General features: G+C 40.0%; 2 protein-coding genes, 1 long non-coding RNA gene and 2 pseudogenes across 5 annotated transcripts in view; 3 read left to right on the top strand and 2 right to left on the bottom strand.

Moving 5' to 3' along the window:
- Positions 1 to 31,292: 31,292 nt before the first annotated feature.
- Positions 31,293 to 44,643, top strand: LOC308635558 (ribonuclease SLFN12-like; the record flags this gene model as incomplete). Its single annotated transcript, XM_081269963.1, has 3 exons — positions 31,293 to 32,028; positions 38,310 to 38,509; positions 44,560 to 44,643. The coding sequence occupies exons 1-3, from the start codon at positions 31,383 to 31,385 to the stop codon at positions 44,641 to 44,643; spliced, it is 930 nt and encodes a 309-aa protein (XP_081126089.1). The 5' UTR covers positions 31,293 to 31,382.
- A 1,753-nt stretch (positions 44,644 to 46,396) lies between these two features.
- On the bottom strand, positions 46,397 to 90,130 carry LOC308635559 (bifunctional 3'-5' exonuclease/ATP-dependent helicase WRN-like; the record flags this gene model as incomplete). Its single annotated transcript, XM_081269964.1, is given in 17 exon segments — positions 46,397 to 46,588; positions 54,679 to 54,785; positions 59,126 to 59,208; positions 64,259 to 64,327; positions 66,112 to 66,134; positions 66,140 to 66,219; positions 66,496 to 66,563; positions 71,430 to 71,505; positions 74,614 to 74,752; positions 75,655 to 75,698; positions 75,701 to 75,731; positions 78,256 to 78,676; positions 81,933 to 82,047; positions 87,277 to 87,346; positions 88,535 to 88,684; positions 89,367 to 89,515; positions 89,986 to 90,130. Coding segments are annotated over 17 exon segments (1,962 nt in total).
- On the top strand, positions 72,468 to 72,710 carry LOC308636748 (centromere protein W-like; annotated as a pseudogene). Its single transcript has 2 exons — positions 72,468 to 72,592; positions 72,633 to 72,710. The product of its transcript is annotated as a centromere protein W-like (transcript).
- Positions 90,131 to 128,711: 38,581 nt separating the features above from the next.
- LOC308636750 lies at positions 128,712 to 129,755 on the bottom strand. The gene is made up of 3 exons (XR_014019471.1): positions 129,462 to 129,755; positions 129,167 to 129,287; positions 128,712 to 128,954 (listed from the first exon to the last, which is right to left on the bottom strand). It is a non-coding gene; the product is annotated as an uncharacterized lncRNA (long non-coding RNA).
- A 9,515-nt stretch (positions 129,756 to 139,270) lies between these two features.
- The window catches only part of LOC308635560 (schlafen family member 5-like), an 11,396-nt pseudogene continuing 6,487 nt past the window's right edge, over positions 139,271 to 144,179 (top strand). The window contains exons 1-3 of the transcript in view: positions 139,271 to 139,291; positions 141,756 to 142,740; positions 144,099 to 144,179. The exon at positions 144,099 to 144,179 is cut by the window's right edge and continues 42 nt beyond it. The product of the transcript in view is annotated as a schlafen family member 5-like (transcript). The remainder of the gene's footprint in view (positions 139,292 to 141,755; positions 142,741 to 144,098) is intronic.

Genomic DNA, 144,179 nt, shown 5'->3' on the forward strand with positions numbered 1-144,179 from the left:
TTGGCAACTTAATAAGACCTTTCCTCAAAATGAAAATTTAAAAAAGGAAAGGAGATGTAGTACAATGGTAAAGTACCCCTGGGTTCTATCCTTAGTACCCAGAAAACAAACAAACTCTAAATTGAAATTACATCAAAGGGTATATGAATTTAAAATTAAATCAAATTATGATTTTTGTAATTATACATGGACAGATGCCTTTTTTTTGTTTGTTTATTTTATGCAGTGCTAAGGATTGAACCCAGTGCCTCATACATCCTAGGCAAGCACTCTGCCACTGAGGTACAGTCCCAGCCCTAAAATAACTTTTCATGAATCTAAAATGGTTGTTTGTCTATAATAATTAAGTCAGCATAAATGAATACCCTTAAGTAAATGAATGCATTGAGGTATTAAATGTTTTATGGAAATCATTGTTTACACTCTTAATAAATAAGCACAAATTTCTACAATAGACATTGAAACAGTTTTTTCTTAAACATTGATGGTCTCAAGATTGCTAGTAATTACTTCTTTGCACCATAAAAGGAATCTTGCAATATTCCAAAAAGGTCTTTTTTTTTAGTAAATAAGCTCAACTTTATGAACATAAAAGAATAAAAATTTTTATACATATTTCTATATAAATATTCACTTCTACAAAAATTAAGACTGATTGTTTCTCTGTTGTGTTACATTCCTAGAATATTTGCATCAATAGTTGATACCTTTGTATCATGGCTTCTGCTAGGACAAACTTACTTGTTCCATGTTTTAACTTTGATTTGAACCAAAACTAAGTCAAAAGTTTTTGGAGCTCATTACAACTCATTTCACATGTGATTCTCCATAATGTTTTAGATTTTCATGAAGTTAAATATGTCATTGTTTTTTAATATGCTTTTGTTTAATAGAAAGGAAATGTTAAATGAGATAAAACCCAAACTGGTCTGAAATATTCTTCCCCCGCCCCCTTCTTTCTCTCACTATGTTTGTTCTTTTTTTTCCTTTTTTCCTTCTAGTTCTGATTGGGAATTTGAAGGTCCAACTATCATCTATTGTCCTTCTAGAAAAATGACAGAACAAGGTACTGCTGAACTTAAGAAACTGAAGTTAGCCTGTGGAACATACCAGGCAGGCATGAGTTTTAACATAAGGAAAGATGTTCATCATAGGTTCATGAGAGATGAAATTCAGGTGTGAGAATCAATTGTCATTACTCTCTGTGATCCTTAGAGAAAATAGATATTTCTCAAATTATATCGTATCTTTATTAAATACTTTCTGGTATTAAATATAATATAGCTCCTCTGGTTAAGGAAATCAGTCTATATGTAATGTGAAAGGTAAGTGTATAAAAAAACCGTTGCAGATTATTAAGTATAAAAAGCCGTCTGAGATAGGTTTTGTGATGTGAGTTGACTATCCAGGAAGGTGCAACTTGAATAGAGTTTGAAAATGTGAATGGAAGTTTGTAGGCTGGTAGGTGATGAGAGCAGAAGAATTGGTTTTAGAATTCCAGGAAGAAGGACTAACGTGTGATGTGAGAGTGCATGCAGGGCTCAGCAAATTATGAGTGGTTTGGAATGACTGGAGGGAAAAAGCAAGGGATAGGAATGGCAAAAATTATGGATAAAGAAGCAGTGAGGAACTATTAAAGACTCCTAAGAAAAAGATTAAACGGATTTGTTGGCCAGGTTTATGGATGGCTTTAAAACTTGTAGGAAAGTGATATACTGGGCTTGGTGCTAGATTCCTGTAGTGTTTCCCGATTACTTTAACCTTAGAATTTTTCATTTAAATGAGCTTTTATCTAATAGGTAAGATAGATTAAATAATAATTCTAGTTGGAATTGGCATGAGGGAGAAGGGAGACCTGAACCTCCCAGGCTGTAAGACAGCCTCTGTAGGTGTTTTGTAATCCTTAGCATGCCACAGAAAAGAGTTTGAAAATTAACATGATGAACTCTTCTGTGTTTTTGAGCAGAATGATATTATCATAAAAATAGACTGGTAGCATTTAATAGGATTAATTTTAAGGGCAGAACTGAAGAAGGGGAGGGTAATGATGAAGTTATTATGAGATGGTGCCACTGAGACTCCTGTCATGATTGGCTTGGTTCAGTAGGCAACCTAGAGAATATCTGGGAGAATTTAAATTCAAGTCACATGAGTTGGTTTCGATCAACAACTTAATGATGTCAGCATCATATCCACATGATCACTGTAAGCCAATATAATAGTTCTTCCTCTCAAGAAATGAACTTGCATCAGCCCTGGAGGTTTCTATCCAGCCCTCCCTATGAGAGGTAGTTGTTATCCACCTCAAACTAGAATTGTTCAAACATCTTAACACTTAAGTATAGTTCATATGTACTGTCTATAAAGTTCACTATGTGTAGGTTTGCTGTAATGCATATCTGCCCCAAAGTATCTATTCTCTTCTTTCCCCTCCTTTCCCCAGATAGAAACAGCTGTCATAACTGGACAGAGATTTTATGCAAATTTGTGTTTTTTATTATCTCAGTGGCTTGAAAATTGTCTGATAAAATTTACTAGCTGCCTACTAAATCTTAGCAATCAGTCTTCAAGCCTTTAACTGACCAATGGTTTATTCTTTGTTCAGGTGCTCGTTTAATTTAATAATTATTCATTTAGACTAAAATATCTCCCAAAAATATGAGAGAGTACAAACTTTATCCATGTTATTTTGTGATGGTTAATTTCATTGGATGCATCTGATTTTCCTACCAATACACAGCTCCTTTAAATATTAATATTTTGAAATATGGCTTAAAAATCCTCATAGTAATCTTTTAGCTTACACCTGATCTCTAGAAGGGTGTATGTATATATGTGATACTATATTTTCCCTTTCTACGGTGGGATGTCACAAATATTTATACATATTATGAAGATTAATAAGTTAGTATTGATTATTTTACTCTAGTCTAACATCAAGTTTTGTTTTATCTAACAGCTGGTCCAGATAGTCCTTTGTCATTAATTGTTTACAAGTTCCACATTTGTATTGAAAGTTCTCAAATCACTTTTTCAAGTGATGAAAATATATTTTATCTTCTATATGGAAGAGGCTAGTGCTTTTGCAGTTGATTACTTGTCATTGATATTTATTTAGTGCTTAATGAATAAATAAATATCCTGAATTCTAAATATTCACTTTTCCTGTAATGCTTTTTACAATTGACTTATACCTTAGTGCAGGGCTAAAGTCTAGCTGATATCTTCAACTCTTAATAGCTTAGATTGAGTGATGCTGAGAATCTTAATATTTTTAGAAAAATAGACTTTTATTTGTGATTATTATAGCCATATCTAACTATATTTGCATGTAGATTTGCCTTTTAATCTACCATTCATTCTTATATTTAATCCTGACTTTTTGTTTTATATCCATTTGTATTTTCACTTGTCCTTTGATGATACCTTAAATTCTCTTTCTTTCTGGAATGAGGCTGCAAATCACTTATTTGATAAAATATATTTATTTATACTTGAAAGTTTATAGGGATATTTTAAAAATAAAGTCTATGGAATTGTTTGATCTCTTCTAAAAATAATATGATTAAAAGTAGAATCATTATTGTGTTGCTTATTAACCCTTAAATATAGAAAAATTGCCTAGTCTTTGTCCAAAGCTTTAACTTATTATTGATTATTATTATTATTGCTGTATTTATTTTTCTCTCACCCTTCTCATCATCCTTTAACTAGGTCAGTAGTTTTCTTCTTTCCTTTTATCCTTTTTATTCTTCTGCCCTATCTTTAAAATGGACTTTAATTTTTATCAGTTATACGTACAACTCCATAAGTAGCCCCTCATGCCTCTTCACTTCTTTTTCCTACTCTCAACTCTTTTAGCTGAGCCTTTAGGTGTTTAAAACTATTTTTTTCCCACGATTTGCTTCTATTGCTATTACTTAATTTTTTAATATGTTTTAGGCATTATCTATTGACTCCCCACTGTGAAGGATGAAAGTTTAGATCTTTTTCACATCCTTTAGTGTCCTTTTCCTCTCCCTCTTCATTTTATGCATTTCTAACCCCATTTCCTCAATTTACTTATTTCTTTCTTTTTCTTTCATTTTTAAGTTTTTTTAAAAAAAATTCTATATGACAGTGGAATGCATTACAATTCATATTACACATATAGGGGACAATTTCTCATAACTCTGACTGTATACAAAGTATATTCACACCAATTCCTGTCTTCATACGTGTACTTTGGATAATGATGTCCATCACATTTCACCATCATTTCTAACCCATGCCTCCTCCCTTCCCCTCCCATCTCTCTACCCTATCTAGAGTTTATCTGTTCCTCCCATGCTCCCCCTCCCTACCCACCTATGGTGTAGGGGCTTCCTTATATAAGAAAAAATATTCAGCATTTGATTTTTTGGGATTGGCTAACTTCACTTAGCATTATCTTCTCCAGCTCCATCCATTTATTTGCAAATACCATGATTTTATTCTTTTATTGCTGAGTATAATATTCCATTGTGTATATATGCCACATTTTTTTAATCCATTCATCTACTGAAGAGCATCTAGGTTGGTTCCACAGTTTAGCTATTGTGAATTGTGCTGCTATACACATTGATGTGGCTGTGTCCCTGTAGCATGCTGTTTTTAAATCCTTTGGGTATAGACCGAGGAGTGGAATAGCTGGGTCAAATGGTGGTTCTATTTGCAGTTTTCCAAGGAATCTCCATACTGCTTTCCGTATTGGCTGCACCAATTTACAGTCCCACCAATAATGTATGAATGTACCTTTTTCCCCACATTCTCACCAATTTTCTTACAAATTTTTTTTTAAAGATGAGGTCTCCCTTCTTAGCAAAAGAAACATTCAATAAGGTGAACAGAGAGCCTACATTTTGGCAGCAAATTTTTGTCACACACATGTCAGAGCACTAATCTCCAGGATACATAAAGAACTCAAAAAACTTAACACCAAAAAAAAACAAACAGCCCAATCAATAAATGGGCTAAGGAGCTTGAACAATCACTTCTCAGAAGATATGAATTTAATCAACAAATATATGAAAAAATGTTCAACATCTCTAGTAATTAGAGAAATGCAAATCAAAACTACTCTAAGATTTCATCTCATGCCAGTCAGAATGTCAGTTATCAAGAATACAAACAACAGTAAGCGTTGACGAGGCTGATGGATGCAGGTAGATGGATGGAGTTGAAGAATATTATGCTAAGAGAAGTAAGCCAATCCCAAAAAACCAAAGACCAAATGTTCTCTCTGATAGGTGGATGCTGATCCATAATGGGGAGCGGGGAGGCATGGGGAAAATGGAGGGAACTTTGATTGGGCAAAGGAGAGGGAGAGTAGGGAGGCTGCATGGGGGCAGGAAAGACGGTGGAATGAGATGGACATCATTACACTAGGTACACGTATGACTGCACATATGGTGTCATGCTACATCGTGTACAACCATAGAAATGTAAAATTGGGCTGCAATTGTGTACAATGAATCAAAGTGCATTCTGCTGTCTTATATACCTAATTTAAATACATAAATAATAATAAAAGACGAAGTCTCCCTATATTGCTCAGGCTGATCTTGAACTCCTGTGCTCAAGTAATCCTCCTCAGCTTCCTGAGTAGCTGTGATTATAGGCATGGGCTACCCCATTTATTTCTATCATAATTTTATTTCATTGTACAAGATTTACACAATTACTCTCTAAAGGTTTTTTTTTTTATCTTTAAGCGATGCAGTCATGTAGTTTATTATGGTTACTTGTCTTTCTCTCTCTGTCTCTCTCTCTTTTTTTTTTTTTTTTTGTAGTGGGGATTGACCCCAGAGGTGCTTAGCTACTGAGCCGAATCTCCAGCCCTTTTTGTATTTTTTATTTTGAATTATATTAAATTTTACTAAATTTATTAGTAAGTTGGTTACAGCCTTGCTAAGTTGCTGAGGCTGCTTTTGAATTTATCATCCTCTTGCCTCAGACTCCTGAACAGATAGGATTACAGGGGTGAGCCACCATGCCCAGCTCTTTTTGTATTCTGTTTGTTGTTGTTCTTACATGACAGTAGAATGCATGTATAAGTCATACATAAATGAAGTATAACTTCTCATTCTTGTAGTTGTACCTGATGTAGAATTATACTGGTTGTGTAATCATATATGTACATAGGGTCATAATGTTCTATTCATTCACTCCCTTCTGTCTAATACAGAATACCTCTATTCTTCCCTAGCCCCCCACCCCCTTATTGTGGATTAGCATCCATATATCAGAGAAAACATTTGGCCTTTGATTCTTTGGGATTGGCTTATTTCACTTATCATGATAGTCTCCAGCCCCATCCATTTACTGGTATTCTTATTGTTAATACTTGTTAAGATTTCTTAGCATATACATGCATATTAGGTATTCTGTCATCTCCTCTTAAGGATGTAGAGAAAATTAAGGATGAAGTGAAAATTATGTTTCACTTCACCGTCTTTAATGAGACGTTTCTGTCTTAGAATCATGTTAGGATAAGATACTTTGCTATGTAGTAAGATACTTGAATACTTCATAATATAAACATTTCATTTAATACAATAAATATTTTTAAGGCCCTCTTTTGTGTCTCACACTCACAGATGTTCAGTGAACCCACTTATTTTATGATTTTTATAGAGAATGAACAGAAATCCCATTTTATAGTTACCAATCTTTTTTTTATTGGTTGTTCAAAACATTACGAAGCTCTTGACATATCATATTTCATACATTAGATTCAAGTGGGTTATGAACTCCCATTTTTACCCCGTATACAGATTGCAGTATCACATCGGTTACACATCCATGTTTTTACATATTGCCATACTAGTGGCTGTTGTATTCTGCTACCTTTCCTATCCTCTACTATCCCTCCTCCCCTCCCCTGCCCTCCCATCATCCCTCTCTACCCCACCTACTGTAATTCATTTCTCTCCCTTGTTTTGTTTTGGTTTTTTCCCCTTTCCCCTCACATCCTCTTATAAGTAATTTTGTATAACAATGAGGGTCTCCTTCCATTTCCATGCAATTTCCCTTCTCTCTCCCTTTCCCTCCCACATCTCCTCCCTGTTTAATGTTAATCTTTTTCTAATGCTCTTCCTCTCTGCTCTGTTCTTAGTTGCTCTCCTTATATCAAAGAAGACATTTGGCATTTGTTTTTTAGGGATTGGCTAGCTTCACTTAGCATAATCTGCTCTAATGCCATACATTTCCCTGAAAATGCCATGATTTTGTCATTTTTTAGTGCTGAGTAATACTCCATTGTGTATAAATGCCACATTTTTTTTATCCGTTCATCTATTGAAGGGCATCTAGGTTGATTCCACAGTCTAGCTATTGTGAATTGTGCTGCTATGAACATCGATGTAGCAGTATCCCTATAGTACCATCTTTTAAGGTCTTCAGGGAATAGTCCAAGAAGGGGAATAGCTGGGGTCAAATGGTGATTCCATTCCCAGCTTTCCAAGGAATCTCCATACTGCTTTCCAAATTGGCCACACCAATTTGCAGTCCCACCAGCAATGTACAAGTGTACCCTTTTCCCCACATCCTCGCCAGCACTTGTTGTTGTTTGACTTCATAATGGCTGCCAATCTTACTGGAGTGAGATGGTATCTTAGGGTGGTTTTGATTTGCATTTCTCTGACTGCTAGAGATGGTGTGCATTTTTTCATGTACTTGTTGATTGATTGTATGTCCTCCTCTGAGAAGTGTCTGTTCAGGTCCTTGGCCCATTTGTTGATTGGGTTATTTGTTTTCTTATTGTTTAATTTTTTGAGTTCTTTGTATACTCTGGATATTAGGGCTCTATCTGAAGTGTGAGGAGTAAAGATTTGTTCCCAGGATGTAGGCTCCCTAGTTACCTCTCTTATTGTTTCTCTTGCTAAGAAAAAGCTTTTTTAGTTTGAGTAAGTCCCATTTGTTGATTCTTGTTTTTAACTCTTGTGCTATGGGTGTCCTATTAAGGAATTTGGAGCCCGACCCCAAAATATGTAGATCAGAGCCAAATTTTTCTTCTATCAGATGGAGAGTCTCTGATTTGATATCAAGGTCCTTAATCCATTTTGAGTTAACTTTTGTGCATGGTGAGAGGAGGGGATTCAGTTTCATTTTGTTGCATATGGATTTCCAGTTTTCCCAACACCATTTGTTGAAGATGCTATCCTTTCTCCATTGCATGCTTTTAGCCCCTTTATCAAATATAAGATAGTTGTAACTTTGTGGATTAGTCTCTGTGTCCTCTATTCTGTACCATTGGTCCACCTGCCTGTTTTGGTACCAGTACCATGCTGTTTTTGTTACTATTGCTCTGTAATATAGTTTGAAATCTGGTATCGCTACACCGCCTGATTCACACTTCCTGCTTAGAATTGCTTTTGCTATTCTGGGTCTTTTATTTTTCCATATGAATTTCATGATTGCTTTATCTATTTCTACAAGCAATGCCATTGGGATTTTGATTGGCATTGCATTGAACCTATAGAGAACTTTTGGTAATATCGCCATTTTGATGATGTTAGTTCTGCCTATCCATGAACAGGATATATTTTTCCATCTTCTAAGATCTTCTTCTATTTCTCTCTTTAGGGTTCTGTAGTTTTCATTGTATAAATATTTCACCTCTTTTGTTAGGTTGATTCCCAAGTATTTTTTTTTTTTTTGAGGATATTGTGAATGGGGTGGTTTTCCTCATTTCCATTTCAGAAGATTTGTCGTTGATATACAGGAATGCCTTTGACTTATGCATGTTGATTTTATATCCTGCCACTTTGCTGAATTCATTTATTAGCTCTAGTAGTTTCTTTGTAGACCCTTTTGGGTCTTCTAGGTATAGGATCATATCATTCGCAAATAGTGATAATTTAAGTTCTTCTTTTCCTATCTTAATGCCTTTAATTTCTTTTGTCTCTCTAATTGCTCTGGCCAGTATTTTGAGAACTATATTGAATAGAAGTGGTGAGAGAGGGCATCCCTGTCTTGTTCCAGATTTTAAAGGGAATGCCTTCAGTTTTTCTCCATTTAGAATGATGCTAGCCTGAGGCTTAGCATAGATAGCTTTTACAATGTTGAGGTAAGTTCCTGTTATCCCTAGTTTTTCTAGTGTTTTGAACATAAAGGGATGCTGTACTTTGTCGAATGCTTTTTATGCGACTATCGAGATGATCATATGGTTCTTATCTTTAAGTCTATTGATGTGGTGAATAACATTTATTGATTTCCGTGTATTGAACCAGCCTTGCATCCCAGGGATGAATCCTACTTGATCATGGTGCACGATCTTTTTGATATGTTTTTGTATCCAATTTGCCAGAATTTTATTGAGTATTTGTGCATCTAAATTCATTAGGAATATTGGTCTGTAGTTTTCTTTCTTTGAGGTGTCTTCATCTGCTTTGGGAATCAGGGTGATATTGGCCTCATAGAATGAATTTGGAAGTTCTCCCTCTTTTTCTATCTCCTGAAATAGATTGTAGAGTATTGGTATTAGTTCTTCTTTATAGTTCTTGTAAAACTCTGCTGTATATCCATCCAGTCCTGGGCTTTTCTTGGTTGGTAGTCTTTTGATGGCTTCTTCTATTTCCTCACTTGATATTGGTCTGTTTAGGTTGTCTATATCTTCCTGACTCAATCTGAGTAGCTCATATGTCTTAAGGAATTTATCGATGCCTTCACTATCTTCTATTTTATTAGAGTATAGGGTTTCAAAATAATTTCTAATTATCTTCTGTATTTCTGAATTGTCTGTTGTGATGTTGCCTTTTTCATCCCGTAAGCTAGTAATTTGGGTTCTCTCTCTTCTTCTCTTTGTTAACGTGGCTAGTGGTCTATCAATCTTATTTATTTTTTTCAAAGAACCAACTTTTAGTTTTGTCAATTGTTTCGATTGTTTCTTTTGTTTCCATTTCATTGATTTCAGCTCTGATTTTAATTATTTCTTGCCTTCTACTGTATTTGCTGCTGATTTGTTCTTCTTTTTCTAAGGCTTTGAGGTGTAGTGTGAGGTCATTTGTTTGTTGGTTTTTCCTTCTTTAAAGGAATGAACTCCATGAAATGAATTTTCCTCTTAGTACTGCTTTCATAGTGTCCCAGAGATTTTGATATGTTGTGTCTCAGTTTTCATTTATCTCTAAGAATTTTTTAATTTCCTCTGTGATGTCTTCTGTAACCCTTTGTTCATTCAGTAGCATATTGTTTAATCTCCATGTGATGTAGGATTTTTCTTTCTCATTTTATTATTGATTTCCAATTTCATTCCATTATGATCAGATAAAATGCATGGTAGTATCTCTACTCCTTTGTAACTGCTAAGATTTGCCCTGCAACATAATATATGGTCTATTTTTCAGATGGATCCATGTGCTGCTGAGAAGAAAGTGTATCTGCTTGATGTTGGGTGCTATATTCTGTATATATCAATTAAGTCTAAGATATTAATTGTATTATTGAGCTCTATGGTTTTTTTTATTCAATTTTTGTTTGGAAGATGTGTCCAGTGGTGAGAGAGGTGTGTTAAAATCTCCCATGATTATTGTGTTGTGGTCTATTTGACTCTTGAACTTGAGAAGAGTTTGTTTGATGAACATAGCTGCACCATTGTTTGGGCATATATATTAATGATCGTCAAGTCTTGTTGGTGTATGGTTCCCTTGAGCAGTATGTAGTGTCCTTGTTTATCCCTTTTGATTAACTTTGGCTTGAAGTCTATTTTATTTGAAACAAGTATGGACACCCCTGCTTGCTTCTGGGATCCATATGAGTGGTATGATTTTTCCCAACCTTTCACCTTCAGTCTGTGTATGTCCTTTCCTATCAGATGAGTCTCCTGTAGGCAGCGTATTGTTGGATCTTTTTTTTCAATCCATTCTACTAGCCTGTGTCTTTTGATTGGTGCATTTAAGCCATTAACATTTAGGGTTACTATTGAGATATGGTTTGTATTCCCAGCCATATTTGATTATGTATGTTACTTAACATGATTTGTTTTTCCTAAATGATTAGTTTTTCCTTTACTGTACTACCTCCCGCTATTGGTTTTCATTGTTATTTTTCATTTCCTCTCCCTTTTATGTTTTGCCAAGGATGTTTTGAAGAGCTGGTTTTCTAGCTGCAAATACTTTTAACTTTTGTTTATCATGGAAGATTTTTATTTCATCTTCAATCCTGTAGCTTAATTTCGCTGGATACATGATTCTTGGTTGGAACCGTTTATCTTTCAGCGTTTAAAATATGTTGTTCCAGGATCTTCTAGCTTTCAGAGTCGGTGTTGAAAGATCAGCAGTTATCCTGATTGGTTTACCCCTAAGTGTAATCTGCTTCCTCTCTCTTGTAGTTTTTAAGATTCTCTCCTTATTCTGTATGTTAGGCATCTTCATTATTATGTGTCTTGGTGTGGATCTCTTATGATTTTGTACATTCGGTGTCCTGTAGGCTTCTAGTATTTGGATTTCTTTTTCATTCTTTAAGTCTGGGAAGTTTTCTAGTATTATTTCATTGAATAGAATGTTCATTCCCTTGATTTGGACCTCTATACCCTCCTGTATCCCAATAACTCTTAAGTTTGGTTTCTTTATGTTATCCCATAATTTTTGGATATTCTGCTCATGATTTCTTAACATTCTCACTGAGCTGTCTATGTCCTATTCAAGTTGAAAAACTTTGTCTTCGTTGTCTGAAGTTCTATCTTCTAAGTGTTCTACTCTGCTGGTAATACACTCATTTGAGTTTTTAATTTGGTTTATTGTTTCCTGCATTTCAAGGATTTCTGTTTGTTTGTTTTTTATATCCTCTATCTCCCTTTAGAGTTGATCTTATGCTTCTTGGATTTGTTTATGTAATTCATTATCAAAGTGATCTTTCATTGTCTGAATTTGCTGTATAATGTCTTCCTTGAGACTTCAGATCATCTGAAGCATGTATATCCTGAACTCTTTGTCTGACATTCCATCAGCTGCAGATATTACCTCATCTAATGTTGAATTGACCTGTATTGTTTGTGGTCCTTTCTTTCCTTGTCTTTTCTTACTGCTCAAGATTCTTTCTAGCTTTGTGAAACTGTTGTGTTAATGATTTTCCCCTTATATATTTATATTGTTCTTCTATAGCTCCAAAATCCCTCTTTTTCAGAGAAAGACAAAGTTAACAGTTCCCAATATCAACAGTACATTCATCTAAGAACAAGTTTTCATTATTAATACATTTATAGTTAGATTCTAAGTCTATAGATATTGGTTTTAATTATTATTTAAGAATATAATCATTAGTTTCATAAAATGCATATCATATCTGGTGGCATATAGAAAACTTAATTTCAGACGAAGGATGTTATACTTAGAGGGAAAGGAGTGAGGGTAGGAGGTTAAACTAAATTAGCACTTTTGGAGAAATGTAACCAATAGACTGGTAATTTATGGAAGAATGTAGAGACTCAACCTCCTATCTGTATTTAGATAGTTACCCTATGTATAGATAGCAAAAGTTAGGAGATTGAAAGTGGGATGAGGGAATACGAATGTAGGAAAGAAAAACATAACAAGGAAGAAAAGAGAAATAAGAGAGAAGGAAAAGGAAAGTAAGATAGAAATAAAGAAAAAATGGGGGAAAGGTGGGGTATATGCAATTCCTCTATATTATATTACTTTGGTAATTCAGTTGTTCATGCACAGTTCTTGGTTTCACATATGTTGAAGTTGCGGAAGAGAGAGAAGAAAAGAAAGAGGAAAAAAAATGTGGCTGCAGAGCCACAACCCGCTGGTCCACCAGCTGACCCAGTGAGGTTGCCCAATCTTCTGGGAAGGGTTGTAGACATTGGGTTTGAGGGTCAGCAGCTATGGCAGTGGCAGGGATCCCTCCTGTCGAGCTGGTACAGCACCCCCTCATCCCCGCTGTGCTCCTCTCCAGAGGCGTCATAATAGCTGCACAAGTGGGCTGGAGTCCAGTGGACGTGGGGGGGGAGGACAGTGGAGGGCTGAGCAGCCTCTGGCTGGCAGGTAGAGGGCTGCTCTTGGGGCCCGGAGTAGGTGGGGACTAGGGTACACATACACTGTTCAACTGGCGGTACCTGCACCTCCAGTACAGGGACATGCTGCCCATGCCTCCTGGCGGTGGTGGTGGTGGGGGATGTGGTAATCTCTGACCAAGGGGGCTGTGGCTTGGGCCACAATAAGAGCACCCCAGGTGCCACGAAGGGTGGAGCAGGGCAGAGGACAGGATCAGAGAAAGGCAGGGCAGGGCAGGGGTGGGGGGAGGAGTCACCCCCAGTCCTCTGAAGGGAGAAGCGATGACAGGTAATAGGCCCTTGGCCAGCACAGGACTGGTCCTGCAGGTGTGCAGCTGTGAGTCTTGCCAGGATCTAGCTCACTGGGCCTGGCACGGGACACTCTGTCGTCCCCTGTCGCCGAGAAAGTGTGAGCTAGAATTTGTGTCTAGTCTTGCTCAGGTTGGGGCAGGCGCGGAGAGTTTGACCACTAGGAGCTCCTGCAATGGCAGGAATCCCTCTGCCCGTGCCCCGCCCCAGAGCTGTCTGAGTGCTGTCTGCTGTCCCTCACTGGCCTGGCCAGACACAAGGGGGACCACTGGGGAGCAAGGTTCTGGGCTGAGCGGCTTCTGCAGGTGGTGGCAGCTTTGGGATCCAGGCCTGTGTGTCTTCTTGCACTTCCTCTGGGAACACTGGAGGGAACAGTCGCTGAAAATCCAGCATCTCCCTGGCTTCAGCAGGGCAGGCTGGGAGGGACAAGTACCCTGTGTACACAGTGTTTTCTCTCCGCATGGAAGCCGGAAAATCCCACTGGTTTTATTCATGTTTGGGCTGCTTTCTTTGAATTTTGGTATCAACATTCTCCAGTGTTTTTTTTTAACCTTTAAATTTTCCTTTTTATCTAAAAAAGTCAGGTGTAAATATATATATAATTCAAAGCCAAGCACAAAGTTTAGCACAGCGTTGGGTAAACATAAAATGTATGTCACCAGACACAACACAGACACATTTTTATGTACAGTCTTATTTCCATACAAACAAGCTTGATATTCCCTTTCATATATCAAAGTACAAATCTGAGTCAAAGCCTTGGAAAAGACATAATTGCATTAGAACCCCAGAGAGGGGGGGAGGGGGAACCAGAGCGCTCACCCTGAGCCCACTACCCGCATGTAACTGGCGGGGAGTGCAAGGACCCAGAGCTGCCCCTGCCACTCACCCCGTCTGTCCTGGCCATCTCCTAGCACCTTTTTCTATGTGAGATTAACAGGGATTCAGGATGAGATTCAGAATGCTGAGGGTTTGCTCCCAACCACGTTCAGGGCTTCCACCAGGCTGCCACACCTGACAATTTCCATGGGAGAGTGACACCTTTTCCCCATCTCAAGTCTTTCTTGAGAAGAACGAACAAGTCCTCAGAGGCTGCTGGGGGCCCCCGACCTGGGTGTCCTCTCCCCTGGAGCACAGACGAGCCCCCCACCCGCAGGTCAGGAAGGAGGGACAGTGGGCAGCTGGTACAGACGCCTCCACACCAGAGGGGCAGATGTCGTGGAAACCCCATTCCTCTGCTAGACTGGCCCATGGCCACCGCACCATTTAACACAGCACAGCAGCAGATGTGAGGCTGCGCCGTCCCCCAAGACAACCTGGCCAGCACCTCCTGATCCTGCTTGTCTGCAGGTGCCATGGAACAGGAAAACCCTGTTGGGCGCCAGGACAGGGCTCCACTGCATCCCTCTAAGGACAGTTTCACATGCTCTGGATTCAGGCTGAGCAGCAGACACACCACCAGGCCCCCAGCAGAGGTCACCGCCATGACTCTCTTAACCTCCAGAAAGAGCAGCTCCGCGACCTGTGAGAGCCCTGAGACGGCCTGAACTCTGAGCGACCACTGCTGCCTTCACTGAAGACCAGAACCATCTGCCTCAGCTTCAACCCGACAGCCACAGGGGAAGGCTGTGGTCAGGAGCCGCGGGAGTCCTGCACTGACCACAGAGCTGCTGCGCATCTGGCTGAATGCAGGGTGCTGACTGAGCATGACTCACTCAGCTGAGCCTGAGCCAGAATTTCTGCTGGGGAAGAAAAATACGGGCAGGGAGGCAGGGGAATTGGGTGGTGATGAGGGGCCTGATTCTCAGTCCCGGGGTCTACCCAGGAAGAGCTCTGTCTCCCAGAGGGTCAGGGGCCCCCTGTGACCTGCTGCTCCTTACCCACTGTCATCCTGGGCGAGCAAAGATCAGGACACTAAGCGCTACTGAGAGTGACATCTCCTGTATGGGAAGCTGGGGACTTTGCCTCTATCCCCAGGCCTCAGACACTGGATGATCCCTCCCAGAGACAGAAAATAACACTACACTGCCCAAGACTTATTTTTAAGTTTTGGATTCTGAAATTTTCCTCCTGCCACCTTCTTTGTGAAGCCAGTTTTTCAACAGAGACAATATTCCAGGGGGAAAAAAAAACAACATGGAGTCAATCAAACCAAGCTGACACATCTGGTCCTCCAAGAGAAATCTGGTTTGTAGGGAAAACAGCCATTCTCAACTGGCGAAATAGTGAAGTTCCCTTGTCCTTATTTTGTGTAAGCAAAATAAATAATCTGATGTTAACTCATCAATTTTTGATGAGTGCTTGGCTCATAGGAAAACTGATTCTGTAGCAGGTTATTTATGGTGTTTGTGTAAAAACCACTATGGTTGTTATTTAAATTAAACAAAAAGGGGAAATGTTAGAGTCTGTAAACAAGTCTGGATGGCGCCTGGCATTTTTGCCAGAGGAAGTGGTTTGTGAAGTAACGCCATGGAGCCATTAAGTGTGGAGATTCCTTATTGGTTGACTGCTGTATCTAGTTTATGTTAATTAAGATAAGCTGTGTGGAATGTATGTATACCTCTCCTGTCCTACAATAAATGGCTCCCACTCCTGCTGTATCAATATACACAAGTTGTTCGTCACCCCCTGGTTATTTTGCTGCAGCCAGACTGCGGCACCTCTTCCTGATTCCACAGTGTAAGAAGTGTTCACCTCTGACCAGTTCAACCCAACACAGACACCTTACTGACCTAGAGATCCCCTTAGCCCGTTCACTCTTGGGAGATTCGAGCTGTCATTAGTATTGGCTTTATCTGGATGCAACGGCATCATCAACCTGAGAACAGTCTTTATTTATTTTTTTTGCATGTTTGTTTCCAGAGTTTGAACAAAGGGACACTTAACCACTGAGCCACATACCCAGCCTCTTTTTATTCTGAGACAGGGTCTTGCTCAGGTGTCACTTTCCTCACCACAAAAACACTCAGGGTCACTCCAGGTGAACTGAGCTGCATGAAATAACCACATAAGAGACAGAGATACTTCTTCTTATGGGGTCCTGTGACGGCTCCTTTGACTTTAAGAAAGTTGACTGACATCTAGGAAGGCTACACCCAAAGTCAGAGTAAGAGAAGGGGACACACAAAGGGCATATCCATGCAACATTCTATCCCAAACAGGGCAAAGAGGTAATACCACAAAAGAACAGGTAAGAGTAATTTGATCCCTGGGGCTGCAGGAAGACACTCCTACACCTTAAGACACATTCTGCTACTTGTAGGATCTGGGCAATACCCGAGGTCACTATAAGTGACAGACAGAGCCTCTTCCCATCACCGGAAGGAGAATGCCAGTCATTCCACTGAGACCACCTCCCACACTCAGGGCATTACTAAATTGCTGAGGCTGGCTCTGAAGTTGCAATCCTCCTGCATCAGCTTCCTGAGCACTGGGATTACAGGTGTGCACCACTATGCACAGCAGTGAAAAGAAACTTTATTTATCTGTCAACATTATGTCACCTGTCCTGGTCCTAACAAACTCTAGTTTTTCTTTATTGATTTTCTTATTCTAGACATTTCATGTAAATTGATTGACATAATCCATAGCTTTGGGGATCTGGCTTCTTTCAGTAAGCAAAACGTAATCACAGTCCATCCACGTTGCAACATGTGTCAGTACTTCAGGACCTTTTTATGGGTAATTCTACCACGCGGCCTGCGCAGTGGTTTCATTAATGAGGTTCTGGCATTCAGTTAGTTAGAAGAGATCAAAATAAAACACACAGACAGTACCTTATTTTAATGCTAGGTCCGAGACGGCTCGGTCTCCCTGTTTCCCTGCCTCCAGCCGCTCAGCAGGGCAGCGAGGATTACTCTGGGCTAGCAGGAGAGAGAGAGAGCGAACACGCCGGGGATCAGCCTTTTATTTGGGGGAAACAAGAGATTCAGGGGAGAATTCCATCCAATGAAGGTTGAGGGGGGGCTGTACTCCAAGGTCAGGGTCAGTGATTGGGTCTCCAGGGTCAGTGGTTACGCACACCCCCACACGGATGGGCTCTCTCATCAGGAAAGGGTCGGGGTAACTCCGACACAGCCAGAGTGCCTCAGGCCCTTAACGGGAGTCACCCAATCACGTGTCAGAATGGCTCCCCACATATTCCCCCTTTTTATTCTTAACAATGAGGCGGCGGTTCACTCTTTGGAGTCCCCGGATTCTTGATTGGAGGACTCGCCATCCTATAGTTACAATACAAAAGAGAATTAACAGCAAAGAGAATAATCCAATAATGTACCAAGCGGAGTGTTTAAGAATATTTCCAGGGTTGAATCCATTTAACTCCTTCAATATTTGGTTAGCCAAAGAAGAAGGATCTGAAAAATCAGCTCTATTATTTTGAATGTCTTGGATATGGTGATGAAGTTCCAGAATATCCAAGCTATTATTACTATTTTGCCATATACCTAATAAATGGTTTTTAACCTTCTCCCAATCCCAGAGAGAAGCATTGTACTTGGCAGCTGTAACACATACATACTTATAATTAGCATGGCATTTAAGCCTTTCCTTAAATTTTAAGGCTGAAAGTTCATTACCAATGTTAATAACAGTCGCCTCTAAGGCGTTTAATTTAGTTTCAATCCTTTCATCAATATTTACTTGATTACGCAGAGCCTTGGAAGTATTTTGAGCTAAATTATTAAGAAATTTTGCATGCTGAATATTCTGAGACAATGTCAGAGATGCAGAGACGGTTGAGGCAATAAATGAGACCAGTGCTAAGACACCAACAATTATGACTCCAATAGCACGTTTAGGTCTTGTTAGCTGGGCATGAATTTGCTGTAAAACTTGTAAACCAGCATCAGCATACCATGGCTCTGAAATATTAGCAGGTAATAAAACAAAAGAGGGCTTATGAAGTATCAGCACTCCTTTTCCTCCATTATACCTAGAAATACAATTGGTTAGGTTGCACTTATTACAAGTAACAAAATATCTATCATCTATCCATCTAACTTTTACATTTCCAATAATTAAAACATAAGGAGATTGGATACAGGCTCTTAAGCCATAGCAAGATCCCTCTTTACAGTTCTTGCCAACAAATTTTGGTAAAGGTTTATCTGTAAAATGTAAATATTCTGAGGCAGCAATTAAACGCCAAATATCTCTTTGAATGCCTCCTTCACTATAAGTCAAAATATTACTAACAAATCCTGCAGGTGTCATAGCAGAATTTCTTCGTAATTGTCTCTTATCAATTTTTGGAGACCAGTCTAAAATATACCCACTAGCTTTAGACACCTTATGTCGTACAGGAAAGGTATTTACACAATCCATCCATTTTGGAAAGGTGCCAATTTCAATTGTAGAACTATTTGGACAGTGGGGTACCGGTGGAGGTTTTGCAGAAATGACTGGCTTGTTATGGGAAAGTCCCATCTTAATTACTGATCTAGTATTAGGTTTTAAGTCTCCATAAATAGAATTATTTGTCAGTCTAGGTTTACCAATTGCTGTCTTTTTTTTAAATGATACTTTCAGACAGCCAGCATGTTTATCATGTGACTAACATAAAGGTAATTGGGCACTGTAGCCAGAATAATTAAATCTAGTCACATGACTGGGAGTAATATGAGTATCTGTAAATCCTCCCATCATGAATGAGTCATTAGTAAATACTGGAATAGATTCTCCAGTCCACACAGTTGGGTGTACCAGGGGTGGATCTGGGAAATATGTCCAATAAGTGTCTACTTGATTCCCTTTTACCTGACAGTCCAGTAGGGCAATTACTGTCGCTACCATCAAGACTGGTGTCCTGTTCTTTCCTAGGCGTCGAAGTATTTGGGAAGTCTGGGTTGTCAATTTCTTCACATCTTTTCATGAAATCAGCTTCTCAGCTGGTTCAATCTGGTCTTTCTTCATCTTTTTCCGGTATCTCCTCCTTCTGGGTTGTGGCTCCTTCGTGTCTATCCTCAGTCGCTTGAGTCTGGGTTCTATTTCCTCCATGTCTGATGGCACGTTCAGGCACCCAGATGGGACGGAAAGCACCTTCTGGAAAAACACAAGCATGCCCTCGGCCCCATGATATTACCGGATCTGGGCCCTTCCACTGACCAGTCTGTAAATCTTTCCACAGAACTCTGCTTAATGGGCTTGTCACCGAGGGAGACATTTGCTTCTCAGCAGTAGTGTGACCTTCTGTGTCACAGTTTAAAAAATTTAAAACAAATAAGGCATGATTAAGGCTATTTTGGGGAGTCATTATCTTATTCCCCCTTTTTAATTTTTGTAATTGAAGTTTAATAGATAAATGAGCTCGTTCTACAATGGCTTGACCTTGGGGGTTATAAGGAATTCCTGTTTTATGATTAATTTGAAACTCTTGGCAAAATTGTTGAAAAGCAGAGCTTACATAAGCTGGAGCATTATCTGTTTTAATCTGCATAGGACACCCTAAAACAGAAAAAGCTGCTAAGCAATGAGAAATTACATGTTGAGTATTTTCCTTAGTACGTGCTGTGGCAAAAATAAATCTAGAATAAGTGTCCACTATGACATGTACATAACATTGTTTACCAAATTGAGGAATATGAGTTACATCCATTTGTCATATTTGATTTGGTTTTAATCCACGGGGATTTACCCCTGATGGCAGAGATGGAGTGTGAATAACACATGTAGGACATTGGCTTACAATCTGACGAGCCTGTTCTCTGGTAATACTAAATTTTTTACGTAAGCTAGAAGCATTTTGATGATGTAAGGAATGGGAAGCTAGGGCACAGTCATATGAAGACATCTGTTGACAAAAAGCTACTAATTTATCAATATTATCATTACCTGTAACCAAAGGTCCAGGGAGGCTAGAATGTGCTTGGATATGTCCAATAAAATATGGGTACTTTCTCATTAGCACTGTCTTTTGTAAATTATGAAATAATTCAAATAACTTCTGTGATGAAGTAAACCCAATAACTGAGGTTTTAATATTTTTGGTAACTCTGACTGCATATAAGCTGTCAGAATAGATATTAATAGGCTCATTTGAAAAATAATCTAAGGCCAAAATCAGGGCTTGAAGTTCTGTCCTTTGAGCTGAAGTATAAGAAGTTTGTATTACCTCTGTATGAACACGGCTGAAGAAACCTGCCTTACCAGAGCTGGAACCATCTGTGAACACCGATAAAGCTCCCTCTATTGGATGGGAAAGTACAATCTTTGGAAAAATAAGTGATGTTAATGATGTAAATTGTACAATCTTATCACGAGGATAATGGCTATCTATCTGGCCAGGGAAATCTGCAAAAGTTATCTGTCATGAACTAGAAGTTTGAAAAAGCCAATTAGTCTGTTGAACAGAAAATGGAATAATTATGATATCAGGCTCAGATCCAATTAATTGTAAAATCCTAGTTCTACCCTTAATCACTAATTGAGCTGTAGAATCATGAAAAAGTGTTAATGTCTTTTGAGGGGAATGAGATAAGTAAATCCATTCAATAACTCCTAAATTTTGCCATATGGCTCCTGTTGGGGTATGTTCAGTTGGAAATATTAATAAATATATTATTTCTTTAGGATCTATTCTAGTAAGCTGTGCATTTTTAATTGCAATTTCCACTTTCCTTAAGGCTGCCTTGGCCTCCAAAGTTAGTTGACGTGGAGAGGTTGGAGAAGGATTTCCTTGTAATATCTGAAATAAAGGACTTAACTCAGAAGTAGTTAACTTTAAGGATGGTCTTAGCCAGTTAATATCTCCTAATAGTTTTTGAAAATCATTAAGGGTACGTAACTCCTTGACTCTTATCTGAAGATTTTGAGGACGGATTGTATTCCTTTGAATTATCTGACCTAGATATTGAAAAGGAGATACCTTTTGAATTTTTTGAGGAGCTATACTTAAACCCAATGTTGTAAGTGAGGTCTCTAACTGAGTAAAAATTTCTGAAAGTACTTCTGAATTAGCATGGGCCAATAATATATCATCCATAAAATGAATAATGTATGCATCAGGGAAGCTATTTCTAATGGGATCTATTGCTTGATCAACGTATTTTTGACACAGGGTAGGGCTATTACGCATTCCCTGAGGAAGGACTTTCCAGCAGTATTTTTTAACAGGTTCCTTAAAATTAACTGCTGGGATAGTGAAAGCAAATTTTTCACAATCTTCAGGATGTAACCTTATAGAGAAAAAACAGTCTTTTAAATCTATTACCATCAAGCTGTAATCTAAAGGAATGGCTGTGGGGGAGGGAAGTCCTGGCTGTAATGATCCCATAGGCCGAATTGCCTGGTTTATTGCCCTTAAATCCTGTAATAATCTCCAATTTCCTGACTTTTTCTTAATAACAAAAATAGGTGTATTCCAAGGGCTAAGTGTTGGTTTAATATGACCAGCTTGAAGTTGTTCCTCAACTAATCTATGAATTATTTTAAGCTTTTCCCCTGAGATGGGCCACTGAGAAATCCAAATAGGCTCTTCTGTGAGCCACGTAATTTTTTCAGCTGTTTTAAGGATCGGGGAAGTACTCAGTGCCCCTAATAAAAATTTTGTCCTGAAGTATTTACTAATCCTTGTCGTGTAGACTGGCTTGTAAACAGATATTCTTCCTGAAAGTTTTTCCTATCATCTCCAGGAAAATACCTCTGATTAATTTTTTCAACTGACCTTATAGAATTTGGGGTGACTAGTAGCAGTCCCATTTTGGCTAGTATATCTCTTCCCCATAGATTAGCTGGTAAAGACTCTAACACATAAGGCTTAAATATTCCACTGTTTCCATCAGAATCTTCCCAACGGAGATAGTTGGCACTTTGAGCAGGCTGTGAAATTTTTCCTATTCCTTCTAGATTAGCTGAGGCTGTATGTAGAGGCCATGTCCTGGGCCAAAATCGGCTGGACAATATTGAACTATCAGCCCCTGTGTCAATTATTCCTAGGAAATTTTTATTATTAATTCTAAGTTTTAATAAAGGGCGTTCTTGTCGCACTAACTGGGACCAATATACTCTGTCCGGCGGTTTAGAAACTGAATCTGCCGGCAGGTGCCTTTCTGAGACACAAGGCAATAATATTAATTGAGCAAAAATATCCTTTGGGGTGAGTCTTAGGGCATAATTGGATCTTACAGTAACATATAATTGCCCTCTAAATTCTGAATCTACCACACCAGGTATTACTTCAATAGCTCCCTTTAAATTATTACGCCCCAAAATTAAACCTACAGTATTTTCAGGAAGCGGCCCGAAAATCCCAGTAGGGATTTGTGTTGGTCCCGTTTCAGGATCTAATTCAACTGTCTCTGAAGGTCCTAAGAAAACTGTCTGTGATTTATGTCTCTGCTCTGGTAAAAATCGCGGACTGTCCTGGTCGGCGCCGCTAGTGACGTCACACTGTGCGACGTCTCCCCATATTGTTTCTGGGCCCGGGGAGGGGCCGAATGGAAGTTTTTTGTCCCCTCGCTAGGAGGAAATACTTGTGGCGAGAAGGCGGGCTCATCCGCGCCACCCGAATCAACCATGTGGCGCCGAGTCCTGCAATATCTATTATCGCCAGTAGATGGAGCCCTAAACCTAAATTTGCGTTGGCGACATTCGTAGGCGAAATGACCGGGTTTTCCGCAAACGTAACACTTGTTGTGGGACTTCTGAACTGAATTTTGTGGCCCCAAAGTTTCCTTTAATACTGTTGCTAAGGCTACCGTTTGCAACTGAGTGGAATCTAAGTCAGAACACAAGCGAATATACTCAGAAATTGTTCCTTTCTTACGATGGGGGCGGAGAACATCTTGGCAAATTTTGTTTGTGTTCTCAAAAGCCAATTGTCTAACAATAAATTCGCTAGCTCCTGGGTCTCCGATGGACCTGTTCGCAGTCTGATATAGTCGGGCTACGAAATCTGAATAAGTCTCATTGGCACCTTGTCTGATTTTGGTAAGAACTAAATTGGACTGGTCCTTGGGGACAATTTGCCTCCAGGCACGTTTTGCACAATCAGTTATTTGATTGTACACTACAAAATCATAATTTAACTGTCTTTCTAAATCAGCAAAATCTTCAGTCCCTAAAAACATCGCTACTGGCGTTTCTATGCCCTGTCTTCTGTTTCTTTCTGCCTGTTCATTACAAAAATCAGTCCAGTAAGTTTTCCAAAGTAAGTAATTTCCCCCGCTCAAACAAGATCTGGCTAAAAAAACCCAGTCACTAGGAGGAAGGGGTTGTGAGCAGATATTTTCTATCAGACTCTGAACAAAAGGCGAATTTGGGCCGTACGTTTCACATGCATTTTTTAATTCCTTGATAGTTTTAAATGGAATTACAGCATGAATTCTAACTCTCTGATTTTGCTCATCAGTTTGCTCAAAAACTGGAAAGAGGTGAAAACCAGTAGTATCCTCCCCCATTTCTTGAGCCTTCTTAATACCTTGCTGAACTGGGGTAAGAAAAGTCATCTTTAATTTAGCACACCTGTTAAATTTGGTTCTTCTAGCAGGTATCGGCTGAATTTTTAGGGCTTGGGCAGGTGGTGCTAAATGCAATCTATTAAAATTTCTCTCTAAGTCCTGAGTTTCTATGTCTAATTTTTCTTCCTCAGACTGCGAGCTGCTATCAGATTCTGTACTATCGCCATTTGGAATTTGGGTTTCTAACTCACGTGGCTGAGAAGAAACCTGAGCCCCGCTAGGAGTTTCCTTTGTATTTTCCTCTCCAGGAAGATTGGTTACCACTTCTGGAGGGCTCTCCAAGATTAGAGATGCTTCTTCTTTATCATGCTGTTCTGTATAATCTGTCTGCGGGCTAGCTTGCACATTTCTAACCTTTGTTTTAGCTCTTAGCGCTTTTGTTTTAAAATGGCTCAAAGGAAAGGAAATTAACTTAGCCTCAGGCTGATTTTCCATTTGAATAGACCTAATGGCTCTTTGAATACCTCTCAGAAGCTCTTCTGGTGGCCATGGACTCTGGTCCATGTATTCAAAGAGACAAATTTCTAGGGCCGTCCAAGTTTTCTGTATATTCTCTATGCCTCCAGGTATTTCAGTAGAAAGACAAACTCTCTGTAACTTTCTTCCTAATTTCTCCCAAGTAAGTAAATTTGGAGACTCTTGGTCACAAAACCAAGGACAATATTCACTTACAATCTTTAAGAATTGTAATAACTGAGTTTTCTTTATCTGTTTTCCTTTCTGATTAATTATACTGTCTAAAATAGTTAGATACATTTCCTTATCCGAAGAAGTAGAATTTCCCATTTTAAGTAAATTAACGTCTCTTTCCTTCAATATTTCCTGGTACTTTTGTGACTCAATTGTCACTTTTTCCTTTCTCTTATTTCTTATTTTCTTTATTCTCTTTATTACTTTTGTGACCCAAATGTCACTTCTTTTTTTCTCTTATTTCTTTATCTTCCTTATTTCCTCTATTTTCTCTTTATTTCTTTATTTCTATTTCCTTAATCTTTTTAGCGCGCGTTTCCACTCAATCTAACTAATTCAGAATGCCCCCCTCTTGGGCGCCAATTCTACCACGCGGCCTGCGCAGTGGTTTCATTAATGAGGTTCTGGCATTCAGTTAGTTAGAAGAGATCAAAATAAAACACACAGACAGTACCTTATTTTAATGCTAGGTCCGAGACGGCTCGGTCTCCCTGTTTCCCTGCCTCCAGCCGCTCAGCAGGGCAGCGAGGATTACTCTGGGCTAGCAGGAGAGAGAGAGAGCGAACACGCCGGGGATCAGCCTTTTATTTGGGGGAAACAAGAGATTCAGGGGAGAATTCCATCCAATGAAGGTTGAGGGGGGGCTGTACTCCAAGGTCAGGGTCAGTGATTGGGTCTCCAGGGTCAGTGGTTACGCACACCCCCACACGGATGGGCTCTCTCATCAGGAAAGGGTCGGGGTAACTCCGACACAGCCAGAGTGCCTCAGGCCCTTAACGGGAGTCACCCAATCACGTGTCAGAATGGCTCCCCACAGGTAATAATATCCACTGGGTTATTTTTCCATTCATTAGTTGCTGGACAAATGGGTTATTTCCACTTGTTGGCTGTTAGGAACGGGGCTACCAGGAACACTTGTGTACATGAGAACATAGGACTTTTATTTCCCTCATTATATGATTCACTGGGACAGAGTGTGAATCTTAACTCTTAGAGGAACTGGCAAACTATATTCTTCCTTATATTTATATAAACAATGTATGAAGGTTCCAATTTCCCCACATCATTGGCATTTTTTAAAATTAGGGTCATACTAGTGTTAATCTTATCAAGGGTCTTTGTACATGGTATTTCCCTTCTGCTGCTCTCATGATTCTCTCTTTGTTATGTCAATTTATGATGATGAGTTAATGCAATTTGGAGTTCATTGAACTTCTCACATTTTGATTATTATTTTTTTAATCTGGATAGTTTGGGGCTCTTGCTGTTCCACCTCTTCTTTCTGCCCTTCCTCTCCTCTCCCACTGGCTCCGTCCCATGCAGGAATGCTGGAGAGTGTCTCGCAGCTCTCTGAGGCTCAGTTCATTCATTCTTTTTTACTCACTATGCATCAGACGGCGTCATCTGTTTTTCTTGTTTTTTTTTTTTTTTTACCTCAGTTTTCTGTCATGGTGTCATGGTGGGGGTGAGTGCAGCACTTTGCTCCCACTGGATGCACACCTGACCTGGGCTCTGCTCCTGGGCCAGCAGAGGGGAATTGCACTGTGCCCAGCCACAAACTTGTCCTGCCACTTGGTGAAGATTTCAACTTAAATGATGTGGGGAAGGTTATCATCTAGCTGATAGCCAATCCCCAAGTGGGCACAGGGAGGTGGGGTTTTTAAGTGGATGAAACACATAAAACCGAGACTGCAGCGGAGGAGATAACTTCTTTGAAACCTGCGGCTACCGTGACTTCTTCCCTTCCCTTCTAATACCTTTCCTCCCAAGCATCAAATAAATTTATAGGAGTAAACAGTAACTCAGCAGTCAAACAGAACAAGAAGTAACATGAGCAGCTTCAAAAAGCAAGGAAGAAAAGGAGTACAAACAATGCAGGATAGCCTAAATATTCAGGAGGACCTAGAGTCATCAGAAAAATAGTCATATAAAGAACTGAAGGAACACCTTAGACAGATGGAATGGAACCTTAAAGAGGATACAAGACAGCAAATTCAAGCAGCGAAAGAACTCATTGAGAATGAATTACATAAACAGATAAAAGAAGAAGTTAAACATCTTTATCAGGAGATAGAGATTATAAAAAAGGATCAAACAAGTGTCTTTATATACCTATGGATAAGAGTAAAATAAGACCCTTTTTCTTGCACCAGAGACATAAATCAACTCAAAATAGATGAAAAACTTGTGCGAGACCAGAAACTGAAAACTTGCACATGAAAACAAAGGAGAAAAGCTCTGTGACATTAGTTTGGGCAATATTTTTTTAAAAAATATGTTCCCCAAAGTGCAGATAACAAAACCTAAGCTAGACGAATGGGACTACATCAAATTGAAATGTTTCTCTACAGGAAAGGAAACAATCAAAAGATTGAGATAACCTACAGGGTGGGAGGATGTACTTGGCAGCCACACTCCTGTAAGGGCCTACTATCCAAAATATATAAAGAACTCAACACATTGCGAGACATCAAATAACCTCGTTATAAAATGAACATAATAGACATTTCTCAAATGAAGACATAAAAAGGGCCAACAGGTACTTAAAACTCTGACAGGTCCCAGAGAACTGAGGCTACAGGAGAACTCTTGACTCCTGGTAGAGATGAATCACCAAGAAGCTAGGTAAGCACAATCGTTTCAGTTGAAATTTCAAACAGTAATTGTTTTAATATGACATCTTTATTCAGAAAAGCAGAGAAAGCTGTGTATTCCTGCCATGCTAAGCATTCTCCATAGTTCAATAGAATTATTATTGTGTTTTCCCCCATGTCTTCACGTACAACAGCGACTCCATGTCATAGCAGCATATTGTGTTCTTGAAAAATTACTCAGAGAGTAGGTTTTAAGTGTTCTCACCACAAAAAGGTACATCAGTAAAATAAACAATATGTTAATTACCTTAATTGAATCATCCCACAACATACACATATTGTAAAACAACCTTTCCTACATTATATACACATAAATTTTAGACATCTGTTGAAAAAAGATACAAACAAAATCCCACAACTGTCTTAAATTTGTCCAGAGAGCTTAAGGAAATGTATATTAAGAACTAAAGGAATTCAGGAAAAAACATATAAGGAAAATGACCATGTCAACAATGTTAGAAATTATGAAAAGAAACCCAAAGAAGAAATAGAGCTAAAAAATGCAATAATTGAGTTGAAACCTTTATAAGAAGGGTTCAGGAGCCAATTTGAGTAGAAATCGGAAAGGGGAAAAGATCTCTGAAATTAAATGCAAGAATTTTTAAAATATAATAACTTTTAAAACATTTGTCCTTTAGATATACATGACAGTAGATTATATTTTGACATATTATGGAGACATGAGTATAACTTACTCTAATTAGGATCCTGTTCTTGTGGTTGTACATGAGGTGGAGTTCACTGGTGGCATATGCATATATGAACATAGGAAAATTAGTCTAATTCCTTTTATTGCTTTCCTATTCCCATCTCCACTACCTTCTTGGGGTAGGGGAGAGCAACCAATAGAAGCAAAAAGCTGGAAAAATCACAAATATACAGAAATTAAATAGCACACTCCTGAAATGACAAAACGAGAAATGAGAAATCACAAGATAAATTAGTAAATATCTTGAGATAAATGAAAACGAAACACAATATACCAAAATTTAGAGATCTAGTAAGAGTAGTTCTACAGGGAGGCTTTGAATAGTGTAAACACCTACAGTGAAAGTGAAGAAAGATCTCAAGTCAACAGCCTGACACTAGACCTCAGAGACACAGGGAAGAAAAAAAGAAAGAACTAATCACAAGTCAGCAGAAGATGGGAAATTATAAATATTAGAGCAGAAATAAGTGAAATAATGCAGTAGAAAGTAGAAAACAATAAATGAAAGTTTTTTTTTTTACAAAATCCAGCAAATTTTTAGTTAGATTGATATGAAGGAAAAAGAAAATGAAAGTACTAAAATCAGAAAGGAAAGAAACAAATTTACTAGTGATTTTCTCAGAAATAACAGATTATCAGTGAGAACTATGAGCAAGAGTATGTCATCAAATTAGAAAATAGAGATGGAATGGAGAAAATCTTAGAAACACAACCTACGTACACTGAATCAGGAAGAAATAGAAAATCTAAACAGGTCAATACCTAGTAGGGAGACTGAATTAATGAAAACAAGCTAACAATCCCCCCAAACGAAACCCTCGAATCAGAAGGCTTCAGTGGTGAATTCTACCAGCAAACGTGTTTGGGCTCCCTTGTCAACGTAAATAACTGGAGTCAATGATTAAGAGCCTATTGTCACTGTCCTGGAAGTGCAACCTGGCTTGATCCTGTGAAAGAAATAGTCCTGTGGGGTGTTCTCCTGGGATCCACAGCCAGCCACAGGGTCCCAGACAATCCAATAGGCCCAGGGTTCCTTGGATGGAAGGTCGTGGTGTATCCCAAATGAGAGAAATGGGACATGGGCCATCTTCTCTAGGTTTGGGCAGCTTCCCAGGAGGACACTGCTAGTCCTGGTTTACCTCAGGCCATGGAAGGGGCCTGGGAAATTTCCAGGTGGGCATTCCAGAGCATGGAGAGTACTCAGAACCTTCCAAGGGTCAGTGTCCACACCACGAAGCAAGCCCCAGAGCCTTTCCTTCTGGTATCTTAAGTGACTTTCAAAATACAGATTTCCTGTAGTTTGAAAACCATTCTCTGCACATTTCAGTGCAGTGCAAATTCCAAGGGGAGAAGGAAGAACACGGGAGGTCTGTGGGAGGAAGGCATTAGTGTCACACAGCACACCTGGGCCAAAGCACAGAGCCCCCTATTCTAGGTTGAATGGTGATCACTCTGATGCTGTAGAGGGGTGGCATGTATTGAAAGGCTTGTCTGGTCCCTGTCAACTGTTGTTACATGGATTTATGACTCTCTTTTCTGTATGGAGAGCTCATCATTCGCGTAGGATTATCAGATGTTCTGGGGTCTGGGTCACAAGATGAGGAAATCATAGAGACAAGAGGAATATCTTGCACTTGTGCCTACTACTGATCCAGCAGTGGCCAGGAAGATGATGACTCCTGATAACATTTTCTGGGTAGTGATGACTGCCTGGGATGGACTTCTCTATCAACTGTCTCTATACCTATTGATGAACCCAAAGATCTTTTAGTTTTCAACCTAAAGCCAAGCAGTAATCCCAGTGGCCTCAAAGGCACAAGCTAATGGATTAGAAGTACCCAGACTAAGGCAGACTGCCTTAGGACATGCAGGATGCTGTAACAAATCACCATTGATTGGGAGCTGGGCGGCTCATAAATTGCTGAAATGTATTTCTCTCTCCGTCCTGGAGGCTGGCAAGGCCAAGAGCAAGGTGCCAGCATGGTTGGGTTCTGGTGAGGCCTCTTCTCCCAGGGTGATTCCCAGCTTCTCTCTGTCTTCCCATCACAGAAGGGCTGAGCCAGCTTTCTAGGGTTCTTTTGTAAAAACACGAATCCTATGGTCAAGGGCTGTGTCTTCATGACCCCACCTCCCAAAGGCCTAATCATCTTGGGGGTAAAGTTTTCAACATATTAACGTTGAGGGGACACAAACAATCCGACCATAATGCAGACGGGTTGAGTGTAAGGATTTTCCCTCATTGAAGATACTGTGGTTTTCTAATAGGAAAAGGACACAGTGACATGGCCCACTTTGCTTAAGAGCAAGGGCCAAATATTATGAATCACATTTATTATTGTTAACGGGAAGAAAAAAATAACGAACATGTCATATTGCTGATTGCCCCTAGAATTCCAAGTGACAATTTTCCCAAAGGACTTGCTACAATAGTCTGGTGTGGTGGCACATACCTGTCTCCCAGTGGCTCAGGAGGCTGAGGCAGGAAGGATCAAGGTTCAAAGCCAGCCTCAGCAACTTACTGAGGACCTAAGCAACTCAGTGAGACCCTGTCTGTAAATAAAATATGAAAAAGGCTGGGCATGTGGTTCAGGGGTTGAGCACTCCTGGGTTCTATCCCTGGTACCAAAACAAACACGCAAACAAACCCCAAAACTCCCTACGAAAGGAGATAAGGAAGGTAAACGCTGTAAAAGTTGAAATCGTTAAAATCACGATGGAAATTTGATACAATTGTATAATTAAAACTTGACTCAAGGACAAGGTCAAAAATGTAGATTCCCTTCTGGGGTTGATTAAGGAAAGAAGAGAAAACACAATCTATACAAAATGAATGATCAGAAAGAATGATATAAGCACAGAGTAAGGGAAGATTTAAGGAATTAGAAGAGCATGATGGAAATCTAAGGCAGCAAAATCAAAATACTAGTAAGAGTGTAAGTTGTGGGTCTTTTGTGATAATCTGCCCCCAAACATGTCACTTTCTAGCTGTGTACTTCCCAGTCCAGGGTGACTTCTACAAAGGGTTTCACTCTGTTTCCCTCAGAATTCAGAATTTGCTTACTCCTGCCTGGGTCCCATTCTAATGGCTCTGTCGGTTTTACAGGAAAGAATTTCAGCTTGGCAACCAAATGGCCACTGTGGACGTAAACATCAGAATTGATTTTGAAACTGATTATAATGAGCTGGTTTTAGATGTAGGAAAAGTCACTCTTGGAGAGAAGAATAGGAACAGTATGAAGAACAAACAAAGGAGGAAAATGCAGAAAGAGGCTGTCTCACGAGCCATGTGTGCTTTGCTGAATTCTGGAGGAGGAGTTATCAAGGCTGAAATCGAGAATACAGAGTATAAGTATAATGAAGACGGAATAGGAGAAGATTTGGAAATATCTTTCAGCGGTATGCTGCCTCATGTTTTAACTTACCTTGACTTCATGCAGAATGCTAACACATTTTTTATTTTTGTGAAATCCTGGAGCTTGGATAGCTCTGGTCAGCAGATTGTCACGTTGAGAACCAATCTGTATAGCAAAAATACAACATCTACAATTGTCATGGATGGTACCCATGCACTGGCTTTCCTCCAAGAGAAGAAAACTGGATCCAGATTATGTTCAACACCAAAAACGAATGCAATGAAGGTCCCTACTGATGTTCATGAAGAAAGTAGTGTGGTGGACTCACCTTCAGAGGTTTTTAGCAAGACAAAACTTACATACAGAAGTAAAGTCAACTTTTCTGAATCAACATTTGTTGCTACTAAATTAGTCCCAGATAGAAATGAGTTTGGAGAAAAAGAAAAAAGTAAAAGAGAAGATGTGTTGGAGTTCATGAAAGAAGAGGTACCTCAATATGTTTCCGCATTTGCAAATACTGATGGGGGATATTTGTTCTTTGGTATACATAGCAAAACAAAAGAAATAATTGGCTTTGAAGGACAGCCTTGGTATCTTTCTGAGATAGAAAAGACAATTAGGGAGCTTCCTGTCCATCATTTCTGTAAAGAGAAGAAGACGATTAATTACTCCTGCAAACTCATTGAAGTCCATGATGAAGAAAGACATCGTGGCTATGTCTGTGCACTCCATGTAGACAGATTTTGCTGTGCCGTATTTGTTGAGGAGCCTGATTCCTGGCATGTGAAAGGGAACCACGTGATGCGGTTTACCATGGAGGAATGGATCAAGTGCATGGTGGATGGTGAGGCTGGTTAAGGAAGGGGGATTAGCAATGAGCATACATTTGGCCAGGGTGGTTGGGAAGGTGTGACTGGAGCAAGATCAGTAGTCCTGAAATGTCAATGCTCAATTTAAGAGTCTCTAGTGGATCCCACCGGGAGTTCACCACCTCTTGTTTTCCTCTGCCCACTTAGAAGAGACATATTACAACTAGCCCCATGCTTTGGTCAGCTTTCCATCACAATGACAAATTTCTGAGATAATCAACTTAGGAATGGAAATGTTTCTCTTTTTTTTTCTTCTAATAATTTGGCTCACAGTTTTGGCGGTTCCAAAATGTTTGGGCTGCATTTCTTTTGGAAACAGCCCATTATGACAGGGAATGTGTGGTGGAAGAAAATTGCTCACGTGATGGCCAGGGAGTGAAGGTGAGGACAAAGACTGGTCAGGGGTTCTACAATTCCCATCAAGGGCAAAGGGAGTGAGGAGGAGGGATCAGGCTATCATAATCCACTTTAAGGGTCTTCTAAACTCCCACTTGAATTGCTTGTTAAGCTCTGATTACAGCACTTGGGGCTCTTTATGAGACTTCTACTAGGCCCCACCTTTAGATGGCTTCACCAACTCCCAATAGCACTTACTCTGGGAAGTAATCCTTTAACACAAGAATCTCTGGGTAACAGTTCAAGTTCAGTACCAAACCACCTGAAAGGTTCATGTCCATCTTAACAAAGCCAAATGCACCCACATTTTGTACACAAATCCCAAAGAGTCCCAAAGTTTTGACAGCTTTGGCACTGCTCAACAGTGTTAAGTTGTGTATGCTGAGACTCAAGGCAGTTCAGCTTTAGGATGCTATAAAAATTAAGTTATAACAGTATGTTACTTCCGATTTGAAATAGTAAGTAGGAGCAGGGTAAACATTCCCAGTTCAAAGGGGAGGAACAGGAAAATATCAAGGAGGTTTCTGACCAAAGCAAGACTGCAACCCAGCAGGGCATACACTAAATCCTACAGCTCCATGTTTGGCAGCTGGGCACACTGCCCCTGTGACTGTGCTGGTTGCAGGCTACCTGCTCACTCACTTGATAAGTCAGTCATAGAGATGTCACCTTTCTTTGTATTTGTTGATGTGACTGTTCAAACCCCCTTGCAGAAGCCAGCTCTGTCTTGATGTGTGCCATCGAAACACATTCTGTGTTTATCAAAATACTTTGATGTTTTTGCCATTAATTCTGTCAAATTCATAATCTTCAGAATTTGAGTAGACTTTTATTGATGAAATAGGCGCTCCTGTACAGGAAAGTCAGAGCAAACTAATTCAGTTTAGTTGAAGCAAGTTATGTTGTCTATATATGTCCTGGGTGGCCTAGCTTGAGATGTAGCTCCCAACGTGGCTGTATTCAGTTACTGAAAAATCACAATAGTCCCCTACATCTCTCATTACTTTTTTTTGTTGTTGATGATGGGTAACTGACTTATTTCCTGGGTTCTGCCTTAAAAACAGTGTCATCTTGAATATTCATGTGTAGTCTGGTGCATGGGTGAAAGTTTCTCTTGGAAGCACACTTAGTAGTGGAATTGCTGGTTCAGGAGGTGTGAGAATATTCAAGTCATAGGAAAATGCTGATATTTTTTTCAGATTAGACAGGTCATTTTACTCCCATCAGGAATATATTAGAAATTCCACATTTCCTCCAATTGTCAGACTTCTCTTCGTTTTTCTGCCTCTCTTCTTGTCTTTGTCTGTCCCATCAATGGGTACAAGATAGTATCTTTGTGGCATGCGCTTTCCTGTTTATTAATTTGGTTGATTATATCTTAACGTTATTGGTTCAAAGTACTTTACCTTTTATGCCGTGCCTGTTCTGTCTTTGTCTATATTCCGATTAGACTTTGTCTTTTTCTTTTTGCTTTGTTAGACTACCTTACAGACTGTAGAATCAATCACCTTGTCGTCACAGGTGTTACAGATTGTGGATATCTTCTCCAAGTTTCTGCTTGGCATTTTCTCTTTTCTTAAGGCCTATTCTGATAAGTAGTAGTTTGAAATTTTAAGAGAGTCAAAACTTACCAGTTAAAAATTTGAAGTTTGGTGCTCTTTGTGCCTTATGTGAGAGATGCTCCTCTACTCTAAGGTACTATAATGTTTCCTTTCGTTGTTTCTGGATGCTTCAGTTTTGCTCTGAGTGTTTTACTTTTAAATATTTAATTCATTTCAGTAGACACTGACTCAGAGTGTTATTTCCTCTTGTTCCATGTGAAGAGCCATTTTCCCACCCTCACCACTGATCTGCCAAACCGTCTCCAGTGTATTTCTGCATACATCTATGGGTAGCTGTGGTTGTAGAATTTCTTTATGTTTGGTCAGTGTGTTTCTTCCTACAGAATTGTGATGTTAAACTGAATATAAATATCTGAAAGAGTAAGTCTCTTTTTTCTCTTTCTTTAAAAATATATGGACAGTTTCAGTCCTTTAACCTTTCATAAATTTTAGAATCTACTTAAGCACCATAGAAATGCCTTTCTGGATGTTTATTGCAGTTACATTAAATATATAGATAAATTTAGGAAGGAATGACACATTTCTTTCTATCAACTGGTCTTTTTATCCTTGAACATAGGAAGTCTGTTCATGTATTTCTATCTTTTTTTAAAAAAATTCATTGTACATGCTTTATCAAAATGGTACTTGTATTTACAGTATCTGCAGAAAGAGTCCCTTGCAAGGTACACTCACACACCCAGACACACACACACAGACATCCACACCATAACCCTGCTCCCACACTAGTGAGATGTGAGGGTCAGACTCCTGAAATTAGGCCGCTGTTGGGGGATAAGAGTTTTTGATTTGTTTTTATTTATTTATTTATTTATTTTGGAAAGAGAATAGCACGGGAAGAATGTATTTGGCCATGACATTGCTAACTAAGTTTGGGTATATTAACATATATGTCAGTTAACACTAACTATTCCTTTTGCATTCTATATACACAGAATGACTTCAAGGTTTTGTGATCAACAGAATATTCCAACTTCAGTATCAATGCTGCTTGTAGTGACTTCTGAATTCATGTGAAGGCTTACCCTAATAATAATTCAAGTCTATGGACATGAAATAAGGCACAATAAATATTGATTTGACCTAGAGGAAGGAAGGAAAGGAGTAAAACTGGTTTCAAATGATCTCAATTGGGAAACTACTTTGACTTGAACTCACTTAAATCCATTCTAAGTTCCTAAGATTTCTTAGAAATGTTTTTTTTTCTTTTCCCTGACAAAGACCCCAAAAGAAAAGTTTGGGAATTCACATTTCCATGTTTCAGTAGCTTAAACTACTCAACCTCCTCCCCTGCTCAGGTCTCCTCCCTCCTCAGTGCTCAAAAATGCAGAGTAGCAAATACACATCCAGTTGTCTTTGATATCTTAAAAAAGGGGGAGGGGAAGGAAGGAAAAGTAGGAAAGAAGGGAAGATGAGAAGAAGGGAGGAAGGGAGGAAGGGGAATGGGGGAAGAGAGGAAGATAAAAGAGAAAGGGAAAAAGCTAAAAGTAACCTCATGACTTTCTTGCAGTTTAAGAAATCCCCTTTTCCTCCTTTTCAGTACGATGAAGCCACCCCAGACATTACAAACAACTGCAACAAATGAGTCTGGCAGCATAAAAAATGCCTAGTGTTCAAGTCTTCATGGTGAGACCCATACATCTTGTACACAGTCTGTCAAATGTTTTTCGCAGCAGGTGAATCAAACCCAAAGACACTGGACAGTCTGTGAAAGGGGGTGAGAACTGCAGTTCTGAAGGCCCCTGACTTTGGTTGTTTACAGAGTTCAATCCTGTTTATTGTGATCCTTGGTACCTTCTTCATCTGTATATCCTGAAGGTTCTTCCCCTGGTTTTAGGAATCTGCCTACATAATCATATTTTTTCTTTCAACTGCATTTCCCATTCTCAAACACTCTCCATTTGCACTGCATTCAAGTCTGAGAGATCATCATATTCATCTCTAAATGCATCCTTATCTAGGCAAAATGTTGCCAGTCTTCTGGAGGCATCCCTACCAGCAAATATTCCATATGCACCCGCTGGGCCCTACAACTTGCAGCATTTGGTCACAGCGAAGACTTTCCTATTGACCTCAAGCAGGATGCACAGCTTGAGCGACCCATCTGACTGGCGGAGCTACTCCAGGCTGCAGGGAGGAGCTACTCCATGTGCTGCAGGGAGGGCCCGGGCTCTCCTTCCCCGCCCTGGCCCCTCCTCCCGCCCCATTCTCCAACACTCAGGGTCACTTGGCCAGTGAGCCACATCCCCAGCCCTACATTAGAGCAGATTATGCTAAGCGAAGCTAGCCAATCCTTAAAAAACAAATGCCAAATGACTTCTTTGATATAAGGGGAGTAACCAAGGACAGGGTAGGGACGAAAAGCTTGAGAAGAAGATTAACATTAAACAGGGATGAGAGGTGGGAGGGAAAGGGAGAGAGAAGGGAAATTGCATGGAAATGGAAGGTGATCCTCAGGGTTATACAAAATTACATATAAGAGGAAATGAGGGGTAAGAGAAGAATAATACAAGTGGAAGAAATGATTTACAGTAGAGGGGGTAGAGAGAGAAGAGGGGAGGGGAGGGGAGGGGAGTGGAGGGGGGATAGTAGAGAATAGGATAGACAGCAGAATACATCAGACACTAGAATGGCAATATGTAAATCAATGGAAGTGTAACTGATGTGATACAGCAATTTGTATACGGGGTAAAAATGGGAGTTCATAACCCACTTGAATCAAATTGTGAAATATGATATATTAAGAACTATGTAATGTTTTGAACGACCAACAATAAAAAAAAGAAAAAATAGAGACAGGGTCTCACTGAGTTGCTAAGCAACTTGCCTTTGCTGAGGCTGGCTTTGAACTTGCGATCCTCCTGCCTCATCCTCTGGAGTCACTGGGATTATAGGCGTGCGCCATTGTGCCCAGCAGTATTTGTTCTTTTTAAAATATTGGATAGAATTCTTGTGTTTGTGACTGGTGTCTTTCATCAACTTCAGGAAAATCATTGCTGTTTATCTCTTCAGATCATTCTTTTGTCTTTTTCTCTCCTCTTGTGACTCGGGCTGTGTTAGGCCTTTGGAGTGCCTCTGACATGGCTCCTGTGTTCTGATTTTCCATTCTTTTTCTTTGTGTCAGTTGGAACTTTTTGCTACCTTGTATCATGTCAGTTAATCTTGGTTTCTGCTGTTGGTCTGCTCTCACACGTAGTAACAAGGCCCTCAATATCAGATACTGCCTTTTAGAGTGATAGGATGTTGACACGACTTTTATCAATTGATTTCAAATTTATAAGCCTGTAAGAATCAGGAAATTTTTGTCTTTTCATTTCTTCTTCATTTGGGGGTAGATTTTAATTACAGTTGGCACTCAGCAGTCTTTTCCTTTTCTCATTTCTTTTTTTACATGGTTGTTTAATTGTTGTTTTTTTTTTTTTTGCATATTGTCTGACTTTATCATGTTTCCTAATTTCTTATTATATCAGGGATTATAGAGAAACTTTGAAAGAGGTTCTATCCTTTCGTATAGGGTTGTACTTTCTTCTGGCAGGTAGATGGGCGTCAGTGATTGTCTTGCTCTAATTGTAGTTTAGTTTTATGCTTTTCTAGCTCAGATTTTGCTCTTACTACTAGCTGAGGCTGTTCTGGAGTCTAAGCTTAAGTCAGGGCCTCCTCTTTGCTGGGTCTTTAATTCTTGCCTGTGTCTGCTCAGCTCAGGAGGCTGGTGACATTTTAGTCCAGTTCCTCAGGCTCCCGGTTCCTGCTTTCTACTGGGTTCCCAGCCTCTCATCCTGGATCAGTCAGTGAGTTGAGGGGAATTTGTAAGTTGACTTAGGCTCTTCCTCTGCAGTTTCATCCTTTCTGAGATTTTCTTCTCAAATTCTAGCCCCTCTAGGATTTGGACCCCTTCCTTTCTCCTCATCCCAGTGGCCTATTGACTGCTGTCTGGGCTCTAGTGACCCATGCTACGGCCCAGAAAATATCTGAGGGAGAAGCAGGCTGGAGTGTGCAGCGGCTTCCTGTGCCCCTATCACACGTGTTGGCCTTTTCGTCCTGCTTGTCCCACTGGCCCTCCAGTTCCAGACGCCACGGTTGGCTCTGTTTTGTACAGCCTTCGTAGCTGTTTCGGGTGGGAGGGTTGGTGCTACAGTAGACACAGTTTCCATGGCATGCTCCCAGGGTTTTCTTCTTTATTTTTTGTTATCATTATTTCCATATTGAGTGCTTACAGAAAAAGATGAGATCTATTCCAGAAAGCCTCTGCCGGGAACTCTTCTTCAAGAGGAAGCACTTGAACAATGAACAGAATGACATGGACTTCGATGACCACTGTCCGCTGCTCTTCTCTAATAGCTGGTCTTTGGATCTGCACCTGCCAAAGAATGAGGAAGTCACCTGTGATGTGCTTCTGATTTCCCAGGAAAATCCACCAGTCCTGGACACTTTCCTCAGGGTAGTTGAGAATTTAGAAGATGATTCCCCTCTTTCTCAGGGAACTAGAGATAAGCTTAAAGGCTATTCTTCCCAAACTGTCCAAACTTTAAAGCAGAACTGGCAAAACTTGGTGGTTTCCCTATGAAACTCACCATCATGAGGAAGATATTCTGCTTGAGTCTTTTTTTGTTTCAATTACTTTTAGTTATACATAGCAATATAATATATTTGGGCAGAATATATATACATAGAATGTAACTTATTCTATTTAGGTTCCCACTCTTGTGGTTGTGCATAATGTAGAGCTACCCTAGCCATGTATTCAAATACCAGGTTAGGAAAGTTATGACCAATTAATTTTACTGTCTTTCCTATTCCCCCATTCCCTTCCCTTAATTTCCATTTATCTAATCCAATGGACTTTATTCTTTCCCTCCTCACCCTCCCTTGTTGTGATTCAGCATCCACAAATCAGAGAGAACATTCGGATATTGTTTTTTTTTTTTTTTGGGGATTGGGTTATTTCACTTATTGGCTTATTTCACATAATATTTTCCAGTTCCTTCCATTTACCAGCAAATGCCATTATTTCATTCTTCTTTAAGGCTGAGTAATATTCCACTGTGTATATGTCCTACATTTTCTTTTTCTATTCATCTGTTGAAGGACACCTCAGTTGTTTCCATAGCTTGGCTATTGTGAATTGAGCTGCTATAAACATGGATGTGGCTTAGTCACTGTAGTATGTTTTTAAGTCCCTTGGGTATAGACTGAGGAGGAGTGGGATAACAAGGTCAAATAGTGGTTCTATTCCAAGTTTTCTGAGGAATCTCCATACTGCTTTCCATAGTGGTTGCATCATACCTTTCTCTCCACATCCTTGCCAACATTTATTGTTACTTGTATTCTTGATAATTGCCATTGTGACTGGAGTGAGATGAAATCTCAGTATAGTTTTGATTCACACTTATGTAATTGCTAGAGATGTTGAATATTTTTTCTTATATTTGTTGACCAGTTGTATTTCTTTTTCTGTGAAGTGTTTAGTTCCTTTGCCCATTTGTTGATTGAATTACTTTTTCCCCTGGTGTTATCTGTGTGAGTCTTGATGCCAAAATAATCTCCTTTATGATTCAAGATTGAAACTATCATACCTACTGGCTTACAATCTTTGAAGCCACGAGAGACCAGCTGAAGCCATATTTGTAGTCTGAAGGAGCTTGGTTCTCTGAGGGAGCTGCATGCCCTTGGGATTTTCAAATGTCTACCAGATAATAAATATAGATTGTTTTTAGTAAAATGCCATACAGATGTTAAAAACTTGGTGTTTTAGTCAACTTTTGTGTCACTGTGATAAAATTACCCAACAAGAGCAACTTAGAAGAGGAGAAGTTTATTTGGGGCTCGGGGTCTTGGAGGTCTCAGTCCATAGACATCTGACCCCATTACTCCGGGCCCAAGATGAGGTAGCATATCATGGGAGAATGTCTCAGTAGAGTGAAGCTGTTCAGCTTATGACAGATTCAGGAAGCAGAGAGAGAGATAGAGGAGAGGGTAAGGGAATGTGGGGAAGATGCACCCTTCCAAGTCAGGTACCCAGTTACCAACTTCCTTCAGCCACCGACAGTCACCTCCCAGTGTCATTCACATGAGGAGGGACTGGTTAGGCCACAGCTCTCCCTGATCAATCACTTTACCTCTGAGTATTACTGCATTGGCACAAGAACTTTTGTGGGATACATCACATCCAAACCATAACATTCTGTACCTGACCCCCAACGCTCATGTCCATCTCACAGTGCAAAATTCATTTAATTTATTTCCAAGAGTTTCCCTTTCTTAACATTGTAAGAATCACCCCAAAGTCCAAGTCCAAAGTCTCATCTGAAAACTCTTGGTTGTGAGGCCCTGTAAAATCAAAAGCAAGTCACAATCTCTAATATACAATGGCACAGAGTAAACACTGTGACTCCAAAGGGGGAAATAGGCACAGAGAAATAAGGGGCCAAAGAAAGACCAAAATCCAGCTGAGTTCCTGGAACTCCATCCCTGATGGCTCATCTAGATACAAGGCTGTGCCATGTGCTCTCCCAAGGGCTTGGGCAGCCCTCCCTCTTTGGTCTTCATGTTGCTCTCTCAGTCTCTCACAATCCAATCACTTTACCTCTGAATGTTCCTGAATTAAGACAGGAGGTTTTGTGGGAAACCTTACATACAAACTATAACACTTGACAAAGCCTTACCTGGATAATGGAAGGTGGACTGGGCTACAAAGATATTTTTCATTATAAACATGATGCTGTTCTCTAATTTTCAAAAATGTTTCTTTGAGATGCTACAGGTTAAGCAGCTTCACCTGATGTTGGAGAACTTCAGTTTAGCTTCTATTCACTTCTTCCTGAAGAGCCTTAACATATGTTGCTTAAGAGCAATTAGAAAAATTAATTAGTTACCTCTTCTGTGCACAAATTTTATTTACTCTTTTCTTGTTCATGGATGGACTTTGTTTCATTTTAAAATCAAGACAGTTTGCTGTTCCTTTAACAGAAATGAAAAACTGCCCAGGATCCAGTCAGACAATCTTTGTGATTTTGAAAAGAACATCCTTGATGAAGGCCATAATTTCCCCAATGGGAATGAAAAGAAGAGAAATGTCATTACCCCCAAGAAAAACCCCAGGAATTCTTTAGGTCTGCTCACTTGGAGGAACTGCAGCTATCCTAATCACTCACGTAGCCCCTGTAAATACTCACGAGAAAGGTTGTTTTTCTACAAACAGTTCTGAATAGGAATCTGAGTTGAGCAAGTCCTGGAAAACCTCTCTCGCTCATTTCTGGAGGAAAGTATCTGAGACAGAGGTAGAAAGCCTCACAGATATGGAGAGTTTTCGTAAGAAGAGGAGCACCAGGGTTTGGCGTTTCTCCCTCATCAAAGATGAGCTGAGGACTAACATGAAGCCAAGGGAGCCACATATCCCCTGGCTGGGGTGTTCTGAGTCCACGTCCAGGAGGCTCAGTGGGACCTTGGAACAGAGAATAGAGCTGGGAGCCCCACAAGGCGCAGTTGAGAGGAGAAGACCAAAGCCCTCAGAATTCCGAGAAGAAGTAAACGTTACACAGACCAAATTTACAAGCCTCGTTGCCATTTGAATGTAAAAGAAACCTATGCTGATCATTATCCTGAAAGACATAGTCCCAGACTCCGTCATTGCAAATGTTTAAATCCCCAAAGATCAAAATGCCGAGTCTGGAACACTTGAATTCTAAAATCTCCCAAATCATAATCCTCAAAGGCTCAAATCTCCAATGGTGAAATTCTAAAAAGTTCCAATTCCCAAAACCACAAGCCCCATGAAAAAAAAGAGGCCATTTAGAGGGACAGGAAGCTGAATTCTGGGGAAGAGATTGGCCACATCCCAATCTGTGTGTCAAGGCAACAGGGACAACTTCAATGTAAATGTGTCATGGTGTGCACTGACGTTCCCTCCTGCTGATAAAACTCCAGGAGCTTGTGATGAGCTCAAGTCATGATTGCCTGAAGGAGCCAGCGAGGTTACTGACTAGTGTAACATGGTTACCGGCGCCGTCTGATAAGGTGACACTATACTATCAGGTTGCTGTTCAGTCACTGTATTGTTTCTGCCAAATCCATGGTCTGCACGGGAGTGCATGTGGGATTGGTTTCCACATACTAAAAATGGCTCTTTTAACTTCATATATTGAACACATTAAATGAGAGACCTGACAGTAGAATATGACATTCATATGTCCCATGTATGTCCCAATACATATAAGGGTCAGGTAATTAACATAAGCACTGTTATAGGCTCATTTTCAATCAAATAGTTTATTTACCTGAGATCTTTCTAGTCATTAATTATCAGAAAAGTTTTAAATATTTCAAATAAGAACTTGAGGTGCAAGAGTAATTCCTTACATGTTTTCCGCTTCCTGGGGCTCAGTGAATTTCATTTTAGTTGGCACACTCTGTTCTCTATGGGATAAGAGAAGAGCAGCCTCATTCCTTTCACCAGATATGTAGGATACCAGTCATTAAAAGATGGGTCAGGGGGCTGGGATTGTGGCTCAGCCGTAGAGCGCTTGTTTAGCATGGGTGGGACCCAGGTTCAATCCTCAGCACCACATAAAATAAATAAATAAATAAAGGTATTGTGATTAAAAAAAAGATGAGTCAGAGGAATTTCTATTAAATTGTCGTAAATTATGAAAACTTTCATCTCCCTTTTAAATGTAATGTGTGAGTCATACAAAATAATGCCAATGCATTGCTTAAACTTTCTCTAATGTTTTCAATTCTAGTGGCACCAGGATGTTTGCAATATACTGCTGAATTCCTCCAAAAGGAGGTGTCCTCACAACATGAAAGACTGGAGGGATTAATAAATTAGCAACACATCATTTCTCCTAGGAATTCTTATCTTCTCTAGAAGCTGGGCTGTGGACCTGGATTTGCAAGAGAAGCAGGAAGTCATCTGTGATACTCTGCCAATCACACTGAACAGCCTGCCATCAGGTACACTGTTTTAGGGGAGCAGGATGCAGAGCAGAGAGACTATGACACTCGCGTGCCTTTACTTTGAAGCAGAAGCTGGTGAACATGGGGGCTACCTCAGGAAGGTGTGTGTGGTGATCAAGGCCCTCTGCCTGAGTCCCCAGAGCAATGCAGAGTCCATGGAGGGGTCAGGCTCTGGTAGGTTACCCTGCTCCTATGACCTTGCGGACACCCAGCAAATGAAAACCTTGCTGCTGGTCCTCGTGATTGTCTTGCTCAGCTGCAGATCTTTTCTTGCGTGACCAGATTGGCTGTGAGATGTTAAATTTGCTCACAGCCCAATAGTATGAGATATTATCAACACACCTCTGCAAGAAGAGACACTGCTTTGTCTTTAGCCTGCCTGGCGCAGGCAGTAGAATCATGGCCATGAAGATCATAGAGAAGATCAGAAACATGTTTCACTTGTGAGGCAAATAGAATTCTCTAAGTTTGTGAAAACCAGCCTCTGAGTAACCACAACCCCAGCCCCTCAGTTGGGTTATCTTGAAGGGCAAACTTTCCAAGTAGAAAACCCTTGATATTTGTTCTTTGGAAGACTAATTTCTACCACTGATTTAAAATATTGAACAATATATTAGCAAAAAGAATAAAGCTCACCAGAAAATTATGGCCGTGAAACAGGAATGTTGCTGCATACCAGTTGAACATGAAATTCAAAAGTTAATGTGGAGGGTCATGGCTCCATGGTAGGGTGCTTGCCTAGCACGTGTGAGGCACTGGGTTCAATCATCAGCACTGTATAAAAATATATAAAATAGAAGTCTTTTGTCCATCTACAACTGAAAAAATTTTCAAAAAATTTAATACAGAGTAGTTGCAACTACAAAGAATGTCAAAACCAAGAGGTAAAGGAATCTAGATGTGTTATTATCCAACAAAAAGAGAATGTGAAACATCCACCAACCCAATCGAGAAAGGAAGCACACACAATCTGAGAAGTGAAGACCAGATTATGAAATGCACACGGGATATTATGCACAACAGAAAGCAGAATAATAAGCCTAAAATATTAATACGGAAAGCCAAAAGTGTAAACAGTAACAAGAATTAGATTTCTAAAAAGTAGCAAGGAGAACTAAAATAGAGAACTAAAACCGATCAAAAGTTTAAAATTATAATTCCATAAAATGTGTCTGAAATGAAAAAACACTGGAGTCTGCATACCATAGAGGCCTATACTGTGTCTGGCAAATTCACACCAGACAGTCAACACTGAGACAGAATCCCAAACACTTGTTGGGCTGTGAAAATAGAGTCCATTGACAGCCACACAAGTGACTCAGTGATTTATGAGAAAAGGAGAACCAGGTTGGCCTTGGCCTTCTGTGCACAATGATCCATACTAGAAAACAGCAGAGATGCAGCAACAAGAGAGACCTGGAAAGCAAGTTGTGAGCCATGGGTTTGTGAGCCAATGCCATTATGCACAGCACATGCATATGTAGGAACTCAGGGACTATTAATATCCTGACCTCTTCCTGATGGACTTCTTAGAGCATGAGCTTCATGCAACCAAACATTGGTTGTAGGATGTTGGCAAAAGAATTATCAATGAACACCGACTATGATGAACTGTAGATGTGAGATTAAAAACAAAGTTGGGGACGAGGAGGACAAAATAATATGTACATTGCACCTACCATGGCAATACATAGAATGTATTACCCAAGGAGAGAAACCACATCCAAACCAAGTACCACGTTGTGTCTACAATACTGTCTCCTTTAGGACCTAATCATGCTCAAATACATTGTAAATTTTAACTGATGTCATGGTGGATTTTTGTTTGTTCTTGTTTTGTTTTGTTTTCAATAGGATCAAATTCTGGTCAAAGGTGCATGAGTAGAGTGATGTGTTTAACACTTAGTTGGGAGTCCTCAAGATGTGTGTCTTGATGGTCTTGTTTTTTAGAGAAATGGCACTCAGATAGAGCTCTAAGAACTCAAAAAATTAAACAACAAGAAAACAAATAACCCAATCAACAAATGGGCCAAGGATCTGAACAGACACTTCTCAGAGGAGGATATACAATCAATCAACAAATACACGAAAAAATGCTCACCATCTCTAGCAATCAGAGAAATGCAAATTAAAACCACTCTAAGATACCATGTCACTCCAGTAAGAATGGCAGCCATTAAGAAGTCAAACAATAACAAGTGCTGGCGAGGATGTGGGGAAAAGGGTACACTTGTACATTGCTGGTGGGACTGCAAATTGGTTCAGCCAATTTGGAAAACAATATGGAGATTCCTTGGAAAGCTGGGAATGGAACCACCATTTGACCCAGCTATTCCCCTTCTCAGACTATACCCAAAAGACCTAACTAAAAAGAGCATACAACAGGGACACAGCTAAATCAATGTTCATAGCAGCACAATTCACAATAGCTAGACTGTGGAACCAACCCAGATGCCCTTCAATAGATGAATGGATAAAAAAAATGTGGCATTTATGCACAATGGAATATTACTCAGCACTAAAAAACAACAAAATCATGGCATTTGCAGGGAAATGGATGGCATTAGAGCAGATTATGCTAAGTGAAGCTAGCCAATCCCTAAAAAACAAATGCCAAATGTCTTCTTTCATATAAGGGGGGGGGGCGACTCAAAACAGAGCAGGGAGGAAGAGCATGAGAAGAAGATTACCATTAAATAGGGACAAGAGGTGCGCGGGAATGGGAGAGAGAAGGGGAATTGCATGGAAGATGATAGGAGACCCTCATTGTTATGCAAAATTACATATAAGATGGTGTGAGGGGGAAGAAAAAAGAGAGAGAAAAAAACATGTCACAGTAGATTGGGTAGAAAGAGAAGAGGGAAGGGGAGGGGAGGGGGATAGGAAGGGCAGCACAATACAATAGACACTAGTATGGCCCTATGTATAAACGTGGCTGTATAACACATGTGATCCTGCAATCTGTACACGTGGAAAAATAAGATTGAGATCACATACCCCATTTGAATCAAATGTATGATGCGTCAAGATCATTGTAATGTTTTGAGCAACTAATAAAAAAAATTAAAAAAAAATTGAGGAAAAAAATGTTACCCCTGCCCAAAAAAGCAAAGAGAATGATAAAGATTACAAATACTCCTATTCAAGCATCAACAGGGAATAAAAATAACAGAAGAATTAGTCCCTAACTTCAAAAATATACTTTTTCTCAAGTTCCTGAACTGATTATGTAATACCACACTTAACTTGAACCACAGCTAGGTAAAATCTGAAATAAGTCAAACATGTATTAGAAAGAAATAGTAAAAAAATAAATAAATTTTTCTATAAAAAAAGAAATAGCTACAAAAATCCATCAACCATTAAATCCTTACCTTGTCTTTTTAACAAGAAATGGCTTTAGAGCTTGAAGAATGTTCCCTGTTTTCCGTCCAACATCTAAATATAGATTTGGTCGATCAAAACTAGTACAGGTAATCTGAGGATTGTTCAGTTTTAAGCAACGTACAATGTCTTCCCGGATTGAAGAACTTGCCGTTGCAGTGAGGGCAAAGATTGGAACCTGAGTGAATAAACATGATTTTTTAAAAAGGTTCACTAATTCTGAATATTTCTACTGCCTTCTTACAAAAAGAGTGTTACAGGAGGTACACTGTCAAAAATACCTTAAAATTACACTTTTTAATAAAAGAAAAAGAAGTCCTTAACTGTTTTTCAGTCTTCTAAACATAACATTGCTTCTTAAAAAAAACAGAAATCATTTATAAGCACTAAATACACTTTTCTTTGTTTTATTAAATTAAATGTATTTATTAGCTCGCTATCTTTCCAGTTATTATTTTGAACTATTACATCTATAAATAGTACCCATATAAGTAAGGGTGCATTACTTACTTTTTTTTTTTTTTTGGAAAATCTAACTGTATAAATCAATGAGGTGTTTTCTGTGGGTTTTTTTGTTTTGTTTTTTTTTTTTTTTTGGCAGATTGGTGTTTTAGTGTTTTGTTTTGTTTTTTTGTCTCTCGTGAAATATATCACTTTACAGCTTTTCATATCTAAAAGCAAAGCTTCCCCTGACCTGGATAACCTCTTTCCAGTCTTACTAAAGTGAATCAATGGCATGGTATATATAATATTAAATGTGTATTATTAATTGCTTCCTAAAGCAATGAAACCATACTCTATTTTCAGTCTAGCAAAGACTCTGAATTATATAATCAACCAAAAAGGAACATAGCAGGCATGAGGAAAAACATACAATCTTTCAGAAATTCAAAGGCACGATAACAAAATATCTCCCATAAAACTACACTTCATATTTTTGTTCCTATTATATAAGGGAATCATACTCAATTATGCTATATTTCACAATCAGGAAAATAAATGGGTTACATCTTAAGGTTGTTCCTAAATAATTAGCTGTTCCATTACCAGAATACAATTTTCCTAAAAATACGTTTTGGCTTATTACAGACAGAGGAAACAATGTCTCAATAAAATGGTTTTTTTTTTTTTTTGGATATACTGTAGCTATCTCACAAACCAGCTTAAATAATTATCTTTTGTATGTAAAAATTTCCATACAATTTACCAATTCGAAAAGAAGTGTAGAGTCTGACTCAAAATTAAAACAAGATACAAATTACAAACTTTTTTGTTACATTTGCAATTAATATAGATTTACTGAATTAAAAACTATCTCATCTTGGGAGGTTTTATGAATGAAAAAAAAATAAAACCAACATGACCAATTAATTGCATCATTTTTATATTCTCTATCCTTAAATTCTGTAAAACTTTTTAAAAACTTAACCCCAAAACTAATTTAATTTATCTCTGGCTTCCAATCAGACTCTTCTCTGAATTTTGAATGCCTCCATAAGGAAGTAGAGATAAATGGGCTAATTTAAAGAAGTTAATTTCTCTAACCAAGCCTTAATATAGATACATTTCTGTGTTAATATATAGGTACTAACAAATATATGGCTGAGAATAGGGAAGTTGAAAAATTAGAGTTTTGGGCTGGGGTTGTGGCTGAGTGATAGAGTGCTTGCCTAGCATGTGTGAGTCACTGTGTTTGATTCTCAGCACTGCATATAAATGAATGAATAAAATAAAGGTCCATCAATGTCTAAATAAAATATTTTTTTAAAAATAGAAATTACTAGGACATACACATTCTCACCCTGACAATAAAGCATTTCCCTTAAGTGCTTCAGTCAACTTATTTATAAATGCACTAATAAATACTTGTTTATCTGCATATGCAGATTAAAAAGGGAAGTTTTTTAGGATACAGCTCATAAGAAGAGAGGGTTAGGGCTGGGATTATAGTTCAGTGGTAGAGCACTTGCCTCACATGCATGAGGCCCTGTGTTCAATCCTCAGTACCACATAAAAATAAATAAATAAAAATAAAAGGGGAAGGAAGGGACCATTAAAAAAAAAGAGAGTGGGGGGCTGGATATGTTTCTAAGAGAGATAATGTATCAGTAGACAGAAAATGCATTTACAAAAATATGGAAATTAAATGTCACATCTCCAAAAAGTTAATGGAAACATCAGGCAAAAGAGCAGCACAGCAGTGAAACAAACCTAGCTTGGAATCAACTACTTGGTTTAATGTCTACCTTTAGCTGTGTGTTTATCTCTCTGAGCTTTGGTTTTGTCCTATAAAAAATGGCTACAATAACAGAACCAGTATCATCGAGTTCTTATGAACATTAAATGAGACAAAATATATAAAATGCCAAATATACAGGACAGCATAGAACACTCAAAAGTTTTCAACTGTAACACCATTGTTACTGCAACAATTAAAAAGGTTTCTGTATGGAAATTTCACAGATATGGGCAGTAGCCCCAGATTTGCCACTGGCTTTGGCAAAGTGGGCTGTTAGACCCCTGAAATTTAAAAATCCCCATTTGCTTAGAAATTCCCAATTCCAGTGACCAGCTAACAGTGAAATGATTATAATATAAATAGTTACTCTTTTGCCTCCAACATTCTAAAAGTCACAGTTAAGAATGTTGCTTGTGGGCTGGGGTTGTGGCTCAGTGTAGAGTGTTTGCCTAGCACGCATGAGGCACTGGATTCAATTCTCAGCATCACATGAAAAATGAAGTTATTAAAAAAGGGAATGCTGCTCCTGCAACTAGAAAATAAAGTAACATAATAAAATTGAAGAAACAATAAAGATTCACTTCAAAAGTAAATAGAACCTATTCTTAGAATTCTGTTTTGGGTACTTTATGATGCTACGATTTTACAAAGAAGGTTGGGGATGTAGCTCAGTGGTAGAGTACTTGCCTAGCATGTCACTAGTGAGGCCATGGGTTCAACCCCAGGTACCACACATAATTTATAAGCAAACTAAAAAATAATATACAGGCAGGTTATGAGAAGGGTGATCATACATGCTCATTTTACTGGGCTACTCTAGGTTTATATTTGCAGTCACAGCATAATTAAGAATTTGAACCCTTAAATTTTCAGAAGCAAACTGGATAGATGCTAAATTATACTGCCACCTAGTTGTAATAAGTTACTAAGTCTTAAAATTAATTATTTGAGTTTATTAAATCTAGGTTTCAGGCATCAATTTTTGCCAAAACAAGCAACAAAATATAAAATAATCGTGTGATTTTATAAATCTAAGTAGATATTTAGCATATATTTCCACAGTGCAACACCCAAAGATTTAGAAAACTATAACTATTCCATTTGCTTCTAAATTTGGGTCATGTTTATTTTAACTCTATATTCTAGAATACACAGAGAATTTATTCCTTCATTTCAAATGGTTACTGAGTGTCTGCTGCATGCTTATCTTTTTTCCAATAGGTACTAGGAAGAAAGTAACACAAAGGACCAATATGTCTCATGGATTTCACAGTTCCCCCATTAATGTTACAGAATTTTAAGACTTCTGTAGAGATTTATGCCTGGCTGCTCTTTCTCAAGGCTCCTTTTAATAATTACTTCCAAATAGAAATCTTTGTGCCAAATGGCTTAGTGATATTTTTGCTATTTTTTAGACTTACTGAAATAATACAATAAGAAATCCAGGTTTATAACAGGTGTCCTAGTGACACTGGAATTAAAAAAACAGCACCAAGAACAATGAGAAAAATGATTGGGCTACAACCACCAGGTGGCATTTCTCACCAGTTAGCTAATACAGAGGATTCTTGAAAACACCAACAGAACAACATTTTCTCAGCCACTGCTTGACAAACACCCTGTCCCAGAGGTTCAACAGAAGGAACATGCAATGTTTAAATCATCCCAAGAAATGCAAATGATACAGTGATGTCAATAGCTAGACATAATAAAAGATTTAATTCCACCGGAAAAGTGTTTAAGAACTACATAAAATATTTAAAATTCCTTTTAAACAATCTTTCCAGTATCAAAGGCCTGGGAAAAGATTACAGAAAGCAATCTTCCTAGTTTCCAAAAGGTTGCTTTAAACCATTCTAAATTAATGAAAATAAGTTCTCTAGGGCACTTTGCCTGTGGGATTTCACCATCAAATCCCTTCTCTATCTATTACATGTACTATTAACACTATCACAATTAATCTTTCTGTATTATTTGTACCAGTCCACATACTTTATATTGTTAGGTATTATTCATTTGTGTGTGAGTATATGTGTGTGTGTGTGTGTGTGTGTGTGATGTTTCTGCGTCAAACTCAAAGTCTCATGCATGCTAGTACTGATTTTATTTTTATAGGTATGAATCTAAATTCTTTTACTATCTGAAAGCAGAAACTATGTTTTATGCCTCTTCCAAATCATTTACTATAGAAATTAGCAGAGTCCTTTGGTGTAACTATTTATTACCCAACTCTTTCACAGCTATCTGTGTAGGAGAGTTACTGATTATCAGCTTTCTGATCAGAATTCATTCATTCAATCACCCAATTATTTACTGAGCATCTACCATGATCCAGGTACTGTTACAGATTTTTTAACCAATCAAAAATCCCTCCTCACAAAAAAATATTCTAGTAGGTGCTCACAGAAAACAGACAAAATATAGGAAGTTTAAAAAATAGAGATAATAATAGAGATAAACACTATTTCTAAAAATAGCAAAGATATCTGAGGAAGATTTAATGTTGGGGAAGGAGGATTAATGTGATATTTCAAATATGGTAGCCCAAGAGACCTAAATGAGATGGCAATATTTCAGTGAATATCTGACCGAAATAAGGGAGCATAAATTAACTGGGTGAAAAGTATTCAGGAAGAAGGAATATCAGAGGCAAAGCTCAGATGCAGAAGTAAGGTAGGATAGAAGAAACTCACCAGGCTGATGCCAAACCACCTACACAGGCACTTCCAGTGTTCTGTATTTACAAAGTTTCCTTTGTGCCTCTTCTTTTCTTTTTTCTTGTTGGTACTAGGACTTGAACTCAGGGCATTTACCACTGAGCACACCCCCAACACCAGCCCTTTCATTTTTTATTTTGAGACAGGGTGTCACTAAGTTGCCAAAGCTGCCCTGAAACTTGTGATCCTACTATCTCAGCCTCCTGAGTTGCTGGGATTATAAGCATGTGCCACCACACCCAGCCTACCTTGGGTTATTGTAATTATTACACCTCAGCCTATTTCCTTTGTGCCTCTTTTGATGTACCCTGAATGCCGCAGCCCATCTGGCTGGGCAAAATAACCGGGGGCTGACGAACAACTTGTGTAGGTTGATACAGCAGGAGTGGGAGCGTTTATTGTAGGACAACAGAGGTATTTATACATTTTGCACAGCTTATCTTAATAAGCATAAACTAGATACATCAGTCAACCAATAAGGAATCTCCACACTTAATGGCTTGCTTTTGTTACTTCTCAAACCACTCCCTCTGGCATTTTGCCAGGCACCATCCAGACTTGTTTACTAACTCTAATATTCCCCTGGCAAAATGCCAGGGGTTATTTTGACTTGTTTAGAGACTCTAACACCTGAAATTTCCTTCCTTTCTGTGGCATAAGTCAAGAACCTGCCAGGGCCAAACTGAGATTCCTTCTCTCTAAAAGGGGACCTCCTCAGACCCTTGTCCAGTAATGTATGTATGACTGTATATGTAAAGCCCTAGGAAGGTGGAGTGGCTGGAATGCAGTGAATGAAGAGGCTTTTAGGACAGGATAAGGTCAAAGCAAAACTGGAAGACTAGATCATATAAGACTCAGTAAGACATGGTATCAATGTCTGCATGCCACTACCAGAGGGTTTGGAGGGGAATATATCAGACATATTTAAAAAGTATTAGTTCAAATGTTGTACTTAAATAGATAAGAGAAGGGGAAAAGTGAAACAGGAGATTACTGTAACAGTGCAGGTGAAAGCTGGAGATTTGTACCAGGGAAATGGCAGGGATCAACTGATTAGATCCTAAAGACCTCACAAGATTTCCTTACTGTTTAAATGTACTGTAGAGAGTGAGACAAAGAGTAGAGTTGAATGAAATTCTAAAAATTTTGACCTCAACACCAGAAGGATGAAGCTGTTATTAAATAAGATTTTGGAGATTCTTGGGAAGGGAAGGTCTAGAGTGGTGAGACTATCAAGAAGTCATTCTGAAACAGTTTGAGATACCTATTAGACATCTAAGTAGAAAAATCTTCAGAAGGTAACTATATATCTACATGAGTGTTTATATGTGTATGTATACCACATACACACAAGTATACACACATATATACATATTCTATAAATATTCTTTGGAATATTATATTTATATTCTATAAAATGTAACAAAAAATAATGATAATACCAAGTGCTGGCATGGAGGCAGAGAAACTGAATCACTCACATTTTGCTAATATTAGTCCAAGGCTGTAATATAAACCTGGAGGTTCTCAGGATATAGATAGTATTAAAACTATATGTTGGGCCAGGCATGGTGGGGTGCATGATTATAATCCCTGAGATTCAGGAGGCTGAGGCAAAAGGATTTCAAGTTCAAGGCCAACCTTGACAACTTAGCAAGACTCTATTTAAAAACAGAAAAATAGAAAGGGCTGGGAATGTAGCTCAATGGTAGAACAACCCTGGGTTCAATGCCTAGCATGGGGCAGGAGGCATGGGGGATGGGGGGAGACAAGGGCTGGGGAATATAAACTCTGTTAGAGTGCATGCCTAGCCTACAGCAGTCCCTGGTTCAATTCCTAGTACTGCAAAAAGAAAAAGCCCTATCTGTTAGATAAGATGATAAGGAATTTGAGTACCAAAGAATAAGTCCAAGGACTAAGGTTTCAAGCTTGCCAACATTAAAAGGATAAAGAGATGAGAAGGAACAAAGGAGACTAAGGCAAAACCAAGGAAGAACACCAGGATAGTATGCTGTTCTGTGACAAGAACTGTTTCAAGAAACAGTATAAAGACACTCAACAGAAGAAGGACAGCCTTTTCAACAAATGGTCTGGAGCATTATAAGGGAAAACAATGAACCTCAACCTAAACTTCACACCTATATAATTGAACTCAAAATGGATCACAGACCTAAATGTAAAAAATAAAATTATAAAGTTAAGGAAAAACAACTATATAAGTCCAGTACATCGATACTGTATATGCTATTGCTGGTTTGTCATTTAGTAGCTATCTTGGTTATGAGACCAACAGTCAAGATATGGCAATACTTGCAATGGAGTTTTACTCAGCCATAAAGAGGAATGAAATAATGGCATTTGCCAGTAAACAGATGGAAAGGAGAAAAAAATCATGCTAAGTGAAATAAGCCAGACTCAGAATATCAAAGGTCAAATGTTTTCTCATATGCAAAAACTAAAACAAAATAAGGGAAAGAAGGCAGTCGGGGAGGGGATCAGATATCACAAAACCTAGGGAATAGCAATGGAGTTAAAAGAATAAAATGGAGGGAAGAAGGGAAGGAAGAAGATAAATGGGATGAATCTAACAAAATCATGTTATATTCATGTATCAATATACCAAAGAGAATTTCGCATTTATGTATATATAGAAGAAAGGAAATTTAATAGAGTAGAGGAGAGAAAATCAGGGAAGGAGGAGGATTGGAAAAGAAGGGGATGAAGCTTGAAATTGAATTCCTTGCATGTATGATTTTGTCAAAATGAACGTAATTACTATGTATTATTATGATGCTTTAATAAAAAATTAAAAATAAAAATTATATGGCAGTGCTTATATTCAAATAGCACTTATATTACTTAGTTACTGCTCCAGAAAGCAAGAGTACTAGTACTGGCAATTTTATTACAGAATACTGTTATAATTATTCTCTTTTACTATTAGTTATGTTTGTTAATCTCCTACTATGCCTAATTTATAAATATATAGGGTTTAGTACTATATGCTGCTTCGGGTATTATACCACTGGGGCTCTTGGAACATATACCCTATCAATAAGGGGGGAGTACTGTAACTATTATCTGATTCTTTCAGAAAAGGTTTGCCAAGCCTTATTCTATGGTATTTCTCCATATATTATAGACCAACCTTATAAAGAAGCCAAGGTTAGAATTTTTTAAAACCTTTCCCCTGATTACATCATCCGTTTGCCCTTTGATAAAGAAGTCTTCAGCTTTTTGGCCATTCCCCAGATCTGAATGCTCCACTTGGTGGAAATGTCATTAAAAAACATTAGACTTGGCAAAGCTTACCGTTGGGAGTGTTGCCTTTAGAGAGCTCAACATCTTGAATGAACTTCTAAAATCATGCCCCCACTCAGAAATACAATGAGCCTCATCCACAGCAATAAGTGTGTTACCTACAAAACAAAAAAACAAAAATGAGAAAAATAAAAGTTCAAAAAGAAAAAAAAATTCATCTAAATCAACATCGTTTTTTTCACTTAAGACTATATAAATATTACCCCAAAAACCCAAAATAACCGAAATCAAAATATTTGTTTCATACGAAAACATAAGTATAAATAATACCAAATAACATAAAAAGAACACTATTAGAAAAAGGAGAAGGAAAGAAATGTGGATAAAAGGCATTAGGATAGGGCTGGGGCAGTAGCTCAGCGGCAGAGCGCTTGCTTTGCACACGTAAGGCACTGGGTTCGATCCTTAGCACCACATAAAAGTAGACAAATAAAATAAAGGTATTGTCCATTTACAACTACAAAAAAATTTTTTAAAGGCATTAGGATAAAAAAAAGAAAGAAAAAGTATGCATTAAATCAAATAACATATTTATTAAATTTCAGCTTTTATTGTTATTCCTTGGGAAAATGAATGACTTAAACTATCACTTATGAACCATCTCACAACCATGTTTTTTAAAAGTGGCCTGTTCTATTTTTCTGAGGCAACACCTTAAATCTTATCTCATGGATTAGCTCTCAAAAGAAACAGAAAGAGTATATTTCCACCGAGATAAAGTGCATCAGTATCCAAAATTGATCACATATCATATTGCAGAAAGTTTCTCTAATACGTCATAGAAGACAAGATGAAATCCACATTGTCTAATGTAAAAGGGTATGGGAAGAACTAAATCTCATTACATACAAAGCAGGTAAGAAAAAATATAATTTGGTCCCCCCCGCCTCCCAGCATTCTCTCTACTCTTCCCACACTATAGACATACACTAAAACAGAGTTGATAGTGTGTAGTATTACATGTCACTGCAAAACCATCCAATAAAATGTCTTCAGACATTTCAAAGTAATGACTAATATTGGTTTTGCCCTCAATTTCGAAGTTAAAGACAAAGTTAACTTCCCTTTATGGGAGTACTAATAATGTTCTGCCAGGGTGGTGATTAAAAATATGTGCTCTGGAATCAGACTGCATAGATGTAAAATGTGGATCCACCACTTACCATGTGTATTTCCTTGAACAAGTTACTCAAGCTTTCCAAGTCTTGGTTTCCTTACGAATAAACTGTGGATAGTAATAGTACCTAACATTTCTTATAACTCTAAAGATTAAATAAAATCATTAACATAAAAGGCTAAAATAGGGCCTGATGCAAAAAAAAGAGTTTAATAAAAAACTGTTGTTATTTTAGTTATTATATTATATGTCCATTTTAATCTAAATCCTTTTCTAGGAATAAAAAGTGAAATATTAACAAGAAACACTGATCTCAAAGAGTTCACAATTCTAAAAAGGGAAATGGACATAAAAATAAACAATGGCAATTCTTTGAGATTGTACTAGCTATGATAATCTGAACAGAGCATGAAAGAAAAAGAAAGCAAATAAGCAAAGTAGGTTGATTAGCAAATTCTTTGGTCACCAATTGAACATAACTTGCCTATATTCATATATAAATACACCACCAGTGAAACTCAACATCATCTACAACCACAAGAATGGGATCCTAATTAGAATAAGTTATACTCCATGTATGCATAATGTCAAAATATACCGTCATGCATATCTAAAAATAATAAATAATTAAAAAAAATAAAAAAGAGTGGGCATGGTGGCTCACACCTGTAATCCCAGCAGCTCCAGAGGCTGAGGCAGGAGGATCGCGAGTTCAAAGACAGCCTGAGCAATGGCATGGTGCTAAGCAACTCAGTGAGACTCTATCTCTAAATAAAATACAAAACAGGGCTGGGAATATGGCTCAGTGGTTGAGTGCCCCTAAGTTCAATCCCTGGTGCCAAAAAAAAAAAAATGCAAAAAAATTCTCTGGTTACTGACTGGGAAATTTTCAGTGTTACCACTATACTTATTTTGGCTTTAGAAACTAAATCAACCAGACTTTAAATAGGTTAAAACAAAGACGATGTCCTCCTGTATTTTAAAAGTTTTAGTTGCAGTATTGATAAAGTAGCTTATAGTGGAGTTGAACCTTGTACATTACAGTTTAGGCAAACTTTATCAACATACACTTTATTTTATTTTTGATGTTTTTGGTGCCAGGGATTGAACCCAGGGATGCTTAACTACATCCCCAACTGTTTTATACTTTACTTAGAGACAGGGTCTCACTAAGTTGCTATGGCTAGCTTTGAACTCACAATCCTTCTGCCTTGGCCTCCTGAGTCACTGGGACTACAGGCATGAACCACCACACGCAGCTAAAATACACTTTAAATGTACAAGTTCAAGTGTCTTGCCAGGACCTAGACATATTTCATTTTGGCCTACTGGCCTTTTAAGCCTTATTTCCAAAGTTAAAAGACAATTTACAAGTATGGTTGGTAAGGATTCTCCACACACAAGCATACTTGCTATTTGTTATAAATTTAGACTACTTAAATAATTTAACATTTACCTAAAACTGATAAATCTGATTAGCTAAATGTCAGATTACTGTATATATAACATAACACACTGAGTATGTTAATTTTTGCAAGCATTTCACAATTTCCTACAAACAAAAGCCAAAGGAAAATATTTCAAAAAAACTCATTTAATTTGTCCCTTTTAATTCAACACTGAGTCACTCAAAAAAACCATTTTCATCCTTCATAAGCAAAATGTTCTATGCTCTACTCTAATGAATGAGGGTTCATAATTTATACATTACAAAAACTAGGAATTTACAACTCTTAATTAAATAAATATTTACTTAAATAATTAAACTATTAATTCATTGTAACAGTATCACACATATAAAACGAATATTAAACTGGAACAAAAATATCCAGACCACTATGGACACAGATACTAACTTCTGCAATAAAACCAAGAAACATATGAAGTAGCTAAGCTTAACCCAAAGTGAAATATTAACAAGAAATTTCATACAACCTAAAAGAAGATATTTCAAATTCACATTAAAGGCAAAAATAGAATATACCAATAAGGGAGCTTAACAGATGATGGGTATACTCTTTGGTAATATATTTAACTCAAATATTAATATCTATTCTCATTCTTGGTCTTATCACATACTAAAAGATACAACTTTGTTTTCATTATATTGCTAGAAAACTGTTACTTTCCCTATATGTGATATTAACTGACAGTTGTGATATTATAAACCTAACCTATTTGGAATTATTTCAATAAATAATTATTCAAATAGATCAAACAATCTGGGAAAACTTTAGTTCAATTGAAAATTTGAAATATAATCATTTGCAATAGAAGCCATGATACAACTCACAGGTGGCTGAGCCTCATCATCAAAAAAACAACAAATTTTATTTATTTTTATTTTATTTACGTTTGTTTATTTGTTTTGGTACTGTGGCTTTAACTCGGGAGCTCTTTACTACTAAGCTATGTCCCCAGACTTTCTTATTTTTTTTTTTTAATTTTGAGACAAGGCCTCTCTAAGTTGCATAGGGCCTCGATAAGTTGTTGAGGTTGGCCTTGAACTTGCTTGCAATCCTTCTGCTTCAGCCTCCTGAGCCCCTGGGATTTACAGGCATGCATCACTGCACCCAGGCAAAAACAATTTTTAAAATATTTTTTAATCTGTAGATGGACACAATTCCTTTATTCTATTTATTTATTTTTATGTGGTGCTAAAGATTGAAACCCTGTGCCTCACACTTGCTAAGCAAGCACTCTACCACTAAGCTACAACCGCAGCCTCCAAAAGTTTTAAGTATAAAACAAAAAATGGCATCAGATTTTGAGTAATTCTATATTTACATTTCCTAGTAAATGAGCTCTGACTTAGAATATCAAGGTTTTAGGTTTAGTTGTTCTGTAATCAGTCATACTCATTTATAATTAAAGGTAGTTTCCAACTTTGGCTACTCATAAAAATCACCTATGAACAGCTAGAGGTGCCAGGCCCCATCCTAGGCCTGTTAGATCAGAATGTGAAAAAAGGTAAATCATAATTTCAGAGAATCTAGTATTCAATTCATTCAATGGTACATTTCAGTAACATTTCAAGCAACACACTCAGGGAATATAAACAAACAAGAATGGTATTTTTCACTCAAAAAGTTTATAGTCTCTTGGAAAAGCAAAACAGATACATAAATAGACAGTTATAAAACAGGGACCCAATTTCTATGGCAAAAAGAATTACAATGTTCTAAGAGATAAGACAAGAAAAACACCAAGTTAGAGAATCAGAGATTCCTTGGAGGAAATATTTGAAATCCGGTACCCACAGGTTTAACTTCAATGGGTAACAATTCAGGAAGTATTTACAAAGATCTATTTGTCACTTACCAATATTTGCCTCAAGTTGCTGGAGTAGGTCCAAATTACCTAAACAGAATTCTGGAGTCATGTATACAATCTGATATTTGCCTCTATAAACAAACAAACAAACAAACAAACAAATAAATAAAAACCAGAAAAGGAAACATACAATAAAGAAAATAACCACCTCAATAAGTTATACTTGAAATCAAAATACCTAATAGATTTTTAACACTATATTATGCCACTTATGAAAAACTACATGAATGCTATTCATGTGAGGATATATGATATACATTAATTCTTTGATTTCTATTCAACATATCAAAATAAAATGTGTCAAAACTCTTATCACAGACTATTTAGTACTAAGATGACATTAAAAGCCAGATCCTGATTTCCAGCATTCGAGTCCCAAAATTAAAGTGTTCTAATTAAATGATCAAGCCTTCATAAACTTTTCACAATATAATCCCACCCACACACACCCCCCCTTCTCTGAGAACTACAGCCCAGTATCCTTGCTCTCCTATGATTAAATCCTCAGTCTTCATGTTTACTCTATGTATTATGCTTTTTTGTTTAAACCTTATTGGGCATTGGAAAGACACTGTATCGAAGCCAAGCAAAAAGGTTTCTATCTTGGAATCTGGAGTTCTGATCAAGAAACAACCAGCCAGGTGAGGTAGCACACACCAGTACGTAATCCCAGCGGCTCAGGAGGCCGAGGCAGGAGGATTGCAAATTCAAAGTTAGCCTCAGCAAAATCGAGGCACTAAGCAATTCAGTGAAACCCTGTCTCTAAATAAAATACAAATAGGGCTGGGGATGTGGCTCTGTGGCCAAGTGCCGTTGAGTTCAATCCCTAGTACCCTCTCCCACCCAAAAAGGAAAGAAATAACTAGTCACTGCAATTGTAAAAAGAAGAGAGTTGCAGAGCAGCCATTTTCTATTTTGCAACAAGACAAGTTGAGAATACTTAAACTCTTCAGAAAAAAAAAATGATGAGGACACATATGCAAATAAAAAGAAAGCCCTTATGTATTTTCCATACCAAATTATAGTCGTCCTAAGTGGGGCTGGCTAATTTCTTTTTAGCTGGATCCATATGAGACATTATCCCTAATATAAAACTCAATATTTGCTTACACTAGTTGCAGTTAATTTCTTTTTTTAGGCAGAAAGAATCATAATAAGACTATGTTTGTAATGAAGGCTAGGTCTTAAGCAAAATTTTTCTAGAATGTTTTCCCCATTCCAGCAAATGAAGCCAGAGATGGAGTTAAATAAAATAAAACTTATTCTACATAAAAATAACTTTACAATATTTAATTCATTCATCCAACAAGTATTTGAGTGTCTATTCCAGGCTAGGCATTGCACTTTCATTAGGAACACAACAAATGTCTTTACTTTCATGAAATTAATATAGTATTCTAATTAGCATAAGACACAATAGAAATAACAAGCTCTAATATCATACTGCCCAGGTTTGAATTGTACTTCTATTTCTTTTTTTTTAATTTTTTATTTTTTAGTTGTAGGTAGACACAATATCTTTATTTTATTTATTTATTTATTTTTAGGTGGCACTGAGGATCAAACCCAGTGTCTCACACATGCATGGCAGGTGCTCTACTCCTGAGCCACAATCTCAGCCCCTGCAGTTCTATTTCTTACAAACTGAGTGATCTTTAGCAGGTTAGCTTTAGTTTGCCCCAGTTTTTTCAGTATAAGACAGTAAAAATAATTATCAAGATAGCTAATTCTTTAGATCTCTAGATTCAAGGTAAAATAAAACATAAAAATCCCAGCAGGTATTTTGGTTGAAAAGGTGATGTTGAAATACTTAGGGAAATATAAAGAACCCAGAATACCCAAAAAACTTTGAAGGAAAAGAACAAAACTGGAGGGACTGGGGCTGGGGATGTGGCTCAAGTGGTAGTGCACTCGCCTGGCATGCGTGCGGCCCGGGTTCGATCCTCAGCACCACATACAAACAAAGATGTTGTGTCCGCCGAAAACTAAAAAATAAATATTAAAATTCTCTCTCCCTCCCTCTCTCTCTCTCTTAAAAAAAAAAAACTGGAGGGACTTGCACAACCTGATTTCAATGTAATGAAGTAATCTAAACAATCATCAAGACAAAATAGATTTACAAAACAAAGAATAGAGCAGCAACAGACCCACATGTATGTACTCAACCTATTTTTGACGCAGGTGCAAAGTCAATTAGTAAAGAAAGGATAGTCTTTTCAAGAAGTAGACTAGAACAATTGGATATCTTGTGTGAAAAATAAACTGCAATCAATACTTCATACAATATTCAAAAATTACTAAAATATAGATCACACATCTAAATGTGAAATTTAAAACTATAAAACTTTTAGGAGAAACATAAATCTTTGTGACCCTAGACTAAGCAAAGATTTCTTGGATGAAACACTAAAAGTAAATTCCATAAAAAGACTAAATTGACAAACTGGACTTCATCAAAATGTAAAATTGCAGCTATTCAAAAGAACTGTGAAGACAATGAAGAAAAGTCATAAACTAGGGGTATATGTGTGCAAAATATAAACAAAATAAAGGATAATAAAGGATCTGAATACAGAATATATAAATGACTATCAAAACTCAATAAGAAAAGCAGAGTGAAACAATAAAATTGACTAAATTATGTTGTGTACATGAATATATAACAATGGATTCCTCCAATATGTATAATTATAATGCACCAATAAAATAAGAAAAAAATAAGAATGGACAAAAAGAATGATTAGATGTTTTCCCTAAGAAGACATACAGGTAGATATGAAAGAATGCATAATTAGTCATTGGGGAAAATCAAATTGAAAACACAATGAGATCCAATTAAAATAGCTAAAATTAAAGACTGTAACATCAAGAAATGGTAAGGATAGGAGGCTGGATCTCTCTGGTGGGAATATAAAATGGTATACCAATCTCAAAAAGGTTGATAGTTTCTTAAAAAGTTAAACATAGATTTACCATATATTCCAGATGCACTCCTAAGCATATACACGAAATACTTACAAACACACTTTCATACAAAAATTTGCAAATAGGCTGGGGATGTGGCTCAAGCGGTATCGCGCTCGCCTGACATGTGCGTGGCACTGGGTTTGATCCTCAGCACCACATACAAATAAAATAAAGATGTTGTGTCCGCCAAAAACTAAAAAATAAATATTAAAAAATTTTTTCTCTCTCTCTCTCTCTCTCTCTCTAAAAAAAATTGTAAATAAATGTTCATAGCACCATTATTAGTTACAGCCCAAAAGCAGAAACAACCCAATGGCCATCAGCGATGAATGGATAAACAAAATGTGGAACGAGTATACAATAGAATATTATTTAGACATAAAAAGAAATGAAGTACTGAAAATATTAAACTAAATTTAAAAAGCCAGGTACAAAAGACCACAAAACTCTATGAGTTCACTACACAAAATGTCCAGAACAGGCAAATTAAATAGAGACACAAAGTAGATTAGTAATTGGAATGAAGTAGAAAAGGAGACAATTGGAAGGAACTACATAATCAGTGTGTCAGTATCATTGGGGTGCTAAAATGTTCTGGAAAGAGATATTAACACTAAAATCTACCAGACTTTAACAATGGTTAAAATGGCTAAATTTTATGTTATATGAACTTAATCTCAATTAGAAAAAAGAAAGTTTAAATATATATCTACCCCTCATCCCATCAGTTCATTCCTTGGTATATACCAATAAAATGAAAACATTTTATGTTCAAACAAAGGCTGATGTACAAAAGTTCATAAGCTTTATTTGTAATAGCTCAAAAATGAAAACAATGCAAATATCAACAGGTGATTGGAAAAACTACAATATATCCATATACTGTAATCTACTTGATTGTAATTAGCTATTAATAAATGTTAATGCATAAACAAATCTCAAAACAAATATGCTCTATTATTTAAACCAGACAAAAAAGCATATAATACATGGATGATTCTGTTTACATACAATTTTAGAAAATGCAAACTAGTTAATAGTGACAGTAGATCAACAGTTACTTGATGACTAGGGTGGTAAAGACAGAGACAGGAAGAAAGGTACGGTATGAGTAAACTTTGCATGTAATGGATATGTTCATTATATGGACTATGATGATGATTTTTCTAGGTATATGTATACATCAAAACTTATTTAGTTATATATTTTTCAATAGGTAAAAAATATTATATATGAATTATATCTCAATAAAAGGAATAAAAATGTTTTTAAAAACAAAACAGATGTTCACAAATGACTATTATAATAATGTTTTAATTAGCTTTATTATTCATAGCCCAAAACCAGAAATAGCTTAGATATCCATCAATGAAGAAATGTAAAAACAAACTTTTTTTTATATTGAAATATAACTAAGAAATTTTAAACAAACACTATTGCCACATGCAACAACATAAAGGAAATCACAAGAAGATTATGCTGAATGAAAAAAATCTTACACAAAAGAGTTCATATTGTCTGATGCCAATTACATGAAACTCAAAGAAGACAAAATTAAACTGTGGTAGGAAAATTAGAACAGTGCTTTGCCTCAGGATATAAGATTGGAAGATAGACTAGGAAGGGACATGAAGAAATCTTCCGAAATAACAGTAATATTCAATTATCTTGATGGGGTTTGGGTTACTCAGTAAATATACATATGTAAATTCATACATACATATATTAAAAATACATGCACGTTTTTGTGCATATCTGAAATGATATTCTTCTTAAAAATGAATCATGATAGAAATGGTGGGACAAGAGACCCAGAATACAGTCCCTTCTCAGCCACAAATTAATTGAGTGGTTTTTGGGAAATGATTTACCTCTGAGCCTCAATTTTCTCATCTATAAAATGAAACAAATCTAGATATTCTCCAAATTCTCTTTCAAAATCAAAATTTTATAATTCAATGCTAATCTAAGAACTAAAAATAATAGATATCTTAAGTTTTGAAGATTTTTAAATTAATAATTCTCAAATAAACTATAAAAAGAAAGCATGTTTAAAATCATGGCCATTTTATTCATGGATTCAGTAAATTTTTTGTGTATACAAAATTCTCCCACACAGACAACTGACCACATGAAATCATATAAATTACTCACAAGTTAACATCTTCGAGAACATTTTTTGATTGTGCTGATCCAAGAAAACAGGATGGAACTTTGGACATTCTATGAGAAGAAAGACAAATATTCTAGAGCAATGTCTATAGTACAAATATTAACATCATTCTTAATTGAGAAGGAATAAAAAAAACATGATAATGTGTTCCTCCTTGTCTTTGAAATCTCACTTTTTGTGGTGAACTAAATTAATACAACCACTATGGAAATCAGAATAGAGGCTCCTCAAAAGACTAGGCATGGAATCACCATATGTCCCAGCTATACTACTCCTCAGCATTTAATTCTTTAGGAATTAAAGTCATCATACTACAGTGATATAAACATACCCATGTTTATAGCAGGCAATTCACAGTAGCCAAATTGTGGAACCAGCCTAGGTGTCCATCAATAGATGAACAGATAAAGAAAATGTGGCATACATACAAATGGAGTTTCATTAAACCATAAAGAAAAATGAACTTATGTCATTTGCAGGAAAATGAATAGAAATAAAGACCATTATGTCAAGGGTCATATGTTTTCTTTCAAATGTAGAAACTACAGAAGAAAAAGGAAAAGAAAGGTGAGGGCAGACCTCATGAAATCAGAATAAAGATCAGTAGGGGAAAAGGACAGGGTTGGGAGGAGAAGAGTGAGGGGAGAAGTGCTAGGGAGTGATATTGGGCAAATCATATTGTTATACTGTGTGCATGTACAAATATGTAACAAATCTCATGATTATGACAACTATAATGCATCAATAAAAATGTGGAAAAAGAGACATATTAAGCTTTTTAAAACTTAAAAACCAAAAAGAAATTCTCTTTTTATATCTCACTAACTTGATAAATTTTTTCAAGGGCTATATCAGAAAGTAGTTGTTAAAGAGAGTCTTTAAAAAAAGATTTGAAAGCTCAGGTTGAAGAAGTTGGAAAGGTTTTCACAGATTAAAAATACACTTTTACACGTATACTTCATACCAAGCTAAAGAATATGAGTAACAGAGCTGGGGTTGTGACTCAGAGGTAGAACGCTCGCCTAGCGGGTGCAAGTCCCTGGGTTCAATCCTCAACACCACATAAAAATAAATAAATAAAAACAAAGGTATTGTATATAACTAAAAGAAATAAATATTTTTTAAAACAAGAATATGGAGGGGGCAGGGGATTAGCAAGAATGGTGGAATGTGATAGACATCATTATCCAAAATACATATATGAAGACACGAATTAGGTGTCAACATACCTTATATACAAACAGAGATATGAAAAATTGTGATATATATGTGTAATAAGAATTGTAATGCATTCCACTGTCATTTTTTAAATCAATAAAAAAGAAAAAATAAAATAAAATAAAATAAAAATAAAAATAGGTGGTGTTCCAAATGGATAAGTGCCCACATCAGTAATCTTCCAGAATTAGCTTATCCACCCTGGATTTGATTTTCTGAGTAGAATCCAAATATCAATAGCATCAACAAGCAGATTTGAAAATTCAATAAAAACATACTATTATTTAAAAAAAGAATATGGGTAACAGAACTAGAAGAGAATTTTGAAACAGTCAATATAAACTGGCATAATATAATAATGCTTTTTCAGAAAATTTTCGCAAGGCCACCTGATAGCCTTGAATTACAGAGAACTCAATACAGAAAATCAAGGTGGGACATGTAGCACAGTGGTGTTGGAGCCTTAAAAAAAAAAAGATAAGCCCTTCCTCCACAGTGTCATTTACTTTTAGAAAAGCATTAGTGTGAACTAAATTTTAACATACATGATACATCAGATGTTTCACTCATAGAATAAAAGAAGAGGGAAAGATGTGGCAATGCAAACATTACTTACTCCAGCTGGAGCACTTGGTCTTCCTCAAAGAAATAAGAGGTGAAATGACAATGCCAATCTTGCCTATATAAACAGGTGGGTACTGGAAACACAAACTTTTTCCACATCCTTGAAATTAAAAAAATATACTCATAGAAAAAAATTAATCCTTGATATTTTAATCTTCTTCTTAAAAGGCACTTGCATAGCTGAATGATCATATTAACATTTCATCTTCCTCAAAGATAATTCATGCATAAATTTGTGCATTCATCCCCTATATCAAGTCTTACATATTTTATAGCAATTCTATTTGTATTTTGAGGATTTAATGAGAAATTAAACATTTTTAAATCTTCAAGTTTTATTTTTCAAAAGACAGGTTACTTGCTTAGTATAACTTACCAGTTGCCATGACAACAACATTATCGCTTCTTTCTTCCAATACAGAATAAATAACGTTCCACTGAACCCTTGAAGGTAAAAAGCATAAAGCTATTTTATTAATAAGATGACACTAAATGGATAAAGTTAAAACCTATTTAATCTTTTTACTTCTGTTAAAAAATTTCTTTTATACTTTTGAGCTTCATGTACAAATATGTTCATAACCTAGATCTTTAAAACAAAGAACTTCATTTGATCAACTTCCCATTCAGGTTGACTGAAAAACTAGGAGTTTCCATTTGGTATATGTATTAAATGTTGTTACATATATACAAAACATAAAATGAATTTCAAGCTTTATACTAGATATTCAAAAGAACAATGCTTTAAACAAAAGAAATGTTTAGGTTTAAAATGAAAGAACTTTGAGACCATATATTATGCCACCAAGGAACTCTTAGCAAATATAAAAAAAAGTCAAGATACTACCCTGCATTCAATCAGATCATAATGGAATGAAATTAAAATTAATGATAAATTAAAAAATAAAAGCTATTCCAACACCTGGAGATTAAATAATATGCTACTGAATGAATAATGGGTTGCAAAAGACATCAAGGAGGAGATTAAAAAATTCTTAGAGGTGAATGAGAACACAGGTACAACATACCAAAATCTCTGGGACACTACAAAGGCAGTTCTAAGAGGAAACCTCACTGCCTGGAGTTCATTCCTTAAACAAAGAAAAAGTCAACAAATAAATGACTTAACATTACATCTCAAAGCCCTAGAAAAAGAAGAACAAATTAACATTAAAAGCAGTAGAAGACAGGAAATAATTAAAATTAGAGCCTTGAATTACAAGCTACAGAGAAAAAATAAATAAAATTAGAGCAGAAATCAATGAAATTGAAACAGAAAAAAACTGAAAAAATTAACAAAATAAAAAGTTGGTTCTTTGAAAAAAATAAATAAAACTGACAAACCCTTAGCCATGCGAACGAAGAGAAGAAGAGAGAAAACTCAAATCACTAACATACGTGATGAAAAAGGAAATATCACAACAGACACTACAGAAATACAGAAGATAATGAGAGATTATTTTTGAAGACTTGTGCTCCAATAAAATACACAATATTGAAGGCATCAACAAATTTCTAGTCATATGATTTGCCCAAATTAAATCAGGATGATATACACAATTTAAACAGATCAATTTCAAGCAATGAAATACAAGACACCATCAGAAGCCTACCAACCAAGAAAAGCCCAAGACCAGATGGATACACAGCCAAGTTCCTCAAGACCTTTAAAGTAGAACTAATACCTATACTCCTCAATTTAGTTCAGGAAATCGAAAAAGAGGGAGCACTTCCAAAATCATTCTATGAAGCCAATATCACCCTGATTCCAAAACCAGACAAAGACACATTAAAAAAAAACTTCAGACCAATCTCTAATGAACATAAATGCAAAAATTCTCAATAAAATTCTGACAAATCAAATAAAAAAAATATCAAAAAATAGTACACACAATCAAGTGGGGTTCATCCCAGGGATGCAAGTCTGGTTCCACATGTGCAAATCAATAAACGTAATTCATCACATCAATAAACTTAAAAGATAAGAATCATATGATCATCTCAATAGATGCAGAAAAAGCATTCAACAAATTACAGCACCCCTTCATGTTCAAAACACTAGAAAAACTAAAGATAACAGGAACATATCTCAACATCATAAAAGCTATCTACACTAAGCCCCAGGCCAACATCATTCTGAATGGAGAAAAATTGAAAGCATTCCCTCTAAAAACTGGAACAAGACAGGGATGCCCTCTTTCACCACTTCTATTTAACATAGTTCTTGAAACTCTGACCAGAGCAATCAGAAAGAAAAAAGAAATTAAAGAGATACGGACAGATATAAAAGAACTCAACTTAGCACTATCTGCCAACAATATGATTCTATACATAGAAGACCCCAAAAATTTCACCAGAAAACTTCTAGAACTAATAAATGACTGCAGCAAAGGAACAGGATACAAAATCAATACCCATAAATCAAAGGCATTTCTGTATGTTAGTGACAAATCCTCTGAAAGGGAAACAAGGAAAACTACCCCATTTACAACAGCCTAAATAAAATACAATACAATACTTGGGAATCAACTTAATGAAACCGGTGAAAGATGCCTACAATGATAACTACAGCATGCTAAAGAAAGAAATCTTAAAAGACCTTAGAAGATGAAAAGATGTACCTTGTTCTTGGATAGGCAGACTTAATATTGTCAAAATGACCACACTACCAAAAGCATTATACAGATTTAATACAATTCCAATCAAAATCCCATTGACATTCCTCACAGATAGAAAAATCAGTTATGAAATTAATCTGGAAAAACCAGAATAGCTAAAGCATCCTTAGCAAGAAGAATGAAGCAAGTAGCATCACTATGCAAGACATTAAACTATATGACTATATACAGAGAGATAGTAACAAAAACAACATGGTATTGGCACCAAAACAGACTTGTAGAGCAACGGTACTGAATAGAGGTCACAGAGACTAACCCACATAATTACAATTATATTAGGCAAAAGCACCAAAAATGTACATTATAGAAAAGATAATCTCTTCAACAAATGGTGCTGGGAAAACTGGAAATCCATAGGGAACAAAATGAAATTATCTATCTCTCACCATGCACAAAATTTAACTCAAAGTTTAATTCCCAAACACCTAGGAATTAAACTAAATATACTGCATCTATTAGAAAAAGTAGACCCAAATCTCCATCATGTTGGATTAGGCCCCAACCTCCTTAATAAGAATCCTATATCAAGAATCAATAAATGGGATGAATTCAAACTAAAACGCTTCTTCTCCGCAAAAGAAACAGTGAGGTGAATAGAGAGCCTACAAAATAGGAGCAAATTTTTACCCCTCACACACCAGATAGAGCTCTAATCTCTAGGATATATAAAGAACTCAAAAATCAACTCAAAAAAACACCAAAAAAACCCCCAAATAACCCAATCAATAAATGGGCCAAGGAACTGAACAGACACCTCAGAAGAAGACATACAATCAGTCAACAAATATATGAAAAAGTGTTCAACATCCCTAGGAAACAGAGAAATGCAAATCAAAACTACTCTAAGATTTCATCTGGCTTAGTCAGAATGGCAGCTATTAAGAATACAAACAATAAGTGTTGGTGAGGATGTGGGGGGGAAAGGCACACTCATACATTGCTGGTGGGACTGCAAACTGGTGCAGCCAATATGGAAAGCAGTATGGAGAATCCTTGGAAAACTTGAAATGGAACCACCATTTGACCCAGCTATCCTTCTCCTCAGTCAATACCCAAAGGACTTAAAAACAGCATACATACTACAGGAACACAGCCACATCAATGTTTATAGCAGCACAATTCACAATAGCTAACCTATAGAACCAACCTAGATGCCCTTCAGTAGATGAATGGATAAAGAAAATGTGATATATGTACACAATGGAATATTATTCAGCAATAAAAGAGAATAAAATCATGGCATTTGCAGGTAAATGGATGGAGATGGAGAATACAATGCTAAGTAAAGTTAGCTAATCCCAAAAAACAATGCCAAATGTTTTCTCTGATTTAAGGCTGCTGATTCATATTGGAGGAGGGGGGCACGGCATGGAGGATTAGATGATAAGACACAGGGGAAAGGGGGAGGGAGGTGAAGAGAAGGGGAATGGCAATAGGAAACACAGTGGAATGAGATGGACATCATTACCCTAAGTACATGAATGAAGACACGAATGGTTTGACTGTACTTTGTGTACAATCAGAGATATGAAAAATTGTGCTCTATATGTGTAATAGAAATTGTAATGCATTCTGGAGTCATATATAACAAATTAAAATTTTAAAAAATGAAAAAAAAATAACAGAACTTTGTGGTGATAATGTTCTATATCTTGATGAAGACTTAGGTTATATAGATGTGTGTGTGTACACTTGAGATTTGCAAACATATATTTAAGGTTTGTACTCTTCCTTACATGCAAATTTTATACCAAAAACTGTAGTAATGGATGGATAGAGATATGTATAAATGGATGTGATAAAACAAGTAAAATAAAGTGTTAATAATAGAATGTAGGTGGTGAATATGCCCAAGTCCACAGCAGTAGTAGTAGTAGTAGTAGTAATCCTTTCAACTTATTGTATCTTAGAAATTTTTCTTAATAAAATGTCAAAGTAAAATCAATTGGAAAGGTGATCCTCTGCTATGCTGATAATGACCTATTCTTACCTAAGTGCTGGTTACACAGGGTGCTCAGTTCATCAAAATTCATTGATCTGTATCATATGTATATTTTTCTGTATGTAGGATATATTTAAATAAAAATATCTTAAAACAGAAAACAATGCTTCAATATATTCTTCTTCAAGTTCGAAAAGCTGGAAAACAGTCTACATTCTTAACAGTCTTATTCAAATTTACTTCTTGTTCTTCTCACTTTTATTCATCCTTTTTATGTATAAATGTGCCTGTTAGATGTGAATACATTTGAGTATATTAAAACAGATAAAATTACCACTATTCTTTAAACTATTGCCTTATGAACTTCTTAGCATACAATGGAAAATATGATGCACAAAAAAAAGCACATAGATACTTAATGGAAAAAATCAACATTAAATAAAAATTCATTTTTTAATATATTTAAGCTAGTTTCTAAACAGAAGCATTCAATTAAAATGAAAATCATTTTTCCTTACTGATAAAAACAATTTTCAGAAATAATTTTATAGTCACACATAAGAAATACAGTGTGGCATGCATGATTGCAGAGAAGTTGTATGCTACTGTTAAAAAATGGGTTATTTACCTTTTTGTTCTTTGTGAAGAAAACACTAAGTATTTTATTTAATTAACTGAAATTATACTCACGGTTTAAAATTGTTATGGCCAAAGTAGGTCTTGAGGCAAACAATATGCTTTTCATTGGGTTCTGGCAATACAAGATCTTAAAATAAAACAAAATAGGCATTTCTGTTCAAATAGAAATACACCAAATAAGAGGAGGAAGGAGTTTATTTCATTGGCTTTTTTTAAAAGAATAAATATAGTGGTAGGTTTCAGAGGTTACTGTTTTAATTCCAACTTAATTTGGTTCTCAGAGTATAAGTAATGACTTCAGGTAAATACCTTGATTTTACTAAATTATTAAAATTTTGTTGTGGTTCAGACTTTACCAGCACTGCAAAAAACTAATGTTTTGGAAATCCGCTAAGTTTTTAAGATCTAACATCTAGAATCCACCATAATAAGCAAAATAACAATCCATAATTTATAATATATAGAGAGAAAACCAAACATATTTGGACAAATTATAAGAAAACAAAGAGGAAAACATCTATCAACATATTCATATATACGTTCCACCTATAAAATGGCTTTAAAATTTTCATTTGTCAATGATGAAGTCTGAGTTTAGTAAGAGTGCTACTTTATGAGAATAACCCAAACTTTCCATAATATGCTTATTTGCACTTACACAGAAAGTTCATTTCATAAATTCTTTGTTGACATACAGTCTAAAGATAAGTCCAGAGTTGGCTGCGGATTCAAAGGGCCGATCGCAGTCTACGGGACCCAGGCAGCGTTAGAGGTTGGAGTTCTCCTTCCTTCCTCCGTGTTGGTAGCTTGAGCAGACTCCAGAGGATCTCGGCAGCTGAGGCGGCTGGTGCCCCAGCGGGAGAATGGCGCTTTCTTTTCTTTTTTTTTTTTTTTTTAATTAATTAATTTATTTTTTATTGGTTGTTCACAACATTACAGAGCTCTTGACATACCATATTTCATACATTAGATTGAAGTGGGTTATGAACCCCCAATTTTACCCCAAATGCAGATTGCAGAATCAGGTCGGTTACACATCCACAAATGTACATACTGCCCTATTAGTAACTGTTGTATTCTGCTAGGAGAATGGCGCTTTCGACCAAGGTCTCCCAGAGGAAGCAGATCAAGCGGAAGGCTCCCGAGGCTTTCTCAAGCGCGTCTTCAAACAACGGAAGCCTCACCTTCGTCTGGAGTCGCGTGGAGATTTACTGGTTCATTTGAACTGTTGACTCTTTGTTCATCGATTAGCAGAAGAGTCCAGGGCAAATGCTTGTGAGAATAAATGTGGAGTCATCAACAAGGATCATGTACTGGCTGCAGCAAAGGTAATTCTAAAGAAGAGCAGAGGTTAAAAGTCAAGGAACGTGTTCTTGAAACTTGTATGATATGCTGTTTTAGGTGTTAACAAGTCATTAACATGTTTTTTATTTTGGATTTATTCTGTGGGTTATTAAAATATTGGCTAGATGAGGAATGTCTTTATTTTTTTGCTGGCATTGAAATATCTCAAACACAAAAGACTATTTTACATTTTTTAAAAATCTATTTTAAGAGAACTCTAGTTCTTTTTACTTGTTTTGTTCTTATGTTTTAAATATCAAACATGAAATCTGACTGTTTTAAATGGCTTGAAGAGATGTACTTTATACAATTAAGTTTATATATTTAGATTTAACCACAGCTGTGCAACAAATTTAATTTCTACAGAAGGACAATATGGAATCAGATCTAGGTACATTTTAAATGTGTCCCCCCCCCCCCCCAGTGCTTTCACAAAGCAATACAATCTACTTTTTTGTTATGTCAATAGTAACAATATAATTATCTGAAAGATTGTAAACATCACTTGGGTGTTTCCTTCTCCAAACCAAAAAATAGAAATTCTGGATCAAATTGAGTTATTTTCTTCAAATTGTGTGGATTTAGTAGGTGGGATATTTTCTCCCCTAAAATCATTTAGAAGTTTATTGCATACATCCAATAGTGGTTGTTGTTATTATTGTTGTTGTTATTATTATTATTATTATTTAACTTTTTGAGCTCATTATAGATTCCAACTTGAAGCTACAAAGGTAGAGGACCCATGTATTCTATACACAATAGAATATTGTATATCACAACCAGGAATTTTTTTACAAGTAGTGTGTTTATAAGTTATACACCATTTTATCATGTGTAGATTCATATAACTACTACCATAATCAATATAGAGAACTATGTCATTACCACAAAATCTTCCTGATGCTGTTCTTTTATAGTTACACCTGGCCCACAATGTCTTCCACCCTGGCAAACATCCCTAACTCCTGGCAAGTACTAACTGTTCTCTATCTCTGCAATTTTGTAGTTTTCAGACTGTCATATAAATGAAATTACATAAGATATGATCTTTGGAGAGTTTTTTTTTTTTTTTTAACTCAGTATAGTGATTCATTCAAGTTGTCATGTTTTGGTGGTTCCTCTGTGTTCCCAAGTGATTTTTTCATGGTTTGAGTTTATCACAATTTAACTGTTTACTTATTGATCGGTATTCTGTCCCCCCACCTCAGGTTTTGGGCTTTTAAAAATAAAATTGTTGGGGCTGGGGATGTGGCTCAAGCGGTAGCGCGCTCGCCTGGCTATGCGTGCGACCCGGGTTCGATCCTCAGCACCACATACCAACAAAGATGTTGTGTCCGCCGAGAACTAAAAAATAAATATTAAAAATTCTCTCTCTCTCTCTCTCTCTCTCTCTCTCTCTCTCTCTCTCCTCTCTCACTCTCTCTAAAAAAAAAAAATAAAAATATAAAATTCTTATGAACAACAACAAAAAAATAAATAAATAAAATAAGTCCATTTTGTTCCTTTATATTGTCCTACTTATTTAAATAATAAGATCCTGAAGAATACTGCTGCATATCCATACATGTCACTCACAATGGTCTTTAATATAAGTAATTGGCAAATGATTTTGACCATCATTAAGATCCAGATAAAATATATAATTCAGTATGAAAAAAGTAAATATATAATTCACCACATCCATTGAATGACACAACACTTCTATTACACATTTTTATAAATAGTAAGACTCTGCTTTATGGAGACAAGAGCACTAAGGAATTTCATAGCAAGTTTAAAGGAACTAATAATTATATGTCACAAAGTCCCTGACCTCCAGAACACATGTACTCTAAATTAAAGACAGTGGTGTGGATCAAGAGACTTAAATAAAACACACTTCGGTGCTTACCCTCATCATCTTCTTCCTCTTCAATAGCTTCATTTTTATCATCATCTTCTTCTTCAGTAGAAAGTCTCAGATTTCTTTCCATTTCTAAGCATTTAGAATGAATTGGTTCTACCATGCCACTATTTAGATTTTCTAAAGACTGAAAGTTTAAAAGAAAATTTAAAAGCAAAACCACTGACAGTATCAAATCTTTTTCATCAAGCACAAAGAAGTATTATTAACAGAGCCTACGATTTTGTTCAAAGCTGGCAGATGTGCAAGCAATAACACAAAAGAACATGTGTGCTCCTCTATAAATATGTGCTTAAGAATGGTTTCCAAGGCACAAGGCCAAAGATGGAATACATCCAGCATAAACAAGGTTCATTAATAGCATACAATAAACTGCCCCTGGGGAAATCTATCATAAATTTTGAATTTGGATAATTTTAAACATTTTTTTCTTTCTTGTATTTAAATGTTTGCAATTCCAAATTGATAAATATAGATTCCAATGCTATTTTTGTAATAAGTTTCTCTATATCATATGTCAGTCATTCTTACTGAATAAGGATAAGATTTAAACCATAAGCAAATTATGAAAATGTTTTTGCAATTATTGAAACAAAAAACAAGATGGAAATAATTTTAGGAAAGAATATTATGTATGTGAAAAAAATTATTTGGCTTTATTCTGGTTCCACAATATTAGGATTATCTATTTCAAAATTATTTCACCTATGAAACTTTTTACAAAGAAGTGATATGGAAGATTTCATGAAACCATTAAAACTTACATTTCTTATTATTTTTAATAATTTTAACTAAAGGACTTTATTTATAGACCATATAAACATACAGAGAAGTATGAATTGAAAAACACTAAATCTGTTCTTGGCTTGTATGGTTTTTTAGCCCTGTGAAGAGTTTCTTGTACTTAGAATGTTACATAGTTGGTAGCAACTTCATTACTGTGGAAACTGGTTTAGAATCAGATAATAGTTTACTTAATTCAGTGTCCTTTAGAAAGAATAGGTAACTTTTCCAAAATTTTAAACATACCTTAAGCATCTCCATTTCTAAATCTTCATCACTTTCAATTAAGATGAATCTTTTTCATTATCAGTGGGAGACAAATGCTTTAAAAGAAAGTATTTCAAACATTAATTTTTAGTATAATCGATCTATATCCTCTTTCCTACAAAATAAAGTTTCCATATGCTAGATAACTGCAGATATCTTCCTCTTCTCTATTCAACAAATGTATTAAAAAGGGGAGAAGGTGGGCTGGGGTTGTGGCTCAGTGGTAGAACACTCGCCTAGCACGTGCAAGGCCCTGTCTTGGGTTCAATTCTCAGCACCACATAAAAAAGTGTAAACAAAATAAAGGTATTGTATCCAACTACAACTAAAAAAATAAATATCTAAAAAAAAGGGAGAGGAAGAAGGATAAATGAATAAAAGGAAAAAAAAAGAAATACAGCAAGATAGACAAGTTAGATAAACATACATAAAATAAAATTCCTGCTCTAAATAAGAGTACAAAGTTCAACTGTGGTTAAACAAATCAAACTGTGTCTCCCAAACATTTTAAGTACAAGAAACTCTTCACAGGGCTAAAAAACCATATAAGCCAAGAACAGTAATTATTCTTTTATTAAATCTACTGATTTTTTTTTTAAAAAGATACAAAATCTGGGGCTGGGGTTGTAGCTCAGCGGTAGAGCGCTCACCTAGCACGTGCAAGACCCGGGGTTGGATCCTCTGCACCACATAAAAATAAATAAAATAAAGGTATTGTGTCCAACTACAACTAAAAAGTAAAATATTAAAAAAAGGATATGAAAGCTAATACACTATGACTGTGGTATCTCTTAATAAATCAGTAATTTTCCAAGAAAATCTATATATGTTTGAAAAGGTGTTATTTACTTGGCCTGCTGCTGAAGTTTGGATATAAGGAATCTTTATAATAATTTGGCAATCCCAGTACATCAAGTGATCAAAAACTCACAAAAGAAATTTTAAAAAGCCGGGCGCACTTGTGCACACCTGTAATCCCAGCGGCTCAGGAGGCTGTGGCAGGAGGATTGTGATTTCAAAGCCAGCCTCAGCAAAAACAAGGCATTAAGCAACTCTGTGAGAACTTGTCTCTAAATAAAATACAAAATAGGGCTGGAGATGTGACTCAGTGGTTGAGTGGCCTTGAGTTCAATCCCCAGGAAGAAAGAAAGAAAGAAAGAAAGAAGGGAGGGAGGGAGGGAGGGAGGGAGGAAGGAAGGAAGGAAGAGAATCTGCCTCCAAAATGCATATTTCAGTTAGAAGTGGGATAAGTATAGCCTTAATTGACCTGCCAATTTTAAGCTTTAAAAAAAAAAAAAGGTCTTTAAAGGAAGTATTTTACTAGGAGATAAAAATTCTTTTACTTTTTAAAATGTGGTGCTGGGGACTGAACCCACTGCCTCACATGCACTAGGCAAGTGCTCTACCACTGAGCCAAAACCCTAGCCCTCTTTTACTTTTTAAATAAGGTCTTGAATAAATAATTGAAAAACTTGAATGAATGAATGAATGAATAAGGAAAAATGCTAATAATTATACAATAAAAATTATAACTGGTTTAAAAATAGTCAAGAAATATTATCATAATTGTATATATGAAAAATATCACTTTAAAGTATATATCTAAAAATAAATGTCTAGAAAATTAAAGAGTAATACAGATGCTAGCAAAAAATGGTATTTCCCAAAGGAGGAAATTGCTTTCTGAACAAATGATTGAAATGAGAATAGCTGAAAAGCAATTTTAAAATAAAATATATCTACATAATAGAAATGATTATTAATATAGTGATCAAAGCAGAGAATTTCTCCAATTTCATTTCCATTAGAAAAATGAGGCCATAATCCTATTAGCAAGCTTTCAAAATCTAAAATCTTATTACAAAAAATGTATAAAATTCCAGAGAATATGGACTTCTTAACTAATGAAAAACAAATGAGAAATTAAAGGGGGGAAAAACATTTTACTTATGTATTTTTATTTGGTGCTGAGGATCGAACCCAGGGTCTGGCAAGTGTGAGGCAAGCAATCAACCCCTGAGCCACAACCCCAGCCCCAAGTACCTGACTTTTAAAGATGATAGTAAGACATGTCAAGCAAAAACATGAGGTATTTACTAAAAACTTTACCTAGCAGGTAAACAAACTCTGTATGAAATAAAAACTACCTAAAAGTCAAGTTTAGAAGAGTAAACACTATCAGATATGTAAAGAATACACAAAAAACAGATACTTATTATATAAAAAAGAAAAAGAAAAAAAGCATAAGAAATTATAAAATAGAAAATTACAACAAATGTCTATTGATACTATAATTTTTTTCCACTATATAGTGCTATTTATTATACTAAGTCCAGGGCAACAGCTGTGGCTCACAAACCAAATACAGCCCACTGTTTATATGTAAAGTTTTATTAAAAAACAGAAGGCATGTTTGTTTACATTTGTCTGTGGCTATGGTCACACTACAGAATTGTCTCTATGGAAGAAGTGAGTAGCTGTATGTTCCATAAAGTGTAAAATATTTACTATGTGTCCATATAAAGAAAAAAGACAATCCCTACTAATGAATAAATAAAGTGTTTCCTCCTTATTTAGTACCTCAGCAGAAAGGTAAGAAACATCATTAAGAGGAGATTCTTCCTGAGCCTGTTCCAAAATTTCGAGTTCTTGATCTGTAATATCTAATGACATCAAACAAGTTCTTTCTGTATTTTCTTTCAATTTATTGTCTTCTATTCCATCTTTAAATCCATCTTCTTGCTTTACTTCATTTCCAAGTACATCTTTTCCATCATGTTTAACTAAATTATCAAGTGTTATATCCCATGGCTCATCTTTAGTTAAAATTTTATGTTCTCTAATTTGTTTCTGTTGATGTCTACTAACAGTTGAATCTTCCAATGATAATAAATCAAAGCTACTGCTGGGCCTCAGTTCAGTCTCGGTGTTAAAAGAACAAAATATCATCTTCTTCAGTGAACATAGATTTTCTGAAATATCCTTCAAAATTATAGAAACCCTAAAAAATTTTTAAAGAAAGATTATTCAATTCAATTGCATTAACTATACTAGCAAGCTTTAAAGCTTTTAAACTGACCTTCTGCTAGAAGACCCACTGGATAAAGTTGCTTTTCATCCCCTAGTCCCTCGTGCCCATGTAAGGATAGGTGGTAGGCACTCTCTAGCATAGCAAGGTACTTTTGCATCTAACAACTGACTTGTATGCTAAGAGTGAACAGTGTTTGATAATCAACTTATTTATGCCAGCTTTACTTATTGGGGGGGCAGGGAGCACGGTAACTAATTCAATTAACTATAAAGTAAGTCAATGAAACATGACCACATAAAAGAAAAACTATTTCATTAAATTCTGGTTGAACACATGGAAAGACCTAGCAAATTTCTTTTAAAAAGAAAAAAGTTATTTGATAAACTATAGTTAAAAATTAAAATCTGAAGGAAAATTCCTAGGACTGCACACTCAGATGGCTTCAAGCATCTTAATTTTTCTCTCCAATTTAAAGAAACTGAAATGAGAAAATGTAGATAATATATTTTGAATATAGTCTGAACAAGAAAGACCCTGAAGAACTACAAACAGCAGGCCTATAATTTAAAACAAACAACAAGAACAAACAAAAAACCCTTGGTACATATCAAAAAATTGGGAACAAATATATTAATATGTTAAGTTAAAAGCAAACTTTTATGATCTCATTTTATAGCTAACTGTTTCAACTCACTGATCAATTAATTACTAGTCCCAAATGCAAATCATAGTAGTGCTTATGCTACAATTTAAAAATGATACTTTTTGCATCTTCAAAATTATCAAAACTGGACACATATCCTTTGAAATATAGAAGAAAAATTTCCCACCAGGAATTATTTCTATACTGAAAATTGTAACATTAATAGCACTTCAAAGTGGGCCTAAGCTTCTAAGCAAACTCTACATTAACACAAACAAAATCAACAGCAAAATTAAATCCAAAAACTAAAAACATTTTTTAATATTTATTTTTTAGTTGTAGTTGGACACAATACCTTTATTTTATTTATTTTTATGTAGGGCTGTGAGGATCGAACCCAAGGCCTCGCACATGCTAGGTGAGTGCTCTACTACTGAGGCACAACCCCAGCCCCAAAACATTGATTTTAAAATTATAAAATTCTCTAAATCTTATAAAGAATATTTAGCATTATATACAACTATTAAAAATATTTAGGTCTGCGGTTGTGGCTCAGTGGTAATGCGCTTGCCTAGCATGTATGAGGCACTGGGTTCGATTCTCAGCACCACATATAAATAAATAAAATAAAGGTCCATCAACAACTAATGTGTGTGTGTGTGTATGTGTGTGTGTGTGTGTGTATAGAGAGATAGAGAGAGAGAAGAATATTTAGCATTATGCACAGCTATTCAAATTGAAGAACTGTCTATAATAATTTAGTAGGAACAGTTATGTGAAACAGCTTAATTATTAAATGTACAGGATGCTGTAATATAAATATAGCAAAAGTGGCACAGATTAACCAACCAATAGATTGGCCCATTTATCCTGCACTACTCTTAAAAAATATTTCATACAAGGTAATTTAATATTTACTCTAACAAATACCAAAGGCCATTCGGCCTTCTTTATTAGGACATAATATACACCCCTTCTTTCTTGGGATTGTTATCATGCATTAGTTGCCTGTGGACAGCCTTGGCATCCAGCAGAATATCAAATACATAACAACAATAAAACAAATAATGTATTGAATTTAAATCAATAACTCTGCAATACTATATTCAGTGAACTTCCAGGTTCTACTGAAACATATGTTCCCTTATGCAATAAACTTCAAACTTCTTTAAGAGTTTTATTTCAAATTTATTAAAATTTGGCTACTCCTTCATAGACTTCTAGCTATCAGTTCTAGCTGCTGTCATGTACATATCATTCTTTATTCATATCACTGTCATTTTAACTAGAAATCCTAGCCTGTCAGACTCAATCTATAAACAAAAAGCAAATGTACTCTGAATGCAGCCTATTCACTCCACTGGAAATGCAGAAAGTGAGTCCAACTGCATGCTTATGGCAGGTATTTTGGCTACTAAAAGGCCTTTTTTGCTCCCTCCTAGTTCTGAAGTATAATCTGAATAAGTTATGTTTTACTGAAGATGTATAACAAAGAACATGAAATAAGAGATTTGATTAGTTATTGTTTTGACACTAAAATTTTATGAGACCCAATATTTCTCATTGTTAAGTTTTAAGAAAATCTATTTAGCTTTGGTGTTATGAAGAAAAGCATTAAACATATGCAATTTATCTTAAGTAGATATTTTAACTGCCAGCACAAAAATATGAAAGATATATAAAAATCAGATAAAAGATGATTTTTCTAATTTTATAGAAAATGTAAAAATGACAAAGAAATGGATTTACTACTACCTTTTACTCATTTAAAAGTTATATTTTTTCAAAATTCTCAGTTACCTAAAAACCACCAAAACAACTTCTTCATAAGGGAAAAAATGACTTAGAAATTTGAATTTCTATGCTACATTCTTTAATCTCTTAATCAAAATCTATCACAAATCTTATCCAAAAAAGAATACATTAACACTGCACTTTCCCAGAGTCAAATATTTTCTATTTCAGCTAACCACTTCACATTTCTAACAAATATCTTTGCCCACAAAATACATCATTACATTGTTCACTATTCAAGAACATTCCTGCTTTTAAAGACTTAAGAAAAAAGTCATTCAGCAATTAAGACCAAAGCAAGGTTTGGTTCCAAAAAGATTTAGCTACATAGCACCTGGAGTCTAAGGTCTATTAATCTGTGTAGAACATTCAATCCAAGTATCTCAAGTTATTTAGTGGTTTCACCATAAAACAATTTTTAAATTTTGTATACCCTCTATTTTAATAGTCTGCCAACTAGATAAGAGTCTTAAATAATAACCAGATGATAACCTATTTTATTTAAAGATTTCAAGTGATCAAACTATAATTAAATGAAAGATGCTCATAACAGAAAAAGACAACTTTGCATCAAGTATTTTCCTTAATATGTGCTTATTTTATTTTGCTTTAACAAAAATACAAAAGTAATTTCAAAAACATACTTTGTTCATAAAATAGCCTATAAAGAAGACAGAAAATCCTTAGACGTTTGGATGTACGAATCTATATATAAATCCACCTTTATGAACAGTCAATTCTTCATATATAGGAATGAGAATAAATGTAATTGATAAAAACATATTTAACCTCTGTGAATTTTCCAATTTTCTACAACTGTCAGGAAAATGCTTAGCCAAATACATCATCTCCTCAGAGATTGAAGTCAAGTGTTTCTTTACTTCACCAGGTGAGATTTTCTCCTCTAGGGAAAAATAAAAATCAATATTCATTTTCAAACTGCAAAACAGAAATATTTATTCAGCTACTTCATTAAGTAGTATTAGGGCTCAGATTTGTATATTCTTTCCTTAAACTAAATTCCAACAAAAAAGACTATTCATCTCCAAATCATATCACTTTGCTTCACTCATCTGCACTATTTCTAAATTAGAAATCAATACAGTAACATGAGGGCTGATACAGTTTGGTAAATATAATCTCTTCTAACAGTCATTCTTCATTGCCCTCATTACCAGTCAAAACCAAAATCAAATGCAAGACTTTCTAATCAGTAATCATTTTCCAAATTATCAATTTCATTATATCTCATTTTCCATCAACAGCACAAAATCTGTTCTCCTTTCCCCAAACCTTTCCTTTCTTAGCATTTTTTCATCACAACTTCCCTTGTCCTTTAAAAAGTCTAGCTCTAAAGCATCTGACATTGGGCCATAAAACCTGTTATTCCTGATTGCTACAATTCTCTTGTCATCTCAAAATCACATGCCTTTACGTGTTGATTTTAACACCTTGTTCATTAACTGTCTTTCCCTCTACAATTATTCCTGTGATCATTCCTTGTGATTTCAGCATTCACAGACATGGTCCATCCAAAAATGTGGCCTTTTCCACTCCTTGACATCTCCATTTCCAATAATTTTTCTTCAGCTGACTTCAGCCACCTATTCCCTTAAATATATCTTTGACCTTGTAATTGCCAATAAAATCATCACTTCAATAGTCCAAGTACACATCAATAAAAATATAAAAAAGAAGAAAAAATTCAATTATAAGTATTCCCCATGAGCACCAGCATGACTTTCTTTCCATACAATTATTTGACACTTTCAGAACCAAATCTATTGAACCTACCACCTTTTCCATTATTCTCCTAGTCCCACTCCATTGTCTTTCTTTTCTTACTCCCATTTTAGTAATCATTCATTTGATGCATAGACTCTCAACATCTTTGCTCTCCTGCTCAATGGTACTTATTTGGCAAAACCCCTATTCTAATGAAATCCAGCTTTTTTACCTACACCCAAGCAGAAGAATATAGATGAAAATAAAACACAAAGAGAATCACTCAGTTCACTTTCAATTCCTGGCACAGATCTATAGTTCCCACTGGAGAGATGACCATTTGACAACTTTTCCTTTCTCTTTGAGCCTCCAACACCCGCTTATCCTTCCTTTTACTCAAGAAATAGCTTCACCTCTAATTTCACTAAGAAAATAGAAACAATAAGAGGACTGACTACTTTATCCTCCTATTCTCCAAACCACATATTGATCTGTATTCATATCTTTATTTTCATTTACAACAAATACCCTTAAAAGAATTGTCCACACTCACTGTCTCAAATTTCTCAATTTTCGTCTAAACTAACTCCAACTAATCTTTCACCCCTATCAGTAAAGTAAAGCTGCCTCTGGAAATGTTACTAATGGCCTCTACTTTACTAAACCTAATTGTTAACCCTGAATCCTCATCTGGCTCAAACTCAGAAATTTAAAACAGCTGAAAACTTCCTCCTACTTAAAACAGTTTCTCCTGGCCCCTGAACACCACAATCTGATACTTCCTGCTTCATTAATTCCCCTTCTCAGTCCTCTTTGCTGCTCTCTTATCTTCCTCACCTAAGTGTCGGAGTGGCCTTTGATGCCAATACCTCTTCTCTTCTTTATTTCATTAATTCCCTTTAAAAAAATCGTAGATGTAGATGAACAAAATTCATTTATTTTATTTGTTTATTTTTATGTGGTGCTAAGGATCAAACCCAGTGCCTCAGAACATGCTAGGCAAGTGCTCTGCCACTGAGCCACAGCCTCAGCCCTCATTCATTCCCTATTTTCTCATCCAGTTTCATAAGTCACATCTCCAACCTCAATCTTTTCCCTGAACTCCAAAATTGCATTTCCAACTAAAATATCATATAAGTATCAAAGTGATTTAAAATTTATCAAGTCCAACATTGAAATCTAAATGTTTTTCACCAAAATTTATTCTTCTCATAATCTTCCACTATAACTGACCTTTCCATTTATCAACTGATTCAACCAAAATATCTTGATTGTTCTTTCAGTCTTGACTCTTACAATTCATCTAGAAATACTTCACTAAATATTCAAAAATCTACAGAATCCACCACTTCTTACCACCTCTCTTTGCTACTAGCCTAATCCAAACAATTATCATCTGTTATCTGGACTATTAAAATGGTCTCTGAGCCAACCTAGATGCCCTTCAGTGAATGAATGGATTTAAAATATATATATATATGGCATTTATACACAATGGAATTTAACTTAGCAATAAAAGAGAATAAAATCATGGCATTTGCAGGTAAATGGATGGAGTTGGAGAAGATAATGCTAAGTGAAGTTAGCTAATCCCAAAAAAACAAATGCCAAATGTTTTCTCTGATTTAAGGAGGCTGACTCATAATGGGGTAGGGAGAGGAAGGATGGGAGGAATAGATAAATTCTAGATAGGGCAGAGGCGTGGAAGGAAAAGGGAGGGGGCAGAAGATTAGCAAGGATGGTGGAATGTGATAGATATCACCATCCAAAGTACATGTATGAAGACACAATTGGTGTCAACATACTTTATATACAATCAGAGAAATGAAAAATTGTGCTGTATATACGTAATAAGAATTGTAATGCATTCTGCTGTCATTTTTTTTAAATCAACTAAAAAACCAAACAAATAAATAAAATGGTCTCCTAACTCCCTTCCCTCTTACAGCAGCCAGGAAAACCCTTTTAAAATAAAATTTTAATCATACCATTCTTCTGCACCATACCCTCTAAGGGCTCCCCATCACCTAGCACCACACTTGTTTTCATTAATACAACATGAAGTCAGCTTCACAGCATACAATGTCCTAAATGATCTGGCTCAAGCTTCTTTTCCCACCATTCTTACCCCTATTCATTTCTCTTCAGATACACTCACTGGTCCTTAAACAAAGCAAGCATTCAACCTGAGAGGCTTTGCACTTGTTCCTCTAATTATGCAAGGCTCATCCTTCAGATAACCACCTGCCTTCCTCACTCATTTCAGTCAAATGAAATGAAGGCGCTTGGGCTGTTTTGCTCAAAGAATTTTCTCCAGCACTTACAAAACACATAATAAGCACTCAACAAATGTGTGTTATATGAATCAATGAATATTCCCTTTTCAAACTAAGCTTCTAAAAAAGATTGTTTACACACATCTAAGATCCCATTCCTTAGATTTAATTACTCCTCTATTGACATTAATATGATTTCACCCACATCATCCCACTACTCAACACTTGCTATGGTTATGATACCTTCCTGTTACCAAAGCCTCTAGACCCCTTTCTGCTTTAATGTCCCAAATGACCACTCTCTCTCTTTTGTCACCCAGTACACTAAAACTACTACAGTAAAAGTTTACAAACATTGCCACATTACCAAAGCTAATGATTAATGCTAGGTCCCAGTCCCTCAAACTCTCTGCAGAATTTAACAGTTGATAACATCCTCCTGTTTAGATCATGTTCTTCACTTGGATTTCTCCATACTTGGGATAACTCCTGTGGTGTTCTCTCCTCCATGCAACCATTAAAGACTAAGAGTTCTTTAGAGTTTAGTCCCAATTTTTTACCTCTAACTCATGTTGTCCTCTGATACAGCCTACATATCTAAATGCCTACAAGCCTCCTCCCCTTTGCTGTCTTAGAGGTTTCTCTCCTTTAACATCCTAAATCATACTGTATGAATCCTCATCCCCAAATTCATTACTGTTGTTTATGCCAACAACATAAGAATGGTCTTTGACCATTCATCTACAAATACTTCACTAAATACTCAAAAATCTACAGAATCCACCACTTCTCACCACCTCTCTTTGCTACTAGCCTAATCCAAACCATTATCATCTGTTATCTGGACTATTAAAATGGTCTCTGAGCCAAACCAGATGCCCTTCAGTGGATGAATGGATAAAAAAATTGTGGCCTCTCATCCAAATCTCAAATTCTGTTGATAATACCAATCTACTAAATGTAGTTTGACGATATCCACATCACTCAATACAAAGAACTGGTAAGTTAACATTACTTCTCATTTGGGTTTACTGTCATAGTCTCCCAAAGGGAATTCACACTTTGACTTTTGCCCTCCTACACTTTGTACTCTATAGTTCAAATTTTGTTTTGATCCGTTTTATTTTGAAATATAATGTTTTTTCACTCCTGTGTTTAAAATCTTCAATTGCTCTTGGGAGGAAACGTGAACTTCTTAACACAGCCTGTCTTCTTTCCCTTTTCTGCTTCTCCTATATTACCCCATTAGACTCAATATATTTCAATTGCTCACAACCAGCATGATATCTCTGATCTCTAACACTCTGCACCTGGCCTTTCCTGGGTCTACAACACTTTTCCCTTTCTCTTCAGGTAGCTAATGCCTGCTCATATTTAAGGTCTTGCCTAAAACATCACTCTCTAGGAAATATTATTGAATACCTCAAAATATGTTCATCATGTTTACACTCAAAAAGTTCTGGATTTCAAAGCCTTCCATATTTCAGATTAGAGAAGCTCAAGCTGTATTAAAAACTCTCTCTACAGCTGCATATTGTACTATTATCCACATTCCAAACATAGGGAAAGAGATATACCCCAGGTCACACGACTGGGATTCCACCACTGGTCTACATAACACAAAAGCATGCTCATCCACTCCACATAACTCTTTATGCAGTCACTGATCTATCGCAACATCTAACAAGGGCACTGAAGTTGGGTGAAGAAACACAGCAGAAAGAATATGACGATTTAAACTAGAAAAATATAAAGCATCTTAAACATTTTAAAGCATTATACATATAAAGCATTTTAAATAGTTATAGCAAGGATGCATAATCTCCAGCCTGGAGGAAAGTTTTTTGCTTTGGTGATATTATCAAACCTACAAGTCCCAATTCCAACAAATTTCCAACAAAATTCCAATGCTACAAAACAAAAGTGATAAATGCTGCTCCACCACAAGTAACGTACTAAAACTCTAATCTTTGATCTTGATAAATCTCACCTTCACGCAACACTGCTCAGACATTTGAGAAGTTCTAATATTGAAAAATACTTTTACAAATATCTGAATATTGGGGGTTTTTTGGAAATAAATCTCACAAAAAAAGAAGATTCACCTTTTATCTTTTTAGATCATAACATACCTTTATTTGGAGCAAACATGTGCATAGCAATATCCAAAATTTCTAATTTTCGATAAATAATGAGACCAGCCTACAGGAAAACAGAAAAATAGGTGCAGGTTAAAGATAACCAAAATAAAGGTATACATCTCAGCTTTAGATAAATCCAAAAGTATGATCTCCAAAGCACCCAGAATACTGAATTTAACCCTACTATGGTACACCAATATCTTCATTTAATCAACATTCCATTTGTAAGAATGGAGAAAGTAACCTGGCTTGGCCTTAAAATATAAGTTTTTGTTTATTAACACTCAATATATGAGCAGGTATCATATGACTTATAAATACAATTTAACAAAATACATTATAGTGAGAGAATCTGCTTTGATTACAGATATCTACTTCCTTCCATTTCAATAAATCAGCTGAGAATGTTAGTGTATGAGCAGTTCTCCTTCTAAGAATGGTTAACAGGAATAGTCAAGTAAAATGATTTTTTACAAATGAAGTTGCTACAAAACTTTTGATAGTTTGAAAAGTTTTTTAATTTTTTTAAAGGAAAAGTATCACCCTATTACCCTGATAAGAAAAATCAAATTATTTTTCTGGTTAAAATTAAGCTTACATTCCTAAAAATAGATGCAAAATGGGAAACAATAAATTCATCAACAAATGAAAGTATGAATTAGGGAAAAAGAAATTAACTGTGGAACAAAATATATTCCTCATATTAAATACATATATACAAATAATGCTATCTGTAAAGATAAGCTGAGATTTGACTATATATAAACTTGTACTAATAAAAATATATCTAACAGAAGCAGCAAGTTAAATTTGGAGGCAATTTTTCTAAATTTTTGCCACAGTTTTTATATAAGAAATAAGGCCAGTTTCAATATAGAAAATGTCTTGCAACTATTCTTATTCTGAATTGCTATAAGCAATTATTGAATACATCACCATTTGTGCATTCCAAGCCTGAGCTCATTAGTCTTTCATGATTTCTGCAAGTTTCACATTTTTTCTATATACAAAATACACATTATTTTGGCTTCATGACAATGAAAATAACTAGTACTGAGCAATGTATTGACTGATACTTGCTAATTAATACCAAGACTTAAGTGTCAATTCATGAAAGCATTTCTTGCTGCCAAACAGATATTAATAATCTTAGTAGAGTTTATGCCTCTTCCACAATAAAGTTACTCTAAAGTAATTTATGCTAAGGTTTAAAAAATACGTAACAACCTAAAAATCTTTAAGTACGTACGTAAGCATCAGTGGCTGCATATAGTTTCTTGTCCTCAGTGAGAGGAAAATTACTCCAATTGCTACAGCGGATTGATTTGTCTTTCAGAAGCTGTTTACCTAAGAGGTGTTTAACCAGACCATTGAGGCTCCAGGTATCTATACATTTCATCTAGAAGTAATAAGAAAGCAACATAGGAAAAATTACTTTCTTCTATAATCAGATATTCCTGAATACCACCACATGACCAGGCCACAAATAAACAACCCTCAGTAAATTTTCTGTCACTAAAAATCTCATTTGTAGTCTACAGTATAAGAATTTAACTCTGGAATTTTGCCAATGTAGGTATTAAAATTATTGGACTTTACAAGTATTGTTCATGGGGGGGAAAGCCCAATAGTTTAGTATGCTTTTCACAGCCCAGCCAAATATGAGAATTTAATGACTTCATTAATAAAATATGTGAAATAGAGGAAGTGGAATTAATGGTCAAACTTCTACTCAGAGAATTATATCACAAAAGCTACTTTATATTCTCTCTTAAAAAAAATTATTGGTACAAATACTTTTTAAAAAAACTTAAAATAAATATTTAAATTTGCAATAGAAAATAAAGTCAAACAATACCAAGAATTGGGGATAAGAAAGACAGGAAACTTAAAGAAACTAAGTACTGCCAAAATGATGGATTAAAATTGAAGGTTTCATTATGGTACATTCACTCAGAACTTTTGTACTCATACAAAAACAGTACATAGCTTAAATTATTTTTTAAAAAATAAGATAACATCCACAGAGAAAAACCACAGTATCGTCTTGTTTATGAAAATAATACACTTGTTATTTCTACCTTTTCATTGGCAACATCTGTCAACTCCACAAAACTCTTCAATTTGATGTCAAAGTCACGTAGAAGTTTCCACTGATCTCCTTCAATTCCTACACCTGCCTTTTTAATTGCTTTATTTTCAAGCAACATTTTTAATCCCTGGGGAAAAACTATAACATTTTGTTATTTCCATAAGTTCTGTTAAGTATAATGGATTTATTCTCTATTTCTTACACATGCCATTTGTATTTTTAAATTGCTTATGTTAAGTTTAAATTCGGAAACACATTCACCTCAAGTATTTCTTTTCTTGCCTAAATCAAAAACTCCTGATTAATAAATGGTAAGAAAAAATGAGTGTGAGTACTCTGCTAGAACCAACAGTATATTACTGGTCATCCAGATCCTCTAAAGTTCATTTCTCTCTTCTTTAAAACAGAAAAAATATCAATGCTTCACAGGGTGCTATGAAAATTAAACAGGAATATGAGTGAATCAGATGGAAACTAAATAGTTAAATAAATGTAAGATGATGAAAGAAGTACCAGGTAATGAAAGAGTTTAATTTTACAGGGATAAAGTTAACATATTACAATTATCAGCAATATAAAAATGAAACAAAGAAAAAGAGATAACTAACCTGCCATTGATGAAATGTGAAACAAGTAACATTTGCTTTCAGACACGCACAATTGAATTAGTGCAACTCTGCTTAGTTTCCCTTTACTGTATACTGGTGGCCATTCCATATCAAATCCTATCACATCTCCATCAGACAGATTCATGCTGGGGAGTGGGGGGTTTTGACCGGAAGAATAGTGTAAGTTAATTGCATTAAAATTTTAAACAATTGCAGAACTAAAGACATCATTTTAAAACTAAATGACAAACAAAATCTAAAAGACAAACCATATAATGGGAGAAGATATCTGTGATACATACAACTACTAGTTCATACTAGTAGTACTTATTTTACTAGTTCTAGTACTAGTACTACTACTACTAGTTCAGTGTTATATAAAATTACATATAAGAGGATGTGAGGGGAAAGGGAAAAAAACAAGGGAGAGAAATGAATTACAGTAGATGGGGTAGAGAGAGAAGATGGGAGGGGAGGGGAGGGGATGGGGGATAGTAGGGGATAGGAAAGGTAGCAGAATACAACAGTCACTAGTATGGCAATATGTAAAACAGTGGATGTGTAACTGATGCGATTCTGCAATCTGTATATGGGGTAAAAATGGGAGTTCATAACCCACTTGAATCAAATGTATGAAATATGATATGTCAAGAGCTTTGTAATGTTTTGAACAACTAATAAAAAAACTAAGAAAAAACAATTTTTTAAAGTGAATGGCAAACAACTTCTGTTTCTAAAACTAGTATCATGGCTAATGGCAGACTATATATATATTTCTTTTTTTTAGAGAGAGAGAGAGAGAGAGAATTTTTTAATATTTATTTTTTAGTTTTCGGCGGACACAACATCTTTGTTTGTAATGTAAGGGTCCGGCGAAACGTCGGAGGAAGAGACCACAAGAGACTGTCTTATGCAACAGCAGAAGGGTGGGTTTATTTGGAGACCAGCATGCTAGGGCCCAGAGCTCTCTATAGCAAAGAGAGATAGAGCCCTGAGAACAGCTTAAGCAGAGCTTATATACTTTCCTTGGAGAGGGCAGGGAGAGAAGTTACATTTTGTAGTTTGGCAGTTGGGGACAGCTCATTCTGGGAACAAGATTAGCAAACAGTGTTTTGTTAAGCATATAGAGAAACGGAGTGACAAGTACCTATTTTATTAACCTTTCAGTATGTGCTGCTGAGGATCGAACCCGGGCCGCACGCATGCCAGGCAAGCGCACTACCGGTTGAGCCACGTCCCCAGCCCTGCTTTCTGCTTTTTAATAACAGTGTTAGTTATTAACGACAAGGTGAGTTGTGTCTGGTTTTATTCAAGGTATACTTTCCTGGTCAGAGAGTCCAGAGACTGGGTTGGGTTGCGGGATGCAGGATCGGGGCCCTCACCACCCCCCATTCCTCTGCCTTCCAGCCCGTATTTTTCTTCCTCAGCAGAAATTCTGGCTCAGGCTCAGCTGAGCGGGTGGTGCTCAGTCAGCACCCTGCAGCCAGACAGGTGGGCAGCAGCTCTGTGGTCAGTGCGCCTGCGCTCTGCTGAGCCTGCAGACTCCCGCAGCTCCTGACCACAGCATCCTCGCCCAGCCTTCCCCTGTGGCTGTCGGTTTGAAGGGTGCAGCTGAGGCAGATGGCTCTGGTCTTTAGTGAAGGCGGCAGTGGCTGCTCAGAGTTCAGGCCCTCTCAGGGCTCTCACAGCTCCTGGATGAGGAGCTGCTCCTTCTGGAAGCAAAGAGAGTCTTGGCGGTGATCTCTGCTGGGGGCCTGGTGGTGTGTCTGCTGCTCAGCCTGCATGGGGGGCGGGGTGCACACACAGACATTGCATGTGCGTGCATTCCTTTGTGATGCGACCCTGTGTTGATGGTTTTCTGCACTGTGCTCCCATTATCTACTCAGCCTTTAAAAGCTGGGTCCTGGCCAGGGGTCTGACATTGCCCTTTTGCCTCAAGCCGCACTGGCAGCAGAAGAAGGACCATTTGTGCTCAGCTCTGGAATCCCTGAATCCCGTTGTCTTCTCTAACCCTTACCACTGCCATGGGCACTTCCCAGGGTAAGCTTTGTCCCTCAACCCTGCCCCGGCCCTGGCGGGCACGGACCTGCCAGAAGTGTCCCATATGAAGTCCAGTCACAGAGTCCCCTGACCTTACCTACAGTGGTTGGCCACTCTGGCCAGACCCGCGGTACAACTCCCAGGTTGTCCTGCTGCCATCCTGGAACTGCACCTCAGCAGTTGAGCAAAGTGCCTCCTGGCTGCTGGTCCCAGGTCCTGGGAGACCTGGACATTACCTCCCCCTGCACATGCCTGGTCTCCTGAAGATGATGCTGTCAGCTGCACCTTTCACTAACTCCTGCAGCCTAGACCACCCACTCAGCAAACAGATGCCTTGTATGGCACAGGAGCAGAGAGCCACTCCTTGCCAGCTTGTAGCACCATGGTATACCCTAGAGCCCTGCCCAGGGAAGATTGTGCTCAGTGCCCTTGGAGACAGTGGCCAAGGGTGGACGAGCAAGTGGAAGGCCCTGCATATGGAGAACATCAGAGGGGGAGCCCATATCACTGGAGGAGCACAATAGGACTTTAGGCTCCTGGTGGCCCATAGCAGCCTGCCTTCCTTTGTGCCCAGGCAGGGAATCCTCCGCACCCAGAGTTCCCAAGTCAGAGCTGAGATATCCTGGGCCTTCTGTATGAGCTCCTGCTCCAAGAGAAAGGCCATCAGAGCTCCTAGAGCTCCACTAGAGGTCTCCAAGCCCTGGAGAGGAGGGCTCCAGGCCCACCCAACAGCAAGCTGCCCCAGGGTACTCTTCATCCCCAGGGATGGCAGCCATTATGAAGTCAAACAACAATAAGTGCTGCCGAGGAGGTGGGGGAAAAAGGTACACTCAATGGAATATTACTCAGCACTGAAAAATAATAAAATCATGGCATTTGCAGGCAAATGGATGGCATTAGAGCAGATGATGCTAAGTGAAGTTAGCCAATCCCTAAAAAACAAATGCCAAATGTCTTCTCTGATATAAGGGGGGTGACTCAAAATGGGATAGGAAGAGCATGAGAAGAAGACTACCACTAAATAGGGAAGAGAGGTGGGAGGGAAAAAGAGGGAGAAGGGGAGTTGCACAGAAGAGGGAAGGAGAACCTCATTGTTATACAAAATACATATATGATGTTGTAATGATAAAAAGAAAAAAAGTATGTCACATTAGATTGGATAGAGAGAAAGGATGGGAGAGGAGGGAAGGAGTAGGGAGGATAGGAAGGGCAACAGAGTAGAATAGACAATATGATTGATGTATGTGCATTCCATGTATGTATTTTATATCAAATTGCATTCTACTATCATGTATGACTAAAAAAAATAAATAAAAATTTTAAAAAAAAGATGGCCAACTGGAGCTGTCTACAGGTGAGGTCCTGTGAGTACTGTTGGGCTTTGGGCCCTGGTGAGAGAGTAGGAAGTTCCTACTGGAGTCAGATGGAGGCCCCAGATGTGGGGGAAGGGGGACTATGAGGTCATAATGGGAGCCACCGGCTGCAGAGCCAAGCCTGCCAAGGTGCTGGGAGAGGGCCTGGGAGGAAGGGCCAAGCAGCAGTTGGCAGGCTGTGGAAGAAGGGGACACAAAGTTTGGAGGTAGGAGTGTGTCTCTGGGAGGAGAGAGCAGCGCCCACCCACATTGGGCGGGGAGGCAATGCTGGGGTGGTAGGGCAAGGTCTGGCTGAGGCCCACTGATGCCAGAGACTTGGCCCCTCCCCAGGTAGAGGGGGCCCACACATGGTCTGTGGTTGGGGGGCAAGGTACAGCTGTCCCAGATGGCCTGGGACTCACCCATCAGAAGTCAGTTGATGTGCTGCGGAGCTTTCTCTTTCTCCCAGTTGAGGTCCTCAGTGGTGACTGGACAGGCCAGTTCCAGAAGTGGTGGCAGCCTCAGAGGTCCCCCTATTGATGTGACAGCAAAGTAAACTTTCATTTCTGTGGCCTACCCGTATTCCCCAAGGATAAGCACTTCTTCCTTGGCAATGGCTGTCCCGCTCTGCCTACAGCCACCTTCTCACACTGGGCCTTCTTTGCCATCCATTTCCCTGCAAATGCCATGATCTTGTTATTTTTTAGTGCTGAGTAATAGTTCATTGTGTATAAATGCCACATTTTTTAATCCATTCATCTATTGAAGGGCATCTAGGTTGGTTCCACATTCTAGCTATTGTGAATTGTGCTGCTATAAACATTGATGTGGCTGTGTCCCTGTAGTATGCTCTTCTTAGGTCTTTTGGGTACAGTCTAAGAAGGGGAATAGCTGGGTCAAATGGTGGTTCCATTCCCAGCTTTTCAAGGAATCTCCGTAGTGCTTTCCAAATTGGCTGCACCAATTTGCAGTCCCACCAGCAATGTATGAGTGTACCTCCCCCACCCCCCCACCCCCGCCCCATTCCAGCCAGCACTTATTGTTGTTTGACTTCATAATGGCTGCCTTTCTGACTGGAGTGAGATGGTATCTTAGGGTGGTTTTAATTTGCATTTCTCTGACTGCTAGAGATGGTGAGCATTTTTTCATGTACTTGTTGATTGATTCTATATCCTCTTCAGAGAAGTTTCTGTCCAAGTCCTTGGCCCATTTGTTGATTGTCTTATCTGCTTTTTTGTTGTTTAACTTTTTGAGTTCTTTGTATACCCTAGAGATCAGAGCTCTATCTGATGTTTGATGGGTAAAAATTTGTTCCCAGGATGTAGGCTCCCTATTCATCTCTCATATTATTTCTCTTGCTGAGAAAACATTTTTCAGTTTGAATTCATCCCATTTGTTGATTCCTGGCTTTAACTCTTGTGCTATAGGTGTCTTATTAAGGAATTTGGGGCCTGCCCCCAAAGGATGAAGATGAGGACCAACTTTATCTTCTATTAGAAGAAGAGTCTCTGGTCTGATTCCTCAGTCTGCCAACTTGAAAGGTGCAGAAACACGCTCCCTGTGGGAAGCAGCCCCTCACCCCTGGAGCCACCATCCACCTGGGGTTTCTGACAGGAAGAAGCCCAGAGGCCCCCACCCCCGCCAGCTGTCAGTAGTTTGGACACCTGGGAGCTCCAGGTCCAGGGGTAGCTCCATTCCCACCATCATAGCAGGCCCCCCAGCCTGGAGCAGCCCCAGCCACTCAGCCCTTGGTGCTGACAGACATAGAAATCCCACCGTGGGGGCCATGCCAGCACCTGTACACATTCTGCTGGCAGCCAGGCTGCAAGGCCCACTGCAGCAACCACTCCATCAGCCTCTGCAGCTGCTACTCAGAGGCCAGGGCCTGCGATCAGCGTTTGTCCCAAGAACAGGCAGCCCCAGTCAGCATGGGACAACCAAGTTTCATCCCCCTTAATGCTGCCAGTGTCAGTTGCCTCAATTGCAACTTGAAGGACAGATTTGTCCCCAGTTCTTCCGTCTCCCATGGCAGAAATGGGCATCTGCTAAAAAAGTAGAGGGACCCCCCAAACCAGAGAACACCATGGGGCAAGCTTGGGACAGAACAGCTCCAGGGCCTGCCCCTAGGCAGAGCACCACCATGAGGACCAAGGGAGAGAAGGGAAAATCAAACCAGGGCAAGCAACCACTGATGTTTGTGCAATTCATGCCATCCCCCAAAGCCTGACCGTGCAGAACCCCTGAAACTCTCCTAGGGGGAACCATCACCATCTTCAGAAAGGCCACCTCGACTTGTAAGTTGGTCCCCATGCAATCAAGGAACCTGGGAGCCCCAACTAGTTCCCGGGTCTCATATCTGTCTTTGGGGTTCTGTTCATCTCCTCCCCAAGTGAAGGAAAGAGAAGCATGAGACAGCACTTAGAGGGTAACTGGGGCTCCGACATATTCAGCGCCACTAACTAGACCATCCCTATAGTGGTCACTTTACAGGGGACAAAAACCAACTCTGTTCTTGGAGCCATGAGGGCCACTCCTTTAAGTGCCAAAAGGCGCCCCCTAACAGGAACCCTGAATTCCACCTGGGAGCATCAATACCTCCATGAACCAGGCTGCATATATTTACAGAGGGGATCATATCACCCATTTCCCTGGTGGTAAAGGTGAGGCTCTGGGAAAGGACATGATTTATGAGTTAGCCAAGGACCTGCCTGAAAGAGCTGGGACTGGAATTCTGGAAATCTGGCTCCAGAGCCTCATGTGCATAACTCTGCAGTGGAGGCCTGATGCCGGGAGCTTGGAAGGGGGGGACCCATCAAGTTGGGGTGGGGGGCTCAGAGAAGAATGAAGAGATGGGTGTGGCTGGGGAATCTATCCAGAGGGGGAGACCAATAGGAGAGGGAGGGGATCAAGTGAGGGGTGCAGGGACGGAGGGGGACGAGATTCAGAAGGAAAAGGTTGGGCCACACCATGGAAAGAGCCAGGTCTGGCAGGGAGACTCAGGCTGAGCTCAGGCTCAGCCCAGGACTGACTCCACCCACATGCAGACACCTCCCTGTTCCATCCTCCAACTGTCTTTGAGTCTCTGTCTTGAACTTCCCCAAATCCTCCCTTCTCACCACCTCCACTGGCCCTATTCCACCCCTCCCAGCTCTCACCTCCTCCCTGCCTCACCCATAACAAGTCAAAAAGCTCAAAGCTGCTGGCCATTTCCATGTAGCTCTTTTCCCTGCACCTTGTCCCCACATCTGACTTAACTTGAACTCCAGGTCGGCTCTGTAGGGGCAGTGGTGGGTGACACACAGGATCTCCCTGCTTTAGAGCTGGAGAAACTGAGGCCCAGAGAAGTAATTCCTACTTCGATTTCAGACCTTGGGCCATCACCACCTCCACGAAGCCCTCCCTGCACTCTCTACTGCCCTGTCAGGCCTGGTTTTGGGTCATTTGTTCTCAGAGGACCAAGGATCTTTGCTGTAGAGAACTGGCCTCAGGTTGCCACTGTCTATTCCTTCACATGGATTAGTTTATGTCTTTCCATCTCACTTGGCATGCAGGAGACACTGGAGAGACACTGAGCAACTGAATGACAGTTTGGGCTCTTGTGACAAGTAACAAGAAGACGTGTTAGTAGAACGTGGATGGGGTACCACATGGTCCCCACTTGGGGTATAAAAAGTCTAGGAAGCTTCTATAAGTGGGTGATGACCTGGTTGGAGCTTGAAACCTGAGTTGTTGGTATCAGCTGGAACATGCAGAATGGTACCTGGCAGGAGGTGAGCCCCAGCTCCTGTCACCTTCAGGAATCTGGGTTCAGGGTCCAGTGGTCTAGGTAGCTGGGAATGTGGGCCTGTGAAGGCCTCTGCCCCAAGCTCCATAACCCCAGGTGACCTTGAGGCAGGCAGGGTGGCACAGCCTTACTCTGCTCAATCCCCTTTGTCCAGTGGTAGCCCAGGGGCATCTGACTCACCTCCTCTTTGCCCCACTTCCCCAAAGTGAGATTTATTTTTAAGTCACCCAAAAATGCCTCCAGCCTTCCTGATTCAGCCACCCTGTCCTCTGTGATTCTCTTGTGAAGGTCCACTCAGGGTCCCTGAAGGACTGCAGCCCATGCACCTCACTGGCTCAGCTCACCCACCCCACCCTGTGGCTCTCTACTCTCCCCCACCAGGTGGCAGAGGCCTCTGTTTCAGGGCTGGAGGTCTTCCCACCAGGAGTCTAGAACAATCTTATTTATGTAGAATAGAAAAATTATGTATTTCATCCCATTTTCCTGGTCTTTGACAGAACAATTCTATTTGCATAAGACTGTAATAATTCAGTGACCTCCTTAAAGGCCATTTTTCTCTAGATTCTGGCCCATACAGAGGCCATGCTCTGTAAGAGTGGGAAATTAATTTTTTCTTGGTCTCAGATTTATAGCTACAAGCACAGCACTCCCTGAAAATTCTTTCCAGTGAGTAGTCTGGGCTTAATATTCCCCATACTTACAAATTACGAAGGAGACCTTCCAAATATTGTGGTTCCTCTGTGCACCGCATATCCCTTCTCATTATCTGGACCACAGGTCAATTTCAAATTTCCCCATCCAAGCAAATGGCCTAAGGACAGAGAACTCCAAGGTGCTCAAATAACAAGGAAACCAAAGAGAGCAGGCCAGGGCCTCTGTGGTAGTGAGGCCTGACCAGAGAGCCAAGTAAAATGAGAGCCTCCTGCTCCCCAACTCTGAGGGCAAAGCTGCCAGGGAGTGGCAGGGAAGGGGACGTCCTGTCTCTGAGCCTCCACTTTGCCCCAGGATCACAGAGGTCAGTGTGAGACCTGTGCTGTGCATCTAAACAGGCTGCCACCAGGTCCCATGTGGGAGAAGGTGGATGTCATCTTAGCAAAAGAGTTTTCTCTTGGACCCCACAGGAGTGGGTCCTGCCCTGGAAGAGGATGGTCTGGTGGCTGGTCCAGCAGAGCTGCCAGGGTGAGAGGCCAGCACAGATGTGCACCTAGACGCAGCCTTGCTCATGGTGGTGCTGGTGCCCAGAGGCGACTTGTACATTTCTGCTTGGGTGGGCCCTTTGGGGATGGCACTGAAAGGAGAGGCCTAGGTGGCTCAAAGAACATGGTTGCTGTTTGTCCTGTGTAACTTGGTCACCATGGAAATACTCTGGTGGTGGGGGCCACAGAGAGTCAGGCCCAAGCTTGCCTCATAGGTCTGTCTGGGGCTCGAGGGTCCCTCCTCTTAGAAAGGAGAGGCTCATTACCCACAGGCTGCTCCCAGGATCTCTGCTCCCAGGTTCCACTGAGGACACTGCCAAGGGCATAGACATGCAAGTTGGTCTTTCTGAGGTGTTGCTGGCCCCTGCGTTGAAGTTGGGGATTTCTGCCTGGGTGGCCTTTGTGTCAAGCACTAAATGGAGGGGCATCGATGACTCCCTGCTCATGTTTGCTGCTTGTCTTTTGTCCCTTGGTCACTGGAGGTGCTCTGGTTAGAGGTGCTGCAGGTTTTCATGCTCCAGGCTTGCTGTGTGGTGCTTGGAGTCCCTCTTCTTTTGGAGCAGATGCTCAGTGCTCCAAAGGCTAGTATCACATCTAGAGGGAAGTCTGCAGTCCTAGAAGCCAGTGATGCCACAGCATGGACTTTCAAGTGCAGGTGGCCTTTTTTGGGGATGGTGTTGGTCCCCTGCATTGATCTGAGGGGTTTCTGCTTGGAATTACTTTGGAGATGGCACTAAAATTAGAAGCACCCATAGCTAGGGTGTCATAGCAGGTCCAACGCTGGACCCATGGTGCCCAAGGCCTGGAAAGACCCACAGGGGAGAGTAAGCCAGGGCAGTCCCTGCCAGAACCTGGACTCTCCAGCCTTTGAATCCAAAGGTGCCAGATGCCAGCCTTGCCTGCCTTGAGGGTAGTAGTTGTCAAGTGCTTCACAGTCATTTCCCGGGAGCATTGCTGCCACAGTCAGGCATTTCATTGAGATGAATCCAAACCAGGGGAGCAGGTTTTTGAGCAGTGTTGGATGTGGGGATATATAATGTGACTGGCTTTCTAGAAGGTAACCTCATTGCCATGGTTCCTGATGGGCACTGTTGAAAATACAGAACCATCTGGAGGACTGAAAATTTGATGAGTCATTCATTTATTTATTTTTATACCAGATATTGAACCTGGGGGTTCTTAACCACTAAGACACATCCTCAGACTTTTTTTAAAAAAATATATTTATTTAGAGACAGAGTCTAGCTAAGTTGCTTAAGACCTCTCTAATTTGCTGAGCCTCGTTTTGAACTCCATATTTTCTTGTCTCATCTTCCCCAATGCTTGGACTATAGGTGTGTGCCTCCAAGCCCTGCTGGGCCTTTCATTTTGGCCATATCTGAGCCTCTTAGTACTTTTGTTAGGAAATGGCCAGGAGGAGGGAGAGTGGATCCTAAATGGATGGTTTCTTATTGTAAAGGGCTGGGGATTATAGTTTGAATTAATATAACAGTCTTCTTAACAGTGTCCTGAACATTTAATTTACCCATATTGACCCTACCTCTGCCCCTACCCAATGCCACTGTGGATCACTGAGGGTTCTCTATGGTCCGAGTTCAGCCACAGCCCTTCTCTTGGTTACTTCTCATAATGACACACCCATGAACTGCATACCTTGACTGGTAACTAAAGCTTTCGTTGGTGGTGCTTTCAAATAGAAAACTATAAATTTGTTATCAAGTGACTTGTCTAGAAATCATTTTCTTCCAAATTGTTCCAAAGAGGTTAGACTGGAAGAGGACCTAGTCACTTGCCATGCTGACCTTCTTCAGGTGTTCCAGCCCCTCAGTGATTTCCATCAGTTCCCCCTCTTTGTAAAATCATGCAATAGACTGTGCTTGGGGAAGCAGCAGGCTTAGGATTGAAGCAGGAGTTCAATTGAGGTTTTCAGCAGGAGGCTATGATAGGAGTCCTCAGTGCTTCCCCAGTGAGCTTGCCTTTTAATAGCAGGAAACCCTGGGAATGGGACAGCTATCAATAACTAATAGGTATCAGTAATCACATGAAACAGCTGATGTGCTGTGTTCACCAGCCTATTCTTTTTTTTAATACTGCTTTTTAGTTGTCAATGGACCTTTTTTTAATTATTTATATATGGTGCTGAAAATTGAGCCCAGTGCCTCACACATGCTAGGCAAGCACTCTACCAGTGACCCAAACCCCAGCCCCATCAGCCTATTCTTTAAGAAGAAAGGATGCTCTTAACCTGTTAGTGTCAGGAAAGCCAAAGGAGCACCTGTACTAGTCTCTGGGGAGTAGTAGCCTTCTAGGGAGGGCTCCCTCACTGTGTGTTAATTAAGTATGCTGGAATGTGGGCAGGATGAAAGTCAAACTCAGTGTGAACTGGGAAGTGCAGAGCTGATGACCAAAGAGAGCTGTTCTTTGACACTGCATTTCCTTCATCTATCCTGTTTAGCATGAGGAAGATGTTGTTTTTTTTTTCCCTTGTGGAAATTGAGTTAATAGGTGGTAAATTAATATCTTAGTTGCTTCTGATGTGGCTGAGGAGCACTTTCAAGTGTTTAAAAAGCCTGATTCTGTATATCATTGTATAGCCAATTGCAATTCTTATGAAACCTTCTCATAGGCTGTTTCTGGTTTTATTGAGATTTTTTTCAGCATTGTGAATTGGATGAAGGAGGACATTTTCCCTTCTTATAAATTGTTTTGTGGAATTTTGAGATTTGGGTTTTTATTTTAAGACATTTCATTTACATTTGATAGATTCACATTTGAAGGGAATAAATCAAACAGCCTTAAGAACGTGACATCTTTCTGATGGATAGAAGCAATTCAAGGAAGAATAAGGATGATGTCTTTTAGAAATGCTATAGGAATATTTGTTTGGGGGTCAATAAATAACATGCTTAGAGTTTAATAAATATTTTGTTATGTCATCATAGTTTCTACATTTTTGTATTCTAGTAGAATTTTATCTAGTTTAATATTTGTTTTTGAGCAGACATCTTTATCTTGAGAGATATCAGTTAGAGTTACTTTTCAAAATTTGCAGCTGTGTAAATCCAGATGCTTGGTGAAGCTGCTGTGGTGTGAGAAAAGCCTCTCCTGTTAGGCCAGGAGCCTGTAAGGCACCATCAGCTCACCCACCTGCTGTGTATTATAAGCAACAGGAAATAGCACAGAAGCTGCAAGTGCATTTAGGTCATTTGGAAGTTGAATTCTTGTCATATCTTTACTTTCCTTAACATGTCTTCTCCCCTTTAGTTCTTTCTTACAGTAATTTGAAGCTGATGACTTTACTGGTATTTTCAGGAGAGCATATACAATTAAAATATTTTTAAATTCAGTATCAGTTCAAAGAACTTAGCATCACCTGCCTCTCACCTTTGGTGGGAAGGTAATGAGCAGCCACTTAGCTCTGTGTGCACAAGGATGATGGTCCTGAGTCTCCTGGGATGGCTAGCTAAATCTGGAAGTTCCTTAGGAGATGGAAAGACATCAGCTCCTCATGTTCCAATCAAAGTGAGCACAGGGCACTCAGTGAACATGCATTAGGTTAGTGAGTGTCCCCTGCAGGGACTGGTCTCCTATTCCCTTTCCAGAACTTAAAGCTGAATTGTCTGTCCTTCTCTCTGCTCCAGTAGCCTCAGCTATTGAGTACTATTGCCTCTGAGATGCTTCTTGTTCATACTACTGGGATCTTGCCTCCAAAGTTTAGTTGGAAGAATAGGAGGAAACTGTTGCTTTAAACTGCACACAAAACAAAAGGAAGTGGCTTCGCCTTTCCCTAAAGACATGGAGAAAGAGAAGTCCGTTCCCGGGGTCATGGCCATGCTATGGAACAAATTCTTGGCTACTCCACACCATCCTTGCTTCTTATATGTTTTGTGCATCAGCGAATTTTTTAGCCCAAGCATTTTCACCTATGGGAGGCGTGTAGAAACGGAGGCCCAGAAATGCCAGCTCCTTGCCATTTCATGGGGTCCTTGGGTCTCTGCCTGCTGCCCCACCAACTTTCCTCACAAACCTCTGGAATTTCAGCAGTGCCCTCTGCTGTGGGCCTGTGGAGCCAGACTAAGTTAGACTTCCCGTGACTCAAACTTGGAAGTGATCACCCATGAGGCTTGTTGATTTCTGTTTCTTAGAAACCAGATGCTGATCTGGATCCCCTGAGAGAGGAGGGAGCTACAGGCTTTGGGCACAGGATGCTGTGGTGTTTGAAATCCCCTGTAGTGTACCCCATCATACGATCAGAAGAGACATTGGGGCAATTTGATTTCTCCCAGGAATTAGAATTCTATGGCAAAGGGGAGGCTATCTCTGAAAATAACCCTCCAGTGATGAGAGTGGGGACCATGGCCAAGAGAGGAGCTGACTTTCCCTCTGTCACTGTGGGACTCAGGTCATGGTAAAGTCATCCTTTGTCCCTTACCTTCCTATGTCATGTACTCTGTATGTTTGTGCATTAGAGATGCATGACAACCTCTAAAGCCGATGTTAGAATGACCCCTGGGGAACATGTTGAGAAGCTATGGAGGCCCTGCAAGGCACAATGACTTCCTCAGGGCCACACACATACCCACCAGAAGGGGAAGGGTCTCAACCAAGCTCTGTCTCCCCAAACCAAGGGAGCTGGCTACACCCGGGCCTGTGTGAGGGCCTGATCCAGGGTGTGTTGGTGTAACTGGGTCCACCTGTGCCTATGTCATGGGAAGACTGCAGCCCAGTGGGCCATTGGAACCATCTTGTGTGAGAAAGGGACTCAGGAAAGGACTTCCTGAGACAGTGACCTCACTTCCTTGGCCATGGAACTCACAGAACTTGGAACCCTGGTAGCTAGGCACCCACAGTCCACAAACAGTCCCAATCTGCTCACTGGTGTTGAGACAGCAAGCCCAGAGCCATGAGTTCTTGTTGTCTATAGATCTGTGGGTGCTTAAGCCTCAGGGCTTTTCCTGAGTGTGGAGGTGCTGGGTCAGCGCTGTGTCCCAACGACTCTGGCAATTTTCCCCAAAGAGACCAGAAGTGAGACAGAGGGCACCACAGGTGTCCATAGTTTAACCCACATTCAGATTCCCCTTTCAAAAGTGCCAGATCTCACCAGGTTCGTATGTGTGTGTGTGAATGTGTGTGTGAATGTGTGTGTGTGTGTGATGTCTCCTGAGAATATGGAGGGAAAATATTTTGTTTTGACTGTATGGCAGTGATTCCTTTTGCAAATGGCTATCGTTTTCCTGTTTAACTGTCCCTCGTTGATTGCCCATCCTAGGGAGAAGATGACCAAGGTTCATCAGTGGATGTGTCCTGTCTTGTGGAAACCCTCACAGCACTTCTCCGGGAGCTCAAGGATGGCCTGGTGTCTGCACTGCAGCAGGGGAACACCCCCTATGTCCCTGGGGGTTTGCATTTGTACTAAGATTTGGCCAGTACCCAGAAGGCTCTGGAGCTGCTGTGTAAAAGGTGTGTATCACCTCCAAGCCCTGGCCCGTGGCCATCTCCTGGCCTGGTGTTGGGAATGCTGGGCATCACTCTGAACCTCCGTCAGCTCTGTGGAAAGTAGGGTTTTTCAGAGGAGAACTCTGCCTGGGTGTTTAGAAATCCAAGTAGGATGAGCCCTAGGAGTGTTTGCCTCAGAGTGGTCCTGGGATACAGGCTGGCGATGGCTCTGGCCTTCCCCTGGGGGCCTGTCCCCTCCCTGAGAGGAAGTTGTCTGCCTCAGACCTCACTCTTCTGAGGCCTCAGGAAAAGCAGTTTCCACATTTGGGAAGGAGTCTGTGGGTTGCATCTGGGAGGGTTCCAACCTGCATGTAGACAGAACAGGGACCCCTGGGGTCAACTGAGAGGGTCCTGGCCCTGAGGTAGCCAGGCAGCAGGTGGTTGGGTTCATTCATGGCTCAAATATATATGAAGCACCTACCTTTGGCAGGCACTGGCCTATCATTTAGGAATCAGTGCAGATAAACTCTCCCAGCCCTCCTTAGCTCCTGTTATTGTCAGTAAGTTAGTCAAGTCCACCAGGCATCTCGACAGATGAGGGACACAGGATATTAGAGGTCACAGCCTCCTGGTCTTCTCTAGGTATGGACGCCTCCAGCCATATGTTGAGGAGAGGAGTACCTTCAAGACAAGAAGTGAGTGGTCTTTGGGCCAAGAGGGAGGGCTCCTGTCTCGAGAGTGGTCACTTGGGGGGCTGCTGTAGAGGATGGCTGGGCAGACCTCAAGGTCTACTCTGTTGTTTCCCAGCAGAGGACAGAGGTCTGGGGCTTACTCTGTAGAAGGAACAAAGCAAGCTGTGGTGGGATTCTGGGTACCCAAGGAAGAGAGGCGTGGCTGGAGCCTCAGAGCCAGGCCCTGTGAGGATCCCTCTCCAGCACAGCCAATCCCAGCCTGGATTGCCCATGCTTCTTTGTATAGAGCCTGGACAGCAAGTGAAGTGCCACTGTGGATCACTGAGGGTTCTCTAGGTCCGAGTTCAGCCACAGCCCTTCTCTTGGTTACTTCTCATGATGACACACCCATGAACTGCATACCTTGACTGGTAACTAAAGCTTTCGTTGGTGGTGGTTTCAAATAGGAATCTATAAATTTGTTATCAAGTGACTTGTCTAGAAATCATTTTCTTCCAATGTTCCAAAGAGGTCAGACTGGAAGAGGACCTAGTCACTTGCCAGGCTGACCTTCTTCAGGTGTTCCAGCCCCTCAGTGATTTCCATCAGTTCCCCCTCTTTGTAAAATCATGCAATAGACTGTGCTTGGGGAAGCAGCAGGCTTAGGATTGAAGCAGGAGTTCAATTGAGGTTTTCAGCAGGAGGCTATGATAGGAGTCCTCAGTGCTTCCCCAGTGAGCTTGCCTTTCAATAGCAGGAAACCCTGGGAATGGGACAGCTATCAATAACTAATAGGTATCAGTACTCACATGAAACAGCTGATGTGCTGTGTTCACCAGCCTATTCTTTTTTTTTAATACTGGTTTTTAGTTGTCAATGGACCTTTATTTTATGTATTTATATGTGGTGCTGAAGATTGAGCCCAGTGCCTCACACATGCTAGGCAAGCACTCTACCAGTGACCCAAACCCCAACCCCATCAGCCTATTCTTTAAGAAGAAAGGATGCTCTTAACCTGTTAGTGTCAGGAAAGCCAAAGGAGCACCTGTACTAGTCTCTGGGGAGTAGTAGCCTTCTAGGGCAGGCTCCCTGGCTGTATGTTAATTAAGTGTCCTGGTTCATGTGGGCAGCATGAAAGTCAACCTCAGTGTGAACTGGGAAGCGCAGAGCTGATGACCAAAGAGAGCTGTTCTTTGACACTACATTTCCTTCATCTATCGTGTTTAGCATGAGGAAGATGTTTTTTTTTTTTTTTTCCTTGTGGAAATTGAGTTAATAGGTGGTAAATTAATATCTTAGTTGCTTCTGATGTGGCTGAGGAGCACTTTCAAGTGTTTAAAAAGCTGGTTTCTGTGTATCAGTGTATAGCCAATTGCAATTTTTATGAAACCTTCTCATAGGCTGTTTCTGGTTTTATTGAGATTTTTTTTTAGCATTGTGAATTGGATGAAGGAGGACATTTTCCCTTCTTATAAATTGTTTTGTGGAATTTTGAGATTTGGGTTTTTATTTTAAGACATTTCATTTCCATTTGAATAGATTCACATTTGAAGGGAATAAATCAAATAAATCAACCAGCCTTAAGAACGTGACATCTTTCTGATGGATAGAAGCAATTCAAGGAAGAATAAGGATGATGTCTTTTAGAAATGCTTTAGGGGTATTTGTTTGGGGGTCAATAGATAACATGCTTAGAGTTTAATAAATATTTTGTTATGTCATCGTAGTTTCTACAGTTTTGTATTCTAGTAGAATTTTATCGAGTTTTAATATTTGTTTTTGAGCAGACATCTTTATCTTGAGAGATATCAGTTAGAGTTACTTTTCAAAATTTGCAGCTGTGTAAATCCAGATGCTTGGTGAAGCTGCTGTGGTGTGAGGAAAGCCTCTCCTGTTAGGCCAGGAGCCTGTAAGGCACCATCAGCTCACCCACCTGCTGTGTATTATAAGCAACAGGAAGTAGCACAGAAGCAGCCAGTGCATTTAGGTCATTTGGAAGTTGAATTCTTGTCATATCTTTACTTTCCTTAACATGTCTTCTCCCCTTTAGTTCTTTCTTACAGTAATTTGAAGCTGATGACTTTACTGGTATTTTCAGGAGAGCATATACAATTAAAATATTTTTAAATTCAGTATCAGTTCAAAGAACTTAGCATCACCTGCCTCTCACCTTTGGTGGGAAGGCAATGAGCAGCCACTTAGCTCTGTGTGCACAAGGACGATGGTCCTGAGTCTCCTGGGATGGCTAGCTAAATCTGGAAGTTCCTTAGGAGATGGAAAGACATCAGCTCCTCATGTTCCAATCAAAGTGAGCACAGGGCACTCAGTAAACATGCATTAGGTTAGTGAGTGTCCCCTGCAGGGACTGGTCTCCTATTCCCTTTCCAGACCTCAAAGCTGAATTGTCTGTCCTTCTCTCTGCTCCAGTAGCCTCAGCTATTGAGTACTATTGCCACTGAGATGCTTCTTGTTCATACTACTGGGATCTTGCCTCCAAAGTTTAGTTGGAAGAATAGGAGGAAACTGTTGCTTTAAACTGCACACAAAACAAAAGGAAGTGGCTTCGCCTTTCCCTAAAGACATGGAGAAAGAGAAGTCCGTTCCCGGGGTCATGGCCATGCTATGGAACAAATTCTTGGCTACTCCACACCATCCTTGCTTCTTATATGTTTTGTGCATCAGTGAATTTTTTAGCCCAAGCATTTTCACCTATGGGAGGCGTGTAGAAACGGAGGCACAGAAATGCCAGCTCCTTGCCATTTCATGGGGTCCTTGGGTCTCTGCCTGCTGCCCCGCCAACTTTCCCCACAAACCTCTGGAATTTCAGCAGTGCCCTCTGCTCTGGGCCTGTGGAGCCAGACTAAGTTAGACTTCCCGTGACTCAAACTTGGAAGTGATCACCCATGAGGCTTGTTGATTTCTGTTTCTTAGAAACCAGATGCTGATCTGGATCCCCTGAGAGAGGAGGGAGCTACAGGCTTTGGGCACAGGATGCTGTGGTGTTTGAAATCCCCTGTAGTGTACCCCATCATACGATCAGAAGAGACATTGGGGCAATTTGATTTCTCCCAGGAATTAGAATTCTATGGCAAAGGGGAGGCTATCTCTGAAAATAACCCTCCAGTGATGAGAGTGGGGACCATGGCCAAGAGAGGAGCTGACTTTCCCTCTGTCACTGTGGGACTCAGGTCATGGTAAAGTTGCATGTCATCCTTTGTCCCTTACCTTCCTATGTCATGTACTCTGTATGTTTGTGCATTAGAGATGCATGACAACCTCTAAAGCCGATGTTAGAATGACCCCTGGGGAACATGTTGAGAAGCTATGGAGGCCCTGCAAGGCACAATGACTTCCTCAGGGCCACACACATACCCACCAGAAGGGGAAGGGTCTCAACCAAGCTCTGTCTCCCCAAACCAAGGGAGCTGGCTACACCCGGGCCTGTGTGAGGGCCTGATCCAGGGTGTGTTGGTGTAACTGGGTCCACCTGTGCCTATGTCATGGGAAGACTGCAGCCCAGTGGGCCATTGGAACCATCTTGTGTGAGAAAGGGACTCAGGAAAGGACTTCCTGAGACAGTGACCTCACTTCCTTGGCCATGGAACTCACAGAACTTGGAACCCTGGTAGCTAGGCACCCACAGTCCCCAAAGAGTCCCAATCTGCTCACTGGTGTTGAGACAGCAAGCCCAGAGCCATGAGTTCTTGTTGTCTATAGATCTGTGGTTACTTAAGTCTCAGGGCTATTCCTGAGTGTGGAGGTGCTGGGTCAGCGGTGTGTCCCAACGACTCTGGCAATTTTTCCAAAGGAGACCAGAAGTGAGACAGGACAGGGCACCACAGGTGTCCATAGTTTAACCCACATTCAGATTCCCCTTTCAAAAGTGCCAGATCTCACCAGGTTTGTGTGTGTGTGTGTGTGTGTGTGTGTGTGTGTGTGTGAGAGAGAGAGAGAGAGAGATGTCTCCTGAGAATATGGAGGGAAAATATTTTGTTTTGACTGTATGGCAGTGATTCCTTTTGCAAATGGCTATCGTTTTCCTGTTTAACTGTCCCTCGTTGATTGCCCATCCTAGGGAGAAGATGACCAAGGTTCATCAGTGGATGTGTCCTGTCTTGTGGAAACCCTCACAGCACTTCTCTGGGAGCTCGAGGAAGGCCTGGTGTCTGCACTGCAGCAGGGGAACACCCCCTATGTCCATGGGGGTTTGTATTTGTACTAAGATTTGGCCAGTACCCAGAAGGCTCCGGAGCTGCTGTGTAAAAGGTGTGTATCACCTCCAAGCCCTGGCCCATGGCCATTTCCTGGCCTGGTGTTGGGAATGCTGGGCATCACTCTGAACCTCCATCAGCTCTGTGGAAAGTAGGGTTTTTCAGAGGAGAACTCTGCCTGGGTGTCTAGAAATCCAAGTAGGATGAGCCCTAGGAGTGTTTGCCTCAGAGTGGTCCTGGGACACAGGCTGGCGATGGCTCTGGCCTTCCCCTGGGGGCCTGTCCCCTCCCTGAGAGGAAGTTGTCTGCCTCAGACCTCACTCTTCTGAGGCCTCAGGAAAAGCAGTTTCCACATTTGGGAAGGAGTCTGTGGGTTGCATCTGGGAGGGTTCCAACCTGCATGTAGACGGAACAGGGACCCCTGGGGTCAACTAAGAGGGTCCTGGCCCTGAGGTAGCCAGGCAGCAGGTGGTTGGGTTCATTCATGGCTCAAATATATATGAAGCACCTACCTTTGGCAGGCACTGGCCTATCATTTAGGAATCAGTGCAGATAAACTCTCCCAGCCCTCCTTAGCTCCTGTTATTGTCAGTAAGTTAGTCAAGTCCACCAGGCATCTCGACAGATGAGGGACACAGGATATTAGAGGTCACAGCCTCCTGGTCTTCTCTAGGTATGGACGCCTCCAGCCATATGTTGAGGAGAGGAGTACCTTCAAGACAAGAAGTGAGTGGTCTTTGGGCCAAGAGGGAGGGCTCCTGTCTCGAGAGTGGTCACTTGGGGGGCTGCTGTAGAGGATGGCTGGGCAGACCTCAGGGTCTACCGTGTTGTTTCCCAGCAGAGGACAGAGGTCTGGGGCTTACTCTGTAGAAGGAACAAAGCAAGCTGTGGTGGGATTCTGGGTACCCAAGGAAGAGAGGCATGGCTGGAGCCTCAGAGCCAGGCCCTGTGAGGATCCCTCTCCAGCACAGCCAATCCCAGCCTGGATTGCCCATGCTTTTTTTGTATAGAGACTGGACAGCAAGTGAAGGGGAGAATCCTACCCACACATGTGCCTCACAGTTTTGCCCCCTTTGCTCTGCTGCTTGTGACCTGCTTGGACACTCTCTGGGAAGCCCCCCATGCAGGGGGCCTTTGGAGGTTCCAGCTGAAGGAGAGGCCCTTTACAACATTATCTTCCAGTTGGTACAGGTGGTGAGCCAAGCTGCCATCCCATTCTTTCATAGTCAGCCACCTTCCCGGGCAGCTACATAAAATTCACACACACACAAATGCCAGAGGCAGGGGGTCAAGAAGCGATTAGACCAGAAGCCTCCACTTCTAGAATGTTTACTCGCTGCCCTAGTTCTAAAGTCCTTGAGTGCACCTCTCACATGTGAGCACCTGCGCATTGTGCCAGATGCCCCACCACAGCGATCCTCCTCCTCCCACTAAAACTGTCTATTTTATTTTTTGTGATGGTGGTTTTTTTAAATGTCTGGGATGGCATTGTAAGTATTTTAGTAACAAACATTTATGTTGACACAATAGTGCTCCATCCATTCACCAGGCTGTGCCACCCCCAGCACTGATTAGCTGAAGATGGAGCCCCCTTAGAGCACATGGGTCCTGTGGGGAGGACACACACAGGCCATCTTAGAGGAGGTGAGATAGAGTCCCCTGTGCATGGAGCAGAGATGACTGCCTAAAGGGTGGTGAGGAGTTCAGAGCATTTTATGCCCTACTGTGTTCTGTGACGTTAACTAGGTTAGATGTCATGCGACACTACAAACCCTGTTCATATAAGACAGCAAACTTAATATGTGTCTTCTTATTGCTCCACAGATCATGTCTCACTTTCTTCTTATTCCCTAAGAAACAATATTGAAGTTAGACCAGATAATCAGTCTGTAATGGACTGAACAGTTGAAATGAAAGGAAGAGTCCCATGTTTTGCATTCCAAATAGAAAGCTGTGCCTTGGGCTGGGCTGTAGCTCAGTGGCAGAGTGCTTGCCTAGAATGTATGAGGCACTGCGTTCACTCCCTAGAACTACAAAAAAAAAAAAAAACTAAGAAAGGCATGCTGTTGATCTAAAACTATTAAAAAAAGAAAGAAAGAAAAGGAAAGAAAAAAAAAGCTGTGCCTCTTGAATAGTTAGTCCCAATGAGAATGCAAGGGAAATGTTCATAAAGAAAATGAAAGTGTTGCTCCAGGGCATATGTGAATGATAAGAAAGCAAAACAGCTGATAGGGAGGGATAAAGTTTTCATAGTCTGGAGAACAGATGAAATGAGCTAAGTTCCCTTAAGCCAAAACTGCATCCAGATAAGGCCATAACATTAGATTTTTCTGATGCCAAGAGAAGGGAGAAAGCTCCAGAAGAAGTCTGAAGGTGCCAGAATTTGGTTCATGATGTTCGAGACAAGAGGCCCATCTCCATATAAGACAAGTGCAAGGTGAAGCAGCAAGTGCTGATGTAGAAGCTACAGCAAGTCATGAAGAAGATCTTGCTAAGCTATCTGATGAAGACGTGATTTGGTTGAGTTTCTCGGTGTCCCCCAAAAGCTCATGGGTGAGACAATAATGCAGGAAGGTTTAGAGGGGAAATGATCCTGTTAGGAGAGCTAAAGCCAATGAGTGAATTAATCCCCTGGCAGGATGAACAGGGGCCACAGATAAAATGGGGTGCCCACACCCTCCCCAAGCCTGGAGGTGTACGCCGCACCTGTGGAGGAGTCCAGGTGCAGGGTGGAAGCGAACAGCAGCCATCCTCAAGGTTCCACATTAGGGTTCCACATTGGAGGTTCCCAGCAACCAGCGGCATCCATCTGCGGGCAGGGCGTTGGTCATTGAGCCCAGGCGCCCTGAGGCACTTTGTGGAGTCCAGTTGAATCGGTGGCTGCAGGGAAAGTGGCGTCCAAATAGGAGCATCTTCATCCAGGGGCTGTGGCGGGATTCTGCTTCCAGTGCAGTGGAGGTGTTGGCAGCATTTCTGGTGGCCACGTCGGGACTCCAGTGGCCACAGTGTGGAGCCCTGGCTGTGGCGACAGCGACAGCGTGGGGTAGCGGGCCTCAGAGTCAGAGGGCGACAGAGGCTGGGATGCCCTGTGCTGTGGCTGTCCCAGGCCACTCGTCTTGCTCCTGGCAGGGCCTGTCTGCTCAGGATGCAGGACGCGGCAGGCGGCGGTACCCACACAGCCTCTGAGGACCTTAAGGTGCCCACGCAGGCGGCGCCTGGCACCCGCCCTGAGCCCACCGGGCGGCTGCTCGCCCCACCCCGGGTTCGCCCTGCCCCTCCCTGGGTTGCGGCCTCTGGGGGGGGTAGGCCCGCTGCCAGCGGGGGCAGCCTTTGGAGAGGACATCCACCCTCCCCAGCCACATCTCCCCTGGGCTGTGGCCACTGAGAGCAGAGGCAGTGGGGGGTGGGGCTACAAATCCTCCCCCTCAAAGCGCATCCCTGGGGCGGGACAAGGGTGGAGGGCAGAGATGGCAGAGGGAACCCCAAGACGTGAAGCCCTTGGTCTTGGTCTTCTGCCGCCCTTAGACACAGAAATGTACTTAAAAAAATTAATTAATTAGCTCTAATTAGTTGTACATAACAGCAGAATTGACTTTGGTTCATTGTACAGAAATGGAGCACAGCTTTTCATTTCTCTGGTAGAACAGGAGGTAGAGCTGCACCATATGTGCAGTCCTGCATGTACCTAGGGAAATGATATCCGTCTCATTCCACCCTCTTTCCTTCCCCATCCTGGTCCCTCCTATCCTTCCCCTTTGCCCCAAGTTCCTCCATTCTTCCCTTGCTCCCCTCCATTATGGATCAGCATCTACTTATCAGGGAGAACATTCAGCCTCTTGTTTTGGGGGATTAGCTTATTTCACTTACATAATATTCTCCAATTCCATCCACTTACCTGCAAGTGTCATAATTTTATTCTCTTTTAAAGCTAAGATTCCATTGTGTACATATACCACATTTTCTTTATCGATTTAGCTCTTGAAGGACTTCTAGGTTGATTCCACAGTTTACCTACTGTGACTTGAGCTGCTATAAACATCGATGTGGCTGCATCACTCTAGTATGCCGATTTTAAGTCTTTTGGGTATAGACTGTGGAGTGGAATTGCTGGGTCAAATGGAGGTTCCATTGCATGTTTTTTGAGGAAGCTCCATACTGCTTTCCAGAGTGGTTGCACCAATTTGCAATGCCACTAGCAATGTATGAGTATACCTTTTCCCCCCACATCCTCACCAACACTTATTGTTGCTTGTACTCTTGTTAACTGCCATTCTGGCTGGAGTACGATGGTCTTAGAGTAGTTTTGATTTGCATTTCTCTAATTTCTGGTGAAGTTGAACATATTTTCATATATTTGTTGATCGACTGTATATCTTCTTCTGTGAAGTGTCTGTTCATTTCCTTAGCCCATTTATTGATTGGGTTATTTATTCTTTGGGTGTTGAAGTTTTTGAGTTTTTTATATATCCTGGAAATTAGTGTTTTATCTAATGTGCGTGTAGTAAAGATGTTCTCCCACTCTGTGAGCTCTCTCTTCATATTATTGTTTCCTTTGCTGAGAAGAAGCTTTTAAGTTTGAATCCATCCCATTATTAATTCTTTATTTTATTTCTTGCTCTTTACGAGTCTTGTTAAGGAAGTCAAGACCCAATCCAACATGAAGATTTGGGCCTGCTTTTTCTTCTAATAAGTACAGGGTCTCTGGTCTAATTCCTAGGTCCTTGATCTACTTTGAGTTTTGTGCAAGGTGAGAGGTCGTGGTTTAATTTCAGTCTGCTACATATGGATTTACACTTTCCCCAGAACCATTTGTTGAAGAGAATATCGTTTAGCTAATGTATGTTTTCGGCACCTTTGTCAAGAATGAGATAACTACATTTATGTGGGGTTTTCTCTGTGTCTTCTATTTTATACCATTGGTCTACGTGTCTGTTTTGGTGCCAATAGCATGCCGTTTTTGTTACTACAGATCTGTAGTATAGTTTAAGGTTTGCTATTGTGATGTCTCCTACTTCACTCTTCTTGCTAAGGATTGCTTTGTCAATAAGGATTTCTCTGTGTCTATTTTTCCAAATGAATTTCATGATTACTTTTTCTATTTCTATGAGGAATGTTATTGGGATTTTAATTGGAATCGCATTAAATCTGTATAAGGCTTTTGGTAGTGTGGCCATTTTGACACTATTTATTCCATGAGGGAGGAATTGGAAATCAGGTACCTGCTCAAAAGGCGACCTATCCGATAGCCACGCCCACCCAAAATGGTGAGGAATGCTTTCCAAGATGTAGTTGGTGTGCTTCCAGAGCCGGGGTGTCTGGTGATGCCAGGGGAACTGATGGCCTTGTGCTGTGGGGAGGTAGCCTGAGTGACCTGCGGGGGAGGGGAGCGGAGTCTCAGCGGTCTGCAGATGTGTTGGTAGGTGGTTCTGCTAAGGCTCTGGCGGCGTCTTAAGTGAACTGGAACTTTGGCTTTGGGTCCTGCTCGGACACTGAGGCTCGGAGCCCTGCGCGGGGTCACAGCGCTGGTCATTTCTGTAGAGAGAAGCTGTACAGGGGCCTCTAACACTCTCAGAGATGCAGAATTCCGACTAGGAGAGATCTGGATCACAGAGCAACACAGATGCTGCTTCCCTCTGGTCCGCCGTCTTGAAACTCTTTTCAATTTCTTTGGTTTTCATTGTATAGGTCTTTCATCTCTTTTGTTAAATTGATTCCCAAATATTTCATTTTTGAGGCTATTGTGAATGGGATAGTTTTCCTAATTTCTCTTTCAGAGGGTTCATCACTAATATATAGAAATGCATTTGATTTATGGATCTTGATTTCATATCCTGTGACATTGCTGAATTTGTTAATATTAGAAGTTTTCTGGTGGAGTTTTTTGGCATCCTCTATGTGTAGAATCACGTTTTCAGCAAATAGGGATAGTTTGAGTTCTTCTTCCCCTATTGCTATCCCTTTAATTTCTTTCATCTACAGCTCTGTCGTGCAGTCTAAGCTGTAGTGGAGTTTAGACAGCAGTACAGTTTAAACTCTGGCTAGAGTTTCAGGGACTATGTAGAGTAGAAGGTGAGAGAGGGCATCCTTGTCCTGTTCCAGTTCTGAGAGGAAACGCTTCCAATCAGAAATGCACTTTGAGGATGAAGAGGTCCTAGTTCCTCTGCTCTCTCCCCCCACAGCCCAGGTGGGATGTCTCTTGGGAAGGTGGGGGTCCTCTCCCAAGGCTGCCCCACCTGGCAGATGGCCTAGTTCCCCTGCAGAGGCCACATCGGGGATGGGGCGAGCAGCCACCCAGCGGGCTCATGGCCAGTGCCAGGCGAGGCAGGTGTGGGCAGCCTAAGGTCCTCAGCAGCTGCCTGGGTATTGCCACCTCCCACCTGCTGCTTCCTGAACAGGCCGCTCAGCCTGGACCAAGACGCAGGGCCTGGAGCAGCCACTGCAGAGGCCATTCCAGCCTCTGATCGCCCTTCCACTCTGAGGCTCACTGCCCTGCGCCCTCGCTGCCGCCACCAGCCTGGAGCTCTTCACTGTAGCCACTGGACTCCCCCCATGGTCACCAGATGCCACTGCAGCAGGATTCCAGTTACCCCAGCAAGATGAGGATGCTCACCACAGGACGCCTCTGTGTCCTCAGCCCCGCTTCCGGACTCTACTGGTGCCTCCGCCACAGTCCAGCAACCAAACTCAAACCCCAGCTGGACTGTGGTGCTGCCCACCAAGGGCCCAACGTCAATGCCCTTCACCCCCCGCCATGATGCCTGACTCCAGTGCCCCATGCCGGATCCCGGATGAAGCAGCATGTTGCTGCCACCAACACCAGACTCCATCATGGACGCAAGACAGCGATACTCGGCACTGGATGCCCACTTCACCCACTGCAGCCAGACTCCTGTGGCACTGCAGGACAGAAATGATCATGGCAACATCCCTCTGTTGTCACCACAGCTGCTTCTGGACTCTTCTGCTGCCACCGCCACTGTGAGTATGCAGCAAGGGATCTCCCAAACTGCAGCTGGATGCCAACACCTCAGCTGTTGCCACCCCCATGCCAACTCTCAACTCCGGACCTCCCTCACCTGATGTCCTAGGCCTGAAGCAGCTACATGTTGCTGCTGTTGCCACCAGATGCTACCACTCCATGATGCCTCTTCAGCGACTCCATCCCAAAGATGCTGCTGTGCTGCCCAAGACCACAGAAGCTGGGAAGTTGAGGAGTCTCCATCCCTGTCACCTCATCAGTGGCCACCGCTTGCTGCCTGCCTTTCCTCTCCCAGGACCACCCACCAGTCCTTCTGGGCCCTTGAGCAGGAGTTGTGCTAACTCAGGGAACTCATCCAAGGAAAACAAGTGAGTACTTTAAACAAAGGTTGCAGTCCTCAGAGCAGGCAGTGGGCGGGGCTAGGTGGGTCCAGCCTGCTGGTGAGGGGGCAGGGGTGGAGCTACTGGCCTCCTCTGGACCTTGACCCTGTGGGGCAAGCTGGAGAGGGATCTCTGGCTGCTCTGGGAGCCCAGCCTGGAAGCAGCTTCCTACCTCACCATCACACTCCTCTCTGAAGGGGACTCTGGATTCCAGAGAAAGCCACCTGGGCTCTTGGGCAGTGGTATGAGCCAGACTGGACAGACTCCACCCACCTGGACTTGGGGAAAAGCCCCCACTTGGGAAAATACCCTCCTAGATCTACCAAACTTAGCCTGACATTGGCTTCTTCCATGAGATTATCAAGAAAGGAAAAATAAGTTACCTAGTTTTGTCTTGCAAAGGGGGGTACTGTGGGGAGAGGCAAAGGCATCAGAGTTGGTAGAGCTGAATTCACATCCCTTTTAACTGGGTGACCTTGTCCAGGGTCCAGAACTAGGTACAACCTTGGTTTTGCATCTGGTAAAACAAAGACGGTGAGGATGATAAGCTATCACCATCTGTCGTAGCTGGAGACCTAATGCGTGGTTCATAAATCTGACTATTCCAATAACTTAAGAAAATGACAAGGCACACAACCACACTGAAGTACCTTTTCAATAATTCGGGGGTGGCTCTGTGAAAGTAAGGGCCCATGGAAAGACATAGAGCCACTGGAATTCTTTATTCTTACACAGGAGACACACAAGGGGAGTTTCCATAGAACATTTTATCCCCAAAAGGGCAAAGGGGTGGGAATACAAGGGAACAGGTGAGTGTAACTCAACCCCAGTGGGTGATGCCTACACCTGGAGCCATGCCTTGTTATCTGAGCTGCGGTGACGCCCACATTACTGCAACCTGGCACTGCCCTGCCAGACTGAATGCAATAATTGTTCAGAACCCGGTGCATTAGGACTTAAAGGCGTCCGCATCCAAGGCAGCTCCCGACAATAAGCCATGGGCAAATCAAGTTGTTCTGCATTACCTCACCTTGGGAGTCAGGTAGGCATTCAGCAATATTTCCATGCAGAAATATATTCTCAGACTAAAGATGACACACCTAGAAGTGCACCTTTGGATGGCAACTGGCCTGTGAGGTAGGGAATTGAAATTTATATCATGTTTTTAGATGAAATAATAATATATGGAAGATCATAAACCAAAGCATGAAATGTTGGGTCAGGCTCATGGAATTAAAAGCTGTTTTCAAATTTGTTTAAAGTTACATTGAGATAAATCTATGTAGTTCAAACCTTCCAGGATATCCCCCACCTCTGCTGCACACACAGGGAGCAGTGTCCACAATTTTTTTACTCCTCTGTACAGTATCACCAAAGGGGTGTGTGTGTGTGTGTGTGTGTGTGTGTGTGTGTGTGTGTACACACATATATACACTCACACATATACATAGTGTATTACGTAATATTTTGTTCTTTTTGGTTTGTTTTTAGACTGTCTGAAATAGAATCTCATATACATTCTTTTGCTCCCTTCAGCTGACCATCAGGAAGAAGGAAACACCAGAGAAGCTTGAGGATCAGAAGGACACCAGCCCTGCTCTGGTCACTCTGGAAGCTGGCTAGCCTGCACACACCAAAGTTGAGGAAACAGCAGCCCTGCTTCAGCCACTTGAGGGCTGGCTGATCAATGAAAGGAGGAAAATAAACTAAGCAGCAAGACAAATGGACTGTTTCATCCTGTAAGAGGGCTCTCATACTGTGGTGCATTGCCACCCCTTCCTTCTGTCATATACACAGTCCTCTCCTTGGTCTTTCCTACAGGACTGACAACAACCAGACACACAGCTAACCCATAATAGGGGGCGGGGCAAGGGAAGATTGCAGGGACTTTGGATTGGGCAGAGGGGAGTGTGGGAGGGGAGGGGATATGGGAGTGGGAAGGATGGTGGAATGAGGTGGATTCTATTAATCTATGTATATGTATAATTGCAGGAATGGGGTGACTGTGCATTTTGTCTAACCAGAGAAATGAAAAGTTGCCTCCATTTGTGTTTAATAGTCAAAATGCATTCTGCTGTTATATATAACTAATTGAAAAAAAATTCATAAAGGTCTAAGGCTTAAAAGGAAGTTTAGACACTTTAATGGTCATAAAAATATGTACGCTTTTCTTATATAAAATTTAAACTTATTAATTAAATTGAAAAAAAAAACGAACTAGCACATGTACTAGTACAAACCTGAAAGGGCATTAAGGCTTGGGAACCAAGCTCACTATTTAAAGGATGGTTTTTCTATTCTTGGTGGATTCAAAAGTTTAATTGACATAGTATGGATTATGCTATTGTTTATTGCTTTCATGTTTGTCTCCCCGTTACAATGAAACATTGGGTCAACTACAGAAGCAGCTGTTGGAGAGAGGGGGGGAGGGAAACACAGAGGGAGAAATTAAGATTATGGCATTATATAAAATTTTCAGCTGATGTTTTTTGATTTAAAGTGTTAAATAATGAGCATCGGCGGGGGTAACGATGTACCATAAATACTCCAAATGATGTAGTGTCCAAAAGATCCCCACCTTAATTGTAATATATAAGCCTTTCTCCTAGTAAACAAGATTTCTAGAGAGCTCATTGTGGTTTAGCTCCTCTTTATTGTAAAGGTCAGGTTTCTCTTTCTTGTAAAAGTTAGGTCTGCAGGACTGGGGTTGTGGCTCAGTGTAGAACACTTACCTAGCAGGTGTGAGGCACTGGGTTAGACTCTTACACCACATAAAAATAAAATAAGGTATTGTGCCCATCTACAACTAAAAAAAAAATTATGTCAGCAATCAAACTTGTTGATGTGCAAAAGTTACTCTTTCTCTTTTCTTAGTAAAATCTTGTGAAACCTCTGTCCAATCTAAGAACATGGAAGAAAAAGTAACTATTATGTTAACCATTGTATTGTATAACCAATCACTGAATAGAAATCCCAGAGAACTTCCATACCTGGAGTCCAGGGATTTTTTGGCATTAGCCCCTCTGGATTACACCAGCTTAAATAAACCTTGTTCCTGCACATTTCTCAAGTGTCCAGCCTCCTCTGTCCTACATCAATACCTGCTTGAAAGGCTAGAATGTCCCCATTCTTGAAGGAAACTCAGAGACAGTCTCTCTGACTCTGCCACAGTATGAATTCTATCCAAAAATATTAATCACAAAAAACTAAAGGGAGATTACACTATAGTGACCTCCTGGGGGGGGAGATTCATTGTTGCATGATGAAACTTGTATACATATATTGAATTGCTATGATATACCCTGTAAAGATATAGAAATGATACATCTGAATAAACATGTTTTGCAAGAAATTGAATGTCATGTTTGCATTTGGGGTTGTTTCTAATATTATGCTAATATTTAATGATGTGATTACATTTTTTTAAATCTGAAAAAGACATCAGAATTTTGTACACTAACATTGTTACTAAAGGGGATATTTTGGTGATTAGAATTCATGCTTTCCTGTTTTTAAAAGTTTACATGTTGAATTAAAGCTTTGCAGCAGACATCAACTCCGTTAGAACCTCGGTCTGGTGAAGCCACAGCATGGTGCCTGACCAGGGAAGTGCCCATGTGTGCCTGGTTCTTTGCCACCCAGTAGATAGGAGTCCTGACCCAGGGGTGTGGGACCTGCATTCCAGCCCCCTTACTTGCTCATACTGGGGCACCTTGACTGCTGTGCTCTGCTTTAATCTCTCATATGTGAGAATATTTGCGCAATGTGCCATGGGGCTGTTGAAGATCAGTGATGAAATTTATGAAGTTTAACGAAGTCTGGCTGGTCTATAGCTGAGGAGTGGGGCACCCTGCCAAAGCTGCCTATGTGACTGCCCTCTACCTGCTTTCCTGTGTGGTCCCTGTGGAAGGCAGGGGCACTCCTGTTCATCTGCCATGCAGCCTGCCAGTTTCAAAGGGTGGGAGATGTTAAGTAGCAGTGAGTAGTGAGAAATGAAATGCAAACCAATAACAGGGCAAGATCATGGATTTTCCTTAAGTTACTTTTAAGGTTTTCTTTAAATTAATTTTAAGGCAAGTGGGTACTCAGATAATGCAGGAAAACAACAAGTATACAAATAAAGAGAACAAAAGGAGCCAATTAAGAAATACATCAAAGGTTTAATGGGGGCTATTCCTAACTCTTGACAGGGTCAGTTGATGTCATTGTAAAGCTAGAATTGATGGCCACAGGTGTCCCAATTCTCACATTAACATAGGATTGACTTGTAAAGAACACTCCCCTCCCTAGGTGGACACCATGACAGTTCTGGAAAGGACCAACTAGGGCCCAAAACACTACCACCTGACATGAAGGAGTTGAACCCTGATTGGCAAAGAGTGCTGAAGGTGGGCCCCAGTTCTCAAGGCACCCCTAAAACACCAATCCATTTGGAGACAGCATTGTTCCATTTGTCATTTTCGGCTGGGAGAGGACCCACTCTCTCAGGAGTGCTCTTTGTTTGAGCCTTACTCTACTTATAATGAAGCTCTCCTGCATGGCTTTTTGGGTCTGCCTTTAATTTTTCTTTCTTTGGAACACAAGCACTGAGGTTTGGAGCTTCCACTCCCCATTCTCCTGGAGTCCCTTGTCAACCCTAATGACTTGCATCTTGGTGGACCATTGCAGTAAGAAGAGTCTCTTATTTGGAGCTAAAGTTTTATGGCAATGACTGAGGCATCCTATGAGTCCATGAGTGGAGATAGTAGCGGAAGCTTTATGAATAGGGAAAGAACATTTACATTTGGTAGTAGGACTTTGTGTTTAGGGGGAAAGATGTGAGGATATGGGGGTTAGTATACCTTAGCTACTTTGGAAGAGAGCTCTAATGAAGGGGGATATTAACAGGAGAGTAGACAGGAGTATTGGGGGGTAGGTAAGTACTTAGGAGGACTATGATAAGCCTAGAAACATTCACCTATTTGCATTTAGTAAATTATATGTAGTGCAAGTAGTAATGCTTGGGAGGTTGGGAGGGGAAGAGAAGGAGGGAGAAAAGTACAAAGAAAAGAAGAAAGAGAAAAGAAAAAGGGAAGAAAAAAGAAAAAAATACACTCTTAGAGTTCTCTTTTCTTCTCTTCCAGTAGGTGCCCTAGGATGTAGGAAGCAATCTGTGTGGGGTGGCTCTCCCTCCCCTGCTGGGTGTCTCTCCAATCCCAGTCTCTTTGGGTTGCTTCTGGTCTCTAGCCCCATCACTTCTGCCCGCCAGGCCCCACTTACTGGGCCTCCTCTCCACAGCTCTAGTTTCACTCTGGGCAATGCAGTGCCCTGGCCGCCCTGCACTCTTGAACACCTGGGCGCTCTCTTTGTTTGTTAGTCACCCAGTCATCATGGCTGTGGAGAGAGGGAGTTGGAAACCTGCAACGGTTCTGACTTATTCCCTCTGATAGCCACACCCATCCAGAGCTGGCAAGAAAGGTTTTGGTTATCACCGCAGGAGGGAAGGGGAATTGGAGATCAGGCACCTTTTCAGTTTCACTGGGCTCTGATATTCACGCCCTCGGAGAGCTGGCGAGAAAGTTTTTGAGTTATCCCAGCTGGGTGGAGGGGGGGGGCTGAGGGTCACATACCTGATCTGTCGCCAAACTCACTGCTGTGAGATCCCCCCAAAGCTGATGAAGTCGATTCTCCAAGATGGTGACTGCCCATTTCCGTGCAGGGTGTCCAGTGAGAAGGAGGGACCTGGATCATTTCTTTACTAAGTCCCAACTTCAGTCCTCCTTCTGGTGCCCTGTGGAGGCGAGGGTGGCAGATCTCCACAGGAGCTGAAACTCTGCTTCTCTGCGCTGCCAGAACTCTGCAGCATTCAATTTCACCAGCTGCGGCGAGCTGGGTTCCCCTCACCCAGGGACTTGAACTTTCTCGGGTCTGGATTGCATTTGTGACCATCTGTTGTTTAAAATCCTCTCAGACTCCATGAAGATTAAATTTGCTGAATATTCTTGATAAAACAGCAATTGGCTGTTCTGAACTCACACCTTAGGCAAGAGACACCTGGTGGGTGGAGAACGTGCTGGTTCGCAGGTGGCCATGTTGCTTCTCTCCAAACACATTTGGAATGTGTGTTTACTCCTGAGAACCACCAGTTGCTGTTGTCTGTTCTATTGCTGAGTCAGATGGTAACCAAGTTATGTGACTTTTTCTTGATAATTCAGAGACCAGGGCTGTCCCAAAGATGGTGTACTCAAGCACTTAGGAGGAACTGTCATTTAGGGAAGGGAAGCATACACAGAGCCTCTGGCTCTTTTAGATGCAGGATTTTTTTTTTTTTGTTATCTTCTGGTGCAGGATCTTGACTTCTGAAATTTTCCAACTCTTAAATCTAATGTAAATCTTAGCAGAGATTGAATGACCTGGGACATCATTTGTATAAAAGGCACCTATGTAAATCTCACTGTGGGCTGTCTGCTGAGGTTGGAGGGCAGGTCCGGTGCAGGTCCTGGTGTGGCAGCCACATTGTGCCCACCTAGGTGTTGCTCTTTGTCTGCTTGGCTTCCTCCTCCTACCAGGTAGGGGCCTGCTCTAATTGTACATAGTAGCCCCCTCTTGTGTTTTTGTTCGCTATGCCTGGGTGCATGGGGCTCTGTGGCCCTTCCTGCTGGTGGCTCACAGCATGTGGCTTGGAGCTAGGGTGGCATGTCCTTTTGGAGTGCTCACCCTAAGGCCCACTATTGCCTGTTAACATGAACTTATCCCCAGTATATTCTTGGGCTTGCAGCAGCTGAGCCCTCCTGGGGCCCTGGGGCCCACGCATCAGATACAGCTATATGTCTATCGGACCCCTGCCATTTTCATCAATCATCACCTTCCACGCAGGTGGGGAGAACTAAAAGGAGGGGCTGGGGCCAAAGGCTGGGGGAAACATTTGCTCCTTCTCTGTTCAGGGCTCAGCTTTTGAGCGTGGCAGTGGGTGCTTGCCCAGCAGGGCACTGGAGGCTTCCCTTTTTGTCTGGCCATGTTTTTTTCCCCTTATAAACATTTGGACCATTGGCTTTGTTCTAGTGAGACCCCCGCTTTGAGTGACCTCTGGTTTTGTGGTGAGAGCAGCTGTAAGGAGACCCATCCTCCTTTTTATCTTTTTGGTCTGTCCATCTTTGAGCCTCTGGGTCTTCATTGATGATAACTGTGGTGGCCACCTTAATCAGCTCCCTGGCACACTTCTCAGTAAAGCCCTCTAGTTTTTGTAATTTTTGGCCAATGTCACTCTGAGTTTTTCCCACAAAGGCTGCATTGATCACCTGTTGCTTGAGCCTCTGCATCTCCTCACTGACAAATTTGCATTGTGGCTGCTCTGCTTATAGGTACCCCTCCTCTCCCAAGCACCTCTGAGCAGTGGTGGTGGCCCAGACACTTAGCTCTGAGTCAGTTGGGCACATCTCTTTTGATCATTGTTGCCAGTTTCATAGGGCAGAGGGGCCTTAGACAGAGGTGGGGCCCAGAGATATGTTCAAAGCTATTGAGGGTGTGAGAGGGGAGATGCTGGAGCAGTGGGAGGCTTAGCTCTGCTGTTTGTCTGCAGATGGGCTCCGGCTTAGGCTAGGGCTTAGGGCTGGCTCTGATTCTTTCTAGCTCTTGGGCACAGACAGTTCATTTTGTTTTCTCTTTCCTGTTTACCATTTGTTATTCCCTCCAAAGGACCAGGAGGGACACAGGGGGAAATGGCCTGTCGTATTTACAACCTGGGAGGGAAACAGTCAGCACACACAACATTGCTGGGAACCTTCGCTCATATGCATGTGGAGGGAAATTTTGCTCTCTTTTCCCTTCTCTTAGGTTTCCTACAAAGGCTTCTTGATATCTCTTGATCTTTAGACCTTCTTCTTCATTGGGACCCCATCCTAGGTCTGGATAGTGGGCTGCATCAGATCAGTCATGGCCCAGGGTTTCTCCATGTAGGGGAGGGAGTATGATTTCTTCCAGCTTATGAGCTCAGTGGTGGAGAAAGGCTGGCACACAAAACTGCCTTGTCTCCCTCAGGTGTTTCCCTCTGGTCAATATGGGCAGGTCCTTTAGTCGCTTTCAGAGGCATCTGGAGAGCCCTCATCTGGGTTGTGGCTCTGTCTTGGGACAAATCTCCCACTTAGTCCACTCTGGCCGCTCCCCTCGCGGGGACTTAGGGCCCTCTTAGTCTTCCGGGTCGGTATCATGCCCCGACCTGGAGCTTTCACCTAGACGTTGGTTGGTGAAATTCCGCCATAGACTGTATGAGATGCCTCGGAACCACGGATCAGGACTCTGCACTCGATTCGGCCCTCGGGTTGGGTCGGAACCCTTCCCTTTGTCCGTCTCATTCACACACTTTCACACACTTTCACACAGACATGGCCAGGACAGAATTTCTATACCACCCAAATTCCAACAATTGCAAACCAAACAAAAAGGGAGTCACAGTTTCCCCTCTGCTCGATGACCCCGAACAGAGACTACTCTGGCAACTCCCCGGGTCTGGGTCCATTTCAGCTCCAACCACTTTGGAGGGTACTCTGGACCCAACAGAGGGTGATCAAACCTTTCTTCCACCCGCTTAGGCCTCGAAGGGGAAGTCAGGTGGGGCTACAAAACCAAATGGACCCGGATCCTACCTGTTCAGCTGGGTGGTGCTCCAAAACCCTAATTCTGGTTCCTGCTGCCTGTGGGTTCCGTTGTGCTCCACGGTGGCAGCTCCAGGGCACTGGGTGAGTGGCCTCTCCTTCAGGCCAAGATTTGACTGTGTGTGCTAAGGGGAAACACTGTCCCCCACTGCCGGGGGTGGGGGGGTGGCGAGCCAGTCCCCAGAGTCAAGAGAGACAGAACAGCCATCCTTACCTCCTCCATCCCATCTGGATCACCAAAAATGTTGTAGGGACAGATGAAGCAAGGCACGGAACATAGCAGGAAACAGTTTTGCAGCTGAGAAACTAATGTGACTCCATTTTTGAGAAACCAGCCTCTACCTCAGAGCAAAGCCTGTCCAAGGAAGGGGGCATGACCCTTGTCCTTGGAAAGACCCACAGAGCACTCCTAAGCACATCCCCACCCTGCTGAGTTGTTTGTCTGTAAATAACAGGAGAGGTCTGCGGGGCCAGGTGTCCCTGACTCAGTTAGGCTAGGTGAGGACCCATAGCAACCCCCTAGCAACCTCCAATCAGCATGAGATGGGGAAAATACCTAGAATGCCAGATGACTCCCAAGTAGTTTATGGTGGTTGATAACATGTTGGGAAACCATGTAGTTCAGCATGTACACCCCTCATGGCCTAAATCAATCAGTTCAAACGAATCCCCCTCTTGTACTAACCAATCACTCCTACCCAACTTGTTCCCACCATTGAATATGCTAATCAATGTTAAGAGTTGGTTGATTTTCCCTCGGTATGGAATGATTTGCTGTGTGATGTTGTGACGCATAGAGTATCCCCCCAAACCTATAAAATCTCACTGAACAAAGGACCAGGACTCACTCCCTGGGACCGCTGCGTCAGGAACGGTTGTGAGTCCAGGGTCAAGCTTGCAATAAAGACTCTTGTGTGATTGCATCGGATTCAGCTCCTGGAGGTCTATTGGGTCCCACGAATCTGGCATAACACAGCCAGGTTCAGAGGGCACAGCTTTTGCTGTAATCAATCAATCCCCTGAACCCCAAGTTCAGGGAGTTTCAGAATTTTATACCCAGCATGTAAGGGGAGGGGCTCAGAAGTTCACAGTCTGCAGAAGTTCACATAAAGCAGCTTTTTTCTTTCACCATTCTGGGCAAGTTAAACCTTCAAGGACAACACCTGAGAAGGGGAGAGCTTCTCCCCTTTCTTTCCTCCCCTGCCAGCTGTTACCATGGAGCCCAATTGGTAACTTCTCTTTAAAATGTAGACATCTCTGTGAAGCCCAGCTCAAGGCCAGAGGCCTTGTTTGCACATTTCCACAAACTGCTATACTGAATACATTTTTGAAAAACTAGTAAGAGGGTGTCTAGCACCTGAAGTGCTGATATCTTCCCAGCCAGTGGCCAATTAAGACAGTACAACACAAAAATAGGAAGTTTATCTACACTGAATTCTTTTGCAGAGACTCTTCTGCTGACAGTCCTAAAATCAGCCATGGTGAAGATTTCTGGAGAAGCCTAATTAAGACTTTTCTGTGGAGAAAGGGGGTGCCACTACAGGAAGAGGGTGCAGGAGAGTAGGATTGGGGATGGAAACAGAAATGTTATATTGGCCCACTGGTGACCTGGAAGCTGCTGGATACTGTTCTTTTGCAGAGAATCTGGGAGACCTGGATACTCTGGGAATCCAAGGGGATGATGAGCAGGAAGGACCCAGCTCATACAACAGTGCCAAAAATTATCTACATACACAAATAAATCTTAGAAGCAAAATGTTAAGGAACAGGAGCAAGTTCTATTGACTACATATATGGTACTATTTACCATTTAAATATATTTAAATGTGTGAAACAAAGTTGTGTATCGATGAGGAACAGGTACACATATACTAAAAGTACAAAGAACTGCATGAGAACAGAAAGTTCAAATTTGGAACCTGCAGTGATTATAGTGAGCGGAGGACAGTGGGGGATGAGGATCTGAGACCAGCAGGGTAGACACAAATGTATTGCTAAGGTTTTCTTGTTTAAGCTGAATAGGGAATGCCTGGGTGCTATGACCCACACAGCACCAAACAGTCCTCCAAACACAGGCTGTGGGCTGGCTGAGAAAATAAAAGTCCAGAGGGTTTTCTTTTTTTTTTTTTTTTTTTAGTTGTAGTTGGGCACAATACCTTTATTTTATTTATTTTTATGTGGCGCTGAGGTTGGAACACAGCATCTCACACGTGCTAGGCATTCACTGTACCTCTGCCCTAGCCCCCAGAGTATTATTAAGTAATAGGACAAAAGACACAAAAATAGATGAAATAGGGAGGTCTGTCTGGTGGGCGACCAGTTCTGGTAGAAACTGGATGTAACAAAGGAACAAAATCCTGCATGTTTATTTTATAAGTAGGAACATCACAGGGTTTCAGTGTGAATAACAAAAAGGGAAAAACTTACACGGTTGGGACTTATCAGGTTACACCCATCTCTGGGCACCTGAGATTTAAAATCATGGCTAAAAGAACTAGTGAATTCTATGACAAGCATGAAATTTCCCCTAGGAACAGGAGTCATCTTTCATTGATGACTCATTGAATGAGTCATGCCCCATTTGCAAGGTACCCAGAAGGGTTCCAAGAAGCAGCACCAAATTCCAGGGTTTCACATAGCTCACAGCAATGATTTATAAACTACTCGTGATACATGAGTGATTAATTTATTATTTTTGTGCTCACTGTACACCTTAACTATTTGATAATGCATTTAAAAATTGATCCCTATGGGGCTGTAGCTCAGTGGTAGAGCATTTGCCTCGCATGTTCGAGGTACTGGGTTCAATTCTCAGCACGGCATATAATAAAAAAACAAAAGTCCATTGACCACTAAAAAAAAATAAATGATCCCTAATCCCCTCAAATGACTATAGAAGGCTGAGGTTCAATTTTTAAATGCATTGTTCCCCTCTGCCTTGAGTAATTGGCGAGAGCTCTTGTCTTCCCAGGATGTCTGGAAGTCACTGCCTGAGTGCCAGAAATAAGCAGGTCTGCAATACCCTCCTCTCAGAGCAGGGATTTGCATGTGCTTGAGCAGCTATGAGCCTCCCCAAAGACCTGTGGAGTTCTACAAAGACCCATTTAAACCCAGCTCCCTTCCCATTAGTTCAAAGCTCCACATTCTCTTCAGCCTCACAAGATCTGGTTGGGCCTGATTCTTTGGAGAGTCTTTCTGAGCAAGGTTCCATAGACCACTGTCTCCTGAGCCAGGTCCACGTGAATTCTACGGTGCATGGGGGGAGAGAGGGTCTTCTGAGCTGGTTCCAGGGGTCCTAGGAACCCTGGGCCCTGGAGTTGAAAAGAGAGAAGATGGAGAATCATCTGCCAACTGGAATTTTAAGAAGGCTGAGGAAGGGCAGGAAGAGGAGCACTTGGAGTCAGGATGGACTGAATGCTCCAGGAAACACCCAAGTGCTACTTAAACCTTTGAAGGTTCAGCTCAAATCAGTCCCCAGGAAGTCCACTCCTAGTTCCCTTGGGTCCCCTGAGCTGTGGTGGGTACCCTTTTGGATCTTGGGTTCCCAGCCTGAGACACCACCAGGAAGCAACATTAGTCACATCTGCCAGCAAGTTCAGAGGGTGGGGCTTGGTGTAGCCAGATCCTTCATGAGTACTCAGTGAAATAGGACAGAAGAGGCTAGACATCTGAGGAATTTTCAAGAAGCACGTTTATTAATTGCAGGGTCCATAGGAGCTCTTGCCTAAAAATTCTCCCCTGGACCATGAGTAGAGAAATTCTTTGAATTTTATATCCAGTGTGGGGAGTGGGTGGGGGAGCTAGGGGGTTCACATAACAAGTGCTTTTCTTTCCATCCTCTAAATAGAGGTTTCACAAGTGTGTTTGTTTTCCTGCAAAACTGGCAATTAACAAAAAGAGGAAAATACAAGTCTTCTGCAGATTTTTTGCAGATAGCTAATGTGCTATGCAAAAAGCTCTCTGATAAGAAGAGAGACTTACATGTGACAAATATGATGTGGGTTTCTGCTTAATTATGGTAAGAGTCTTCTGGGTGGGGGTCTCTGGACTGCTTCACCAAAGCACATTTGATAATAGAAAAAAAGAGGAACAAATTGAACTGAGTTCAGCACAAGGCTGTGTTGTCAAGTCTGCAGTGGGCAACCCATTCAAAGAACAGCTTCTCTTTCTGGTCACCAAATGCCCCTGACAGAGCATGCTGTTATGGGCCCAAGTGGTCCCACTTGTGCCCAGGCAGGCCTCAGTTGGAGTCCTTAGTAGCAGGCATCACCCTTTAACAAACTGAAGAACCTGCAAAAGAAAGGAGGTGGATCAATATTCTTTAATTATTGGGAAAGTGGGTGCAAAAGAAAGGCTTTATTTTTCTGCTCTCAGGGCTGCCCAGTGCCTCCAGCTACCGGCTCTCTCACTCCCTTGTTGGCTCATTTGGCTGGGAGCTGAAGCCTTTGGAGCAGCAATTTAAGCAGAAATTGGGGGGACTTTGAGGTGGTAAGGGGAAAGACCTGCAGAGCACGCCCGAGCCCGGGGCATCTCAGGGAGGGCCAGAGCTGGTCCAGGGAGGCCTGGAGGACGTGGGGGTTACACCTAGGTTTCCTTCCCAGTGTGGGGATAAGACCTGAAAACCTAAACAAAAAGGAAGAAAAAGCAACTCACCTTCTCCCTCCCCTCAATCCACCCCACTCACTCACAGTCATCCAAGATTCCCTATGCAGAGATGGGTTTCCCAGTCCACCTAAATGCAATCTTGGGGTTTCCCTCTGCCTCTTACACAATGCCCCGCCCCCAAACATCACCAACCTCAGCAGATATAAGCATTTGAGTTTGCAGGGTCAGGTCTCTGCTTTGGACTTGGGAGGCTCTGTCGCTATCTCCAGGAGAGAGACGCACCACAGAGGAGAAACACTGACAGGTACTGAATCCTCCTGGATCCCCTGCACGGGTCCTTTAAAGGCACTAGGTCTGCACACGTTGCCCACAAGGGCTTTGGCAAAGGCAGCCTACTGCCACTGCTGCTCCCCAGGTCTGGGCACTGCCCTGAGAACTCCTTTCTTGCTTGAGGGATTTGCTTTGTTAGCAACTTAGTAGCAACTTCCAAGGACAGAGGGCTGTGGAGCGGGCCAGACTGGGAGGCTGACAATGCAGGAGAAACGTCAAGCAGCACAGCCTAAGGCTTCTTAAAGCAAACCTGGTGAATTTTCCCACAGTTCAGGAGTAGTAAGGACTTGAGAGGAACAACTAAATCGGGGACCCAGGATCCTGCGGATGAAGCCAAGTGAGGTTGTGGTCTGGGGGACAAATAAATTAGTGTCCCGTCTACGACAAGAGGCTGTGTTCCCCAGCCTTTCCCATAAGCCCCTGGCTTGGAACATAGTAACAGCATCAGAAGGGATGTGCAGGTCCCAGCGTAGCTCATGCATGAATCCCTGTATGCTGCATAAAGTGGCTAGTAGAGCTGGGCGGGTTCTGTCCGCAGAGGCTTCTGTCCGCAGAGGCTGGCTGCAGCGAGTCAATTAGTTTCCCTTTCGCACACGACTGTCTTAAGAGCCAGAAGAGAATCCTTCTGGACGAGTTCAGGAGGGAGTTGGGGCAGGCTTGACCTCCGGGCTTTGGCCGTAGCTGCTCGGTGTTTTCAGGTGGATGGGGTGGAGATGGGGTGGAGAAGGCAGCAGTAGGTGGAGGTCAGAGCCACGCCCCTAGGAGGAGATGGGGCGTGGCCAAAGTTCTCCTGGCTTTGCCCTACCTGGAGGTGGGGAAGCAGGGATGTGTAGGTGGGGAAAAAACTGATCTCTCATGCCTTTGTCGGGGTAGCGGTGAGGATTCCTGCTCCGGATTTCAGGTGAACAATTAAGTATGAAGTATCCTGGGTCAGATGATTCATGTAAGTGTCACAAGACTGGGATTCTTCTCTTTAAATAAAGTGATTCATCCTGAGTTTTACTAATTCCATGAGTCAAAGAAGAAGGAAATGTGATTAGTTCCTCACCTGATTGTGAAAATTTACAGGTGTTTCTACTTATCAGAAAAATAGAAATTGATCTCAGTGTTATTGCCATGGTAACAGGACATTAAGTAAGCAACCACTCATGATTAGTATTTCTTGAGAAGAATGAACAGATTCACAGAGCAGAAGGATAGATCCTTGTGACCCGGTGTCTTAGAGGTGTTTTAGACTGCTGGGGGCCGGAGAACCTACATGGGCAATTCCTTGAAGCACAACAGTTCCTGTTCTACGCATGGCAAGGGAAAAGAGAACACCTCGTGTTGGGGTCATTTTCTCTGGAAGTCAGGACAGCCTGTTGTGTTCTAGGCCACACACAGGATTTCCACTGAGAGGGGACTTGGCAGGTCTGAGAAGTAAAACTTCAAATGTTCCAGGGAGCGCTGGGTTGTGGCTCAGTGGCAGAGCCCTTGCCTAGCATGTGTGAAGCACTGGGTTTGACCCCAGCACCACATGTAAATAAATAAATAATAAAATAGAAGGCCCATCCACAACTAATAAAAATATTTTTTTAAATGTGCTAGGGAAAGAGCAGGAGGATCATAATCGAATGAATATACAAGATATAGAAAAGTCTCCATCAGGAGTATTTTGAGCTAATGATATTACAATAAATACTTTAAACTTATTTTTCAATAAATAAGGTTTTAATAGATTTATTGATGTATTATTGACAGACAAGAAACTGTACATAAAGTCTACAATTTGTGCCAGGCCCTGGGTTCAATCCCCGGCACTGAAAATAAAAACACACAATTTGATAAATTGTGACCTAGGTGGAATCCTCACTGCCATCAAGATGGTACGTCCAAAGGTTTCCTTGTACTCTTTTCTAATTTCTCCCTTGTACTCCTACCCACCTCTCCAAGTGAAATCCAGTGGCTTTCTGACACTATACATTATTTGGCATTTTTAAAATTATATACAAATGGAACCATGTCCTATTTTGTCTGGATTCTTCTAATAAGCATAATTATTTTTGTGATTCATCCTTGTCATTTCCTTTTTATTGCTGAGTCAAAGTCCCATTGTCTGGGCAACCAAAATTGGCTTCTCCATTTACCTGTTGATAGGCTTTTGTTTTGTTTGCAGTTTATGGTTTTATACAAATAAAAGTGTTGTGAACATTCGTGTACAAGTCCTGGAATAAACACATGCTTTCATTTCTCTTGGGAAAATACCCCAGAGTGCAATGGCTGGGTTAGATGGTAAGTTTATTTTCAAGAAACTGCCAAGCTCTTTTCCAAAATGCCTGTACCACTTCATGTTCCTAGCAGGAGAGTTTGCCTTCTGTCACAGCCTCGCCAGCACCTGGTATCATTAGCTGTTTGAGCCATTCTACTACATGTTCTCCTAGGTAGGTAGTGGTTCCTCACTGTAGCTTCTGTTGTGTTTTATCTTTGGTTTCTGGGCTGTGCTGGGGATTCAACCCCAGGGTTTGTGCTTGCTAAGCATGCACGGCATGCACTGTACCACTGAGCTACATTCCCAGCCCTCACTGGAGTTTTAATGGCATTTCTCTAGCAAATAATGATGCTGAACATTCTCTCCTGGGATGATAGCCCTCCCTCAGGGGATTGATTCTAAGATCCCCCTGTGAATACTAAAATCCAAAGATGCTCAAGTGCCTCATACAAAATGGCTTAGTATTTGCATCTAACCTACATAATACTCCCAAGTACTCTAAATCATCTGGAGGGTACCTACAATACCAATTAAGATGCAAATATCAGGTAAATAGTTGTTGCTCTTTATTGTTTTGGAAATAATGTCAAGGAAAAAGTCTGAACATAGTTAGTACAGATGAAACTTTTCCTCAAGTATTTTCAGTTTGAGGTTAGTGGAATCCACAGGTGCAGAAACCAGAAATGGAGAGCCCATGGTATTTGCTATTTATGTATCATTCTTGGTGAAGTATATGTTCAATCTTTTATTCATTTTTACATTGGGTTGTTTGTTTTATTATAACTTTGGGGGGGCAGGAAAATAGGTTTATTCAAAGCCAGCTTTGAAGTAAGATATAGACTTTTGTCTCTAATCATTACCCTCAGAGAACTCAAGGTAAGGAAAGTTTTTTTAAACGGGAGGGCAAAATGAAACAAAAGGCAGGGAAACATACATGTTCAGATTCATTTAGCCAGAGAACTTGTCAGTCTCAACTTCCTTGGCATCTGTCCTCAGCAGGAGGAAGATTTTATTCTCAGTGTGAGGAAGTTCAGAAGTTAAAACAATTTGTAAGCATTAATTTCAAAAGGGACTGTTTGCATTCCTGCAGGGAAACTAGTTATCAAGAAGTTTTTCTTAGTTTGGAGGGGGTCTGTCTCAAATCCCCCCTATTTAGTTCATCTCACAATTTCTAGGGAACCCTGGCTCCATGGCATGTGATTGGCCACCCATTGTTCGATGTGTGTGCTAAACCCTTCAAGGAACTTGAACATAAGGAGTCAGATGCTTATTCCTGAAGGAGGAATATTTAATAGCTTCACATAGATGAAGGGTTTTCATATTAGTTCCTGTAAGAACACTCGTTCAGTAGTCCTCCCTACCCCCTGGTGTTTATTGGTGGAGTTTGACTAGTGACTGCCTGTGAATTTCCCATCCCCCATCTTTGAATGCTGTCCTCTGAAAACTTTGCTGATTATTGGCCAAGCATGCTCATCCCGTGCTACAGGAGCTCTGACTTGTATCTTAATCTGAGTGGTCCTGATTTTTTCTCTCACAAGACAAGAGATGTCTCTCAAGAAGGATCCAAGTAGTTTCCAGAGAGAAGTGGGAATTTGATTCAGGACTAGCAGGGAAGAGAATTACAGAATTACAGCCTGCCTCATAGGCAGATTTATTTAGGAAAGTAGAAAAATATTCAAAGAAGAATGGGGGCAAGCTCAAGAGGGAGACACAGCCTGTTTTCTTACTTTACTTTGTGAGTGTTCTTTATATAAGTTAGATTACAAGTTCTTTTTTTCCAATCAGGGGCTTGTTTTCATTCTTTTTTAATTTTATTTATTTTTTTATTGGTTGTTCAAAACATTACAAAGCTCTTGGCATTTTTCTTTTCTGAGTATTAAACTCAGGCTTCACAAATGCTGGTGATGCACTCTACCACTGAGCTACAATTCCAGCAGCAAGATCAAGAACCCAGGCCGAATTTTTGCGCATGGCTCCAATAGAGCTGTTGCTGATCCATATTGCTTTCAAGGGTGCAAGGAGGCAAAGGTCAAAGAAAAGTTCTTAAAGTCCAACATTTCTTTTTTTTCTTTTATATATTGTGCATTTAGTGGCATCTCTACGAAATGTGTGCTTCACCTAAGGAAATAATATTTTCTCCTTTACTTTCTCTAGAAGTTTCATAGTTGAGGGACTGAATATATGCACAGACAATGGCCAAATATAAATAAATACAGAACTCTGACTGACAACCTCTGCAGAAACCAGCCCAGGAGGGTAACCCACAGCCCCCAGAGCCATTGGCCAAAAGTGTCAGGACTTGGCCAATAACTGACAGCTTCCCTAATTTCTGCCCTCACTTCTAACTCAGGGCCAACCAAGGAAGCCAAATAGGATTCCCAGTCTAATCACAGAGGATGCTCCATTTCAACTTGGCTTGCCTCATCTTCCTCACTAATGACCACAAGTCAGGCCTTACCCAAGCTTGTCTTTTTGTGCCTAGGAAGATTTCCCACTCCCTCCCCTGTCATCAAACGTCTGCCAACTGTAAGCAATGGTGACTATTTCCCTTGTTATAGCAAGCTCTCCATAAATACCCTGTACCTTTTTTCATTTGAGTGGTTTTCATTAATGTCCACAGTTCTTCTGGAGTTTTCTACAAGATACCATCTACACTCCTTGTTATTGTGGATCCCAGGCTATGCCCAGGTCTGGTGCCTACAGAGACCCCTTGCACCTTGCTACAAGTGGCTTGTTGAGCCTGCACTGTTGTGGTAAGTCAGCACTAGTTCTGAACTTTTCTTTCATTGTGTTGATGTGGCTGTTTATCCTCAGTTTGACACCTGGATTTTGATATTGATTCCCATTTGCCTGTATCCATGGGACAATCAGGCTATTCCCTTTTAGGCCTTTTGTGTTGCTCCATTTGAAAATGTTTGTCAGGGAATGGAAGTAGAGGTCAATGATAGATCACTTGCCCAGCATGAACTAGGCCCTGGGTTTCATCCCCAGCCCTGCAAAATAAAAGTAAAGTGTTTGTTGTAAGAAGAATCATAAGACACAACACAGGCATAGATCCTAGAAGGCTCTGTTCAAGATGGCCTTGCAGACCAGTGAATTTGCAATTCTCTCTGGACTGGACATTTGGACAAATTAGGCTGTGGGTCATCAATAAAACCAGATTAGAGTTCTTCTCCTGTCTTAAGCTTTTGTCCTGAGGTCTTGGCTTTGATCCAGCCAGCAGGGGGACACAGATTGTCAGGTCTGGGATCAGAGATGGCCAAGCATGAGGCTGGTAACATGAGACACAAAGTTCATAAACATTACATTTCCACTGATGGCTGTCTATCTCTTTTACGTTCTAAGTCTACATCCTCTGCTTACATTGGAAAAACTGCTCTTATATGTGTACTACTAATTCATGGCCCTTTGAAGTAGCATAACTTCAAGGATGGTTTGGCTCTTTAATGACCATGTGAAGGAGCATCTGAACAAAATTGCTCATTTGAGAAGCACCTTAGAAAAGTAAAGGGATAAGTCAGTTTTATAAGACCAATTGGGTAGCAGTTTGGGGCTGATATGGAGACTCTCAAATGAAACTCTGAATCAAAAATTGCTTCACTCCAAGATTCTTTTCCTAAATTGGGCACAGTGGTGCATACCTGTAATCCCAGCAGCTCAGGAGGCTGAGGCAGGAGGATCAAGAGTTCAAGGTCAGCCACAGCAAAAGTGAGGTGCTAAGCAACTCAGTGAGACCCTGTCTCTAAATAAAATACAAAATAGGGCTGAGGATGTGGCTTAGTGCTCGAGTGCCCCTGAGTTCAATCCCCAATATCTCCCCTCCTGCAAAAAAAAAAAAAAATCATTCTTTTCCTAATGACAGTGAGCAACTGGACATACTTAAGCCTTCCCCTCCTTGCTCATAAAGCCTTCCCCTCCTTGCTCTCCAGTTGTCTCTCTGCCTCCATCTTATTCTTCGGATCTCTCCTCAGTTGGTGCCTTCCTTCTCTTTCACTTGTCTAGACCCCTTATCTTCAACCTACAACTCTCCCGAAACTTCAAAATGTCAGTTCTCTCTAAGATCTGTCCTTCTCTTCAGCCAGGAATGGAATCAACTGCAAAATTTAAGCCTTAGACTAACTTTCCCTGTACTTTAGGAAAAATACCACGAGAGCTGTTCATATTTACATAAAGAAACCCTGATTCTAAAAATCACCAAGGTTGGACATTTCACCTCTAGCTTGAGTCCCCATGATTATCTGGGGACACTGCCTAAGAGGAATTACCGACTCCTTATTTATATGCATAATCAGAAGAGGATTCTCATCAGTGGGAGTCTTACACATAGAATATATATAAAAAATTTTCCATTAGCTCCAACAGAAGTTATTAAGGATTCTATCTCTTCCCTATATAGAAATTAGCACAAGTAGTGAGGAGCCATCATTAACACAAGTAGAGATGGACATGGCCTTGGTCTAGATTTCTTCTTAGTTAGCCATGGTGGCATCTGTGCCATTACCTGTACTTCCTGATGTACTTGAATCAATGAAGCCAACAAGGCTATGTAGTCACTTTACAGAAAAGGAGTCTTGGTTGTATGAGATTGATCCTCATGGCTTATGGGATTTGTTCTTTTGGTCTGGGTTGGGCTCTAGGGATTCCAAGTTCCTACAGGCATTATTAAAGTACTTTTTTAATTTATCATAATTGTCATGAGGCTAGTCCACTAGATTTTTTCCAGAGTTTTACATTTTTCTGCACAGCCACTCTCATCAGATGATCATGCTACTAAAGGTCAAGATCTTGCAATAGTTTTCTGTGGAGATGATCTCAAGCAATGAATATTTGGATTTCCATGTGTCCAGGAGTTGATTCTCATCTTGAAAGCAAGAAAATGACCAAGTGGAGAGAGACTGAGAGCTTGAATATTCCTATGGACAATGGCCAGACCATGGATCAAAATAGAACTGTGACCTATAACCTCTGCAATCACTGGCCCCAAATGGTCAGGATTTGGTCAATAACTAATGGCTTCCCTAGTCCCTGCCCCATTTCCAACTCAGGACCAACCAGAGAAAGTCAAAATGATCTCCAGACCAATCACAGAGGATGTCCTGCTTCTAGTAAGCCCACTCCCAGTTTACCCACACCCACAACTTCAGATCAGGGCATATTCATGCCCCTGCCTGCCTTTGAGTCTCTGCCAAATGCAAGTGGTATAACTCATTTCAGTTGAGCTCTGAAAATAACTTACAATTCTCACTGGGACAATCTTCATTGATTTCCACCCTATTTTTTGTTTGTTTGTATTTTAAAATTTAATTTAATGTATTTCTTTTTTTATGTGGTGCTGAGGATCTATCCCAGTGCCTCTCGTGTAAGCAAGCGCTCTACCACTGAGCCAGCCAGCACCCTGGCCCTAGTTAGGTCTATGGCATTTTCGAGCAAGTTTTTGTAAACAACATGAAACTTAAGTTTATTTTCTTTGCTCATGATTATCTATTTCTTAAATCCAATTTGTTGAAAAGATTACAGTTACTCTACTTTGTATCTGTGTTGAAAGTTAGTTGTCTAGATGTGTATGGGTCTATTTCTGGACTCTATTCTGTTCCATAAATCTATCTTATCTGTTTGTATACCAATAGCTCATGTCTTGATTGTTTTTATACCAATAGCTTCTGCCATATGAGGACGCGGTGAAAATGTGCCATCTTTAACCAAAGCAGGTCCTTAACAGATTCCTTCATCTTAGACTTCTCAGACTCCAGAACTGTGAGAAATAGGCTTCTGGAATTTATATACCCCATGTATGGTATCTTGTAGTTATGGATATACCCCATGTATGGTAGCTTGTGAACGAGTTCTCTTTGACCTTTTTAAAAATTTTTTATTGTTTTCTTGTGACAGAGGGGTCCAGAAGAGCACCAAGTCTGTCTGTCTTCCTCCCTCCTTCTCTCTCTCTCTCTCTCTCTCTCTCTCTCTCTCTCTCTCTCTCTCTCCTCTCTTTCTTTTGAGATTGAACTCAGGGATACTTTGCCAGAAGTTACATCCACAGTCCTTTTTATTTTTTATTTTGAGCTAGAATCTTGCTAAACTGCCCAGGCTGGCCTCAAACTTGCAATTCTCCTGTCTCAGCCTCCCAAGTCACTGGAATTACATTGAATGTGCCTTTAGAAAACAATAGCATATGCCTATAATCCCAGCTACTAGGAAGAGTGAAGTAGGAGGATTGAAAATTCAAGGCCAGCCTGGGCATTTTAGCTTGATCCTGTCTCAAAAAAAAAGAAGGGATTGGGGACGTGGCTTAGTGTTAGAGCATGCCTGCATTCAATCCCCAGCATGAGGAGAGTGGGGTGTGGGTAATGTAACTATGCTTGCAAAGTTAAAAATAATATTAAGTGGTACACCCATGTGCCCACTCTGGATTGATAAAATCTGTGTCTGGAACCTAAGAAGCTGCCTGTATGTTCTTTCCCTATTTCTCTGTCTCTCCTTAATTTTGCCATTTCTCTTTCATTAGTGGTAAGCACTATTTTGAATTTTTATGACTATTATTCCCTTAATTTTCTTTATAATACACTATTTATGTACCCTAAGTGACATTAGTTTTGCCTGTTTTTGAACCTCGTATATATGGAACCATACTAGCTGTATTCTGTGGTTGCCTACCTTGTCCACATTGCGTTCTTAGTGCTCATTCAAAATGGCGCATGTAACAGTGCCGGGGAATGCAGCTTTCCAAAGCCAGTTTGCCTATACTACACTTTGTTCCTAATCTTCTTCTGTTCTTGAATAGCAATGGTCACTGCATTCTTGTTCACATCTCCAGGATATAGGCCTATTTTTTTTTCAGTTTGATTTCATAAACACTATCAGCTTAGTTTTTTTCTGTTTGTTTGTTTGTTTGTTTAAACCTCTACAGAACATAAAAATAGGTTGTATGTGTCCCAGAGACACAAAGCAAATCCTGGGAAAGGAGCATAAATACAGGTTTTCTCCCTCCCAAGATGGAGCGATTTACTACTATGTTGTACTCCTTTTCTTTGGTGATTAGTTTATAGCACAGCTGCCTGAAGTTATTGGATATGGAAGCCAGTCATCAAGTCTTAAGACACCCTTTTTGATCTGATTCTATGCCTATCAAGCACCCTTCTGAAATCTGGCTCCTGGGTTCTCTTCCTACAGGAAGAGAGTAAGGTACTGGTTTAAAACAGTTGCTTGAATTCCCTGACAGTGGCATTTGTCCCGAGCAGTACCCAAGGACCAGCAGGTCTCACGTCCTTCAATGTGTTTTAAATATTGGTTAGTAAATCAGCTTCCCTCAGACCCATTAACTTTGGGATTCTAAAAATTAATTATGGTCCTATAAAGGACAAGACTGGATCTGGGCTACAGTTCAAATCATCAAGGACCCACCATCCCAGGGGCAGTTCTTGTCAGCATGGACATGTGGCTTTTCCTGGTAATACTCTAACTTCAAACTGAGCTCATTTGGCCAATGTCTGCAAATTGTGTACCCTGATTTACTAGCTACTGGATCTCAGGTCTTCTTCTTCCACTGGAGCCCTGTACTGGTTTGGTTTTGTTGTATCAATGCTGGCTGATTTATAGATGTACCACAGAGCAAGCTACATGTGGACCAAGCTGCATTCTGGCGCTGAGGTCTTGTTCTCAGATCTGCCTCACAGTGGGGCAATGATAAATTACCAATTCTATCAGATTTGTTCCTTCCCCAAGATGGATTACAAAATCATCAAAACACTGCCAAGTCTCAGTGAGAAGGGAAAGAACTAAAGACAGCTTTATTTCTTTTCTTTTTTAAAAAATATTTACTTTTTAGTTTTAGGTGGACACAATATCTTTATTTTCTTTTATGTGGTGCTGAGGATCGAACCCAGTGCCTCATGCATGCCAGGCAAGCACACTACCACTTGAGCTACATCCTGAGTCCACAGCTTTAGTTCTTGATCCTACCACTTTTCTCTCCCATCCATCCTTGTTCTCCTTCTTCAACTTTATGAGACTTCCCTTCACTCATCTATTTATTCATTTTTTAAAAAATATTTATTTACTTATTTTTAGGTGTAGATGGAAACAACACAATGCCTTTATTTATTTATTTAAAAATATTTATTTTTTAGTTGTGTTGGACACAATATCTTTATTTAATTTTATGTGGTGCTGAGGATCAAACCCAGGGCCTCACATGCGCTAGGCGAGCACTCTACCGCTGAGCCGAAACCCCAACTCAATATTGATTTATTTTTAATTGGTTCTTTTTACTTAGACATAAAGGTGAAGCTCCCTGCGGTATATTCATATATGCACATAAGATGACTTTTAAAGTATTCATTCTGCATTTCCTCCCCTTTCTCTGTCCCTCCACTCTGCCTCTTGATTTCTTCTTCTCCTCAATCTTGTGTCTTTAGGTTATCCTATCCTTCCCTCCTTCTTTCCTTTATTTTATTCTAGCTTCCACCTAGGGGAGAAAACATTTGATCTTTGACTTTCTGGGTCTAGTTTATTTTGCTTAGCCTGATGTTGTCCATTTCCATTCACCAGAAAGTGCCTGGTAACTTCATGGCTTAGAACTCCACTATGTCTATCAACCACAGTTTCTTAATCCATTCATTTACTGATGTGCATCTGAGTCGATTCCATAGTTTAGCTATTGTGAATGGTGTGGCTGTAAACATTGAGGTGGCTGTATTGCAAGAGTATGCTGATTTTAGTTCTTTTGGAAAAATACCAAGGAGTGGGGTGGCTGGATCATATGGTGGTCCCATTCCTAGGTTTATATTTTTGAATAATTTTATTTTTATGTTACATTTTTTAGTTGTCAATGGACCTTTATTTTATTTATTTATATGTAGTGCTGACAATCAAACCCAGTGCATCAAACTTGCTAAGCAAGCTCTCTACCACTCTCCAGCCCAAACTCTCTAGTTTTTTGAGGAATCTCCATACTTCTTTCTAGAGTGGTTGTACTAGTTTGCAGTCCCACTAACAATGTACAAGTATACCCTTGTACATTTTTGCCAGCATTTATTATTGTTGGTATTTTGATAATTGCCATTTAGACTAGTAATTGCCAGAGGTGATATCTTCGTGTAGTTTTGATTTGCATTTCCTTGAATGCTAGAGATGTTAAACACTTTTTCATATATTTGTTGGGCATTTGTATTTCTTCTTTTGAGAAGTTTGTTTAATTCACAGGTATTGATTGGGTTGTTAAGTTTTCTGGTTTCTTTATTTATTCTGGAGATTAATCCCCTCTTGGAGGAGTTCTGGCCAAGATTTTCTCCCACTCTTGTAGGCTCTCGCCCCAGAGATCCTTCTGACCAGGAGAGCTTCCTAGTTGCATTCCAGCTGCAGTCCACGAGCATTGTTGTAAACCTTTCTATTTTTCACAGGTGACCTGAGAGCCCTTGGCACTCAGAGAAGTTGGCAAAACTCATTGCTCAGATCACAGCGTTCCTGTGCTGGCAATGGCATCCAGCAGACTTGGCTCCTCCATCTGCCCTGCCCCCTCCATTTATAGGTGAATTTGGCCTCAAGCTAAATGAAAATCAGTGAAGTGACCAACTGCAGAAGGGTAGACTTAACCCCTTGATTTTCCTGCTTTTTCTTTCTTTGCCCTGATCTGTTTGTTCTTTCTTTTAGGAGAACCTTTCAGGGTTGTCATTCAAGGGCTGAGAAGATGAGTCTCAAGATTGATTTGGGGGGGATAATAGGGGATAGGAAACGTAGCAGAATACAACAGTCACTAATATGGCATTATGTAAAAATGTGAATATGTAACAGATGTGATTCTGCAATCTGTATTTGGGGTGAAAATGGGAGTTCAAAACACAATTTGAGTCAAATGTATGAAAGATGATATATCATGAACTATGTAATGCTTTAAATAATCAATAAAAAAAAAGATTGATTTGGAAACGAACTTTGCTGAGTTTGTTATAGATGCAGGAGAAGTCATCCTAGGGACTCAGCAAAGAAGGGATATGAACCCTCCTCTATCACGGGTGAAACAGAATGAAAACATCTTGCAAGCAGTATGTGCTCTGCTGAACTCTGGAGGGGGAGTGATCAAGGCCAAGATTAAGGATGAAGACTACAATCATGAGATTCATGAAGAGGGGTTGGATCTACCTCCAGTTTTTGAAGGCAATTTAGATGAAATGCAACAGGGAAAGCTCTTTTTAATATTTGTGATGTCATGGAACACAGATGTCTCAGGTGTGCCACTTGCCACCTTGTGCTCTAATTTGTACCACAGATATAGATCATCTAACCATGTCATGGATTCTCATAAAGCACTGGTATTCCTGAAAAAGAAAACTGATTCCAGTTTGTTGAGTCCACAGGAAGCTCAGGCTGGTGCACACCGTGAAGATGACACAGAGGACTCGGCTGCTGCTTTATTTGATAGAGTGCAGCTGCAGTACCTGGAGAAACTCAACTTGACGGAGTCCATGCACGTTGAATTTCAAACGTTCCCAGCAGCTGTGTCACAGTGTGTTAAAGAGAGGCTCACCAGGTGTGTTTCTGCATTGGCCAACGCTGAAGGAGGCTATGTATTTTTGGGTGTACATGATGAGACCCATCAAGTCATTGGATGTGAAAAGGAGAAAATAAATCTTTCCAAGTTCAAGAATTCTGTTGAATGCTGCATTAGGAAGTTACCTGTCCATCATTTCTGTACACAGAGGCATACAACTCAATGTTCTATCAGATTCCTTGAAGTTCATGATAAGGGGGCCCTCCGTGGTTATGTCTGTGCAGTGAAGGTGGAGCGATTCTGCTGCGTGGTGTTTGCCAAAGTGCCCAATTCCTGGCAACTGAAAGCCAACAAAGTGAAGCCGCTGACCACAAAGCAGTGGGTAGATTGGATGATGCAAGCCAAGCCAGGTCAGGAGCAAGTCTGCAAATGATCCTCATGTTGGCTTCAGGGGAGGAGGGCAGAGAGGGAAGGGCAGCGTGGTGTTCGTTGAAATCTGGGGAAACAGAGATTTTTTCCCCCTGAATGGCAGCTGCCTGATAGTAATTCCTATGGATGCAGTTGGTAGGTCATTTTCCTTTCCTCCCTCTGTCCATCTTGAACATTCTGCATTTGACAGATGCCCCAGGGTCGGAGCCCCATTAGTGGTTGGTTAAGGGATTGATTTGAATTAGTTATTTCCATTTTCACAGCCTTTCTTACGTTCTTATTAAAGTCTATTCCTTTCCTTTCTTGCATTTAGTTATTCAGGACATTCCTTTTTTCAGAGATGTTCCCTTTTTAACGTCCTTCCACTTTCCTCTGACTTCTTATTCTTGTTTGGGTCTCTTACTTCTGAATTACATTTTATTTCATTTTTTATTCATAGATAAATGTTTGCATAAGCTTATGGGGCACCAGGTGATGATTACATACATGTGTACATGTGTAATGTTCCAATCAGGGTAAGCACATCTATGTCCTCAAGCATGTATCATTACTTTGTAATTAAAAACTTTCAAACTCTTTTCTTCTAGATTTTTTTTAAACTACACAGTATATTCCACTCCTATTTCTGAACCAAAACCTGAGCTCACCAGGGCTTTCCCTTGCCATCCTCATTCCTTCCTTTTGTGCATTAACATGTGCTACAAACCATAACTGCTGAGCTTAAGAGTAGGGCTGTGGGGCTGGGATTGTGGCTCAGTGGTAGAGCGCTCGCCTAGCACGCATGGGACCGGGTTTGATCCTCAGCACCACATAAAAATAAAGCATTGTGTTGTGTCCATCTACACCTAAAAAATAAATATTTTTTAAAAAAAGAGTAGGGCTGTGGCTATACATCTACCTTGGGAAAGAAAAGCTGAGATGAAATTAGACAAAAGAAAATCAGTAGCAACTTCTTCAAAAGTCCAGAAAAGCTAAATTTTTCAGAATCTCCTCAAAAGTAAATCAGTAGAAACTTCTTCAAAAGTCCAGAAAAGCTAAATTTTTCAGAATCTCCTCAAAAGTCTGTATCCATTGACCTTCATAACTTCTAATCATATGTCTTTAAAATAGCATTCTAACAATATACAAACACTTTGAACATAATACAATTAAAACTTACTAACTATTGCCTCATACTATATTTTCCCCACAACATTTCTGAAGGCTTTTCTGGGCTGACCTGAGATATAGTCACAAATATGTGTGGGTCATAGCTTTGGGTTATGTCACAGCTCAGCTATATGTTGAATTCTGCCTTTTGCATTTCAAACTCATGTGATTTTTTTTTCTTTTTCCTAAGTTCATTGCAGACTTTCTGAGATGTTCCTTGGGCTGAGTTTGTCACCCTCCATGCCCCCCAGCAGGACTGTGTGTACTCAGA

The sequence above is a fragment of the Spermophilus citellus genome (assembly GCF_964194105.1).
Source record: "Spermophilus citellus genome assembly, chromosome: 17".
NCBI classification, from domain to species: Eukaryota; Metazoa; Chordata; class Mammalia; order Rodentia; family Sciuridae; genus Spermophilus; species Spermophilus citellus.